Genomic DNA, 144,179 nt, shown 5'->3' with positions numbered 1-144,179 from the left:
GAATGCAGATGATATTTTATAATACTCATTGCTTGTACTGGTTTTGGCTGGGATAGAGTTAATTTTCTTCATAGTACATAGTACCTGGTATGGTGCTCTGTTTTGGATTTGTGCTGGAAAACTGTTGGTAATACAGGGATGTTTTCATTACTGCTGAGCAGGGCTTACCCAGAGCCAAGGCCTTTTCTGCTTCTCACGCCACAAGTGAGCAGGCCGGGGGGGAGCACAAGGAGTTGGGAGGGGACACAGCTGAGACAGCTGACCCCAACTGACCCAAGGGACATCCCAGACGATAGGACGTCATGCTCAGCATATAAAGCTGGGGGCAGAAGGAGGAAGGGGGAGATGTTTGGAGTGATGGCGTTTGTCTTCCCAAGTCACCATTACGTGTGATGGAACCCTGCTTTCCTGGAGATGGCTGAGCGCCTGCCTGCCCATGGGAAGTGGGGAATTAATTCCTTGTTTTGCTTCGCTTGCATGTGCAGCTTTTACTTTCCCTATTAAACTGTCTTTATCTCAAGCCATGAGTTTTCTCACTTTTACCACTGGTGGGGAGTGAGCGAGCAACTGTGTGGGGCTGAGCTGCCTACCAGGGTTAAATGATGAGACCTGTTCCATCCACATGAATCACAGGTAGAATATTTTAAATCTAGATGAATGTATTTTTTCAGATAATTTCAAAAGATAGCTTCCATAATCTCTGCCTTCCTTCAGTCAGTGGGAAGTACCCATATGTGTTTACATATTTACAAAAACTGTAAGTAGGGCACCCCCAGATGAGTTTCTCATGGGAAGAGTTACTGGTCTCCAATTTGAGGAAACTGAGGGAAAGATAGGACTCCGTGTTACTCATTTATACTTACACAAGACACTTACCTGTATTTACACATAGTTACGATTTAAATATCTGCTCTAACCCAGCATTCACTGTCAATACCTCATATATCCTGAGTAGGCGTCTGTAATGTAGATGTAGAGACACTACTGGATGCCATAAAATCTGGTAGAGAAAGAAGTAAATATACCCCAGGTGCAGTGTAAAATAGCTGGTATTTCCCTTATTTTCAATTATTTTTTTTTCTACAATACTTATGGGATTACATAATAAAATGTTATTTACTTCAAAATTTATACTAAAGTTTGAACTGAACGGAGTGGACTAAGACTAATATGTATGTGAATTAAAAGGAAAAAAACTTGAAATGCTTTTAGACAACTAAATGAAAATCAGATGTTTTGGGAGTAGATATTAATAGGTAAGTGTATTTGGATATCTGACTGAATACAGACAGCAGCCATATTCCAAGGCAGAAAGCTATATTAAAGAAGATGTTTTATCTTAACCACTGTTCTCTGTGTGTATTATACAATTTTTTAAAACCAAATGAATTCTGACACTTAGATAGTAAACTGTACAATTCACATCCTTCCAACTTGTTGGGGTTTGTTTGTTTGGGTTTTGGGGTTGGGGTTTTTTTCAGAATTAAAAAAAACCCAGAATTTCCAATTGACATTGTACCAGAAGCATTCCTATCAGGAAAAAAAAAAACACCTGAGACCAAGCTCATCTTACTGTGAGACTGACTGGAAAAAAAAAACACCTTATATTATTTTGACACGCAAAGGTGTGTCTAGGTTGAAGCAGTAGTAGTTTTAGGTAACAGTTCCTTCTAATAGAGTGTTCTCTTAAATTTTAGAATAAATTTGCAGAGAGACACTGAAAATTACCACAGGATTGTTTGTGAGGATATGGCATACATGCACCATTTCCAAAATGGTTCATAAAATTACAGGACACTTGGTTGCTGGAAGAAACTTACTCCTTGTTCAGGAAATTTAAAGCATTATCATTACCCCCATGTTTCCATTTTTCCAAAAGAGTCTAAGAGTGAGAATCAAACTACAGCAATGACAATTGTCTTCGTCCTCACTAGATTATGGACTTGGGATATCTAGAGTTAAAATACAAATTACAAAGGCTGACTGCTCTTTCTGGTATTTTGGAGAGAGCTTCTTTTGTTTGGTCAGCAAAAAATGACAACAAGTAAATGACACAAGACTGAAGTAAGACTTCTATCTATTAATGAAATGTTCCAATGCTTAAACTTTAGTCTGCTTCTGATAAAAAGGGAAATATGTTAACATTTTTAACTTTAAAACATACAGTGTTCTGAAAATAAAGTTCAAAAAATTACTTCAAGTCAATATGGTTGCAATGTTGGCAGAATATATAGGCACAGAAAATTAAAATTTTAAATATATATATATATGTTAATATATCTTTGGCAGAAGGAGGGTAACACCAAATCGTTTTTACAAATCAATCTATTCTTTCAATATTTGTGTCTTCTTGTTTAAGGTTATTTCTGCTTGAAATGCTTTTTGGGTTTTTTGTTAAACCTTTGAATACCATAAAAGTATTAGCCTTCACATTTGAATACGATAGTAATGAAAACTCTGATCCTAAACTCCGTATAATAGATTGAGCATCCCAATAGGAATGAAATACGCCCATAAACTCAATGGGAACAATACCTCTAGCATGCCTGTGTTACAGTTTGAGAAGTAGAGTGAAGATTATTGCATAGCTGATGTTCTGGGCAGGGATTGCGTAACTGTGTGGATAAGGAGTTTTTACAGCATCCAAAATGAAACAGGCCAAAAGAGCAATCTTTAACATTGTTTTATACAGTTTGCTCTGAATTCCTGACGAGACAAATGCTGCAGCGACAGCTGCTCCTGCTGCCTTCCACTCCCCTTGCAGCAATTGCACAATCTCTCACAGCTGCCCTGCATCTTGACATAGTACCTGCTGTACATCAGCTGCAGAGGAGGCACAGCATGTTTTCAATTTGAGCTGTCAAAAAAGGCATAAGGGAAGGAGAACAATGCTGAATAAAATGCAACTATTTTCATTTTGTTTGTGTTTCTTCAGTCACTCTGTACAGCCACAAAAATGTTGATAGTGGGACATTCATGCCTATGCATCTAAATCATCCAGCTTAAATGATGAGCTTCATGGAAGAATCCTTCTTATAGAGTGATAGTTTTCTCAATTAATTTTATGTATTATATTTTGATATTTAATATGCCGGCACATAAGGTTGCCTTCAGCAAGGAATGCAGCCAAGTAAATTTCACTGCCACTAACAATACAGTTGTATGCATTCGTTCTATTTGTGCAGACAGGAAACTTAATTTCTTTTGGAGTATTTTACATTCTTTGTATGTTCAGTCTAAAGTAACCTTGGGAACAGGAACCAAAATCTGTTCTTAAATCTAGATTAATTGGCACTGCAAAATGCACTCCTGTTTGTCATTGAACTTTAAATCAAAGTGAAATGTAATAGGAGATGTGAACCAGGAGTATTTTTTTACATAATCATGTTTACAAATTCTCTTTTCTTTGTGAAGATGCACCATAGGTCTTAGTTTTGATATGATTATGTTAAATAGGAGACTTAGATATTTGCAAATAGCTAAATATATCCTCATTTGGTAATTTTTTTAATGTGGAGTGCTAGCACTCCCAAATTCACTATTAAACAGGTCCACTAGTTATTTCTCTTTCTTTTTCTGCCCCACTACTGGCCCTTGAATTACATTCAGAGACCAAATGAAGCTAGGGAGGAGTCAGAACTAAAATAGCTCTGTTTCATAGTCTTCTTATCAGTTCACCAAAAGAAATAATTCTGCACCCCACACAGAATTGCTAGGGGAATAATTTGGCAATTCGGAACAGATTTTGATTATAATTGCATCATAAGAAGGAAAGTGTCATGTTTTTATTTTATTTCAAATAAACAATTATGGAAAATAGTAGTCTTTTGATCATCTACCCTGTCTTGAGTTCCTTACTCTGACTGGAGTTTCTTAAATATTGCAATATTTTGCAAAAAGAACTAAGAAGCAATTCATATCTTCCTCATCTTCCTTTGCCATTTTCATACAAAGTTGTTTATCATATTGTTAATGATACTTGCTATTAACATCACATTCCCAGTGTTCAAGAACCTTATCTATGAGTTCCTATGTAAGACAATTGGAACAGATGTGAAGTATCTCCAGGGTTGTCTGGTTGTGAGGTCTTTGTGACTGAGCTATGATTCTTCTCCGGAGAATTCCTTGTCTCTCTGAGTATCTAGAAGGATAGTAAAACCTACTACACAGCAGTTTATTACAATTATGTTATCCATTAGTCTTTTCCCAGAAGGAAATAAATTGGCACACTTACACAGTTGCAATCAAAGTCTGATTATCTTGTGTGGTCCAAGGGAACACCTTAATCAAATTAATAGTCTCAAGCAAGCAATGGTGCTGTGCTATTTTTAGCGGTAAATTCACCTATTTCCTATGTCAGATAGACATTTAAAATTTCATGAATTCTTTGCTTTCCCAACTGGAAGTGGTAAAGCTCTGTTTGAGACCTTAGCCTTGTGGGGCTTGGTGCTCCAGTGGGACCTCTTGCTCACAAATTTGAGTATTTAGGCCTCACCAAGTTAGTATAAAGACTTCTGTCTGCTGATGCAGTAATATCCAGCAACATATGCCTTGCTAAACAAGGGGTAGAAGATATGAATGAACAAAGAGGCAGCTGATTCATGGACCTTCATTTCTACTACAAATTCAGTACCATGGGAGAGTGGGAAAAGGGAGTGATACAGCAAAGCACAGTCGCTCTAATTGTTCAAATGGATTCTCCATAGGTCACAGCTAATACTGTTGGAAAGAAGTTCTACAGCGATGGGTGACTGACAATATGACAATGGAGGTGGTGGCTGTGGTTACAAACTTCCATGCATGTGGTCAGAATGAAGTTAGAAAGGACAGGTCACTATATGCAACATTTTTTCTTCTCTACTTTCTCATACTGTTGGTGGTGAAACATCAAGTAACTTCCTTGGCCTCCTTCATAAGTAATCCCTTCATTTGAAGGGGTAAAACCCAACAAATTGTGATCTTGTGAAATTAGAAGCATGAAAGAAACTTCTAAGCATGGTGAGTGGTAATCTAAGTGCAGCAGTGAGGAAAGGATACTTTCTCATACAGTTAGTCAGAAAATCTATTTGAATTGTTTGTTTGTTTGTTTTTGAGAAGAGCTGGCTCAACAAGCCAAAACTTTTCAAAGAACAGTATTGCTGTAAAGGAAAATATCAGTCTTTTTTTCACATTCAGGATAGAAAATGTGAGAAAGATATATAACTACCACTGTCAATAAGGTACTTTTCTAGTTTATGGGAGACTCTTCTTCCACACTGAACAAAACAGGAACTTAAAAAAATTTCCCTTGCACAACATGGGTTTAATGTCTTCAGCACTAAGCTGTTGGGGGAGGAATTGATGAGCAGGGGCACCAGAGCTGGTGCAAACACCTTCTTTGTCATATTAGCACCACATTCAAACTGCCAAAATAATGTATTATTGCTACCAAGTTGAAAGGCATGTGAAGCAAAATGCATGTTTTACGGTAAGCCAGAGCTTTTAATAATGAGTCTTCATTATGAAGAGGTTGTGGGGAGGGGAGGGAACGCTTGAGAGAGAACAAAAAACTGAGAAATCTCAGAGACAGAGATACTTCAAATATATTTAATTAAAGACTAAGGCATTTTCAGTCCATCTAGGCAAAACGTAACCCAACCAGAATCCTAAGCATGAAAGCTCTGTCAAGTTACCCCCCACCCCAAATCAGATTTTAACCATATGAAGGTTAATTCGTGAATTATGTAGCATAGGCAGTGAAGCCAGCGAATATGCTTGTATTCTTATTTGGAATTCAGACACACAGGTAGTCCTGCAACACACATCGGGCATGAAGAAACAGATTTTTATGATTTTTCCTACAACTAGAACAGTGTAAGGTGTGCAACATACTTCACATACAGGCACAAAATATAGACACAATGTAACAATGCAATGGACCCATTCAATAAAGCTCTTATTAGCCTCTGATCCTCTATGAAAACAATTAAAAATCCTAATAAAAATCTGACAAAAAATAGGTTACAGTTCATTACAATATATTCATGATGCAAAAAAGACTAGCTGGTCTATTGAACACTCACTGTATCAAGTGTCAAGAGAGATTAACCTAACAGTTAATGAACTGATTTATTTTTTTTTTAACAGTTTGTACTTTTTTAACACTTGGGGGTGGGGTGGTGTTTGGGTTTTTTTGTTTTTTAATCTGAGAGGAGAGAAACTGTTTAACCATTTCTCCTTTATTTTGACTGTTGTTTTTTCTTAATCTTTAATTCATTAATATTTTTGTTGTTCCTTTTAAGCATTTTTCTATTTTAGAGTTCTGTAAGCACAACATAAAACCAATCATGCTTTGTAGTCACAGTGATTAATCTTTTAGGCAGAATTAGTGCAGCTCACTCAAAAAATACCATTCAAAATGCAAGTCTAAAGTGCTACAGCTCATCACAGGGAAAATGATAAGGCCCTAAGCAGAAAGTAGTGATGTTACTATTATCCATGGGCTTTGGTGAAGCCAAGCAAAAAGTCATTTATGCTATTGAAGATACTGAGCATTACTGTACTAAATTTCCTGAATTAGTCAGAACACAGACTATGTCAAAAGTATCAGTTGCCCTGCCTTGCGCAGAGTTCCTGCCCCTGGGATCAAGTGAGGTTCATTGTCTTACTGCATTGACTGTGCAATCATGTTCCACTGGGCAGGAATTGCTGGGCTACAGTATGGTGAACAGGAAATGCTTTTCATGCCATGACTGTATCTCTCTACTCTGTTCCCATCTCTTCCCAACCTCTTTAAGGAGCAGAATTTCAAGGAAGGCAACAGAATGGTTGCTTAGGAGGACAGAGCAAGAGATTTCAGATGAGACATGGAGGGGAAGAAGTAATGCAGATCATTGTTAAGGCATCAGTGAAAGAAGCAGCAGATCTAGACATATACTATTAGCTTTACTTTGTAAATTATGGGGTGGTTTATCAGCTTCCTCCCAGCAGCTCCCTCCCCTATTCAAGTCTATTACATTTGACAAAGCTTTTGGCTGTGGCCTGTACACAAATGTATAATTGGGATTTCAGAAGCAGCAGCTTTAAGTATAGTCAGCGCAAAATGTGGGGAAGATGGTCTGCATTAAATGCAGTTGAACCGAGAATTGGAATTACACTGGAAGTTCACATATGAAAGTCATACAAATTCTGAAGTTAAAGAAAAATCACACACTGTTAAATGAGAAGTCTTCTGTTTTAACATTTCTGCAGTTCTCAATCTGCACTAAAGCCTGCTAAGCCTTGTAATGTGAAGTCTTTTAAACAAGCATATCCATTTTATCCATTCATGACATTATAGTTAGAAAATTATTGAAAACTGATTTTCAGAATGAATTCTCACAACTTTTCTTCTTTGTTGGCATTGAAGAAATACTAGGTATTCAGACTATGTAAAATTAACGAAAGAGACCAAAAGTCTATCTAGTCCAGTAACATGTTTCTGACAAGGCCAGCAGTTGAGATCAGGAGAAGAGTATAAGAACAAGACAGCTATGCCTGTGGCCATTCTGTGCTTTAGACCCAGAAGTTGTAATCCCACTATCCTGATTTAGTGTAATCGTTCTTATTAACTCAAGTAAACACATTTGGCATTCAAGTATCTTATGACTTGAATTTAATTCAATTGTATGTTATGTGACATAGCACTATTTTTGGTTTGTTTTTTAACCACCAACATGATAACCTTACATGGTCCCCTAACTCTTGTGTTAGAAGAAATAATGAACATTTTTTTTTCCTACCTAACTTATTTCTGCCAGTTATGATTTTATAACCTATAACCGTATTGTCTTTTAATTGTTTCTTACGTTAACTCATTTAAATGTTTTATCACCCTTCTCTCTATTGCAAAATTTGTTCATTCTTTCCCTTTGTTTCCTGCAGTGGACTTACAAATCTGTGAGAACAATAAATTTTACATCTAATAAGTCTTACAACAGTTTAATTTCCTAAAGTGCCTTAGGAGACTAACTTTCAAAGTCAAAAGTTTTTTTGAAAATCCAAGTTCATTCTATCAATAATATCAAGCTTATCTGAATACCTATTGACTCCTTCAGAGCACTCCGAAAGATTACTAAAGCATAGCTTCCTGATATAAAAATCAGTGTTGATCCTTCATATATATTCTATTTCCCCATTTATATACACATTCCGTTTTGTATTACACTTTAAAAGAATTTTCCTTGTTTTCCCTACCAGTCTGTTCCTCGCATCCCCAGTGAAGCCTTTTCTAAAAATCATTTCCTTACTTGCTTCCTCCCTATCACCTGAAAATAAGGACAATTTAGATGATAGTTAACAAACCAGTTAACAGTTTGGTAATTCCATATTTGATTTGTTTTAGAACTTTTGAATGAAATAATTCAGTTCTATGCCTTTTATTGTTTCGTTCTAAAAGTATACTATTAACATGTCAGTGTGTGGTATTGTCTTAGATTCTTCCCTATGAAGACAGAATGTGGAATAAGATCTCCCTAAACTCCTTTGCCATGAATGCTAATACAAATAATTCATTTAGCTTTTCTACAATGCTTTATCTTTCCTTTAGTGTTCCAGTTTTTAGATGGTCATCTATCATCCCTGTCAGCTCTCTGGAAAATTTTCTATTTTTGATGTGCTGGAAGAATTTTTTAATATTAGTTTTAATGCCTATAGCAAGTTGCTCATGAAAATCTTTTTTTGTACAGTCTTACAGCGTTACATTTTCTTTGCCACATTTTATGTTCCGTTTACAAAAGGTTATTCTACTTTTTGTAATCGCATTTGTTAAGTATGTAACTACTTCAACGTCTTTTTTTCTTTTTTTATTGTCATCATTTTAAGGTCATTGCTAACTTTTACACAATTACTTTGAACCTCTCTAGACTGTGTCTTGCAATTGTTTTACTTTATAAACTTATTCTAATGCAATTCTAATGTTGTCCCTATCTGTGGTAACTGAACACATTATGAAGAGGATCCTGTTACTAAGCTTAAATATTTTCTGAAAATAAATGCTTAAATGCTCAGCAAGGAATAAATAGTACTATACTTCAAGAAAATTTTGCAAACATAAAGCAGCATGGATAACAAGGTACTCTAAGCGTATCTCAAATGAACAACTTTTGAAAACAGTCAGCAAATAATTCTGAACAGTATTACCTAAAAACACAGGGGAAAAAATGTACTTAGAAATGAATAATGGCAAAAAAAAATCTTGGAGTGTGGCAGATAACAGTCTGCACTTGTTACAAACAACACGTATTACCTATGTTTATGGGGAAGCAGAAACATCTTGGCAGCTGGCATCCTCACTGTACATCACAAATATGAACTGCAGTAGCTGATATTTACATTTCAGTATTTTGTCTCTCAGCATTCCTTACTACCTCTTTTGGATAGAAAAAAATGTTAGTCCCTGTTCTTCCTTTCTGAGCTGTTTTAAAGAAATTTAGCTGTCTAAAAGTAAAGCATTTAAATCTAAGAAAGGTGTCTGGAACAGATGAGATATATAGACTTTGCACAGACTCCCTAGCCAACACATTTTTTCCCTACTAACAGTCATGTAAATTGATCTGATTTTCTGTGGGTGGCTGTCCAAGGGAGGCCACAAGTGTTTCTGATAACATTGCAGGATCTTGCAGGAACATTCATAGGGAGTCAGAGAGGATGTGGCACACAATGATGCAGCAGCAGAGATTTCTTCCTGGCCTCTGAAGATCCCTTAACATGCATTATTTTTGCAAAGAAAGTTGTTTGATTAACAAGTGACTAACCGTCTTGCTTCTCACTGAAACTTCTTTCAGGTTTTCACTGAAATATCAGTGAAGTGAAACAGTTTTTTCTGTAATGTCAACAAAATCTGAACCTGTAAATAACAGTTCCTCTCTCATGTGTAAGTAGACAAGAGACAAAAGGACAAGGGATACTTTTTTACTCGATATACAGAGTAATTATCATATTTTTGAAAGCCTTCATGATTTTCTCTCAGGGAAAAAAAAGTTATTTTGCAGAAAAAATATCAAGAATGCTTATAAATATTAGTTAAATATTTTCCTTCACAATCAGTTCAAATACAATATTTGCAATTAATTGCAAATATCTGATAGGGTCTTTTTTATTCACAGTTCTGTAAGAGGCATAACACCTTCATTCCACCAAGGTTATGTCTAATTTTTTACCTAGATTCATGTTATATATCTGAATTTCACAGTATAGCAGAAGCAACTACATGATACAAAATAAAACTGTGTGACATAAAGTGTCAGAAAAGGGCCTCTGTGTTTCAAATGGATAACCAATACTTCAAGAAGACAACAAGAGATTAAACACCTTCATTATTCTTTTTATATATTTTATAAAAAAAAAAAAAATAAAAAAATACCCATTGTGTTCTACATGGAAGAGGAGTGAAACCAAAGTGTTTTCTACTGTATTTTTAAGAAATAGAAATATGAAATATTAAGGAGAAGATTACCAGTTCTGCTTAGTGAGACAAGAACTTGATTCTCTGCTCTACTACTACTACATTTTTTTAAGAAAAATAAAGTATTCAACAAGACTGGAAAATACACTATGAAATTCTATTTCCCATTTCTCCTTGTTAAGGGTATGTGGAAATATTGCAGTCATCTGAGAATTGGATTCATGTGAAACATTTAACTCATGTTGAAAAGATAAATCATTATAATGTGCACTTGGTGCCTAAGCTAAATGTAAATTCTATTGAGAGCTTTTGCCTTTTGTCAGCTTATTAAAATATTTCTTGCTAAATTTTGTTTAGGAGTCAACCTGAACTAGAAATTATATGCTAAAACCCAATTCATGGGCTTGTGCCAAAATTCATGAAATGAGTTTTTTTCATTGTCTCTTTACTTAAAAATTTCAACGATAAACTGCTGCATTACAGAGTCTCACTATTTTTTTACAAAATTGCATTACCTCTGTGTTCTCACTGATTTTGGACTGGGGATATCTGTTGTTTCAGAAAATCAGAATGGGGTTTGATTCTGCTTTTATATAATTTGAACTACTGATACTATGAAAAGACATTTGCTTGCAAATTTAGGCAGATTCAGAATGCTGGTGTTAGGCCTAAATGTAGCTTCTGTGGTATTTCAGGGTAATTCTGCATGTGTAAGTCCCCGGGGCCCCTTTAAATCATTGAAAAGATCTACGGGCATAGAATGTTTAAAGGGGTTAATTCTAGTGTGAGAGAACCGGTTCTTTCGGGGATCACCTGACATGAGGATCCCTGTCTGAAGTGTTCTTTCCGCCTACTGACGATCAATGCAAGGCCATGGAGACTATGTTATGGTGCTTTCTTGCAGAGATTATGTTCAGTATAGATGCTCAAGCTTATGTGATCAGCATTTAATGGAAAGTTAGGGGTGAATCAGCTTTAGAACCAGATAGCTTGGCAAGTTCTTCGGATCCTACTTGTTCAGTGTTGCAAGTGTGTCCCCAAAATGCGCCAAAGGGAAAAGTTGTGGAAGAATTGTGGCCTGGACGTGGGAGATATTTTGTAATACTGTTTCATGGATAAGAAACTTGTGATGGTTGTAAGGCTGTTAGCTTCTGTATTTTTCCCCCTCAAGTACTGTAGACAGTGTTGAGTTTGTCCTTTTCTATTTTTCCATTACATGAAGTACAGAAAGTGAAGAATTTTAATACATCCTGAACATCAGTGAATTGATGTGAACAAAAGTCCCATGAGGAAAGAAGGTATATTAACCCTGATGATGTCTATTATTCCAGAACACGATAGGTGAACCTAGAACTCCCCAATGCAAAGTCTGTACGTTAAGGAAAAAAAAAAAAAAAAAAAAAAGGTTTTAAATTAATTCTTGTGATTACTATATACTTAGCTGTCCCATTTTACCACACACAAAAAAATATTTAATATATACAATATCTTTAGTGATCATCAAATTTCCTGTCTAGGGACCAGCTTAGTAAAATCCATGCAGAGAAATCTTTTTGTTTTCAATGGTCTTTGGTGCACTCCTGGGCTGAAATTCAGAACATAATCTGTAAAATATATGTGTGTTTCACTTCTCAGATTGTGCAATATGCCATCTTTTGCCAGCTTGCAGTTTGTGAAATATCACTAATGTAAATCTTAAATCTTCAGACTTTTGTAGGAGTTAGCTGAATAAGAATCTTACAGGGGCATGATGCAAGCCAGTAAAAGCATCTGTAGCATTAGGAATGTGTCCAAAACTGATGTCTGTATGATTGGAACCATAGCTACCATCAATTTCTGAGTTCAGCACATGCTCCAGTGTGACTGGATTCCAGGCAGGTTTGAGACTATGTTGCCCCAAATTCCCTTCGGTCAGGGCTGACCTGGAGCCACAGTAGCTGTAAGAAGTCTCTGATTTGGACAGTAAGGTACAAAAAAGCACATAACTAACCACTGCAGGTGAGTTTAGTTTTAGCCACAAGTCAGTGACATTTTTCTTCAATAGGGCAACATTTTTAAATTATACTAACCAAACAACTTCTAAAATAATACTGAATGACTGTCCTGCATAAAATATTGTTGGTTTGTTTTTTTTTTTTTATTTCTCCTAAATGAATATACTGGCCTTTGAACATGCCACATATGTAAGTAGGCACAGTGTTTTCAGAGCAAATGTGTCAATGAACATCTACTACAGCAGTATTTGGAATACCAATTTAAAAACAGTAATGCAGCATACTCCTACATTTCTCTTTTTATTGGGGAGAATGGACCAAGTCTTTTTGCTTGCTGGTTATTTATTGCAGGTTCTGAATCTTGTTCAAAATTTGTGTTTCAGTGCTTTCCTTGAGAGACTTCCCCCTCCACCCCCCTGAAAAAATAACTATAGGTTTTATTATGTGATTTTTTTCTGTATTTTTAATCTGTGATCCTCATAGTAATAAATTTTAAATTAGAGACATGGAGGGAAGCAGAATATGAGATTAATATTCAGCTTTCTCTTGTAAAAGATATAAAGGAGGAGGCACAGACATTTTCATTTGAGATCAACATTCTTAGAATAAAATGTACAGTACAGGAATATTAGCTAGCTTGTTGTTGCTTTTGTGCAACTTTTGTAATTACAAGGGAAACATTATGCATTACTTGGATATTTTAAAAACACTTTTAATAATTACATATTTATACACAGTTATTTCTGTATCCCTTAGGCTTTAATTAGTTTCACAGCTATCACTTGCAAGTTTTTAATAAGATACCAAACTTGCTGAAGCTTCTACTGGAAATTATTTTGTAAGTAAATGTTTGACTTTTTTCTTTCTCTCCCCAGAAAGGAAGAATAAGCATAAGGAGTTAAACTAAGTATCTCACTTCCTTGATTTTGTTATTTATTTTGCAGAATGATAATTTGGTGGTGATTTCCAGTGGGCCCAATAGTATTTTGGAATGAATCCAAGAAGCTTACTCATGATGGTCCCACCCAGCTGATGGTATATGATTGTTTTACTCTGTGGAAGTTTGCACTTTCATAGGAGAAACCCATCAATGAAATAGTATTCCTCCTATCAACTTTGGCTGAAACTGAGAAATCAGTCAGAAAACATTATGCAATGATCTGTTCTTGCCAGGGGAAAAATAGTTAAAACCCAAACATTTTACCCTATTTTATTCCACAGTCACATCTGTTCTATTCATCTCATTTTTATCTCAAATCATAAAGATGGTACTTCAGATCAAGGATGTTAGAAGAAGAAAAAAAAAAAAAAAGAAAGAAAAAAGAAAAAGAAAAAGGAAAAGAAAAAGGAAAAGAAAAAGAAAAAAGAAAAGGAAAAAGAAAAAGAAAAAGGAAAAGGAAAGGAAAAAGAAAAAAAGAAAAAGAAAAAGGAAAAGAAAAAAGGGAAAAGAAAAAGGAAAGAAAAAAAAAGAAAATAAAAAGAATCTTAAGAATCTAGTCTTACAAAATACTCAGAATGGTTGAATTATATGGAAATTGTTCTTTCTCACAATAATATATGTTACATATGGAAAAAAAAAGGCAAAAAGTGGAAATACAAGTTTCTAAAATAAAGTTAGATCAGCTAAATCATGTGCTATTTGGAAATACCTCCAGATTACTGAAAAAGTTAAATGACTCTGTAATTCAGGTGGAAGATGTATCTAAACTTGTTTTCAGCTAAGTGTAAGTGGTTTTATGAATGTCCATGAGTATAATCATGCCCATAAGATTAGAGCTAAATATTTTTTCTCCAACGCCATTTACTGAATAAATGGATTTTTTTTAAGGTTTCTTCTTCCCTGTATACTATTGATCAAAATCTGTCTGAAAGAAGAAATGAATGTGTCCAGTTGGACCAGAATAGCAATACGCATAATTGTTAAAGATGAGATATTGTAACTGTATCTCATATCAAGATACTCCTGAGTTTAAGCTAAAGCATGTACTAAAGTTACAGATCATAGTGTTGTAAGACACTCTCAGCAAGAGAACCAAGAGACATTTCTGCTCTTCCTCCCATTTCCAGCACTCTTTTCTGTCTCAGTGACACAATTTTGTGTCCCTTAACTGCCAGCAAACATATTAATGGCATCATAAAGTAGATTACTAAAATGATATGTGCAAAACCTAATTTTTACAAAAATGTGTTTACCATTAACCTGAATTAATTCAGTGATTTGGTTAGCAGTGGCCCATAAAAATGCATACATTCCGACCACCAGAAGAGTTAACTTGATAGAGTAGCACTGAAATTGTCTTCTCTAGGCAAGAACTTCTCAGTCTGTTTGCATTGTAATCTCATTCTTTCCCCCCTCTCCTCTCTCTGTCCAGCATTTTTGCTCTTTCTTAAAAGTCTTTTCTCAGAGGCACCACCAGCTTGTCTGATCGGTTCAGTTATGTCCTGTGGTGGGTTCACCGTGGAGCTGGCTGAAACCGACTGTGTCTGGCATGGGGCAGCCCCTGGCCTCTTCTCACAGAAGCCACCCCTGCAGTAGCCCCCTTACCAAAACCTGTCCGTGTCCACCCACGACAGACATTCAGTAAGTTAATGACTATAAATTTATGGTCAATAATTATTTCAGGAAATGTTCTGCACCAACAGTTTTGGTTTGTAGCTGACTACCAAGAAGTAATGGACAAAGGCATAATCGTTACACTTGTTTCACCTTTAAAGTAAGATTGATCTAACCTGAGCAATTAAAATTTTAGGCATCTAATTTCAACTACTCAGGCTCCCCAGGTGATCCACTCAACCCTAAGAGAGCCATTTAAAAGTATCTACTGACTTAAGCAATCCCAGAATTCTACCGAAGACAAGCTACCTTAGCACATGGCTAGTGTCAGGACAAATAAATTCCTCCCACCTCCCCTTATGCTTAAATTTCTTTTGTAAATTAAATTCTGTCCTCATTTCAAAGCTCTCAGAATAAGAAAACGCATGTGAGAGACCATCAATATTACTTTGTGCTCTTTGATCACTGTTGTAAATTCTTCAATAACTGCAGGAATTTATGTGGAGGACCATTTGATAGTTGAGCAATAAATGAATTACTGACTATACTGACACCCCCCCCCCCCCCCCTTATTACAAACATATAATCGAAACTGAAGATCTGCATGTGCTCTTGAGTGCATCATTTATTGATATGCTTCCTTAAGGGGTCTTTTATCAAAATGTAATCATTATGTCTTTTATCTGGGCTTCACAGCTGTCAGTGAAGCCATCAGACTGAAATTGCATTATTGTTTTTCCAAATATAAATCTCTGGTAAACTTTACTATATGTGGATTTTTTTTCCCCTAGTAGCTGTAAGGTGGCAAATAACTAAAGCTCTTGCCTAATTTTATTTTAAAGCAGTGCACGCTTTCTCTGTTTCATTACTAATTCTTCTGGGTATAAATTTCTTATCTTTTATTCATCACAAATAACTTTCTCACATTTACAACTTTGTAATTGGTCTCAAAGTAATATATGCAGGTAGATTTGAAAATTAGCACAGAAACACAAGGAAACAGTGTATTTAAAAACTACTGAATATCTGGCATGTGCCTTCTCATCAATGTTTGGTCTACTTCTTTGCAAATTATTATGTATTTTGTTCATGACATATAAAGTGGCACAGAGATTAAAGCTCGACATTCAAGTCAGCCAAGGGAGACATATCTTGTTAAGAAACCTTCCTGGTAAAATAATTAATTTTAAAGAAAATAATTAATTTTATTAATTAAAAGCACAGAAAGCTTAAAGTCTAAATCAAAAGTTATTCACATTCTGTTTTCCTCTAAAGGAAAACTTGTAAATGAAATCTCTTGATTTGTTGGTTTTGACAATAATATGAAACCACAAACGGTGCTGAAATTTCTTAAGCATACCATGGGAGTATGTGTGGTTTATTTCCACACCTTTTGCAGTACATAATTAGTTCTTGTCAGAATCATTGATCAGAATTCTGATTTAATTCCTATATGCATCTTTTCACTTCTCTGTACATTCTACAGAGTCAAAATGAAACTTATCATGCACCAGTTGAGATGTTCAGATTTATTGACACTCCCCAGATGAAGAAAAAAAAAAGTTGCAGTTCATTATAGATGATGCACAAGTAGAATACTATTCATTTCTTGTAATTTCAGCTGAGACTTAGGCATATTGCCTAAACTAGCTATGTAAGCTCTTTCCATAGTCAGATGAGAGAGACAAGTACCTCCAGATGGTTATCTAATTCATTTTAGTTAATTACCTGAAATGCCTACTACAAAAACTTTTTTGTGATGCTTATCTTTCCAGATGCACTTAGATTTACACATTATTCTCAGGTATCTGACAATGTCTGCCAAAGAGACGCTGTCATGAAGCAGGTCAACTGTGTTTATTACTATAGAAATAAAGTTATCTTTTTTGTTTCTCAAAGAACATTATTCTTAATTAAATGTTGAATAAGTTATTGATTGCCTCTACCCTCTGAAAAAGAAAAAAAAAAAAAAAGAAAAGAAAAGAAAGAGAAACAAATGTTTTACTCACAAATATTCAGGTGATCCTTCAATAAAAAATGGGAAATGGGGGGAATGGGGGGGACGGGGGGAAAGCCCTGAGTTTCTTCATTTCATCATCCAAAGAATTATATATTTTTTGGCGTATCTGGGATTTTTTTATCAAAATTCTTGTCAAAGATCACAAGGAATAGAAACTCCGTAAACAATTTATTGCATTATTTATGAGTCTTCACATCTAGATTTTTCATCCCCCAGTGCCTATCATAAATTTCTATATCTCCAATTGAAGCTCATTTTAATGAATCACTTTATGCAAGTAGTTTAAGATAAGTACTTTACTCTGAACTTAATTCAGAGTATAGTTTTTCACTTAATGGCTTCTGGGAATGTTATTATTTCCCCCTCATGCCACTGAGGTTTATATGTAGTCAGATGGATAGCATAAAAGTTTTTCAGTGGATTGACTAGACAGAACACATTCCTGTCATTCTCTTTCTTAATGTAACTTGGCATTCTTCCATATTTGATATTTTTAATTCATTAAGACCAATAAAAATATTGAAATTAAACATCTACCATACATAATCAAATCACAATCCTTCCTGTCTTTATAGCTCAAAGGAAGCTCTCTGGTTTGTCTAGCTTTTTTACCTTGACAGAAATATACTAGACATTTTACCAAGTTTATTTTTGTTAGCATTTGGCACTGTTGAATCAGTATAGTAGAGAAAAGAAAAAAAAACACACATGAAAAGATGAGAAAGAAATGAAGTGAGTAAAAACAACTAAATTATTCTCTTGTCATTGCAAGGCAATGAAAATATGAAGTGGCAAGCACAGGCCAATATGCTAGCTGTCATATGTGATTTCTTGCAAGCAATATGTAATTTTTAAAACCCATCAAATATTCTCCCCTCCCTGCCGCATTTGATTTAAATACTGCTCACCTAAAAGCTGTGTAAGGAATGCTTTTTCTGTCCAGCTTTTTTTTTTACCAGTGCTCTAAGTAAGAGATTACTGATGACTTCACAGGTCTTACTTTGTCTATTAAGAAGTTTCCTTCAGTAGCAAAATATAATATTTTCAGTTAAAGCATCACTGAAATATAATTTTAAAAATGAATATTATGAATAAAATTCTTCTTTAAAAATTTTTACTCAAATGGATTTATGGTTTTCTTTGGGGTTTGTTCAGTTGATTTTGGGGGGTATTTTGTTTCTAAAATAACTTGTGCCAATCTGTAATTTATAAATATACAGTCACTGCTTATCTTCACATCAGTTTTCAAAAGCTGGTAGAGAAAACCACATAGGCTTCAACACAGTGAGGTACTTAATTTGGGATCTAAGTACTTATGGGAAAAAGTCCCACTATTTCTTTGTAGTATGTGTTTAAAGTTAAGAATAACCTATGAGTTTTTTTCTAAAGAAAATCGTTAGTGATACTCATCTGGCACTTTTTAAGAGTGTCAAAACAGATTAGGCAACCTCTAAGGCATTATGGGATGCCTGTATGTTATCACAACCTTGTAAGAGAGCTGAATCTGGGACAATCATGAACTTTTTTATCACAGTAAGAGCAGTTAATTCTATGTCCACTATGGAACTGGAAAAAAGAAGGTCGGGGATTTTTTTGTTTGGTTGGTTGGTTGGGTTTTTGGTTTTTTTTGTTTTGTTAGTAGTATTATTATTCTACATGGAGATTCAATCCAACTAGCTCATGTATCTAAAATAAGGTACATTTGGAGGCTTTTAAGGTCTCCCTGTTTACAATATGAAGAGTTTAACCACCTTAGAATATTGTTATGCACTATGCCAAAAATTTAGCAGATAATTACTTCAGCTGGGCAAACCAATCATAACTTAATTACAAAACTGAAAGAGAGAGACCATTCTTTTGTTAGCTTTTGTAGGAAAGGTCTGCTGACTTTGAGTCCAGATAACATTGTGAATCTGATTATTAATCAGCAAAGAGGGCACCTTGCTACTCTGTATAAACTTGTTATAATCACAATTCTATGCACCTAGCATTGACTACATTTTGAATATAACTTCCTAATTTCTCCATATTCCATAAGGTACTCCAAATTTTGACAGAACAATGCTTTTTTCCATGTATCACAAAAACGTATGCCCAAAGAACAAATCAAGAATCATAGATTCATAAAATCATAGAATCATAGAATGGTTTTGTGATGATGCTCTTTCCAGATGCACTTAGATTTATACATTATTTTCAGGTATCTGACAATGTCTGCCAAAGGGTAGGAAGGAGCCTCTAAAGGTCATCTAGTCCAACCCCCCTGCAATAAGCAGGGACATCTTCAACTAGATCAGGTTGCTTAGAGCCCCATCCAACCTGACCTTGAATGTTTCCAGGGATGGGGCATCTACAGCCTCTCTGGGCAACCTGTTCCAGTGTTTCACCACCATCATCGTAAAAAAATTCTTCCTTATATCCAGTCTGAATCTACCCCCTTTTAGTTTAAAACCATTACCCCTTCTCCTCTCACTACAGAACTTACTAAAAAGTCTGTCTCCATCTTTCTTATAAGCCTCCTTTAAGTATTGAAAGGCTGCAATAAGGTCTCCCCAAAGCCTTCTCTTCTCCAGGCTGAACAACCCCAACTCTCAGTCTTTCTTCACAGGAGGATGATTAGAGTATGGGCTAGCACACTGTGTATAGATAAGGATTCTAGCACATGGAAGCTGCCAAAGTAAAAGGTCTGTAGATATATAGAATCCATGCTCTGATTGTTAACATAAGCTAAAGCCTGCACCAATGCATCTTTCTGTTTTCTTCTCACTTTTTAATAGATCAATAAACAGACATGTAGATGATAGATAGACAGACAAGCCACCTATTGTATGTGCAAATCTCATCTCCATTTTGCTGTCATCTATGTCTTAAGCACTATCAAACTGAGTCTTAATTTCTTAGCCCTGACTAGTTGGAAGAAAAAGTTTAAAAGCAAACCCTACTTGTTAGAAAAGACTTGAGGAATATTAGAAAAAAAAAAATTCACTTGTTTACAGAACAAGATGTATCATTTTCTATAGCACATAGTGCATCACACAAATGCTTGAAAAATGTAAGCTTTCTTATAATGATCAGTGAGAAAAAAAAGAAATACCTTCCATTAAAAAGATACTGCCATTCCAAAACACGGTTGATCATCTTTCTCAAATACAAGACATTCTGTGAAAACCTTGCTATTTCTACTCCAAAGATTTCAAAGTTCTTGGAGTTTTTATTCACGTTGCTATCTAAACCTTCTTCATTCTTTAGTCAAGGGATGATCTGTTGGTGGATAGCAGTGAAAAAGGACATATAAACACTAGCTATAATGGTGACATTTTTTTTAAACTTGGATCAGTTTGGCATGCACAACTGCTATACCCTTTGGAAGAACTGCAAGTATTGATACATCTAACTCTTTTTTATAATGGAGAACATTATGGTGCCTACTAAGACAATACTCTTATTTTATCCTGAAACAAGAGACAGCGGACAAAGTATCAGCAAAACCAGGCAATGATAAAATTATAAAAGAAAGATAATTACACCTGGCAAGACATGAAAGGAAATAAATAATTACAGAATAACTCAGGATGAGAGGAACCACTGGAGTTTATATAGGACTATAAGAAAAGGTGTCTAGTGCAAGCTAAATGTCAGTGAATTTAATGGTACTGAAAAAATAATAAATGGCAGATTTAATTAATTCAAGAATAAATTAACACAAGTGCTTAATTTGAAACACAAGAGAGAGTTTCTGTATATAATTTGAGACATCACTTTTCAAAAAAGAATTGGATACATACAAAGATAATAAGGGAAAACTGTTCTATATGATTTTCTTAGGTCTGGAATACTCAAAACTAAAGGATCAAGAGAAGAAGAAATTGCATCTTGTAAAAAGATTATCATAAAGAAGAAAAGAATCAATCTTTTCTGTCCACTGGAAACCAAGAAAAACACTTAATATGCAACACAGAAGATTAATGTGTGAGAACTCTTCCCAACTAGAGAGGTTATTAAAATATTGGGATAGGCTAAGGACTAAGAACATATATTTCATTCATGTTTTCATGTTTCACAGATTATTTCACTATTATTTAAAAACAAAACAAAACAGAAAAACAATGGTTATCCAGGCATACTTGATTCTGGTTTATATTTATGTATGAATGTATGTTCACTTAAGAAGTTAATGCTTCTATCACTCTGTTGAACTAAGAAACAAATTATATGAATTAGGATTAAGAAATTCAGTATTGGCTGTTTATAAATACAAGTACTTATTGTTGGATTAATTTTGCTGCAACTCAGCTGTCTAACAGGTAGTATTTTAAGATTTAGAGAATTGCCTAAGATTTCTTGAGAGAATCTATGTAAAGATGGGCTAAATCAGCTTCTGGAGTGATCTTTTTGGTTCTACTATCTAAAGTTAACTGTTCCTGTGTGCTTGTCTTTTTCTTGTTTCTGAACTGGGTTATAGTATAGAATGAATGGAAAGCAAATTCTAAAAATAGAGTTGCTCCACTTCTCAGACACTTCAAACTGATATGGTTAGAGACATCTTGGTTTGGGCTTGATCACAGGATCTGTTCTTCAGTAGATCCATTAATAATGTGTAGACATGAAATAAGACTATGCAGCAATAGTGACATATTTTCTGGGTTTAGTTTATGCTTTAAATTAAAATAACTGTCCTGAGCTAAGTTCTAAAAAGAAATTTGACTTTGCATTCAAGTATTTAATTCACTTTTTTTACTCCAGTAAGAAAAGGGTAGGCTTATACCCACTTAACTGTATGTAACTTGTGTTAGTCTACAGGTCTAATGTTACATATTTTTCTTCACTTGAAAGCACACTGTTAAAGACAGTGTTATTTTAGTTTCTGTTACTCTTCTGATATGAAGTGGTATTCTTAATCAGACATAAAAGCAACGTCTCTAAGAAATGTTTTACTCCTAATATCCTCAATTTCCCAAGAAAATGAAGACAGGGAGAATATTCTGATTGTGTATGATTATCTCTATTCATTTGAAAAGATTTTTTGATACTGTTTGTTTTCTAAACATTTATTGTAAACTTAATGATGGTAGGAGCTATTAAAGAATTTATAACTGTTAATCTTATAACATAGGTAAATAAAGACCTACTGTAACTGTAGGTCTTTATTTAAGTTGAGTAAAACATTCTGCATAACTGCCAGCTACTGAACTGGTAGTTCAGTCAAGACTACTCTAGACATCCAAATTCTATATTAAAATTTTGAGTCTCAGCCAATGTCCTCAAGCAAGTAATAGAAGACAGAATTGGGACATAAGATTAAATAACTACATTTTACACAGATGAAACTATGTTCCTACTTGTTTTCTCATGTTTTCACCATCCCTAAAAAATTACCTACAGATCTTGGGCAACTAAATTACTAAATACCTTTAATAAAAGGTACATTGCTTTGTTCACACTAGGTTTTTTATGAAACAAATTGTTTTCACATATATAAGATTATTTCTACATTTGTGGAATAAAGAAAAACATACTTAAAATCCTGGCTATAATATCAGAGTGAAAATTTTGTTAACAGAGGACATATGATGGCCAGCTGGACCAAAGGGACATAAGGGCTCCAAAGTTACCTCTGTACAGCAGAAGGATTTCATAGCTTGACTTGTACCCTAATATACTTTATGGAGAAATAGGAGGCCAAAAAAAACCACCCCAAAAGTTTTTGCTTTCTACCTGATGTGAATGACCTCTTATGGAAAGTAAAATTCATAAGCCATGGGTTTCAGACTGAAGGCATTCTTCTTTTTTTTACACTCAAAATTTGGTTACGTGCAATACAGATATTTGATTGAGAGCAAATATAGAGCTAAGAATTCGTTGTTAATACAATTAGCGACTTCACAGTTGAGTCCTCCAAGCTGCTACCACCGTTGAACAAGCAGGAACCCAATCATGCCAAGGCAAGCCTGGGCGTCTTCTGAGACCCAGTGCTCTAAGTCAGTGCAAAGCCTTTTATTAATAATTTGAAATGTCATGTTTACTCAGTCATACCTTCCAATGCTATTTGATATTTATGTCTAAGCAGATTTGATCCTTGGTGATAAGAAGGGAACTGTTTAAACCTAGACAGTGAGAGTTTGAGGTCCTTTCTGGGAAAGTTTTTAACCCTGCTAGTCATACTTTTATTTTTGTACCTGGTGGTATGTGCATCTGAAGGCCTCTCACTTTCAGTCTATTAGCTGGAATCCAGACACATTTACTAAAAAGACGTACAGTTGCCTACATAAAATAAGGGTGTCCCAGGCTCTGTAAATACTTCAGTCTTTTTTACTAGTTCAATGAAAACTTCATGATTTAAAAAGAAATATAGACCAAACATTTCTCATGATTTTTGGTAGATTTGCATCATCTAGAGCGTACAGGGCAGTGTGACAGAACTTAAATGACCTGCCCACATCCTCCAGAGCTGTCAATAGGCTTTCACAAATGTAAAATTTCACCAAAGGGGAAAAAGAAAGCAAGCAAGCAAAAAGGCAGGAATTTCTTTTCTGTTCTGCAAGATACTGCTGACAAGCAAGAAAATATATTAAATATTTTGAAACAAAATGCAATGGGCATATTTTTTATTGCAAGTCTTGGGTGTATTTTGTTGTTAGCTTTGGTTTTTTTTTTTATTTATCTTGGCTATAAAGTCTGCAGGCAAGCCTATTCATAAATAGGAGAAAAGGATCTGGTATTGTTTTTAGATGCATATAATTCTAGTTAGGAAACAATGTGAGACACATGGAAAATTACAAATAACAAGAATGCATTGAACCATAAATATATACATATATATTCACTTTTCGTCACTTGAGGAAACATGTACATGAATGTGAAGTGATTCAGGTTGTTTTTAAAAGTCTCGCATAACAGCTATAAGTTATTCATGAGTCACTGAGTAAGCCAGACTGTTATTGTTCATGCCTTAAATTGCAGGAATACTACACTTGTACATGTTTCCAACACCAGACAAAAGACCTACCTGAATCCTTTAGTAAGCTGTAGTTGCTTGCCTAGTAAGGTAGGTTGCTTACATACCTAGTGAGTAACTTGATATATCACAAATATACAGGGTTGAGTTAACAGGCTTTTAACACCATTTCTTTAAAATTTGATTAATCTACAAAAAGGCCAGAGATATTTTAAAACCAATATGCAGTCATTTGAAGGAATGTTATCACCTTTCTGCAGTTTTCTTGATTGATTTAGAAGTTCTATTCTATATAAACAATTTAAACACCTAAAGGAAAAGGACTGGAAGATTTAAACTTTTGATGCCATCAACTCAAACTCAGCTGTCACTTAGACAAAGAGATGGGAAAGGTGCAGATGTGTTATCAGCTTCTTGCTCTTAGAGTATTAAGGGTCTTCTATTAAATGTAAGATATGCTCTCAGTGCAGAAACAAGGTGTATCACTGCCTTAGCCAGTGTCTCTGCCTTATAACTACATGTTCCAGGCTGTACTCATGATTGTTCTTGCTCTCTTTCCGTTGAATTTGCAATCTTTTTTTTATATTCAGTAACACATACTGAACATGAAACGCTCTTTCTGCCAGCATGGACTTCTTTGCTAAGAGCAAAAAAGGGTATGAATCCACTCTGATGGGAATAAATTGAATCCAGTTTTCCACTACCTGGATCAGTGCTTTAATTACTAGATTATTAAACACACATGCTATTGTCCTTTACGAGGTTGTCTAGAGAGTCCATTGTGTATATCCAAAAGTCTTTTTAAAACCCTTGGTCCAATAAATAGTTTCAGGTTTTGAATCACAGCTTCAGAGACTTTCATCTTTCAGAGCAGGCTTTGAGCCACTTCCACCCATTCCTATTCCCCCCTGTTCAACAGTTCATGTTCAACATGGCCAGCCCAGACATCTCATTGTAAATATTATTCCCACTTGGTTAACTCACTTGGTTATCTTCAAATATAAAAGTCTTAATATACCAAACTCTGGTGAGTTCTGCAGTCAGTGCTGGCTGTCATCGTAACAAAGTCTCTTTTGCATGTGGGTCCAACTACTTAAAAGGTATAGCTGTTTTGTTGAAGGCTTACATTTCATTTTCATGGATATGTGATCCTAAAATCTAGCGTAGCACTGACTTCTGCAGAATAGGAGTTTACAAGTGCCTACTTGAATACTTACTCTCATGATATGTCAAATATATATCATATCTTCTTTTTGTTTATTTGGTTTGTTTGGTTTTTTTTTTTGGTTGGTTGTTTTTTTGTTTGTTTGTTTCTCCCCCACCCCAGTCTTAAATTTTAAATTATCAAGTAAGTCAACTTACAAATAGTATGTATAATTTTACCTCTTTTACCTTTACAGAAGGACAGTCAGAATTTGTCTTCACTTTCTGAATTAATCTATGGTATGTATTATGAACTCTAGTGCAAGGGAGCACATGCAAAAATAAAAAATATAGGAAAAGGGTATTCCGGTATTTCAGAAACTTGTTACAAAGAGCATGTAGCTAAATTGAAGTTTACATACCTTGATGAAAAGCAACATAATATTTTTACAGAAATAACTAACATCGTGAAGATGCAGAAACTGAAACAGGAGATATGAATCTAAAATGTAAAATGTCCCATTACATGCTGAAAGTTCTTGATTTTATTAATGGTTGACAGTCTGCATGCATAGTCGAAAAATAAGCAGTAACATGGCATATCACTATACCTACGCATGACAATACCTGCAAAATAATGGCTGTTTTTCCTGCAATTAGATTCTCACAACCAAAATGTACAATGAGCTGCAGAGATTATGTAGGAAATAAATAGGGTGATTACAAGCCCCAACTCAGTTTTTCTTGTATCACAGGCTCAATCTTGAAAACCATATTTACTAGTAAATACACAGGCACACCCCATGCACAATGGATTTGGGGAAGATAGAGAGACTCTCACCCCCTGCCATCAGCCACAACCAGGCACATGGGCTGTGACCCACAGTCCTACTCCAGCTGTCGGTACTGTGCCCCTTATCTTCCTCACTTGCCCTGGTCCCCTCAGTAGCTGGTTTTCAAGACACACAATATTCATACCCCAGTGGCTGGAGACTAAAGCCCCCCCTGGCTCCAGTGGCTGATGCTGAGAACCCACTTGCTCCAGTAGCTGAAACCCATGTCCAGGGATGCCCACAGCCCTGGTCTAAATTGTGTTTTCTAAGTGTCCATATCAAGCAATATTCTAGTTGGATAGAAGGGTAAGACATACTCTCCAACAAAGTAATGGGCATAATCATTTACAGGAAGTAAATCTGCATGAATCCTTATTTGTTAAGATCTATCTGTCATTCTTGTAAATAAAACAGGTGTGTGGTGGTGTTTGTTTTTTTGGTTGTTTTTTTCCCCGTTTATATGAACATTTAAACTATATGAGATTTGGTTTCATTTTTTTCTAATACAAATATGAAAACAAAAGTTTCTGAGCTCATGGGCTTGAAGATTACGGCTTTTAATAGTGACCTTTTCAAATACTCAGGTGATATTTAAGGCATTTAAGTAATCAATAAAATTTTATAAAGATTCTGGGATCACCCACTTCTCTAAATCCTGTTTTTAAAAGCATATGATGTTATTAATCTATCTTGGATAAAGTCCTACTGTTGCAGAGGATACACAGAAAATAGTTGTACATCATTTCACCTGTTTTTCTGGTAGTGTATTACCACAAGTGCATACAAAATTTATCTTCAACAAACCTATGTTAATGACAGATTTATGTTCTTAATAATAAAGCACCAGTTATACATATATTTATAAACATGTTCCACTTCCTCCAAGTTAAATGAAAATCAGAGTTTTCATTCCTTGCAAAATGTTTTTTGTTCCAAACGGCATTAAAATTTGTTGGCTTTTCCTATTTTTTTATAGTACAAACCAGCTTATTCAGAGAATACATACATTGTGGTACTTTTTACAATTAATGTTTCAAGTGGTTCAAAATAGTCTCTATCCATTTCATTTTAAGTCAGTACAAATCTAAACTGCACTTCAGTACTGTAGAGCATTGCCTCAGAAATGTTACAGTTCTTATCTGATATCCTATTCTCTTTGAGGAGAAGGCTTACCACCCAAGCACCTGGTGCTGGCATATATCACATAGGGACTGCAAGAGAGCAAACATGGAAAGTAGTCCTGTCGTGCTGTTAGATTTTGGAAGCTTATGAAACAAAATTTCCATGGGTATACTTTCAAAAGAGAGGGAGGGTGGGGGAGAGAAAAAGAAGTCAGCCTCATGTTGAAATTGTTTGAAATTTTTTGGGTCAACTGGGAAAAGCTTAATCATTTCATTACATATTAAACTATTGCCAAATGGAATATGTCTTCTACTTGAGTAATTTGTAAACTTTTAGCAAAACAGTGAAAAAAAACAAACCCAAACAACTCTAAAAGCTACACTTTCAGTTGAAAAATTACTCTGGTGGCTCTAAATTAGATTACCATTTTCTTTGGATGTGTTTTTAAGTTGTGTACACCTTTCTAAGGCTGCAAATTGTGCTATTAAATACATATTTTTCACTGCTAAAGCAGAAAGGAAAACAGAAGTTTCATGCAATCAAAAAAGATAGAAAACACATTCTACAACATACCTTTTGTTCCTTCCACAACATGAATACAAGCATACCTTAGACAGAATAGAAAAACACAGAAAAGCTGTTAATGTAATCCGTTTCTTTGCCACAATGAAAACATTTCTTTCTTTCATAAGCAATTGCTAGCCCTTTTCACAGTAGACTACTATTTTATAGAGGCAATTATAGAGCTCCAGGGAATCACTGGGGCTGTAAAAAATACATATTCACACATAAACCCTAAAATACATAAAATTACCAAAAATTACTGATCAAAAATTTGAGGTGTCATTACTGTATGTTATATAGACAGTCATTAAATTCTGAGTTTACAAAGATTTTTTCTTTTTAGATAAATTAATTGCTCACTACATTAATAGAATGGCTTTTGATTTCCTGAACAGGGAATTAAGAAAAGGGCTTTTATGCTAAATACTTGTTTATTTTCAGACTAAATAGCTCTCATATGCAAATGTAATTCCAAAAAGTGCAAAACAGCTACCTGCACCACAATCCTGCATATTTATTAGTGGAATTGTAAAAAACATACCATAGCAAGATTTAGATAAGTAACATCACATGACAAGATTATATTTGTATAGTACAATCTTAAAGCCTCTTTTCGCAATTTAAATTACCTTAACTGGAATGTTAAAATTGCTTGAACTTAGTTCCTCTTTGATATAATAATGAATAAAGATTCATTTATGCTAAATGCTTTATGTTGACATTTTAGCTTCTAGTTCAAAGGAAAAAGGCCTGAAATACTTTTCCTGAAAATGTTTTAAGTAGGAGCTGCCAACTTATTTCTAGACATCAGCGTGTCAATTGTATCTTCTTATTCAATCTACCTCAGGAAATCACAGAGGCAGATACAGAGACATGCCTGTTTGAGTATCCCCTAACACTCTGCAACTTCTGCATATCTCTTCAGTGAAGATGAAGTACAAAGTGATAAAGCTTTTTTCCAAACAGAAATAAATAGGGATTTAACTTTGACAGAAAAAAAATGGTTGCATCTAATGTGAATATACAACAATAAAATAGTTATATTTTCTGCAAGTTAAATTTCCTATTAGCTGGTTTATGTTTAGCTTCTTTAGGCATGGCTTCGATAGGAATAAACTGTCTGACAATAAAAAGGTGCAATAATAAGCTGGGGGGATTTATTATTATTATTTACCACTGAATTTAATGTTGTGTGTTTTATCAATTTGCATTGTGCATTGCATTGTAATAGGAATTCCAGGAGTATTCGAGAAATACATCTAAGAATATATTTAGAATAAAACTCTTATCAGTTCAAGATTGGAAGTTTAATAGTAAAAGGAAAACAAACTTTTGGAAAACAAACATGATTCGAATCTTACTGCTACTGCTGTTTATTGATACAAGTTTAATTACATTTTAACTATTGGCATCTGACTCAGGTATCATCTTTAGTATATTCATATACTGATGGATGATTACATCCCTCTAGCTTGGAAGCAGAGAAGCTAGCTAGCTGGGAAATATTTATCATCACTTCGCTGAAACATAAGTGAGAAAAATAAAAGCGTTGTTTTTTTGTTTTGATCCTTTTAGGCTCTTGGTTTAGATTCTTAGGCTGCTTTTAGGCTCTTAGGCTGCTGCTACCAAGAGCATCAATTCCAGTAACGTACTGGCTAACAAAATAAAACACAATGCAAACACACAGAGAAGTCCACATAAGAATAACTCTTAGGTTAAATTTACAAAAGCCAAGAAAAACACAGTAGAAAACTATTTCAGTAGGAAATGAAATGTTGAAGTGCCTGTAGGCCAAGACATGCCTTCCATTGACTACACAGACAATAATCAACATAAACCACTTGTGATACACATTACTGGATTTTTCTTTTTTGGCTTTGACACTTATTATTAAATAAATTACCATTCTGTCTTCAATGCTAAAATAACACCTCTGGTTCAAGTGATGCTGCAATTATGTCTCAGGTTGATTTCTGCTATGCCTGCGCAGTTCTCTGGTCTACACATAACAGTATGCTTCTGTGTATTGATTTCTGAATTCCTAGTGGAAGAAGGAAGAATATATTATACATTAGTCCACTTGTATAGCAAATATGGGCTAGCCTGAAGGCAAATGAAATCAGGAATAGTGAGAAAGATGGTAGTTATTCTGTTTTGTCCCACTCTGCTTTTTTGGTTATTTTCCTTTTTCTTCCCTCCACCCTCCCCTCCTCAGAACAATTGTGGACAACTGGAATGAGGTTGGAGAATTGTCACTTTTCTGAAGTCCAGAAAGGATGAGTTTCTTTTCACAAAAATCATCTCAAAGCTGGGGTTCTAGTATAAATTAGTCATTCTATCCCTCCCTGCAATCAGTGAAGAAACGTTGGCACCTCTGAGAGTGAGTCATTGCACCTTTTCAGATGCTTATCTTCATACCAGATGAATCACCTTCCTGAGCAGCATGCTTCTCTTAAGGGACTACAGAAATTTCCACTCCAACTTCTCTTTTCTTTCAAAAATATTTCTTTTTAGACCATGTAAACCCCAGCCAAGCAAAGAACTTCAACATTTTCTGAATTCTAAATATTTGAATATTTTCAGTATTTGTAGTGATTTTACTTATATATTAACAGTTATATACTTTTGTGCTTTGCTTGGTTAAAAATTACATAGATTAGGTAATCTGTTTAGTTTGATTATTGAATATAAGTTTATTATAGATTCTATATGCTACTTCATATCGATATAGAATAATCAACTTCATTTTATTTCAGCAAAAATCATACAAAACAAAAGACAAATCCACTAAATGAGTAGGCACTGCAAACACAGAATTTACTTTTGCACTGAGGATAGCATGTACCTTTCAAAATTTAGCTCTACATTTTCAGTAGTATTCAAAGACTTTGGTTACATTTCTAAGGATTCACCTGTCCTTTTACAAATGCCCAGTAACAAAATTGTTCAACGGCTTATGAAATGGTTGGTTATAGAAATGGAAATTCCGTAAATAACAAAACCATAATAATAATAATAATAATAATAATAATAATAATAATGTAATTTTTTTGGCATATTTGGCATACGAATGTTTTAAAGATTAAATAGACAAGTGAATCCACAGTCGGTTTTGAAATGTCTTATTAACTTGGGCACTGATAAACAGTTTAAAGTATTATAATAAGACAGAGCCTTAAAATGCATAAAATGAACACACCTTTAACTAGAATAAACTTCTTAAGCAATAACCTAGACCAATTCTTGATTTGTTAGGGTCCTCCTTCCTTAGGCCAGGGCTTTGCATTATGCTTTTTTTGATTTCATGCAATTCCTGTCAGTCTATTCCTCCAGCCTGTCTAGGTACTTTGTGTGCCTGCCCCCTCCCCTCCCAAGTTTGTAGTTATCTGTAAATTTTTTGATCAAGTACTCCATTGCGTCTTGTAAGTAATTGATAAAGATCTTAAACAGGGTAGTTCCCAGGATGGACCTCTGCTGTACTAATCATCACAACCACTCATGTAAAGTACAACCTATTAACCACCACTCTCTGAGCCTGAGCATCTAGCCAAGTTTTTTTAGCCATCTGTTTGTTCAGACCATCCAGACAGTAAGATCCTCCTTTATTGCAGAAGACAATGTCAAAAACCTTCCTAAATTTGAGGTAAATGACCTCTATTCCTTTCCGATCACTCACAAACCTAGTTATTTTATCAGAGAAGGCAGCAGTCAGGTTCATCAAGAATTATTTACTCTTGGTAAATGCTGACTGTTCCCAGTCACCTTCTTTTTCATGTATTAGGGGTGTATCTAGTACCATTCATCTCAAAAGCCTGGGATTTAACTCCAGATTTAGATACTAACTGAAGGTATCTAGTGCAGCTCTACTTGCGGTTAATATTTATCAATCAGGTGTGTGTTTTTTAGCGTAGTTGATGAAGTCATTACATAATCTTCAGTTGTCACCCCAGGCATGTACTCCTTATGCTACATTATTATTTTAGAGTTATAGATAGTTCATTGTGCACAAAATAACTGCTGCCTTTTAAAAATATATTAATGAGAGGCATTGCACCTTATAATTGTAAAAAACTAAGCAACACTAAAATCAGGTAATAGGCACCTGGTCATTTGACCATTGTTGTTACAGCTAGACAAGCTAAAATACACCTCTAAGCTTGCCAAGACAAGTTCAGACAAAGCAAGTCTGTCAATATGACTCCTATGTTGTTAACTTGGTACAGAACCTGTGGCTTGTTGCTAGCAATGGCAGTACTATATTTACAGGACTGTAGGGCTACATGAGTTCAATCCCCTCAGGTGGCAGCTTATTTGGAAAGCATATTTTCTTGCTTGAAACCTGTATCCTTAGAGCACGGGAGCTGCATAGACTTAGAAAGGTAATAGCTTTGTTGGACAGTCAAACTTAGGTTTCCTAGACTGAGAAAGATGGTACTTGCCTCCAGGAGGTGAAAAAGAAAAGAAAATGTATGGAAGACTACCCACCCATCCAAAAGTGTTGGATAAAATCCTAAATAATGAAAGGTAGGTAAGTATGTGCAGACTTGCCCGCCGAAGAAAGACATATAAGAGCAATTTCACAGAACAAAAACTCCTTACCACATTCTCATTGTGGAACTCCAAGTGAGAACTCTAAAAATTTAACTGTTTCAATGGAAGAGAAGTAACTATAAGGTATAGCTGTAGATGGTTATTCAGCTCCAAATACATTCCAGTCATAAGTCCTATTTGTCCAGAAGAGACCTTTAAGTACCTTAGGTGGCAAAAGCCCAATCAAACCTGCAGGAAGATTTCTTCATTAAAAATAATAGAAACAATGTTCTACAAAGGGTACACTGAATAAATTTCTTTGGTCAGTGGGCAAGAATGAAGTAGTGATTCTGACATAGAAGTATTGACTTTTTCTTTCAGGACTAAGAGTACTGGATAATACAATACTCTAGGGATCACAGATGGTTTCAGTGAGCTCAGAGAATAGTGCTCTAAAATTATTTCTGCCCTGCAAGCAAAGAAAGCCAGTAAGTGGGGGATTTTGGAAACAAGACAGAGATTAAGGAACTGTTTTAAGGTTGATCAATTAGAATTGTGGAAAATTTGGAAATCTTGGACAGGTTTGAAAAAGGAAAAAGGGAGAAAAATTGATGCCCTGTGGAGAAAAGACCAGAAGTATCACTGGTTGACTGGGTGTGACCGTGGCAGCATGAAAGTATCTTTATTTTAGTGTGGATCAGTCTTACTAGATAGAGCACACCTGAGGCAATATATGATACCTCCTAAAACCTAATAAATCACATTTGAGAACAGAATGACTTTGATTTGAATGACACGCCTTGGATTTCTTATGCTCACAGAACTAAATTATCTTGAGATTTTTTTATTATAGATGGCTCTTTCCTAACATGAACATTTTTGTCTGTCATAGGATAAAGCTATACCATACTTAGCCTTGACAGATAAGGAGGAACTGATCCTAGAACTAGGAATGAGTTTTAGCTTAGGTTGAAGTGATCGTAAATTCATTACACTGCTTATATAAATATATACTGAATGAGATGATGAATGAATGATGTAAAGAATGATGTCCAAAGTCCATAATCAAGGAAAAGGCATACTGTCTTAAAAAGGTACCCTAGATTACAGAGTGAGTGAAGGTATTTTATGGTATAGTAAAGAAATAGAATAGCAAAAAAAAAATATAAAACAGAATTTCTAATTAAAAGCTAGGTAAATGAGGAAGATGTAAACCAAGGTATAGAACAAGCAGAAGTAAAGTAAGTCCATACTAAATACTAAAGAACAAAAGTGTCCATTTACAGATAGAAATAGTAGTGCTATCAAGTTTAACAGAAAAATTATTCATTTTCAGACAGTACTGATTTCTGACTTTGGAGGAAAAATGATTGATGTATTAATACCATAGTGTATTCTTTCAATTAAAAAACTGACACAGATTCTAAACATAAATTTTAGTCATATATACTTTAATATCAGCATATTTTAAACCTTCTCGAAAAGCGTTTTTATTTCGCAAGATATATGGGCCATTAATGTTTATTTTCCATTTCTCTTAGGATGCAAACATGATGTAGAGTGGGCATTTTGCTAATATTTTAAGAGTAAATAAGATAATCTCTGTAATCACAAGATCCTTGGTCTTGCAAAATTACAGGCAAAACATAGAGCAGCTCATATGGCATCGAATGAATAGAGTATTATTTAAATTAACATCAATAATGCCAGTTATTCCAGGAACTTAACAGATATTTATGGCAAGTATATAGGTCAAGATAACATGATGTTTTCTTCTGATGAGACTACAAGTTTACTTGATAAAAATTAAATAAGTTAGAACACTACATTTAATTTCTGAAAGGCATTCCATTTGGTCCTGTTTAGTATTTCAGTTAAGAAATCAGAGAAAAAAAATAGCATGTTGTGACATCTATTAATTAGTGATAAAACTGAATAATTTACCCATTTAAAAAGCACCTGTAAAAATCTAAACCACTCCCTATCACAGACCTTTGAGAATCTAGTACTGTAATACTTATCAATTATCAGGGATTACATATAAAATAATAATTCTGAATTTAAGTGAAGATTGGGCAAGCAAGAACTAAAAAAGAAAAATAACACTGACAATTATGAATTATTTTGAAATATCAGTTATGTAGTTTTACATTTGATTTTCTATTTTCTTTCAGATAAAAATGCAATACAATAAATCCTTTTTAGCATAAAAGTGTGCCTTTTTATTGACTTCCACTGAATTTTGTCTTGGGAATTTAACCTGACAACTGTAAGAAGCCTTCTCATGTGAGAAAGTGAAAAATCATTAGACCTGAAGCCTCAGTATTGGAATCTGACAACACATTATATATCCTTTTTGCTTTGTTCAGTGAAGTAAAATTATATTTTGTTGAAAAGATATTTCTTTGAAATATATCTCAAAAGGTCTAGTAATTTTGACATAGCAAAAAGCATTACATTCATTCAAATACTTTAAAATATTCAAATGTATGTAATTTGATTAAGAACTGAAAATCAGTTTGTTAAAAATATGTTTATAAAAGTGTATTAAATAAGATGTTAGGGTGTTTTGTTCTCGATAAAGAGCTTTGACTATAAGCTTTGGTTTGGATCATGAAAAAAATGTCTCTACTCAGGTAATTTTGGGTGGTGGAGGATGATGATGTAGTCAGGATGATGAGAGAAAGCAAAGTAATAGTGATTCCAGCAACATTTATTTACATGTCTTTCTTACCAATACTGGAATGCCTTAAACATTATATGACACTGAGTCTTTTAGACTTAGTCACGAGCTTCATTTAGACTGATAGAAAGCAGGAAGGAAAAGATGTTTCATTGTGCTATTATTAAAAGAAGGGGGAAAACCCCCAGAAAAAAACCCCTTTTGTTTTCTGGGTAAACTTCTATCTTTTATGACAAGACATCTCCTATATAATAAGAGGTTTGGTAAATATTGCAATACATGAGATATACTATTAAATTAATAAACATAAGATTTTTATTCTAGGTTTAGAGTAAAATCATTGAATCAGAAATGACTACTTGCCTTTATAGGGGGCTGAAAATTAACATAGACTGTGGCGCTCTCACTAGCTATTCAGAAAATTAAAAGGATGAAGAAAATTAGAGGGATAAAAATCTTAAGAATACAGTAGAAGGTTTGGATTTTTGCATGGATTTATTATTACTTCATACAATAGAATCTAGTTATTTTGGGATTTATTTACCTGTATGATCATAAGGCTTTATATGAAGGTTTTGTGTGTAAGTACATTAATAGAGTTTAAATACCTAGCTTCATTATTTGGTACCTGATCAACAAAAATGTTATGAAATATAATTGACTCATATACTTTATATAAGGTATAAATGAGTTATAAACAGAGTATGTTTGTGCTCCTATTCGTCCACGTGATTAATCAATATTCAAGGCTTTGTAATTAGCACTAGAAATTACTGGTAAGAGGAAGTGATAATTTCTTTTATCATCTGCTACATGTCTGTAGAGTTCTTGCACATAAAGATCACACGCAAAAGACTGCCTTTTTGAGTTAGGAAAACTGAATCAATCTGATTCTTTGCTTGCAATTCCAAATCCTCAATTGCTGTTAGCACTTCACTTAAAGATTCATTTGCCTAAATTGTTTTTCAAACATTCTAACATTTTAAAAGATAAATTTTATATTTTTTAGTGTCTGGGTTTCAGGTTGCATTCTTATGATTGTTTTTAAATTTTTAAATATTCCTTTATTGTTTAGATTTTTTGTTAGGCTTGGTTTTACCTCATCAGATACCGTTTCTCTACAGCTGTGTAAATATAGCACATATTGAAACTTTTTTTTTTCTTTTACGGCTAGTGGATGGTATATCTATGATAGCAAAATGGTACAGAGCTGACCAAATGGACATACCGGACCAAATCCTCTATCTCCTCTAGATGTATTCAATCTAGCCTTTAGGTTATGGTTTAATTTGTTTCAATTATTGTTAACGAAACTTCTAATTGTGTTTGTAATTTCCAGGTACCTTGCATACCCATCATCAGCATAAATGAGATTTTTTATTAAAGACATACTTGTTGGATCACCCTATTTGCAGCATAACACATATTAATAGTTTGTTAATGAAAAGGGACTAATTTTTTATTTATTTTTTTTTTTTAATATTGTGTTAATTTCGGTTGCAAGCTACACATTATAGTAAGCAGCAGAGTCAGTTCAGAAAAAATACAAATTGTTGGCAATGATAATAACTACCATGACCTGGAACTATTTGATATAATGACTCAGGAACTCAGCCAGGCAGATTTCAGGCTTCCTTGGTATTGAGGTAAGTATATGCTTATGCAACATCCAACAATCATAAAGTCAAGTAGGAACTGTGTATTGCAAATCTATTTCAGGCAAGACATTTCTTTTAAATAATTAGCATCTGAGAATTCATATGTTTGAGTGTCAGTTATGCTAGAAGTAACATCAACACTTATTTGAACGTATTTTTAGAACAAGTTCCAGGAAAGACTAATTCCTGTATTAATGTATCCTGATTATAAAGAACTTGCATTAAAATATTTTGCATGCATACAGTAACTCATCTGGTAATACATTATAAATGATAAAAATACAGACCACCAGTTAGTATTGCCTTCTGGAGGAAAAGGCAGAAGCTAGACAAGAACTAGCTTGATTAGATTTTTGGTAAAATATTATCATTACTGGGAAATATCCTCTTGCAATTCTTTAAAAGAAATATAGCAATGTATAGTTGTGGTTGTGATAGATAATAGAAATAAGCAAGAAGCGGATATAATAGCTAGACACAAATTTAAATGACTCTCCCCCCTCTTCAACTTCATAGATTTTATTGTTCTCATATCTTTCTGTTCATGTGCTACTGTCTTCTTCTGAATCCTTGTGTCATTCACTAGTTTTCATTTAACAGTTCTGACAAGACAGCTCAGATCATTAATTCCATTTTAACAGTGATTCAAATAGTCCATTTTAATTAATGTAATCCGACCATTTTATTAATAAAGTGTAACAAATCCATTGAAAGTCTTTAATCTTATTTTAAAAGTAATGATACCAAAGTTCTTTTTTAACTAGCAGATGTTTGTGAATATCTTTTAGTATGTGACCTGGACAGAATTTATTCCTGAAAGACTTACATATGCTACAAAAGGGTTGAGACCTGATGATTTCAGTGCTCTGTCTTCCATATATTCAGGTACATACATGCATTCAAATTTTAGAAAATTAAATATCGTGCTTGCTTGTCAGTGACAGCTAGATTAGATACCTGCTAAAACTTTGTGCAAAACAGTTTTAAACCTACGCTGACCCAAGGAATACAGAACAATTTTTCCTATGCCAACAGGACCCTCTGTTTTATATCTGCATCTGACAGTGCTTAAAGACTAGGTTAGCAGCTGGGGATTCATGTGGAAAAAAAAGGGTTCTTTTGGCCATGCTCTTTTTCTATGCAAATTGTCAGCAAGGTGCTTACTGAGGGTCTAGGAAGCTCAAATCAGGTTTAGAGACACCAATTCATTCTTCCACATAAGGGTAGTCCTCTAATTTTTCATAGGACCAGGTTTGTTCAGCTGGGGCTGTGTAAAGACTTTGCGAAAAAATTCAGACCTCAGTTTCATCTTTTTAATTATCTAGGGTAGCTTTTTCTCACTACAAGCTTTGATGGCATTCTCATCTCATCTTGTCAGTCTGCTGGGTTTGATTTCACTAGATACACAAAGAGCTAGTGTTCTCAGTTTCCTAACTAAGTAATATCTTGTGTAAGCAATGAAAATAAATTCAAACATTAAATATTGCAATCTGGACTGGAGCTAGAGACCTCCCAACCCTAGGGACGTTTTTCCTCTCGGTCCTATTTCCTAGTAAATATAATTTCTGTCTTGCAGATTATAAAATGCATAATAGGATCAAAATTGAACAAATCAGATATGCAGATTGGATGTTTATCTTGTCCTGTGAAATCCTCATAAAAAAAAGAATTAATAATTCTAGTCAGACTACAACATTTGAAAAAGAATCAATTAATGTAAAGCAGAATTTCTGTTATTCAATACAGGAGGATAAATAACATTATTTCCTCTTGTGCCTTACACTTCCTATCTGTTTTACACAAAAATGGGATAAATAGGTGGAGAAAAGGACACCATTGGTAATACATTCAACTGTCTCTTACATGGTGTATCTGTATCACATACACAATCACTATTGCCCTCAGAGTTTCAGACTGGAGTGAAGGCAAAACTCAAAACACCTTCCCCCACCCCCCTCCTTCCCAGGCTCAACTTCATGCCTTCATTCCTGATGCTCACCCCCCGCCCCGAAGCAGCACAGGGAGGATGGGGAATGGGGGGCTGCGGTCAGTACATAACAATTACTGTCTGCCATTCCTTAGTCCTCGTACTTTTCCCCCACTCCAGCACGAATACTTGCCACGGGTTGCAGTTGTTCAAGAACTGCTCTAGCATGGGTCCTTCCCATGGATTGCAGTCCTTCAGGAACAGACTACTCCAACCATGAGTCTGCTCCTGCATAGGCTCTCCACAGGTTGCAGCTTCCTTCAGGACCCATCACCTGCTGTGATGTGGGGACCTCTGTGGGCTGCAGTGTGTACATCTGCTTTGGCATGGTCATGTCCACAGGATGCAGGGGGACAAACTGCTTCCTGATGGTCTTCTCCATGGGTTACAAGGGGACCTTTGCTCTGGCATCTGGGCAACTCCCTCCCTCTCCTTCTCTCACCTTGGTGTCTGCAGGGCTTTTTCTGTTTCTGCATCACACATTTTTTCATATGCCTCTCTCTCACATACCTTTTCTTAAATATGTTATCACAGAGGTGCCACCATCATGGCTGATGGGTTCAGCTGTGTCCTGCGGTGGGTCTGTTTTGGAGCCAGCTGAAGCTCACTCTGTCCACCTGTCCACAAGTATAAATTGGGAGAGGAGTGGCTGGTGAGCAGCCCCGCAGAAAGGGATCTGGGGGTGCTGGGTGACAGCAGGCTCAGTGTGAGTCAGCAGTGTGCCCTGGCAGCCAAGAGGACAAACCCCATCCTGGGGTGAATCAAACACAGCATGATCAGCCAGTCAGAAGAGGTGATTATCCCACTGTATTGATGTGGCCTCACCTTGAGTACTGTGTGCAGTTCTGGGCCCCACAATTTGAGAAGGATGTTGAGGTCCTTGAATGAGTCCAGAGGAGGGCAACCAATCTGGTGACAGGGCTGGAAGGAATGTCCTGTGAGGAGCGGCTAAGGACTTTGGGCTTCTCTAGTTTGGAGAAGAGGAGGCTGAGGGGTAACATCATTGCTCTCTACAGCTTCCTGAGAAGAGGACGTGGAGAGGGAGGTGCTGAGCTCTTCTCCCTGGTACCCAGTGACAGGACACCTGGTAATGGTTCAAAGCTGCTCAAGGGGAGGTTTGGACTGGACTTTAGGAAGAATGTCTTTACCGAGAGGGTGGTCAAACACTGCAACAGGCTTCCTAGAGAGGTGGTCGATGCCCCAAGCTTGTCAGTGTTTAAGAGGCATTTAGACAATGCCCTTAATAACTTTCTTTAACTTCTTGTCAACCCCAAATTGGTCAGGCAGTTGGACTAGGTGATCGTTGTAGGTCCCTTCCAACTGAACTTTTCTGTTCTGCTCTATTCTATTTTGGGCCAGCCCTGGTATTTTCTTGCAGAAGCCACCTCTGTATCTCCTCGACCTCCACTATCAAAGCCTTCATATGTAAACCCAGTGCAGAAATGTAAAAACTATATAAATCTAGACTTACAATGACAAGACTAACTGCTTTCACTGTGGTGTTACTCAACACAGTAATGAACTCCTTTGGCAAAACGGTCAGTCACCATATAGCAGATAAACTGTGTTCTGCAAGCTTCAGTCACTGCAAAGGAATTAATAGAACAGCTATAAATCTAGTTAGAGATAAAGGAAATTAATTAGTCCATCTTCAGAAACTGTCTTTTTTAAAAAATGCATTCCATTTTCATAGTGAATAATCTTGTAAAACATCCTCAGTATAATTTGGTCCATTCTTTAAGAAACAGATGCTTAAAATCCAGAGAACTTGAAACCATCTTGATCTGACTAGAAGCAAATAGCTGAGGAATAATAATACGCATTGCCAGATACAAAACCGGAGTAGCCCAGGATGAAGAAATCACACATTAAATTATGATACCCTCTCAGGTCAGAGGAGCAGACAAAGAAATTCAATCTTGCAAGGCTGTTTTTACATTACTGTGTATTCAAAATATCTTTGGCTATACTCATTTTTTAATCCTTTAAGTTAAACATATCCTGCCATAGTCATATTTGAGTGGTGAAGTCTATGTTTTTCAGAGGGATGATTCTCACCATAGACTTAGAATGTCTATCCTTAAGAAAAATATCCTGTTAACTAAAGAACTAAAACCAAAAAAAGTATTTATTCTTCTTTAGTGTCAAACTTCTGTTGTTTGCTCTGTATGTACTTTAGCTTCAGCTGCATTCGGTCCATCATATTTAAAATGTGAAATGTTATCAGCAACTTGCATAAAACATATATGTTTTATATATGTTAGTAATTACATATATGTTAGAATTACTGTTTGAAGAGGTAAATTGTAGATAGTGTACAAGCAAATCTTGCAGTTAAATGTACTGTAAGACTCTGGGAGAATTACAAAATAAAATACATTAAGAACTGAAAGCACAAATCCCACTAGAAAACCATACTCCAACCCCTAAATCTACAGACAAAAATACTTCAGGATTCAGCCTTTGATTGTTCCTTATTAGAAAGAACTATGAGAACAAGGAGTCTAAACCATAATTTGCTCTCATTGGTCAATAAACAACCATAATAGCCTTTCATTAGCACTTTATTAAGCAAATATGTTTGAAATACCAATAGCAAAATATGAGACAGTAATTTACAGACAAGTTTTACCCTCTTAGATAATTGTAGCAGTCATGTTCCATATATATTTGAAAAACATAAATGTCTGTAGATACAAATAATTTGGATTCAAATAAACTGAATACCAGTCAAGAGAATTATTTTTTTTAAGTTCCTTGAGCAATCAAATATTTAGTGTCAGTTTTGCATTAGATGCTGTAATTTGGGAAGTTTACAGTAAGTAGCTTTTGGCAGCAAGGATTCTAGCTATAGATATATCACAGTGTGGTTCAATCTGAATTAGACAAACTTGAAATAATTAGAAATAATTTAAAAATCACTGGGTTTGGTTACCAAATGACCATTAATCTTTGCTGTAATACATTTTAATACAGCTTATGTCTAATCCTTCCCATAGACACGGAGGCCTGAATCTGGCTATGTGCAGCTGCCACCAGCCATAGAATCGTCAAATCATTTAGGCTGGAAAAGACCCTTAAGATCATCAAGTGCAACCATTAACCTAACAGGACCAGGTCCAACACTAATCCATGTCCCTAAGCACCATAACTACACATCTTGTGAATACCTCCAGGGATGGTGACTCAACCACTTCCCTGGGCGGCCTGTTCCAATGCTTGACAACCCTTTCAGTGAAGAAATTTTTCCTAATATACAATCTAAACCTCCCCTGGTGCAACCTAAGGCTATTTCCTTTCATCCTATCATTTGCTACTTGGGAGAAGATACTGACCACTTCACTACAACCGCCCTTTAGGTAGCTGTAGAGAGCAATAAGGTCTCCCCTCAGCCTCCTTCTCTCCAGGCTAAATAACCCCAGTTCCCTCAGCCACTCCATCTAAGTGTTGTGCTCCAGACCCTTCACCAGCTTCATTGCCCTTCTCTGGACATGCTCCAGCACCTCAATGTCTTTCCTGTAGTGAGGGGCCCAAAACCGAATACAGGACTCGAGGTGCAGCCTCACCAGTGATGAGTACAGGGGGACAATCACCTCCCTGCTCCTGCCGGCCACACTGTTTCTAATACAGGCCAGGATGCTGTTGGCCTTCTTGGCCACCTGGCCACACTGCTGGCTCATACCCACCCGGCTGTCAGCCAGCACCCCCAGGTCTTTTTCTGCCAGGCAGCTTTCCAGCCACTCTTCCCCAAGCCTGTAGCGCTGCAGGGGGTTGCTGTGACCGAAGCACAGGACCTGGCACCTGGCCTTGTTGAACTTCATAAAATTGGCCTCGGCCCATCGATCCAGCTTGTCCAGATCCCTCTGTAGAGCCTTCCTACCCTCAAGCAGGTGAAACCTCCCACCCAACTTGGTGTCATCTGCAAACTTACTGAGGATGCACTCAGTCCTGTTGTCCAGATCATTGATAAAGTTATTAAACAGAACCGGTCCCAACACCAAGCACTGGGGAACACCACTTGTGACCGACCACCAGCTGGAGTTAATTCCATTCACCACCACTCTTTGGGCTCAGCCATTCATCCAGTTTTTTACCCAGCAAAGAGTACGCCCGTCCAAGCCACGAGTGGCCAGTTTCTCCAGGAGAATGCTCTGGGAAATGGTGTCAAAGGCTTTACAAAAGTCTAGGTAGACAACATCCACAGCCTTTCCCTTATCCACTAAGTGGGTCACCTTGTCGTAGAAGGAGATCAGGTTAGTCAAGCAGGATCTCCCTTTCATAAACCCATTCTGACTGGGCCTGATCACCTGGCTGTCCTGTACGTGCCATGTGATGGCACACAAGATGATCTGCTCCACTACCTTCCCAGAACCAGGTCCCAGAAACCTGTAGTTTCCCAGGATCCTTCCTTTCAGACCTTCCTCTAGATGGGCATCACATTTGCTAATCTCCAGTCAACTGGGACCTCCCTGGTTAGCCAGGACTGCTGATAAATTATGAAAGTGCCTTCATGAACACCCCCACCAGCTCCCTCAGTACCCTTGGGTGGATCCCATCCAGCCCCACAGACTTGTGTGTGTCTAAGTGGTGTAGCAGGTCACTAACTATTTCCCCTTGGATTATGGGGGCTTCTTTCTGCTCTCTGTCCTTGTCTTCCAGCTCAGGGGGCTGGGTACCCAGAGAACAACTGGTCTTATTAAAGACTGAGGCAAAGAACACATTAAGTACCTCAGCCTTTTCCTCAGCCTGTGTCACTATGTTTCCCCCCACATCCAATAAAGGATGGAGATTCTCCTTAGGCCTCCTTTTGTTGCTAATGCATTTATAGAAACATTTTTTATTGTCTTTTACAGCAGTAGCCAGATTAAATTCTAGATGGGCTTTGGCCCTTCTAATTTTCTTCCTGCATAACCTCATGATATCTTTGTAGTCTTCCTGAGTGGCCTGCTCCTTCTTCCAAAGGTCATAAACTCTCTTTTTTTTACCTGAGTTCTAGCCAAAGCTCTCTGTTCAGCCAGGCCAGTCTTCTTCCATGCCGCCTCATCTTTCAGCACATGGGGACAGCCTGCTCCTGTGCCTTTGGGATTTCCTTCTTGAAGAATGTCCAGCCTTCCTAGACCCCTTTGCCCTTCAGGACTGCCTCCCAAGGGACTCTGTCAACCAGGTCCCTAAATAGGCCAAAGTCTGCCCTCCAGAAGTCCAAGGTAGCAGTTCTGCTGACCCCCCTCCTTAACTTCTCCAAGAATCAAAAACTATCCTTTCATGATCACTGTGCCCAAGACAGCCTCCAGCCATCACGTCATCCACAAATCCTTCTCTGTTCACAAACAACAGGTCCAGTGGGGTGCCTTCCCCAGTCCCTCAGCCCATCCAAGCGTCTCCTACTCTCCGCAGTCTTGTGGGTGCAATGGTTGTCTAGATGCTTGCCTTCAGGATCACCAGGATAATAGCGTGAAGAAAAGGAGATGTAAATAGGTACACTTTTTTAAAAAATACTCTTTTTTTACCAAAAAAAAAAAAAAAAAAATATTATGAAAAAATAACATGTTCATGAACAAGTTGCAAGCTGTGAGTTCTAGAACATTGATTCCTGAATAAAGTCTGTATTCTGGCGTACTTACTGTAGACTTAGGCAGATGCTAATGGAACAAATTTCTTCTAGACTAAAGCAAATTTCTTGAAAAACAAACAAAATATTCATTTCTTGTGGTCAGTGCATACAAGACTAAATGCGTTCCATCTGTTTTCCAATCTGTCTTCACTGTGTGTAGCCCACTGTCCTTGCAAGACAGATAGTTTTGCTACTTTCGATGACAAGTAAGAGGAGAGATGATGTGTTTCATCTGGTTAACTGAGGACAGACCCAATTTATGAAGTATGAGATAAGAATATAACCTTATCTTCTCCATTCTAACCTTGTGCAGTCTTTAATTTTACACATTTCAACCCCCAAGCCCTGCCCAGATGACCATTGCTTCATTACACAATTTAAAAAATTATCCTCATAAGTAAAGCTGCATGAAGGACAAATATTAGTTTGTTTTCAGTGTATTTTTTTGTTCAGAGAATGATACAAGATAGAAAGAATGAAATATCAAGTTAAACATTTAATTTTTCCCACTTTTGTCTCTGTTTTTCCAAAAAAGAATAATAGTTTTATCTCAAAGTAAACAATATTTAGAAAAATGTTGTTATTATTATAAATAATAATTTTGATAATTGATTGATATTAAGATAATTCATTGATATTAATTATAAATATTTTATTTTATTTTATTATTCACTTTTGGGAGATTGATTTTGTGAGCATTCCTAAGACAAATAAAAGCATATGTTTTGTTGGACAGGTCAATTATACAAAAATTCCATTCAGCTTATATAATGCTGGCTGGAGCGTCATCATTACAAAAAAATTTTATCAGGTGTCCAATATGTAAATACAACTCTGATTTGCAGAAGCTTGCAATTCTTCCAAGTTTGGATGTACTATTACAAAAAAATAAATTAATAAAATTAATAACATAAATACATAAAATAAGATAATTTAATTTAATCAAACAAATTCAATGTAAAAAGCAAAATGACAAAAGGCATAGTGAACCTAAGATCTAGTGATCCTGTGAAAGACGAAAGTGAAAAACAGTTTTTTCTTACCAAGCCTAAAAATTAAAAGGAAATTTTTGTGCTGTGTCTAGATCTGCCTATGATGAAGACATAATATTTTATTTTTAAAGAAGTTTATTATTTAATTATAATAATTGTGCATTTCATAGTGCTATAATAACTGTATCTGTCATACAACAGTAGTTTTATTTAGATATTAAATTCTAGACATTTAAATATAATTTAAAAGTATTAGGCACTATTGCCTATATTAAATAATGACATTGGAAATTATTTAATATGCATATTGGTCCCTGAGATAGGGAAGAAACAGTGAATTAAGTTTTGTGTTAATAAAAATATTACAACATTGATTTTAGAAAAAAAGCCATTTCTAATTATTTTTTTTCATTCTGTAAGACTGAATATCCAGTCCAGTATAAGTCACGTCACTGTAAATTGTTGAGGTGAAATAAGCATATGCTTTACTGTCTTCAAGACAACAACAACAACAACAAAACCCCAGTGATTTCAAAATAAATCATACTGTAAACTGTGTGAGTGCAAATCAGCTCTGTGATACTAACCGTCTGTATCTACTAAATATAAGTTAACTTGTAGTAACTATGGGAGAGTATAAAAAGAGATTAAAGGAAATCAAGATTATATTAATTTAAAGTTATCAACAGAAACATCCATAATCAAAAGTTATTTCAATATTACTTAATAAATCAAGCTTTTTTTTTCATAGTGTTGGTCAGAAACATACAATCTCTGATATTCATTAGAGGGTTGCATCTTTTTCTACACATTAAAATGAGATATATAAGGAAATCTATGAGCCATGAACTTTCTCAACGACAACACAATGATATCAGCCAGCTCATTATACTGATCTTCTTACTAGAAATAAATCAGCTCTGTGGCTGAGCAAAAAGCAGAAATTGAAGTGGCAGCTCTAGGAAAGGTCATAAAAAATAAAGCTAAATAATTTAAAAATGTCCCTGGAGTCTGTTGACTAGTAACTGTATCATGGGAGGCATAATTGCACATAAACATTTTTATTATTTGTTTAAATATGTGAATAGATAGATCATTTATCACTGTCCCTTTCCTTTTGTTTGAGTGAGGACATAAATGAAACAAGCTGAAACTGTGTGGGATGCCTTACAGATACGTGACATGTATATATATAGATGAAATACTTTCAGAGATGCAAGAGACCATTAGATCAAACAAAAAGAGTAAGATGGAGGGGATAATTTTGCTCATGAGGATGGTTTTCCCTTCCCTTCCCTTCCCTTCCCTTCCCTTCCCTTCCCTTCCCTTCCCTTCCCTTCCCTTCCCTTCCCTTCCCTTCCCTTCCCTTCCCTTCCCTTCCCTTCCCTTCCTTCCTTCCCTTCCCTTCCCTTCCCTTCCCTTCCCTTCCCTTCCCTTCCCTTCCCTTCCCTTCCCTTCCCTTCCCTTCCCCTTCCCCTTCCCTTTCCCCTTCCCCTTCCCCTTCCCTTTTCCTTCTCCTTCCCCTTCCCCTTCCCCTTCCCCTTCCCCTTCCCGTTTAGAGACCAGTTATCCTCAGGGTACTCTGCCCCCTGAGCTGAAAGGTGACCCACTTAGTGGATAAGGGAAAGGCTGTGGATGTTGTCTACCTAGACTTTTGTAAAGCCTTTGACACCATTTCCCAGAGCATTCTCCTGGAGAAACTGGCCACTCGTGGCTTGGACGGGCGTACTCTTTGCTGGGTAAAAAACTGGATGAATGGCTGAGCCCAAAGAGTGGTGGTGAATGGAATTAACTCCAGCTGGTGGTCGGTCACAAGTGGTGTTCCCCAGGGCTTGGTGTTGGGACCGGTTCTGTTTAATAACTTTATCAATGATCTGGACAACAGGACTGAGTGCATCCTCAGTAAGTTTGCAGATGACACCAAGTTGGGTGGGAGGTTTCACCTGCTTGAGGGTAGGAAGGCTCTACAGAGGGATCTGGACAAGCTGGATCGATGGGCCGAGGCCAATTTTATGAAGTTCAACAAGGCCAGGTGCCAGGTCCTGTGCTTCGGTCACAGCAACCCCCTGCAGCGCTACAGGCTTGGGGAAGAGTGGCTGGAAAGCTGCCTGGCAGAAAAAAGACCTGGGGGTGCTGGCTGACAGCCGGGAGGGTATGAGCCAGCAGTGTGGCCAGGTGGCCAAGAAGGCCAACAGCATCCTGGCCTGTATTAGAAACAGTGTGGCCGGCAGGAGCAGGGAGGTGATTGTCCCCCTGTACTCATCACTGGTGAGGCTGCACCTCGAGTCCTGTATTCGGTTTTGGGCCCCTCACTACAGGAAAGACATTGAGGTGCTGGAGCATGTCCAGAGAAGGGCAATGAAGCTGGTGAAGGGTCTGGAGCACAACACTTAGATGGAGTGGCTGAGGGAACTGGGGTTATTTAGCCCGGAGAGAAGGAGGCTGAGGGGAGACCTTATTGCTCTCTACAACTACCTAAAGGGCGGTTGTAGTGAGGTGGGTGCTGCTCTCTTCTGTCAGGTGGCTGAAGATAGGACGAGAGGAAATGGCCTCAAGCTGCGGCAAGGGAGGTTTAAGTTGGATATTGGGAAAAATTTCTTCACTGAAAGGGTTGTCAGACATTGTAAAAGGCTGTGCAGGAAAGTGGTTGAGTCACCATCCCTGGAGGTATTCAAAAAGTGCGTAGACAAGGCACTTCAGGACATGGTTTAGTGGGCATGGTTGATGGTTGGACTCAATGATCTTGAAGGTCTTTTCCAACCTAAATGATTCTATGATTCTGTGATTCCCCTTCCCCTTCCCCTTCTCTCTATTGCATTTCATTCAGATCTACCACCAGAGCAGAACATACATAGCCTGTACCCTTCTTTATCAGTTCAAATAGTTAGACTGAAAAGTTTGCATTCAATATAAAGTATTAGGTGAATAATTTTCTAAGTAGGATTTGATTCTGAGTAACAAACAATTGTGTGATGAACAATGAAGGGAGCAAAAGATTTTTTTTGTTCTTATTTCACAACCACCTGACAAAATTATGCCAATGGAAGTATACAGACACTATAAAAGTATTAATTCTTCTTCTCAAATACCAGGTTGCCATATGAAACATGAAATGTACTATTGACAATGATCTAGCCCTTAAAATACATCAATTTTAAATATTTCAAACATAAATTAACATCCTATTTCAGAGATAAAGATAAGTGCAGGTAGAGCATATCAAAGTTATGCAAAGTAACCTGGGTAGCAATGGGAAATTCTTTTTTTTTTTGAGGGGAGAGGTGGCTGGTTTTGCTTTATGTGATATACATCAGTAAATATATAGTATAGTTTATTCCTTTACCTGCATGTTGTTTAATTGTACTTAATCATGCACGAAACTCCTTTTCTCTGGAGTAATGCACTACATTGCAGTCTTTGATGACTATTCTGCTGTCATCTCTTGGATCATGTGGCGAACAGTAACTTGAGTTTCTATTACTAATTTTTTCTCAGAACACTAGCTTAATTTTTTTTCTTTGCATTAAGTGTGTTTACAGACAAAAGAATTATGTTACTGCTTGCTCTAAAATTATCAGGTGTTAACAGGTAATAAATTCTTTCAAACTAATTTCTCAGATAATTAACAAATTGGGTAATCTGCCAGAAGCAGGTTTTATTACTTGGTGGTTCCAAAGAATATCAGGCATTACTAATCCTGTATACCTCTATAATTTAAACACTGGAATATGTATAATTTGTATGTATAAACTAGGAATTTTGAATTGTTACTGGCAAGTGTCAGATATATGGCAGAATAACTCATGAAAAGAAGGACTGAATATTTATTCTATATTTTACATTTTAATTAAAGGAAAACTTATATTTTAAAGTGTTGGTTTGTATGCATTTTATATTGTGCATTTCTTCATTTTGAGGAAATGTGTGGGACATACAAACATCTATGTGAAAGTCATTCCTGTACATCCTGCCTCCACTTAAAGCTTGGGTAAGTATCTTTTGCTATCTTTATAGCATCTCTCCAGGTCAAGAAATCTGATCTTTATTGGATTAATTACAGAATGGAAAAGTAACAAAAAGTGATGTCTGCTAAGAACTACCAAACTGAGACACTGGAAGTAAAGACTCAACAATTCAGTTACTAAATGTACTATTTATAAGATTTCATTTTGCTAATAAATGCCAAGGTTATTTTACTAGACATGCTAGAGGGAAATTTCAATTATTATCTGATCATCTGAAAGTCCTATTTTGCCATGTTTTAATTTTAATGACACATTCATGGAAAAGGTTAGTGCAATTTTTTTTTCCCCCAGTATTATCAATCTGGATGCTTTTTGCTTCTTTAATCAAAATTATAAAAGTCAAGAGCTCCCACCTTTATTGAAGCAATCAATCACATTCTTTTGAAAAAGCAAACTTGTGAGCTTGTTTTTTTCTCATTTTGGTTGGATTATTAATTTCAGAATGCACATGAAATATATTCTTTACTGTCTCTGATTAACCTTCTTTTATTGAAAAAAACATTTAACACACTGAGCTCAAAGAAGTTATGCAAAGAAGACAGAGCCGGGTTCTCTCCAGGGGTGCCCAGTGACAGGACCAGAGACAATGGGCACAAACTGAAATATAGGAGGTTCCCTCTGAACATCAGGAAACCCTTTTTTTTTACTGTGAGGGTGACTGAGCATGGGAACAGGTTGCCTGGAGATGATGTGTAGTCTCCATTGGAGATACTCAAAAGCAATCTGGACATGGTGCTGGGCAACTGGCCTGACGTGGCCCTGCTTGAGCACAAGCATCAGACCAGCTGATCTCCAGAGGTCCCTTCCATCCTCAGCCATTCTGTGATTCTGTGAACTCACATACAGTGAAAATAGGTTGACTCTTTCTTCATGTAATTCCTTAACAGTAATAATACCTCATGTTTTGTTTTCCAGAGCCTGAGAGGATTTTATCTATATTTAGAATGGGGAAGAAGGGAAGGGAAGGGAAGGGAAGGGAAGGGAAGGGAAGGGAAGGGAAGGGAAGGGAAGGGAAGGGAAGGGAAGGGAAGGGAAGGGAAGGGAAGGGAAGGGAAGGGAAGGGAAGGGAAGGGAAGGGAAGGGAAGGGAAGGGAAGGGAAGGAAAACCATCCTCATGAGCAAAATGAGGAAGAGATCTTTCCCTTATGATTATGCCACTGAAAATTTAAATAAATATGGAACAGATTTTGGTTTGCCTGTCCTAATTTCAATGAAATGTAACTTCCTATTAGTTCTTGACTGACAAGAAGTTTTTAGAAGTATATATATATATGTGTGTGTGTATATATATGTGTATACAGTACATACACGTACATGCTCATATAAATATACATGTATATGTACATATATAAATACTTTTAGAGAAAACACTTTCTGTTTTCTAAAGACATTTGTAGAGAAAAAAGGCTTATAAAAAACCCCAATATTCCATGAATGATCTGCTATAATCTTAAAACTCTTAGTACATGAATCTGAAAGAACAATTTACATCTTCATATCACTCAGACTCTTTGGAGACCCCTTAGGCCAACTGGCATAACTTCACGTTAGAGTACTTAAGTGCTCTGATGCTGCCTAAGTAGGATATTATGTAAATGCTCAGCAGTGTCCTAAACAGCATGTAAGTAAGATTGACTATACTCAGATATAAGGAGGCGCCACAAATCTCTTAGGTCTTTCAAAGAACTACTTTGTTAGGTGTGTGCAAGCAAAGCTTTATTCATCTTTAAATCACTGAGTTTTATGAGTTAAATTAAAAAATGGTACTAGTTTGCAGCCCCTGTTTACATGAAACCTTTGTTTTCAAAGAACAAACTTGGGCAGTGAAATAAATGAATGAAAAAAATGACCTTGACACTCCTCAGCCTATATTCTCTATAAATAGTTTAATGTTTTCGAGAGTGCATCAACCCTGAGCTATATGATGTTTCAAAAGAAGAAACCATGTTCTGCAGCATAGCCAAGGGAAAGAGCTATTTCTTGTAAAATTAGAATTCACTGAAGCAAAGAGGACAAATGCAGGGGATGCTGGGAAGAAATAAATGTAGATGGAGCCTGATCTGCAGTTCATGTGAAGGGAAGTCCTCAGGGTCTCCTTTATCTAGGAGTCTCCCCTCCCAGGTTTTTCAGTAGGTTCCTTCTTTAGTACTCTTTCTTACCCCCTCCATGACTCTTTTTTCCTAATTTTACCACCCCTCTTTTACAAGTAGGAAGTAAAAACAGCTCTGCCTGCTGAGTGTCCAAGTACCTGGGGTTCCCAGGACTTTCTGAATGGCTACACTGGACACAAGCATACAAAGTTTGATGTTGCAAATGCCTTAAAAGGGAATAATAATAAAAAACATCCTTGCTATCTCTATACTATATATAATACAAAATACATGTTTTCTTAAACATGCAATTTAACTTAATGAGAACAGCTTAACAACATTTTCAGGATAACACTCCAATTGTCCTTAATTCTCTAAGTGTGAGATACACACTTGCACAAACTAAGTGAGAAAGATAAATGTCAATTGGCCCATTATTTTCAAGTATTTATGCACCTCAGAAGCCACACTCAAGACTGTTGGATGGTTATCTTTAAGGAATTGATTTATATTTTCCAGTTATCATTATTTTCCTCTCTTCTTAAAAGTCTAAAAATGTCAGAATCAAAATCCACATAAAAAGACCCCCAAGGACTAAGATAATTGCCTTTGTTGCATGAAAAATAAAATAAAAAATTACAGTAAATGTCCATGTGCACTTGGTAGGAAATTTCTTTTTTGCCAAGGGGTTAATTCAGAACCAATATATAAAAAGTGAATCTTAAAAACAAATGAAAATCGAATAAAGAAAAGAAATAGAAAAAGTTAGCATGCAGCATCTATCATTTACCACACCATTTAATTACCATTGTATGATTATCTGTCCTCGTCTTTTTAATTACCACACTCCCATATGTATTACTTTGTTGTCATTTTTCTTCTAATTAGTTTTATTTGAAAAAGCTAATTATGTGCCACTTACTTCCTTACACTTAGTGTGCAATTATCACCAATCCACAGTGAACGGGAGTGGTTAATGATCATATCAGGAAATATCTGGTTTCTCCATTCCAGGGAAGTAAACATTATTTAGTGATGACTCTTGCATTTGTTTTCAGAATTCCAGAAATACAACGTGGGAAAATCTTCAGCTCTTTTTTTATTCAAAAGGAAAAAGAGTATGTTTTATCATAAACCTATGTCCAGTATTTAATGACACTTCAGCAAAATATCACACATTTATTTATCATCTTCATTGGCTGTCAATCGTTCATATCTTTCTTCTAAGTTCCTCACCATTTCATAAGATAATTACTATGGGGATGCCATTAAATGCTAGTAACTGGAGAATCCATTTTAAATTTGCCTCATTATCTATACAATGGGTGAATATTGTATTATCATTTCAAACATAAAACACATTTTATGGTTTTTTTACATTTAATATGTGCCATGGTCTTATGTAGTCAACATTAAACATGATTTTTAATCAAATGTCATAGACACTCTGTATTAAATACAGCTGGAATAATAGTATTTCTAAAGGAGAATGATAAGCATAATTAGATGGCACAACGTTGGTGATTAGATTTCTTAAAACAGCCAATTCTGTTGATTAATTCAAAGCATATTATTCTATAAAATCTTGCATTATGTTCTACTGGAAAGCCACAGCTTCTAAGACAGAAGCAAGTAAACCATGTATAATTGTTCAGTTTACAACAATGCAGCTTTCATTTCTGTTAATTTTACAACCAACCTGCTTTAAAATGAAAATTCTCAAAAAAGGACAAAGCAACGCTAATTCTAGGTTTTATTATTATTATTAATTATAGTGGAATTTTACAGGATTTGAAATAACACGCTTTTTTGAGTGTAAAAAACATTCACCCTTTTTTTTTTTCCCCAGTGCTTTACAAAAAACCTGAAAGTTGAAAAAACTAAAAAAAATTGATAAACCACAGAATCACAGAATGACTGAGATTGGAAGGAACCTCAAGATTACAGTGTGCAAACCCCCTGCTCAAGCATGACCAGCTAGAACCAGTTGCCCAGCACCACGTCCAGACAGATTTTGAATATCTCCAAGGTGGGAAACTCCACAGCCTCTCTGAGCAACCTATTCCAGTGCTCAGTCACACCCTCACACTGAAAATCTGTTTCCTGATGTTCAGAGGGAACTTCTGTGTTTCAGTTTGTGCCCATCGCCTCTGGTCCTGTCTCTGGGCACCACTGAGCAGAGCCTGGCTCCCTCTTCTTTGCACCCTCCATTCAGGTGTTTGTACACATTGACAAGATTCCCCGGAGCCTTCTTTTCTCCAGGCTAAACAGTCTCAGCTCCCTCAGCCTTTCCTCATAGGAGAGATGCTCCAATCCCTTCAACTTAGTAGCCTTTTGCTACTCTCTCAAGGATGTGCACGTCTTGCATCCCCTGCCCCAGGGACACCGTAGCAGGGCCAGTCTCCAGCTCCCCAAAGCTCCGCTTTGCCTGGTCATGGGCCCCACCAAGCCCATGTCCTGGTCTGGCCTCAACCTGTCCTCAACCCCAGTAAGGAGCCTGATGCCCAGGGCTGGGCCTGCCCCCCCTACACCCTGGCTGCCCTGCTCCTGCCGTGACATCCCATGGGGACATCCTGACTCCATGGAGCAGCCGTGCTGTGATGTTTTCTGAGGTTGAGCTTGAGAAGTTCAGTGCTGAGGACATAAGAAAACCATGGTTGGTCCTGAGATATTTTTTGTGGGATTCTTTCACTATTAAATACACAGAATGACTTTTTTCCCATCATGAATGGAAGGACTGTAGCTGGTACACTGCAGAACTTGCTTTAGAATTAAAATTAAATATATATATATATATATTTATATATATATAAAATGGAGGGAATTTTGTTATTTTCTGGAGATTCCAGTTGTTTTGCTGTAAGAGGATATCAAACTGCCTGCTAACAACTGTTTCTAAAGTAGCTACTATGTGCTTGTCACTTTTTAGGAGTGGGATTTGATGCCAGCAAATTTTATTCACAAAATGTTAATTACTGACAGCTGGAATGAATTTCAAGAGAGCAGAATTTTGAACATGAATTACAGTATAATAATACAGACAGACCATAGAGTTATAAAAAGCAATGCTTAGAGTTCATATTCCCCGTTTGTAATAGATTAATATGTACACCTTCTCTTATATGAGTACTGTTAATATAAACACATTAATACTATGAAACACTCAGTTACCCATAGGGCAAAGATAACTCTACAAGGAAATGAACACATCTATGTGTGGAGAAAGGATGCAGACAGTGTGGGAAATGCAACATGGTACTGCCTATATTTAGTACTATTCATACTTTATACAGACCAAAATGCACGTAAGGGAAGTGGCATGTGTATTTATAAATAATATATAAACAGGCTAAATCATTTCTGTCTATGTGAAGTTTGGTGTGGATATGTCAAGACCATGCCAAGTAACCTTCCCCTCTAGACTATTACCTCTTCCCTCCTCGAATCCACAAGGCTTCTGAATTCAGGAACATGTTTGAACAGACACTTGAAGAGGTAGCTCTCAGCAATAGGTCAAAATGAAACAAAACAGAAATAAAAGTGGCCTATAAATGATCTTTTTCCTCCCTTTCCTTTAAGTCTTTGCAAGAGAGAGTTTTTTTAGGTTTGTTTTCATAGATTTTCTTGTCTGATCTTAAAAAAGCATCTATACAAGATGAATTTGTGTTTTTCTTTCTGTTTCACGGGCATCTCAGCTGAGGTCTGCCTTAACTTTTTGCTCTTCTCATCAGTGTCGCCATCCCTTGTTTTATTAATATCATTATGATATTATAAAGAAAATCAAACACATCTTGAGTATGTACAATAAAAAGACAGTTTTGCATAGACTGATTACATTTTTATACAATCATCGTTCTGATCAAAGTTAAATAAGGAGTATTTTATTTTGAAGGATAGCTTTATGAATGATAATATATGTCTTTGAGTTCAGTTTCTTCTGTCCTTGGAACAGTTCTGTCTTTACATCCATAAGTCCAATCTCTAGGTGTAGTAAGTACCTTCTAATGATTCCCAACCTCATTTTAGGAGAAAAGGAATATAATTTTTGGAAGTAATTGAGTTGATGTTGTAGCTAGCTGATCAGAAAGAGTAAGCAGAAATCATTGGCCAGCCTGTTTCCTCTTACTAACTGCACAAATAAATGAACATACCTCTCTTGTGAGGCACGGCCCTGTAAAAATCCAGAGTACCAAGTTCCATCAGACACATCATTGCTATAGAAGTTATTCTGAAATAAGAAAAATGGCAAACAATGCAACATTCTCTGTGCTGTCTTCTGGTGGTGTAGCTTCTCCAGCCTGCAAAGAAAATAGATGAGGAGGTGTGTTCCCTTTCCTCCACAAAGCTGATCTGCTATTGCATGTTTCCTTCACTGATATCAGTTACCAATCCCATGCATGTAGAGTGTGCTACTGTGTGCTGTTCACTCTAACAGGTGAGCAATATTCTACCTCTTTTTGACAGTCTCAGAATTCAGTCTCGTGCAAGCTTCATAATCCTCTGGGTTGTTTCCCATCTGACTAAAGTTCTCAAAATAAGAAAAGTAATGTAGTTGAAAATCATTAGTTAAGTTCCTATGGTAAGAATCTTTTTTCTTTTACCAATTTCTAACACTATACTAGACTCTTATGTAAGTAGGAGTGCGCCCCAAATATTATTACTAACTCCCTTTTCTATTTAAAAACCTCAAGGCCTTTGCCATTTTCTGCATTTTGAAATTTCCTGTTGTCCTTCATATGGAGGATTTTTTTCAATATTGGAATTCACAAATTAAAAATAAAAATATTCTAATGTCATAATTAAGCTTCATGTCCATATCTCTTATTTTCAGATAAAGATTATGAAACATTTAATTCACACTTAAGAGAATCAATGGGACCAAGAGTTTATTTGTGCATTTTAATCTTAAACGTGTCCAAATCTACAGAAAGTTTTCAGTTTGTTGTTTTTCTCCAACTCAATACTAGGTGAGAAAGGTTTGGGAAAGCTTGGGTTTTTTTCATAACAATGTTTAATTGCATTACATCAAATTCTAATACATTATAGGCATTTTCAAATATTTATTGTAACAGTGTTTTTCAGGTAAATTTGGCAGCATTGCAAAATAAGTGCTTAAACAAAAATGAAAACCCTGTTTAGGTTTCGTGTAAGTTTTAATGAATGTGTCTAGAGCTATAAAAGGTAGTGCATAGACAAGGAAAAATAGACATGAGCCCGAAAAAATTATAAGGAAATAGAAACTCTGCTATTCAGTAGTTAAGTTCAGACTACTTGTTCTTTATCAGAAGATTTTTCTAAGTCCTCTGACATCCGTATTTCAGTGAAGTGAGTTGTTTCCTGGATGGGAGGTCTTGAGTCAATGATCAAAATTTGAGCACACTTGATGTGATATCTAACATTTTGAGCTGCAGCCCACTAAATAGACTGTAAGAAAAGCTTTTATGTTTTTCACACCTTTATTTCCCCACTAAGGGGTCAGAAAATACTTCTGAGTCTTAACAATGTGACAGTGTTTTTTCAGAATCAATCCCAGCTACTGTGTAACATCCACATCTCCTTTGGGGAATCGATATCTTAAAAGTTACTCAGGGCAAAAGTTAGGTCTATATTATAGGTCAAGCCACACTGACAGGTTGACAAGGCAAAAAAGGTCATTTATCCTGTATGGCAGAACCAGGAACAGAGCTCTGTTCTGATCAATCCACTAACAGGATAAGAAAGTGGCTCAAAGTGACATGCTGTGTCCATTGAACTTAAACAGCACCAATCTGCTGTTCATTTAAACCTTGCCTTTGGCAATTTTCTGGAAATGTGTGTTGAGCACTTCAGTTAGTTCTTATACTTCTTTCTCTAAGTGTCTGTCTGGAATTTTGTCCTTGGAGAAAAGTTCCTTTTAAAAAAGTTTATATGTTCCAGCACTTAAAATGAATATCCAGATTTTACTTCAGAAGACTGTCCAATGGAAAAAGCTTTGATCAAAGAGCAACTGATGCACGTTTCATGTTGCTATATGAATATAATTTTGAAACAGTACACATTCAATTCAATAACTATTCAAAATTGTGTGTGTGTGTGTGTGTGTGTGTGTATGAATACACCAAAATTGAAATGTGAACTTTCCAGGCTTGGACTCTAAAAGAATCAATAGGATTTCAAAATATCAGTTAATCTTACCTAAATTTTATGGTTACAAGAAAAAGGGAAGAAAAGAAAATCTTCAGTAACATGTCGCTTTCAGTGGTTCGTGGCTCTAAATCTATCTATTCACTGGATACTTTCTAAATACATGATTATAAACACATTTAAAAATCTGGCAGGAAAAAAACACCTATGTATCTATCTTTTTCAGTATTCCTTTACTATGTCTATTCTTTTCTTTCATGTAAAGTTTAGTTGTGTTCATCAGTAAGAGAAATGGTACTGCCCTTACCTGAAAAGCTTCTTTCTTCCCATTAACACCGACCTGACCAGTGCTACATGGCATGACTGTGTGTATAGAGGAGCACAAGAACATCCCATCCACTTTCTTTCATTCAAAGTGCAGCTGGATCAGCTCAAAAACTCTGTAAAATACATACAAATATAGAAAAAAAATCAATAAAATATATAAAAATAGCAATGATGATATTTTGCTCTGTCTAAATTTTGTAAAAAGGTCTCCTTGGGCTGGATATGAAATTAAGTTAGAGGTCTTTTTTCTTACAGAATTCTATGCATTCTTCAGAAATATTCTGCAACAAAATGGATGAAAACCAAGACTGCTTTCTTTTCTTGTTATTTTATTCCCATTCCTCCTTATGAATTTATAAAAGCTTTTGCAGCATTTACAACACAATGAAATGAGACTTAAATTTCCTGATTCGACAAGTGACAGCTAGACACAACTAAGTAAAACTACCTAAATTTTAAGCTTAAATGTTATTACATGTTTTAATTTATGACATTATTTTAGGTCATCAACTTCAGCTCTATTAGTACAATATGTCATGTATTCCCAGATAGCTAAAAAAACATGTATGTCTGTGTGTGCATGTGTGCACACAGATTTGAGAAGAGAAAGAGAGCAAGAGAAAAGGACCCTGCTTCTGAAACATTTCTTTGCATAACCATTCCTCTATTGTAACCTCAGGATAACCTGCAAATTACAAAAAAATGGTTGGGGAAGGAGGATGTGGGGATGCCTACATGACCCAGTTGTAGCAATTGTCCTGCATGAAAACAGCTTTTAAGATGGCAAGTGCAACTTGTGTGTGTGTGTGTGTGTGTGTGTGTCTATAGTGAGTAAACAAAACTGTACAGAGGGCATTCACCAAAAACTCACCTTATTAAAGAGGAAGACAAGCATGAGCCTCAAACTAATGATGAACATCAGCTGGATTCAACGGTAACTTGGGAAATACCAAAAAGACTTTTGAAGCAAAGGAGGAATCAGCCTGATAAGAAATGTAAAAGAAGCATGAACATTTCTAGCATGGAGATGGAGACCTTCAAAAGGAAGCATCATGGAGGCCTGTCCCTGCTGGCAATATCCCCAGGACACCTGACCACTGCCAAGGCTTGGTAGCACAGACTCCCCGTGGGTCACCGAGAGTAGCCTGCACCCAGCTAGCAGAGCAACAGTACCCAAGTGTTTAGTAACATTGTGCAAAACTAATTTTATGGTTTGTATGTTGTATTACCAATATTGATCCTGCATGTATGGTTCACTGACTGTCAGTTAATAAATTCATAAATCACTTTGATCAGGATTTTGGCTTCAAGTATTTGAACTGAGTAGTCTTTCCTTGGAATAGGAGAAAATTTCTGACATTTGGTTCATCAAAGTAATATGGAAAGAAATATACTTTAATATAGGTTGAGAATTGAGATAAATAGTAGTCCAACTTAAGTCAAAGTGAAGTATGCAAACTAATACTGATTAGCTGAAGCCCTAAATCTTGATGGCAGGAAGTAATTATTAGCAGAGAAGTGGGATTAAAAAAAATCCCATGACAGAACATAATGAGCTGCTTCAGATTTACCTGCTAAACAAGGTATCTATTCCTTTAAGGCTGGCACATGAAACTCTGTAAGTCTGACACTGAAGAGGCAGACATTTTGCACAGAAAATATTAAAAAGTAGAGCAAAGGGTGAGGTTTTCCTCAATATCTACTTGATATATATTCTACGTCTCAGCAATAAGACTGCTCTGGTAGATATCAGGAGGCACATGTAGAAAAAAGTCCTAGGGCTAAGCTTTTTTTCATGTCTTAATTAATTCTGCTGTGCACTTAAGATATTCACAAGACCATCTGTCCTGGGTTCAGCTGGGATAGAGTTAATTTTTACAGGAACCTGGGAGGTGGGGGCATAGCCAGGGCAGCTGGCCTGAACTAGCCAAGGAGCTATTCCATACCATGTGACATCCTGCCCAGTATATAAATGGGGAGCAGGCCAGGGGGGTGGTCTCTGTTTTCGGTGGGGGAAGTGGCGGAGCGTCGGGTCCCGGGTGGTGAGCAGTTGCACTGTGCATCACTCTTTTTGTATACTTTTTTTTTCATTAGTGCCATTGTTGTTGTTGTAATCTCTTTGTGTTTGTCCCAGTAAACTGCCTTTATCTCAACCCTCGAGGTTCCAGTTTCTTTTCTTTTTTTTTCTCTCCTCCGTCTCCTCCCCATCCCACCGGAGGGGGGCAGAGGAGTGAGCGAGCGGCTGCGTGGTCCTTTGTTACCGGCCGGGCTGAAACCACGACAGTCCTTTTTGGCACCCAACGTGGGGCAGAAGGGTTGAGATAACGACAGATCTGGCCAGAGCGTGTTGAAACAAATTTGCCAAACGCATTTCTTAGATAAATAGATGTTAGTCACAATGTTGTTTCATTTGTTTACATGGTGGCGTTTTGTAAACTCTTATATGCTCTATGTATTGCCTGTAGTTGCGTATCTCATTTCTGGGAGAGTGATTGGGATTATCATTTTGCTGTACTGGGCAATGTCGACTTGTGAAATGATTACATCACTGGTCATGAGGTTAAGCTGGTATCTGTATGAGGCACTGATAACATTTCCATACTTTGGGCACCTTCTGTCGGATTTTATTGGTAATTACACCCAATCCATGGGGAAATTAGGGGGGGATACCTCCCCCCGTCCGTTCACCTCCCTTTTCTCCTTCCGACTAATTATAACAGCTTTTGAGAATTTTGAATATCCTTGGGATGCGCAAGCCAGTGTGCTGTTAGTGCTATGCCTCCTGAATATGTTTCAGGTCTTGTTTAGGGCTACAAAAAGGCTCTTTAAGAGTACCACTCAGAGATCTCCCCCAAAGCTGGATACTCATGGGTGACACGGCATGTGGGAGCATATGGGCAAGTATCTAGAGAACTTCTCACCGCCAGTGACTTGGAAGTTCACTCCTGAACAACTACAGAACCCTCATGAAGTGACAGAATATTTGAAAGAAAAATGCTGTGGCTATTCCAAAGACATACAACTCGCCTCACTGTGCTGGGCCCTGGCCAGTATCTACCAAACACTGCTTGATATTATGCAGCACCCTCGGGGGGAAAAGGGGGAAAAGATGAAAAACAGGACAACATGCACCGTGGCTACCCAAACCCTGACAACAGACACGGTGGCTGCCCCTACCCCGACAACAAGCACCGTGGCTGTCCCTACCACGACAACAGGTACCATGACTACCCCTACCCCGGTGACAGACACTGCAGCTAAACCAGAGAACCAGCCTGTGCCAGTATCAGTCGCCCCTGTACAGAAAAAGAAACACACAAAGAAATCAGTTCGCTTAGCGAGAGATGAAGATGAACCAGGGTCATCGCGAGAACAGGAGGTAGAGGCAGAACCTGAAATAATTATCCGATCTCTATCCATGAGTGAGTTGCGTGACATGCAAAAAGATTTTAGCCGCCACCCAGGTGAGCACATTGTTACCTGGCTGCTCCGATGCTGGGATAGCGGGGCTAGTAGTGTGGAATTAGAGGGTAAGGAAGCCAAGCAGTTGGGATCTCTGTCTAGGGAAGGGGGCATCGACAAGGTGATTGGGAGAAAAACACAAGTCCTCAGCCTCTGGAGGCGACTTCTGTTAGGTGTAAAGGAAAGATACCCCTTCAGGGATGAAGTTACATGTCACCAAGGCAAGTGGACCACCATGGAGAGAGGTATCCAGTACCTGAGAGAATTAGCCGTGCTGGAGGTGATTTACAACGATCCAGAAAATGCGCAGTCACCCACAGATCCAGATGAAGTCCAATGCACACAACCCATGTGGCGGAAGTTTCTACGAAGTGCACCACCAACCTATGCCAACTCATTGGCAGTAATGTCCTGGAGAGAAGGCTATGGACAAACGGTGGATGAATTGGCTGTCCAACTCCGGCAATACGAAGGGAGTCTCTCTTCCTCCCTACGGGCCTGTGTCTCAGCTGTAGAGGAGTTGTCCCGAGAGTTCCAGCAATTCAAAGTGGATCTGTCCTCCTCCTCACCTGTACAGGCCCGCATTGCAGTTATTGGGAGTAAGCGTTCCTCTGCCCAAGAGAGAGGAGAGAGAAAGTACACTCGACGGGCTAACCTGTGGTTTTACCTGCGTGACCATGGAGAGGACATGAGAAAGTGGGATGGAAAACCCACTTCAGTCTTGGATGCACGGGTACAGGAGTTGCGAGAAAAAGCAACCAGAAAAGAGAATTCTTCTTGGAAAACTGCTGCTCCAGTTTCCCGTGAGCAGTCCCCCAGATGCAGTAGATGGGCTGATCTCATTTCTGATCCCCTTGAAGGGACTTCTGATTCACGTGTGCAGAAAGTGAGTAACGGATATTCTAACCAGGATTAGAGGGGCCCTGCCTCCAGCCAGGTGGAGGAGAGGGACAACCGAGTCTACTGGACAGTGTGGATTCTATGGCCTGGCACATCAGACCCACAGGAATATAAGGCTCTAGTGGACACTGGTGCACAATGTACCCTAATGCCATCTAGTTATAAAGGGGCAGAACCCATCTGTATCTCTGGTGTGACAGGGGGATCCCAAGAGCTAACCGTATTGGAAGCTGAAATGAGTCTAACCGGGAATGAGTGGCATAAACACCCCATTGCGACTGGCCCAGAGGCCCCGTGCATCCTTGGTATAGATTATCTCAGGAGGGGGTATTTCAAGGACCCAAAAGGGTACCGTTGGGCCTTTGGTGTAGCTGCATTGGAGACGGAGGAGACTGAACAGCTGTCTACCCTGCCGGGTCTCTCCCAAGACCCTTCGGTTGTGGGGTTGCTGAAGGTTGAAGAACAACAGGTGCCAATTGCTACCACGACGGTGCACCGGCGACAATATCGCACCAACCGAGACTCCCTGATCCCAATCCATAAGCTGATTTGCCAACTGGAGAGCCAAGGAGTGATCAGCAAGACTCACTCACCCTTTAATAGTCCCATATGGCCCGTGCAGAAATCCAATGGGGAATGGCGACTAACAGTAGATTATCGTGGGCTGAATGAAGTCACGCCGCTGCTGAGCGCTGCTGTGCCAGATATGTTAGAGCTTCAATATGAACTGGAATCAAAGGCAGCTAAGTGGTATGCCACAATTGACATTGCTAATGCATTTTTCTCCATTCCTTTGGCAGCAGAGTGCAGGCCTCAGTTTGCTTTCACTTGGAGGGGCGTCCAGTACACCTGGAATCGACTGCCCCAGGGGTGGAAACACAGGCCCACCATTTGTCATGGACTGATCCAGGCTGCACTAGAAAAAGGTGAAGCTCCAGAGCACCTGCAATATATTGATGACATCATCGTATGGGGCAACACGGCAGAAGAATTTTTTGAGAAAGGGAAGAAAATAATCCAAATCCTTTTGAAGACTGGTTTTGCCATAAAAGAAAGTAAGGTCAAGGGACCTGCGCAGGAGATCCAGTTCTTAGGAGTAAAATGGCAAGATGGGCGTCGTCAGATCCCTGTGGACGTCATCAACAAAATAGCAGCTATGTCCTCACCGACTAATAAAAAGGAAACACAGGCTTTCTTAGGTGTTGTGGGTTTTTGGAGAATGCATATTCCAAATTACAGTCAAATTGTAAGCCCTCTCTACCAAGTTACTCGGAAGAAGAACGATTTTAAATGGGGGCCTGAGCAACGACAAGCCTTTGAACAGATTAAGCAGGAGATTGTTCACGCAGTAGCTCTTAGGCCAGTCCGGACAGGACAAGATATTAAAAATATGCTCTACACTGCAGCTGGGGAGAATGGCCCTACCTGGAGCCTTTGGCAGAAAGCACCTGGGGAGACCTGTGGCCGACCTCTGGGGTTTTGGAGTCGGGGATATCGAGGATCCGAGGCTCGCTGTACTCCAACTGAAAAAGAGATCTTGGCAGCATATGAAGGAGTTCGAGCCGCCTCAGAAGTGGTTGGTACTGAAACACAGCTCTTCTTAGCACCTCGACTGCCAGTGCTGGGCTGGATGTTCAAAGAGAAAGTTTCCTCTACGCATCACGTGACTGACGCCACGTGGAGTAAGTGGATCGCACTGATCACACAGCGAGCTCGCATAGGAAACCCCAGTCGCCCAGGAATGTTAGAAGTGATCACGGACTGGCCAGAAGGCAAAGATTTTGGAATGTCGCCAGAGAAAGAGGTGACACGGGCCGAAGAAGCCCCGCTGTATAATAAACTGCCAGAAAATGAGAGGCAATATGCCCTGTTCACTGATGGGTCCTGTTGCACTGTGGGAAAACATCGAAGGTGGAAGGCTGCTGTATGGAGTCCTACACGACTAGTCGCAGAAACTGCTGAAGGAGAAGGTGAATCGAGTCAGTTTGCAGAGGTGAAAGCCATCCAGCTAGCGTTAGACATTGCTGAAAGAGAAAAGTGGCCAGTGCTCTATCTCTATACTGACTCATGGATGGTGGCAAATGCCCTATGGGGGTGGCTACAGCAATGGAAGAAGGGCAATTGGCAGCGCAGAGGTAAACCCATCTGGGCTGCCGCACTGTGGCAAGATATCGCTGTTCGGATAGAGAAGCCAGTGGTAAAAGTACGTCACGTAGATGCTCATGTACCCAAGAGTCGAGCCACTGGGGAACATCAAAACAACCACCAGGCAGATCAGGCCGCCAAGATTGAAGTGTCTTAGGTGGACCTGGACTGGCAACGTAGGGGTGAGCTATTTATGGCTCAGTGGGCCCACGATACCTCAGGCCATCAGGGAAGAGATGCAACATATAGATGGGCTCGAGATTGAGGGGTGGACTTGACCATGGACACTATCGCACAGGTCATCCATCAATGTGAAACATGTGCTGCAATTAAGCAAGCCAAGCGGCAAAAACCCCTGACGCATGGACGGCGATGGCTGAAATATAAACAGTGGGAGGCCTGGCAGATTGACTATATCATACTCCCACGAACACGCCAAGGCAAGTGCCATGTGTTTACAATGGTGGAAGAAACCACTGGGTGGCTGGAAACATACCCTGTGTCCCATGCCACTGCCCAGAACACTATCCTGGGCCTTGAAGAGAAAATTTTATGGCAACACGGCACCCCAGAAAGAATCGAGTCGGACAACGGGACTCACTTCCGAAACAACCTCGTAGACACCTGGGCCAAAGAACATGGCATTGAGTGGGTGCATCACATTCCTTATCACGCACCAGCCTCCGGAAAAATTGAATGGTACAATGGACTGCTGAAAACTACATTGAGAGCGATGGGGGGTGGAACTTTCAAGCATTGGGATACACATTTAACAAAAGCCACCTGGTTAGTTAATACTAGAGGATCCGCCAATCGGGCTGGCCCCGCCCAACCAAGAGTTCCACATACTATAGAAGGGGATAAAGTCCCTGTAGTGCGCATGAGGAGTATGTTAAGAAAGACAGTCTGGGTTAGTCCTCCCTCAAGCAGAAGCAAACCCATTCAAGGGGTTGTTTTTGCTCAAGGACCTGGGTACACCTGGTGGGTGATGCAGAAGGATGGGGAGGTTCGATGTGTACCTCAGGGAGATTTGATTTTGGGAGAGAATAGCCGGTGAATTGGGCTGCATGATATTTAACTGCTAAATAACCTGCCAATGCATGTCATTGTATCTATAGTGTCTATATGCCATATCAAGGGTATTATTGTGAGAATTATCCAAATGACTACAGGATGGACTTTTGAAACTGAGCCAAGTACAACAGCGATAGAACTTGAACTGGCACCCACCAATTTCCTCAAGATCAACATCTTCGACCTGCAGACCAAGGGCATGAGTTACACCAAATGTACTAGCCACAAGTTCCAGAGGCAGCGTACAACCCCCCAACATCTCACACCATCTCTCTCTTATCCTGAAGAACTGTTACAACAGATAGAGCCCCAAAATCGATGGACACATTAGAGGGATAGCCCATAGGCTAAAGGAACACCATGTGTGTGTGTGTGCGAGGTCAGGGGGTGGAGTCCATATACTTATATATAAGACAAGGAAAGTTGTAGTGGTTGATTGGGAAAAAAAAAAAAAAAAAAAGTAAGATCTGGGCATGATGTAGATGGTATAGAATAAGGGGTGGATAATGTCCTGGGTTCAGCTGGGATAGAGTTAATTTTTACAGGAACCTGGGAGGTGGGGGCATAGCCAGGGCAGCTGACCTGAACTAGCCAAGGAGCTATTCCATACCATGTGACATCCTGCCCAGTATATAAATGGGGAGCAGGCCGGGGGGTGGTCTCTGTTTTCGGTGGGGGAAGTGGCGGAGCGTCGGGTCCTGGGTGGTGAGGAGTTGCACTGTGCATCACTCTTTTTGTATACTTTTTTTTTTCATTAGTGCCGTTGTTGTTGTTGTAATCTCTTTGTGTTTGTTCCAGTAAACTGCCTTTATCTCAGCCCTCGAGGTTCCAGTTTCTTTTCTTTTTTTTCTCTCCTCCGTCTCCTCCCCATCCCACCGGAGGGGGGCGGAGGAGTGAGCGAGTGGCTGCGTGGTCCTTTGTAACCGGCCGGGCTGAAACCACGACACCATCCTACCCAATACCTTTACATGAGCACACACTTCCAGCAGTACAGATTCAGAACCTTGTGTCCCCTATAGGCTTTACTTCTCAATCTCTTCACTGGTATTCTTGTTCCACCTTCCTATATAATAATTATTTAACTTATTTGGAGGGGTCTACTCCAATACCATTTCTAGAGTTAACTCTTTAATACCTTGTTAGTGTGTATGAAAAATTTAGTAAAAGTAGATGTTGTGGTTTAACCCCAGCCCGCAATTAAGCACCACACAGCCACTCACTCATCTGCCTCACAGTGGGATGGGGGAGAGAATTGGAAGAGTAGAAGTGAGAAAACTCATAGGCTGAGATAAAGACAGCTTAATAGGGAAAGCAAAAGCCACGTGCAGAAGCAAGGTAAAACAAGGAATTCATTCACCACTTCCCATCAGCAGGCAGATGTTCAGGCATCCCCAGGAAATCAGAGCTCCATCACATGTAATGGCTACTGGGGAAGACAAACATCATCACTACAAATGTGTGTGTCCCCTTCCTTCTTCTTTCCCCATCTCTATATGCTGAGCATGATGTTGTATGGTCTGGAATATCCCTTTGGTCAGTTGGGATCAGCTGTCCCAGCTGTGTTCCCTCCCAACTCCTTGTGCCCCCCCAGCCTGCTTGCTAGTGGGGTGGGGTGAGAAGCAGAAAAGCCCTTGGCTCTGGGTAAGCCCTGCTCAGCAGTAACGAAAACATCCCTGTGTTATCAACACTGTTTCCAGCACAAATCCAAAACAAAGCCCCATACTAGCTACTATGAAGAAAATTAACTCTATCCCAGCCAAAACCAGCACAGTAGTATAAAGGAGAAGCAGCATATATAAGAATGCTTAACCATGCTTTTTGAGGCATCAGTGAATGAAAAAAGAAACAAAACAACATCCAAATTATCAGAGAAACTTTTTTTTTTCCCCCATTAAAATATTATGTTTGAAAAACTGTACTATATTGGGTCTAGGTGGCAAGGTTTTGGTAACAGGATTGTAGGGGTGCAGGGGTGGCCTCTGTGAGAAGAGGCCAGGGGCTGTCCCATTCCAGACACGGCTGGTTCCAACCAGCTCCAACAGACCCACAGCAGGACACAGATGAGACCGTCAGCCAAGCTGGTGGTATCTGTGGGAAAGTGTGTTTAAGAAAGGGCAAAAAAACCACTGGACAAGCAGAGGAGGAGGCAGCTAATGCAGAAAAAGCAGAGGGAATGCCAAAGTCAGGGAGGAGGTACTCTGTGGTGCCAGAGCAGACACTCATACTGCAGCCCATGGAGGACCCCACACTGGAGCAGGATTATATTTCCTGAAAGACACTGTGTCCTGTGGAAAGTCCATGCTGGATCAGGGTAAAAGTGTGTGAGGGGGAAGGAGCAGCAGAGAGGAACTGTTATATGCTACAAACCCACAGTAAACTCTGTGAGTGAGCAGCTGGGTGGGAAATCAGCTGTTAGCCAAGGCTATCCACCACAATTACACCAGGGTCTTGGGAGTTCCTTGAAGGGAAATGAGTACAGTATAAACTCTGTGACTGACAAGAATGTGTATAAAAAAAATATAATCACCTACATGCATCTCTTCTGAACAGAAATTTAGTAGTAATTTTATATGTAATTCCATCACTATTTTTCTTTCCTTTGCAGTATTCCCTCAAAGAGATGACTAAATTTTAATTGAATTAAATTTCTCATTAATGCCAATATTCTGTAACACTTTTATTTATGATTCTGTTCATTATACTAACCACAATTTATTTATGATGTGTATTTTCCAAGCAGACAGGACTCAATGGCTTATGCCTGTAGGACATCACAATGCATCTTAAGTACACTCATCAAATTGTTAATTCTATTTTCCAGTGAAATTTCATTGCCATTAACCTTTTCCAAACAGATTTAAAGAATTTTATTAGTTATATGTATTAATCAATTAGTAATGACATTTAAGGCTTAGTTTGTGCCTTTGTCAAAAACATTGCAATATTATATAATGCTTGTACATGCACATAGACTTGTACCCACAAGTCCCCACACGCGTGTGCATTCACCTCTGTCTAAAAACTCTCTTGAAAAAAAAAAAAAAAGATAGCTTGCTGCATCTGCAAAATTTTTAAAGGCATTAAGTGATTTTACTGGCAATAGAGGCTGGAAGTTAGGATATTATTAGATACACTTATTCTTACAGAATTTATATTAATGATAAAGTTAAATATTGAGCTAGAAGCTTGCTCAAAGGCAAAATTGTCAAAGGGAAATCAGAATAAACTAAAAATAGGCATGAAAGCTCATGCTCTATTAATCTTTTCATATAAAAATAATATTGTAAAATAGTCTGCGTTGTTTTAAGAACTCAAGGAACAATCATTTTAAGCAGACCTTCTTAACTTGCTGACATGAATAGTTGTCCTGATTTTCAAACCTTTTCAGCATAACAACTCACTCCAATCAAGTCTGCATAGCCAGTAGATCAAGGAACACGAATCATTTTTTTTTTGTCACTCGTTGTACTACATCACAAATAGCGCATGCAGTTTTGGGCCCCCTGAGACAGGAAAGACATCAATAAACTGGACCAAGTCCATCAGGATGGTCATGGCTGGAGCACTTGATCTTTGAGGAGAGGCTGAGGGCCTGGGCCTTTTTCATCCTGGAGAAGAGCCAGCTGTGGAACACCTAACAGCAGCCCCCTCCAGTGCCTCTTGGGAGGTTACTGAGAAGACAAAGACAGTTTCTACTGATGTGCATAGCAGAAGAACAAGAGACAGTGATCCTAAGTTGAAACAAGAAGATGCCAGCTGGATATAGAGAAATAAAAATTTCACTCCGAGGAGCAGGCTGCCCAGAGAGGTTGTGCAGTCTCCATCCTTGGAGTTTTTCAATACTCAGCTGAACAAAACCCTAAGCAATATGGTCTGGATGCACTGTTAATCCTGCTTGGAGCAGGATGTTGGACTAGGTGGCCTCCTGAGGACCCTACCCTACCCAACCCAAACGAGTCTGTGATTCTACCATTTTTTGTTTTTTTTTTTTTGTTTTTGTTTTTTGTTGTTTTTTTTTTTTTTATGAGCCATATGCAATACCTCCAGTGACAAGGGCAGGAAAGTTGCTCAAGTTATACAACAGACAATAACACATTGGAGAGTAACATACCCTCACCCTGTAAAAGTTTACAAAATGTTCTAAACAAGTACTTTCTCTTTGATTTAGCCATTTACATATTAAGATTCAGTTTCTAAGTATATAATTCCAAACATACCAGCAAATTCAATACATTGCAGGTCTGACAAACTCTTGTAGATGTTTTTTTTTCTCCATCTTTCTCCATCTGACCTGCTGAAAGCAAGTAGGATTGCTTCAATCTCTAACAAAACTAAACAATCAACTGGGAACAAATGTTGAAACAAAAAGCCCATAAAAACTCAGGAAGAATTCTCTTCTCGAGAGTCCCATGCCTTTTGGACCTACCTAGATACTTTACATTACAAACAAAGCAGTGGTCAACCATTTTTTCCTGAGGCCATACACTCTGTGTAGCTTTGGGGGAAAAAGGCTGCATTCCTCACCACTCTGCCTTGCTTCCACCAGTGTAATTGCAATGATATTGCCACAGAGGGTGAAAGAGTTTCTGAAGGGAATAAGATGACATGAATATGAAGCATTCAGGAACTGATGTATACCTGTAGCAATACTTTTCTTCTCTCAACTTATGTTATGACAAGAAATATATTTTTAACTTCCAAAAAAGTTATAGGTACAAAAAAGAAACTCAGAATTAAACTTCATTTTTGAACACAAGTTAAACAATTGTTCTGAAAAAAGTTCAGATATTTGTTCCTATGTGAGTATCAGTTCCAATTCTGCAATTGTGTAATTTCTTGTATAAACAGATTGACTGAAATTGAGACCTCTGACTGGCTCCATTGAAATGTGTGAAGGAAAACTTAACTTCTGCCGTCTGATAGAGATAGGTACTCTGATAGAAGTAATCATGGATAGGTGTGGTTTCATATATATTTTTAGCATACATTTAGAAAAGTTATAATTTTTTCCAACTGCTGGTCTTTTGTAAAGCAGCAAAAAAGTAAAAATGTATACTCATTCTATACTCCATGCCAAAACATTCTAACAGAAGAGTTCATAGTGCCATCCAAGAGGAGAAATACGCTTTTAATTGTTCGTTGTACCATCCATTTATTGTATTTTTTTAACAATATAATCAAACTCACCTATCTGTCTTCGTTAACATAGTATTAATTAAATAAGTTTATACATATGTTTTATATAAAGGTATTGTTTAGAAAAAAATCATAATCAGATTAATATGGTGGCAAACAGTTTAGAAGTCCCTTCTGTCGTTCTTCAGATCTGTAGTTAATTGTCTAATTAAGGTATCATATTCAAAACGTTCAACAGCATATTGCCTTTCATTGAGTTCAGTGCAATTTCTCAAAGTAGAATTTACCACATCTAATTTTAGATATGAGCTATGTAAACTTTCCCATCTGAGTCCCAGTGCAGGAACTTCATTTTCTACTTTCTAGGCAATGAAGAGAAACAAGATGTTGTTGGTCTGATTATTCTGGTTAAATGTAAATATTGACCCTGTGATGACAAAAATCACATCCTCGACATGTCAATTTATTCCTATTGACTATAAAGACAGCCTTGGTGTTCATCTGCCTTTAGTCATACTAATTCTTTTATGAATTCTACTTTCACTATGTATGCATAATGAAGAATGCAGGCTGTTTTCAACTTGTACACACACAGAGAGAAGAGAGGAGACTCTCATATGCTTTTCTGTATGCTTCACGTATATTTCAGGGTAGGTCAGCATAGATTACATTCTATTAGTACAAGTCTGCAAAGTTAAGGTAGATCTGCATGAATTATCTTCTATTTGCACAAGAAAATAAGTTAAACTGTTAAAGGGATATATGCATGTGTGCCTAGATCAATTTCCATACATATACATTTATATTAGGACTTCTACAGTTATGTGAAAAAAAAATGTTATTAATAAGTGGCCACAGGCAAATTTTTCAATATACATTGAAGTGGCTAGTAACTAAATCCATTACTCTGTTTAAGTTCAGAAACCTCACTTAATAGATGAAAATGAAGACAAGGCAAGAGCTACTAACAAAATGAGAAATATATACTGTATGTGTACCTATAGCTATAACTGTATTATAGAAATTCAGGTGAGAGGAAATATCTCCTTTTGGATTAGAGAATGGAGAAAGGTGGTAAACAAAAGGTAAGAACAAACTGACTAGCCTACTCACTGGAACATACACTCAATGTACTTCACTATATCAAAAAATTATTTGAAAAAGCAATAAATAAAGCAATGAGAGCATAGCAATGATAAAAAATATTTTTCAGAGCATAAAAAAAGTTGACAAAATTCTACAAAAATCTTCCAGTAGTAAAACACTTGGCACAACTGACAGAAGAAAATTAATGTTAGTTGTGAAAAATAAAATTAAAAAAAAAACCAAAAAACAAAAAAAAACCAAAAAAAACCAACCACAAAACACAATATCTGAATTTCTTATTACCAGTGATAAAACAGATCTTAAAGTCGTTATGGATGGTTATCCGAAAAATTGGCCCAACATTCTGCATCTGTGAAAAGGCAACTGGTACAGTAGGAAATCTTAGGGTGTCAGTTATGAAATAACACATTTACAAAAATATTGTGTTCCTGGTAGGTCTCTATTACATGTATGTTTTAAAAACAAAGTGAAGTATTAGTCATCACATCTCAAAAAAAAGAGAACATATTAGATCTGTTGATTTTGTAATAAATAAAGAACAGGCAGAGAACTTTTTTATTATTCTAGACCACACTAAGTCAGCAGATTTCCAGCTGTCCCCTTTCTAGGTCTAAGAAATAAAGAACTAGAAAAGGAATAAGGAAAAGTGTCAGAGAAAACCAGGGATATGGAATAGTTTTCAGAGAGACAGAATAAATAGCTTAGGTTTCCTCAGCCTAGCAAAGTACTATATAAACCTGTATGACTGGGGAACGTGAATAGAGAATCTTTTTTTGGTTTTGGTTTACTTTCTCAGAATAGAGAAATTAGCAGGTAGAATATGAAAAGGAAGGGAAAGTTCTTTTTTTTATACATAAAGCAAAAGTGTTGTAAAAGGGATTAGATTCATTATCAGAAACTCCTAAAAAAAAAGGTTGCCAGCAACTGGGTTATAAAAGATCATTTCATGGTTACCCTATTTCTTTTGTTCTTCTCCTGCTTTCTATTATCAGGTAAGATCAATCTTGGTCTGAACTGCTATGACTTTCTTATCATCCCATCTTACAGAAGATGTGCCCATCTGCTGCTTAAGTACAAAATGTGTCTTATTGTAGCTGCTTCCCTGACCAGACCCTCTTTGTGCAGCAAAGCGGGAGAGCAGCCAGAATGATTTACACGGGCTTTGCTGCAAAGTCTATTGATGTTGGCAGAAAACGTTCCACGAACTTCAGTAGGATTTGGCCAGGCCAAGCATCCCCCCCACCTCTTAAGTGCTATGAGAAGGTAAGTACTACACATAATGTATCTCATACAGTCAAACATGAAAAAATAGGGGTGTTTTATTTCTTCTTTGGAAATTATCATCCGTAAAATGCCTAAACAGTCAGGATTGCAGCGGACAGCTACATATGCTGATGTAAAAGTATGAATTGCTTTAGGAAATATTAGGATGTTAATACAGTTTTCAGAATAGGTTAATTGATAACAAAAAGTTGGGATAGGGTAAGAGGCTTTCCAGAACGCTTTTTTGGGGTGTGGCAATCCATGAAAATTTTATAAGCAGTTTAACATAGAACTTGTTGTTTAATTGATTCACTGATCAACAAGGCTGTAACAGCAGTAGCATTTCTTCCACGTGTGGTGGGAAAAAATGTGAAGCATGCATACTCTCTCTATATACTAATATATAGAGATATGTATTCGTATTAAATATTATGACTGTTTTCAGCTCAGATTGGACTACAATATTTCTACACGAGAGATTCACACTATAATGAGGAAAATATATTACATTTCTTGACATACTGTCAGATAGTGAAATAAGAGGAAGATAAGTGAAAATATTTGATTACTTTACACAAGAACTAAAATCAAGATGGAAGTGTATTTCAGATTAAAAAAAATCTTAAAGTTTTGTGTACAATATGGATTTGGAACAGTATGCATTAAATGCTATTTTCACTATTATCATTGTGTTATTGCAGTCATGCAGATCACTGATTCTTCTACAATCCAGGGTTCAAGTAACACTGTAGGAGAAATGTTCACTTTGAAAAGATCAATAACTGCAGTGTCTTCAAGATTCCCAGATATTTCCTCTGTATGCCTTTATAACTTTACTTCTTTTGTTAACAATAGTTCTTCCTTTAAAATTGTATGTGGCACAAGCTAGCAAAACCTCAAACTCTTGCTCTTTTACCTTTACTGGTAATATCAGTACAGATTCAAAGAAGAACTGAAGGAGCCCTATGACTTCTTCCAGCATCCTTTGGAATTAAGTACTTGGGCATCTCAGTGGTTTGAATCTTCAGCAACCTCTGATCAATATTCCTGACATTTCCACACAGAGGGACATAAACACATTCTTCAAATAGAATTTCCTCCATTACATGAGAGGTATAACTAGGAAATGGCTGGTTTTCCTATCATTCCAACCTGCTTGCTACAGGAAGGATTCAGCTGCATGTGCAATACCATTTTAAGCCACTGGAAATTTAAGTCAATAAAGAATGTGAAACAGAAGTGCATTGACAGAAATTTTAATTCATACACATACCAGAAGCCCAGGACATCCTGGAAATCATCCTCCCTCTCACATATTTACCAAGAGAATGTTCTCTGAGGCAACTGAGGATTGTCCTGCTTACACTGTGTAATGTAACTCTACTGCCCTCTTCAGTGAGATGCACAAAACCATACCTGAAATATCTAATGAATTAGCAAAGGCAGAAATTAATAGAAGGGTCTATTTAGGGCAGATCATCCTCTGCCCTAAAGGAAGCCTTAGTACATTTACCCTATTATATTTTAATACATCACTCTGAAAGTTGAGAAGTAAAAAGAGGGAAAAATTCAATTTTGCTTTCCAACTAAAGGAGAGGTTATCATGAAGCACATTTTCACATGCTCAACTCTTTTGTGTGTGTGGTCTGTAAGTGTTGGGTTTTTTTACATGACTGCCATAGAGGTATTTCTATCTGGGATTTCTCAGTGTGGTCTGTGAGTTTTTCTCATTCTTATTTATCATTTTCATAAGTTTTAGAATAGAATAGAATAGAATAGTCCAGCTGAAAGTGACTGTCCTGGTTTCAGCTGGGATAGAGTTAACTGTCTTTCTAGTAGCTGGTACAGTGCTGTGTTTTGAGTTCAGTATGCAAAGAATGTTGATAACACTGATGTTTTCAGTTGTTGCTAAGTAGTGTTTAGACTATAGTCAAAGATTTTTCAGCTTCTCATGCCCAGCCAGCGAGAAAGCTGGAGGGGCACAAGAAGTTGGCACAGGACACAGCCAGGGCAGCTGACCCAAACTGGCCAATGGTGTATTCCATACTGTGTGACGTCACATCAGTACAGGAACTGTGGGGAGTGGGGGCAGGGAATCGCCGCTCAGGGACTTGGCTGGGTGTCAGTCGGCGGGTGGTGAGCAATTGCCCTATGCATCATTTGTACATTCCAATCCTTTCATTATTGCTGTTGTCATTTTATTAGTGTTATCATTATCATGATTAGTTTCTTCTTTTCTGTTCTATTAAACCGTTCTTATCTCAACCCGTGGGTTTTGCTTTTTTTTCCCAATTTTCTCCCCCATCCCACTGGCTGTGGGGGGAGTGAGTGAGAGGCTGCGTGGTGCTTAGTTGCTGGCTGGGGTTAAGCGACGACAGTCCATTTAATGGATTTAATGGGATTTCTCAGTGTGGTCTGTGAGTTTTTCTCATTCTTATTTATTATTTTCATGAGTTTTAGAATAGAATAGAATAGAATAGTTCAGTTGAAAGTGACCTACAAAGATCATTTATTCCAACTGCCTGACCACTTCAAGGATGACCAAAAGTTAAAGCATGTTATTAAGGGCCTTGTCCAAATGCCTCTTCAACACTGACAAGCTTGGGGCATCAACCCCCTCTCTAGGAAGCCTGTTCCAGTGTTTGACCACCCTCTTGGTAAAGAAATACTTCCTCATGTCCAGTTTGAACCTCCCCTGACACAGTTTTGAACTGTTCCTACATATCCTATCACCGGGTACCAGGGAGAAGAGCTCAGCACCTCCCTCTCCACATCCCCTCCTCAGGAAGCTGTAGAGAGCAATGATGTCACCCCTCAGCCTCCTCTTCTCCAAACTAGACAAACCCAAAGTCCTTAGCTGTTCCTCACAGGACATTCCTTCCAGTCCTCTCACCAGCTTGGTTGCCCTTCTCTGGACACATTTGAGTACCTCAACATCCTTCTTAAATTGTGGGGCCCAGAACTGCACACAGTACTCAAGGTGAGGCCACACCAATACAGCGGGATAATTACCTCTTCTGACTGGCTGGTCATGCTGTGTTTGATTCTCCCCAGGATGGGGTTTGTCCTCTTGGCTGCCAGGGAACACTGCTGACTCACACTGAGCCTGCTGTCACCCAGCACCCCCAGATCCCTTTCTGCAGGGCTGCTCGCCAGGCACTCCTCTCCCACTTTATATTGTGCCCAGAATCACTCGGTTCCAGGTGCAGAATCCGTCATTTGGATTTGTTAAATTTCAGCCCATTAATCTATTACACAATGCTCCAATATTACTAGATCCCTTTGCAAGGCACTTTGTCCCTCGAAAGAGTCAACAGCACCTCACAGTTTGGTATCATCAGCAAACTTCAACTCCTGCTTCCAGATCATTGATAACTTTGATCATGGATTGTTGTGTTGTTTTGTTTCTTTTTTTAAATATAGTTTGCTGGCTTTTAAACTGCAGATTAACCTAGAGAGAAGTATTTCCATTTTTACAGATACATTTCAGTCAAAAATTGTACATAGATATATTTAATACAGGTATCACAGAAATTTTTTATTGGTTATCTCCATCAATCTTTATGTCAAAGGTAAGTGTGGGATCAGTAAAAATATTACTGGTAATAATAATGGAAAAAACTTGAAACAAAAAGGAAAACTTTCTTAAGTATCAAAAAGGATCCATTTAGAATTTTGACAGCAGCTTGTGTCTGTGCTTCTCTCAGCTATTCCATTAATTCTCTGACTTATTATATTTTCACTCATTTTCCCTTGAATCTTTGTGCTATTGGATAGAAGTCCATGTGATAATGTCCCCAGTGCAAGGAATGATCTTTCTTGTATGTGTATGGATAAATACAGAAATATATAACATACATTAAAATGGGGTCATGATTTGAGCAAGAACCTCCTCTGAACTTTAAACTCCTGTTCCTCCTGCCTTAAAACAGTAAATGAGGAAACTATTTCTTGATACTCATCTGGTACTTCCCCATATTTAACTAGAGGCATGTACAGATTTTTATTACTCTTCTGTTTCATTTCAAATAAAGAGAAAGCCTATGGATTTGTTTGAAAGACATTTAAAAAAAGGCTTATTGCCATCTGTTCACTCCTAAAGATTTTATGAGTAGAAAAATGATGAAGACTACTCTTGAGTACAATAAGAAGAAAAGATCTAGTCTTACCAGATCACCTAGATCCTGGATTAGTGGGGGCATGCTTGTCTCCTTAAAATACACTACTTTTCAATAAGGTTGTTATTCCTTAAAATTGTTCCAGGCATCCATTCACTTAATAGGAGGTTTATTTATTTATTTTTTCTTTAAACAACAAGGTAGAAGAAAAGTAAGCAATTTAATTATAATAATTAACAAATGCCAGCCTATATTAGAAATTACCTACAGATAAATTAATCAGAAATATTAAAAATGTTCTGTTTCCATTATTCTTGAAACTAGTTCATTTTGTTAATTTTATTGAATTTATTATTTTATATGAATTACTAAGAGATCATTAGCTTTGGGTGGGTCACTGTAGTTTGCTTGATTTCTCTATTACATAAGCATATTATCACATGAAATGATGAGCACAACACAGCTCAATTGCTAACATTTTTGATGTTATTTCTTGCAGATGCACATGAACTGCTACAAATTAAATAGATCAGTTTATGAAGTAAAATTAAAAAGCTGTATTTGACAAATAATTATTTTAGTATAATTCGGATGGCTGAAATTCTATTCTTCAGGCCATGCTGAAGAACAGTTTTACCATAACCAACATGTAAAGAAAACTCACTTCTTTAGAAAACTCAGTTACCACCTCATGGCTCAGTAAGTGGAACTATTGTTTTAGAGGGGGAAATACCTTGCATGCTGTTACACTTTGTTTTCTTTATCCCTCTCTCTCTCTTTTTCTCCCTGATTTTTATGAAAAACACAGTATAGCTGGGATATTATTAGGGGAAAGCCAATGTAAGTTGCATGGTTTTTTTCTGATGGGAGGTTACTTCACTAGCCTAAACCAAATACCTCATAGTTTATCATCCATGACAGTATGGGTGAAGGGGTGTGAGAGGGATATGATCTCTTCAGTGAATCATCAGTTTCAAAAAAATAAAATTAATTGTTCAAGAGCACTTGGACAAGATTTTAAAGTTATATATTAAAAAAATTACAAAAAAAAACCCACAAATATTTGCACATTTGAAATGTTGCATTTCTGTATTAGATTAACAAAGTGTATGGATTATTAAGTAAAACAGATTAAAACTGAAACTTGGAAAATCTTTAAAAAAAAATGAAGTCTTTCTCTCATGGTAGTGTAGAGACATCTGTAAGAACACAGTAAGGATATTTCAGACTTTAAGAAGTAAGGGTCATATATTCAAGAGCAAACTTGGGCCTTCTAATTCCCAAATGGAGGGACATTTTAAATTCAGTACCATCAACAATTACAAATCTGGTGTTAGTACCCATGAGGGAAAAGCTAACATTTCAATATGCTCAGTGTAATTAGACAAAATTGCCTTTTACTGCAATTCATAGGGATAAATTGTTCCCTCAAATATAGACAATAGTTTGCCAGACTGCTTGGTATAAATATCATTGTTAATTTGTTGATATTAAGAGACATATGGACTGTACTGCAGAGAAAAGTCAGATGAACTTATAAAAGGGGTCTGGGGCATATTTGAGGACGTTAAAAGGGCAAGATGTTGCAAGTAAATTCTGCAACAAAAATTTATTCAGTTATATCTTTATCTCTTGTTCTCCCAAAATACATATTTTATCATTACTAAGTAATTAAATATGTAGAATATTATAAACGATAAGTTACCTTGGGGACTATGCACCAAAACTCTCATTTATTAAAAAATAGAAAATAATCCTTTTTTTAGCTGATTTATAGGTGTGAGTCAGACTGCAGACACTGTGTGTAATTCCAGAAATGACATCCTACTGATGTGAGGAAGTGTGGTTTGTTTTCCAAGCAAGGATTTATATTCTTGAACAAAAGATGAATATCTGAGGAAAACACAATTTATTCTTATTTGCTTACAAAAATATTGGTCAAGTTTATTTAATGAAGTCATCCAAAGCCAGCACTTCTTCAGGCTTCAGCTGGAATGTTTTCTATAACTAAGTGAGCAGGACAAGATTCTCTCGCTTCTCAAAGATTTATGTCGGAAGTGAGTGTTAACATTTTGCCCATCCTGTCTCAGTGGTGTCACCAAAGGGCTGTAAATCCACAGTAAAATCCACAGAGTACTGCAGTAGAAAGAACTCATTAGTAACTTAAGGCCTAATTCAGATTCCCCCTGAAATCAGTTGAAAGACAGTCCTACAATATCAGCAGGGAAATATGCTTTTAAAGAAGATAGAATCAATTGGATTAAATGTTTATACTGGTTATTCCTAAGGGATTTTTGCTAAAAATAACCAAAACCCAGACATGATAGACAGAATTTTCAATGCTTTTAAGAAGACATTTCAGCATGCTACGTTTTATGTTTACTGTGTTAGGAAAAATAAATATGTCACATTTCAATCCAAAGAAACTCGAAGTTCTGATCTAGACTTTCATGGGTAACCTAGAGACCAAGAATATTTAATTTGTATAAAAGCAGTAAAATACCTTACAATTAAAATTAAATATCTACTTTTTCTTTAAAAATTTTTGACTAAGTGTCAAATAGTAGCGTAACTATTGTATCCATTTTTCTTAACCTGTGGTATACATTTAGTATCAATGCTACACCTCAGAGGTAGTATATACTAGATGTTTCTTATGTTTGTATCCAATTTTTTTTATCTATATTGCAAATAATACCAGAAAAAAAACCCAAACCAAACAACAAACCAAAATCCACATCACCAACAAAAAAAAAAAATAATAGCAAAAAAAAAAAAAAAAAAAAAAAAAAAAAGGAAGGATTGTGAATTATGTGGAAATATGCTGCAGTGTACTATTCAGAAAATGCATTTTAATGTTATCTAAGTGACATGATCTAAAACTTTAATTACAACTTTCCCTCAATAAGCACAGGATGTTAAAAAACCAATTACTGAATAATGCTATAAAGGAGTTGAAAAAAAGGACTTGGTTAAAATTCTTCTAAAATACAGTATCTACTACAAGTCACCTTTATTTGAAAAAAAAAGTGAGAGCAGTTCTAAAAAACTTATAAAGCTGTATAGTCAAATAATACTAATATAAAATCTAAAACCCCAGTTTTGATTAACAGCTGAAAAACAGGCACTAGACATATTCAAAAAGAAAATTTGAACCATCAGTTTAATAAAAGTTCATTTTAATTAGATTTTTTTAAAAAGTTTAACATTTTATATTTGTATTTTATTTGCCAAAACTGAAGCCATTTTCCTTACTCTATACTCCTCTATATTTTTCTATACTTCCTGTTTAGGTTTGACATTGAACTATGAGAAAGAAAACTCACCAAAAAGTACTCTGGTAAAAACGTCACCACTTTATAATTGCAAAAATTTGGTAAGTGACTTAATTTTTAAAGGAATATAAAATTTGTGACCACTGAACTTTCTATGTAATTTAGCTATGGACAGGAAAAAAATATTCTTGAATATGAAACATGATATTCTAGGAAGCATATGTATCAGCTCAATTACCCTAAAAAACTTGAATCTGAAGTAACATATTAACTGAACATGCATTGAATTTCTCATCTTTTAATATTCCCCAATAATTCCTTCTTCTCCTCTCCAGCCAACCATTTTCTCCAGTCAACAAACATCAAAGTTTGGGTGTTACAAAGGTTATTTTGTGATGTATGCCAAAAAGTTCTGACAGTAACCATACCCTTGCTGCTTCACCAGAATATTCTGTTTCCCAAATTCTTATTTTAATTTTGACATCCCTTTCCACTTGCATATTTTTTCCTCCTCTTTTGTGTGTTGACTAATGGCAACCCTTATCAGAGGGAGACATATAAAAATCTTTCCTGTCTCCTTCTCCCTGAAAGTACACTCTTGCAGATAGATTGAAGTGACTGGGCTCGTGAATATAAAAATATGTGGTTGATATTTCTTATGAGTGGTGGCAAATGAATAAACAAGATTGAACCACGAAAGACTCGCCATTCCCACTGTGTTAATACCCAACATGCAAGCAAGAATCAAGGTACTGCATAAAAAATCATGATGCATTCATTATTCCCATTCTATAAGTATGGATCAGAGGTATTCATGGGATCTAAAGGCATGTCTATGCTAGTGGTACAAATAGTGGTAGGGGATACTCCATTACTCTGGAACTTGATTTAAGTCAAATTTGTCAAACAGACCTTGGCCGGATCTTTGCTCATTTCTGCTAGCACTTTTCTATGCAATTTCTGGGCATGGTTCAGGTGTTACTGTGGGCCAGGGACCTTTGTCAAAAATGTAATATTGATGCATCTACTGATGCTGTGTATATCAGCATGTTTAGTAGTATGGGTACCGGTCATTATGTGACTATTGTCAGAGAACAGGCTGAGGGCACTTTTAATTTAACGGAACAGGAATAACTTATGCAGCCCTCTTCCTCTTTAGGCTTCTTCAGGCAGAATCTTAACACTTGCTTCACTTTAAAAATAATGTTGTAGCAGAGAGGAAATAGATGTAATATTTGCAGTCATCATACGCTGCAAAAAGTTATCTTTAGCTCCACTATTTCTAATACAATTGATAATGTAATTTCCTTGCACAACACATGAGATGCTTAGTAAGAATTATGTAGCAATTCACATTCTTTTCCACTGAGATAAGTCAAATATAGTGGGATTTATCTCATCTACCTTTAAATTTTTATGATACAGACATCTACATCTGAGCTTGCCAGCTAGAGGTTTTATTCCTTGAATAAAAATGGACACTTCTAGAACATGATTCATCTCATCATAATATAGATCTCTAAAATGATTAGAAGAACTTTGGAAGTAATATGTATCTCTGTGAATCATATAAACAATATTGTTGATTAATCATCTTGTTAACGTGATGTGTTAACATCACGTTAATTAATGTGGTACCTACATAGCTGAAACTGGGAAGGCCTTAGAAATGACTTTATGTTATATAAAAATATTCTGCCCGAATCTTTAGCCCAGACCTCTTACTTGAGTATTTGCATTTTATAAATGTCATTTTAATTTTGATTTCTCAAAAATAAATATGAAACCCCAGCATGTTATCCTTAGCAGAGGCATTTTAGGATTAAGTGTAGCAATTTTCCAATCATGTGGTCAAACATTAAGAATTTCTACGATCCAGAATGCTTCATTTAGAACCACAGCAAAAAAATAATTAATGAAAAATAAAGTTAACATTTATAACGAATGTGGCTATGATATCAAGGATGCTCCTATTAATCAAGATTTTAATGCACTTAATGAAATATTTTTCTCCGTTATTTTTCTTTATTATGCCATACATGCATAAACAATAAAATATACACAAATAAATTTTTTTTGTGGATGTCAAAATATTTACAGTTGAGACATTTTTATCATTTAAACTACTGTTTTCTCAGCTAAGATAGGAACTTGTTAATATTTTCACTAATAAAATTATTGACTTTCTTTGCTAGACTAGAATTGGAGTTTTCATATTATCCATCATTAATATTTCTTTCAAGTCTTTACATATATGTCACTTTGAAAAAGCTTATTGTCTTTTTTAATTGACCTAGGGGTTCTTTTAATCTATTCATTTTATGAGTGTTTTCTTATACGTGGATGACACAAATTTGTAAAGACTGTCTGGAAAGAAAGACAGCAGATATATACCCATGTACACATGTAAATCATTGCTATGCCTGCAAGAAAAAAAAAAAGAAAAATTAAAGTCCATTTATGTCTCCCCGTATTCTTACATCATCTTGGCCTGATTTCCCTTTCCGCTAGTACTCATCAGAATCCTCTGGTTTGTGTTAAATAGGGTTGAAACTGCAAAGAGGTAGAGAGCTGGCATTTTAAATGAGAGTCAGGCCTTCCCTATCTATGTCATTGTGACAAATCTTTATAGGAACATTACAGATAGAGAACTAGTGATTAGCTCCATTGCTATGCATTCCTGTATCTCTGCAACAGAGAATGATCATCAAATTCACATTATCTGGGAACTTGGGAGTTAGCAGTAGCTGACCATGCCAGCTGGAAGAGGCTTAAAACATGTGTTATGCTATTAAGTGGTATTACAATGTACCAATAATGGATTACAAAAAAATGTTACAGACCTTGTTAATCGGAAGTATAGATGCACTGTGCACATTATGCAGCCACGGTAATGCAGTTTTCTAAAAGAAAAATGATGAATTGGTATACAGTTTAGCTTAATGAATTATGTAGAGGTGAAACTGGATTAAATGAATTTACACAACAAAAATAAATACAGAAAAATTAAAATATAAATACGAGTGTTAGCAACAGTATAATTTCAGAAGGTTTGTTTTATTATTTTTTTTTTGGTCTCATTTTGTACCTATAATGTATTTTCCCTTCTGGAGCTGATAGGGGCCCCGCAATTATCACTGTTGCACTGTGGCTGCAATTAAGACAATTTACTTAAGGACACTCCAAAGTGTAATTGGCAGTCAGAAAAAAATCGTCATCAACAACAATAATAAAATCCTCCAATTTAACATAGGAAACAGAGTTTCAGGGCTCAAAAAAATCTTGAGTCTAGAAATTTTGAGATCTTTCATCTCCCAATTACCTTAAAACTGTGTTTTTTTCTGTTGGCATCCTGGTTTAATAACAGTATGGAAAACTTAATTTCTTAATATTAAAAAAAATTCTCATCTCAGGTTATCATCCAACCCTGTTACACTGGTAGAAATAACAACACGCTTTGCAGTGTAGTAAAACAAGATATGTAGTTTTATAAATGTCAGATTTAGCCATCTGCCCAAAGTTCTGATATACCTGTCATTTTAATTATCACGTCTTTACAAGTAGCTAATGGTAATAATGAAATCCTCTTCAGGAAAAACAAATATCAGAACATAGACCTACCCTATAAAATGAAAATGGATTCTTCTATATGTGTTTTCATTTTATTCCATGTTAAAATGTGTGTCCTCCTTATTCAGAATACAAACATAACCTGTTCACAAAAGTAAAGAGTTTTTTGATGGCTCTGAAACCAGAAGTGTTTTCATGCTAATTTCTTGGTAGAAACAAGAAGAGATCCTTCAAATAAATCTGATAACATGTTCAACTTAAGAAAACAGGAAAAAAAAATTCTAGCAAACAGCACAAACACAGCAGCACAATTAAGAAGTCCACAAATAATCTGAGGAACAGATATCAAAAAGGATAAAATACAGTACTGAAGTTTTCTTCAAATGCAAAAGGCTCCTAGAGAGTCTGTAAGGCCAAACTACATAATAGAGTGCTCAGGGAACACAACAGCATTGCAAAGAAGCTAAAAAAAAAAAAATTCTTCACATTAGTTTTATATTGTGAAAGAAACTTTATTCCCCATGCCCTAACCCTTACTTCTGGAGGACTCATCAGATAGTCGTTGCAGAAGATGTTGTGGAACAAACATAAAATGAACCATACTAATTGTGGGGATCTACCAGTGTTCATCAAAGAGCTCTAAGGGAAATTAAGAATGCATTATCCTGAATACTGGCATCTCTTAAAACTTCCTGAACACCTGGAGGTGGAAGGTGGCAAACGGCATGCAAATTGTTTAAAAATTTTCTAAAGGGAACTCTGAAGAATTACTAATAAATTACCAGAAAACATTGTGAAGAACTGAATTAATTAATAGCTTCATTAGTGTGATTTATTTGGAATGAGTGAATTGGTTTATTTTTAGGAAGTTTTGCCTTATAAATCTATTGACATAATCTGAAATGGTCTACAAATGTGGGTGAAGATGATTTCGTCAATCTCGCTGGATTTCCATAAGGCTCTTGACATATCCTTTCACTCAGGTCTCCTAAACAAATTAAACAACCACGGAATAGGAAGGAATGGCCTTGAATAGATAAATAAGTGGCTGAAATTCAGGAAACAAGGTAAAAATAAATGGTCACCAAAGGTCACTACAGCTCACTAATGGTCTGTGCTGGGATTTGTGCTATTCAACATATTCATAAATGAACTAGATGTGAGCAGCAAGTGCAGAAACATTGCTGAAAGTATGGAGTTACTCTAGATAATGAGGACATACAGCCAGACCATGCAGAAGTGCAGAAAAACCTTCAAAAACAGAGTTTATGGCTTCAAGAAACTATGCAACAGCATGGAAAATGAATATCGGTGTAGACAACTATAAAGTGGTAGGGAAAAAAGCAAACATATAACATATGCACCGTGCACTGGCTATTACCTTAGAGGTGAGACCTTGTAGTAAAGAAAAACTAGCACCAGTTCAGTAGTGGTCCAAAAATCAAAGCAAATGTTGGAAACTATTGGAAAAGAAATAAAAAATAAAATAAATTGCCAGTGTAAATTCCTGTTTCAAACACATCTTGAATATGGCCATTAGGGAAGATGACCAAAGCTGCAGAACAGTTTTGTTGTATGAGATTTGTTCCACTTGAGCTATGAGTGGTAAAACTTCCCTGCTTGGAAACAGAGAAGTGAGGGGGCTAGGAAAGAAAATTACAGTTCTAACTCTGATGAAAAGACAGTACAGATGGGCCGACAGTTCATTCTAATATATGAAATACTGAACATCAAATGAGACAAACAAATGAGACTAATGAGACTATCAACATCTAAGTGAAGTACTAAAAGACGATTCTTCACAGAAAAATCAGTAAACATACAGAACTCAGCACCAAAGACTCACTGCAAAGATTCTTAAAGTTTGTATCTACTCAAGGTTTACCAACAAGAAATGTAATACAGATGCGATAACTGGGTACATAAGTAAATCCACTGAGCTGAAAATAACTCAGGTCTAGGAGAGGAATTAAGGAAATCGTTGTATTTGTATGTCATGTCATTGGGCTGTTTGTGTGGCTCCTCTCACAACAAAAAATCACAGAGCTAGATTCCTGGTCTAATACAGTATTGAAGTCCTTGAACTTCTCTGTATTCAGACAGTGCTTGCATAAATTAATAGAGGAAAAAATATTCTACAAATATGAAGTCACCACCTCTTGCTGACTAAGTCTCTGAAGCGCAATTTACAACACCTTGACAGAGAATGCTGTTCCACATCTGCTCTGTTCTGGTGATCTTTCCTGCATTTTGTGCTGTTCACCCTCCTAGGCAGAATTCTGGTCAAGATGGATCTTTCATCTGAATGGTCAATATAACCGTTCTTATGTTTGTAAGAAATGACAGAGAGAGATGTGAGATAGTGGGATAGAAAATGGAAGAATAAATCACATTTATACATAGGTTAACAAATTCAAGAGTGTAGAAGACGGGTCACTCTTTGTGGGAGAACAGGAAGATGCTGCAGTCAGTTTATCATAGCCCTGAAATTCTGGGGACTAAAAATGCAGAGAACAGTTATCATTTTAAGATGGGAAAAGTGACGTCATGGGTCACATTCAAGGTATTTATCCTGTGGCAATGTTGATTTAAAATTGCGCGCGCACACACACACACATATATAAAAGATAAATGCAAATAAGAAGTAAAGGAAGAGTATAAAATCCATCATTAATGACTACATTTTTGTTCATGCTGAATGGTATCTGAGAAGTTGCTATTGGTAGATTTTCAAGCATGTATCTTTCAAAAATATTTATACTTTAGTTATACCTTACCGTATATATTTGTGTAAAAGTTAAATATATAGGCAACAGTACTGTCTATGTCCATGTTATAATCAATAAATACAGACAGGTTTCTTCAGAGGGTGACTCTGAGATAAGGCACCTGAAGTAAGTGACAAAATAGTTTTGAATGCTCTCTTCTCTACTGGCAACGAAGAAAGTCTGGATAACTACACTGAAAAAGATGCTCATCATGTAGGTAGTTAAAGTTAAGTAGATTAACAAGTTTTTGGGAAGGCCAGGCCTAAAGTCAATCTTTAGTTTGTGAAGTTTAGTGCTACTTTAAAATCAGAAGCATATGTATCTTTGTGACATAAACTATTAACTTTTTATACAAATCACAAATACGCTTCACTTTACGAACATAAGCCAGAGAACAATTCCCTTCATTAGTCCTATCTTTTCATAATGCAGGCAACCATCTCATAAAATGGCTTTCATAAATTCAGTATGGTTTGTTTAAAACATGTATTTTCTTAGGCTCACTGTTTTCTTTGGATTGCTGCTCCAGAATTTCACTTGTGTCACTATTAAATAATTGCTTTTAATTTTCAGTGTATTTGTGACTATGTGTGATGGGCTGACCCTGGCTGGATGCCAGGTGCCCACCAAAGCCGCTCTATCACTCCCCCTCCTCAGCTGGACAGAGGAGAGAAAAATATAACAAAAAGCTTGCAGGTCGAGATAAGGACAGGAGAGATCATTCACTAATTAGCATCATGGGCAAAACAGACTCAGCTTGGGGAAAATTAGCACAATTTATTACAAATCAGCCAGAGTAAGGTAATGAGAAATAAAACCAAATCTCAGAACACCTTCCCTCTACCCCTCCCTTCTTCCCGGGCACAACTTCACTCTTGGAGTTCACCAAGCCCCCCCAGCGGCACAAGAGGAATGGGGATGGGGTTTACAGTCATCACACGTTATTTTCTGCTGCTAATCCTCCTCAGGGGGAGGGCTCATCACACTCTTCCCCTGCTCCAGCGTGGGGTCCCACCCACGGGACACAGTCCTCCATGAACTTCTCCAACGTGGGCCATTCCCACGGGCTGCAGTTCTTCACAAACTGCTCCAGCATGGGTCCTTTCCACGGTGTGCAGTCCTTCAGGAGCACACTGCTCCAGTGTGGGTCCCCCACGGGGTCACAAGTCCTGCCAGAAAACCTGCTCCATGGGATCCTCTCTCCACAGGGCCACAGGTCCTGCCAGGAGCCTGCTCCAGCACGGGGTTCCCACGGGGTCACAGCCTCCTTTGAGAACTCACCTGCTCCGGCGTGGGGTCCTCCCCGGGCTGCAGGTGGAGATCTGCTCCACCATGGACCTCCCTGGGCTGCAGGGGGACAGCCTGCCTCACCAGGGTCTTCACCACGGGCTGCAGGGGAATCTCTGTTCCCGTGCCTGGAGTACCTCCTCCCCCTCCTTTTTCACTGACCTTGGTGTCGGCAGGGTTGTTTTCTCTTACATGTTCTCACTCCTCGCTCCGGCGGCTGTTTCTCCCTGTCCCAACTTTTTTTCTTCTTAAAAAATGTTATCACAGAGGCGTTACCACTATCACTGATTGGCTCGGCCTTGGCCGGTGGCAGGTCCGTCTTAGAGCCGGCTGGTATAGGCTTGCTCTCAAACAGAGGGGAAGCTTCTAGCATCTTACAGAAGCCACCCCTGTAACCCCTCCCCGCTACCAAACCCTTGCTACACAAAACCAATACACTATGAATACACTTAAGCTTTTGTGCCTACACTGTCCTTAAGTATTTATTTTCATAATGTTTGTCTCTGGTGCATTTCTAGAGAGCAAATATATTGCCTCTGGCTTTGTCTGTATTGTTAAACACATCATTTCCAGGGCATCACCCTTCTACTTGTGGTCAGGAAAAATACAAAGATGTGTGTCCGCGAAATTTAGAGCAACTTTACTCCAGAGCAGACTGACTGCACAAAATTTGTCCCTGGTTTTCCAAGGATGTGTTGCTGTTGTGACTCTAGAAAACACATAACTTTTTCTATGATTTTTTTTGTTGGTTTTCATTCAGAAGGTCTGAGGCTATAGTATAGTGTCTTTTTTTAATGGTGTAAAACTGAAGATAAATATCTTTAGCATTGTGGTGCAAAGCCTTCTAATAGAGTTTTTGACAAAAAGTAGGGCAGGTCAAATGGTATCTGCTTCTATGTTGTCCATACCGACTTTTAAGAGTGGTCACAGGAGTGAATTATCCTCAGAACAATGGTGAGGCTTTTTCTTGGAAAAAGTTAATTGGACCAGTCCAAACTAGAGTCAAGGAATTAAGAGGTGTGGATAGTCAGGGACCAACTGCTGGAGCTTTTGCCCTAGTGTGTCTTACTTGAGAGGATAGACACAATCTATGAATAATTTGCGAAGTGAATCATGTTTTGCTAGTTTCTTTTTCAAATTATTAATTTATCTTTTTTTAATTCTACATAGTAGCCCATGGTCCCTCCTCAATTCAGGTAACTAAATCTGTACACTGACTCTAAATGAGGTCTCACTGATGTCTTGCACAAAGGTACTAAGACTTCTGCTTAGCTGGAAGCATTTTGCTTACTGATTTGGGGGACCATAGTTGCCCTTTTTACAGCTTTTATCCATTATTGATTTTCTATCATCCTTATAAACATACTTTATAAATATACAAATACGTGGTTTTCCTTTCATTTCTTGTTCTCAGCTGAGAAAATTCCAGCTTGTTTCCAGGTCCAAGACTGCACTACAGATTCTTGTTCTGAGTCTCTAAATGAATGGACTTTCATTTTGTTCTCATAAATCCCCCCTCATCCTATTACATCACTCTCAAAGGCTATTCATTTATTTATGTATAATATTTCACTGCTCCCCTCTGTTCAAAATGACTGCCAACTTTGTGATATCATCTAATTTCATTACCTCACTTCAACTTTTGAGCCAAGGTCAGAATTGAAGATTGAGATACTGAGACTGCTCCCAATCCGCAATGAATTCAAATTATGACTCCTCCACTAATATTTTCATTTCAATACAACAAAACAGGTATTGTAATCTGATACTGTATACTGCTATGTAAGCTCACATTATATGTTTATTTAATTCCTTAGGCTTTAATATTTTTTCCTTGAATATTTGTTCTAAAAACTTGCATAATTTAAGGACAAACAAGTTCAGAGGTACATAGATAAATTTTTGTCCTCTTTATAAATATCAGTATTTGCCAACCACTTTTCGTATTTATGAACATAGTGTGATGCATTTCACCTATTGGTTCCCCAGAGTTCTCTAAGGAAGATTATTCTGCTCTTCCGTCATAAACATGTTTTGATTTTAGATGCAGGGTTTTCAATTTGTATATCCTTATTGTATATCACCAGTCCCAGTGGCTATGCAGCTTGTCTTCCTTGTCCAATATGACAAAAATATTAGGAAATCTTTATACATATAGTTTTAAGTAACAGTCAAATTATGTTTAGCTAGCAGTTTAGTCACAAATAATAGTACTGTTTTTTCTGTATGCCTTTTTTTTCAGACAAAACCCCAATAGCTTATTCTGTAAATGTTTACCTCGTGCAACACCGTTTAGCCCTGAGCAAAGTTTTATGACCAAGTTAGAAACTCCAGAAAACAGGTATTTATAATTGAAATCACAACTCAAGTTGCATATCAGTGTATGACTGAACTATTTTAATTTAAGTCTATGTTCTTTCACAATGTCATAACTATTTATTCCTAAGGGGAAAGGGTTATGGTTCTCAAACATCTCCATACAGTCAGAGTAACTGAATGGTGATGCATTTTCCACCTGAAGTTAGCCTTCTGTTACATTTTAATTTCCAATATCTGAAAGAAATTTGGTCTTTTGATGTAGTCCCAGGTTGCTTAGTCAGATGAAAAACCAAAGTCCCTTAGGTCTCTAATATAAATGCTGAAAATCTAATAAGTTAGCAAGAAATATCAAGAGATAACAAGTGTGGGATCTATTTTTAAAGCCACCATGCACATCATTCTAATTCTTTCCAAATCCTAATTTCAAATTCCCTTATAAGATTTTTACCTTTATATCTTGGGCACATTCTGATAAAGAAGAAAACACTGGACAAAGAAATTTCAGTGTGTTAAATTTTCAGTGCCAGATTTTGATCAGATTATAAATAAAACCATGGTACTAGAAGCACAACCCTTTTTGCCTGTTACTCCCTAATAAGGATCTTTGTGTTTGATAAAAAGATTTCTCTTTTCCATGTCCCGTATAGGAAGATAAAACTCTTTACTTTCCATTTTTATTATATACCAGAATGCTGGTTTTCATATATTAATAGAAATGTGCTGCACTGTGTTACACAAGATCTAATAATAATTTATGTAGATAAATGTAAAGATGACTGTGATAATGCTGATGGCAAATTTTATGAGAAAATATTAAAACTAGTAAAATATACTAAACCAAACTAAGCAAAATGTTCATAAGCATAGCAAATTCAGTGATTAATAGTCAGCAGGATTCTAGCTTTCTGTGTCACCACTAGAATTTTATGTGGTGTTACTAAGCAACAAAGGTTACTCTTCAGCAACACTTAGATGCAGTATTTGCAGTTTTAATCAAATCAGCTGCTAAGTGAACAGTATTTTTGTGTAATCTGTTTGTCAGTGATAGATAAACAGTACAAACAAATCAAATATATGCTAACTTATCTTATATGGCATAATTATAACAAGTCTCATTTTAGTTAGTTAATGGGCTTTTCTAATATACATCTCTGATTATATAATTTATCTTATTGTGGACATCCTTGGTAGCTGGAATAATTTAGGCAATATTTTAGTTTTGCCTCCAAGCCTCAAAAAGTATTTACTCAAATGTACTCAAAACGATGATTAAAACTGTTATATTGATATCAAGATGAGAATAACCCACATAAAACGTTGCAGTCAGAAGTATTTTTTGTTGTTGCTGTTATCTAATAATTTTTTTAAAAAACCTGAATCCCACAAGACATTGTATATCACCTTTTAATTTTATCTTCCACTTCTGCCTGTGGTACTAACAGAGAAGACTAGACAGGGTAATGTACCAAATTATTGAAAGATCCATAATTTCTGCTGCTTTTAAAATTTCATGTTGATTTAAAAGTGAAAATAACTACCCAAAGAAAGATTCTCTATTCCAGAAAGCATAGACTGTAAAACAATTTGTATCAGCTACTAGCTAATAGAGAAAAAAGCTTGTTTCAGAAAATAACATGATGCCTTTAAAGTTGAAAGATCACAGATGAACAGTTTCTTTTAATCTGTATGCCACTATATGGATGGTTTTCTGTCATATTTTAAGAATTCTGCAGAGATAATTGCAGAATCCCCATTGGGAAAAAAAAAAAAAAAAAAGGCCATATATACAGAATTTAAAGCCATATCAGTTTAAATGCCTAATAGCAGAAAAGATTGGACAAAAATAGGATGACATGAAAAACGAAGTTATATGTGACATGCTGATATGTATAAGTTAGTGAAGATGGTAAATTATCTTTCTCTGCTCTGGAAGTTAATTTTTTCATAAATAGTAGTGTAGGAAGAATAGTAATGGTAACACTGCTGTTGTTATGCTAATTTTTAGAGAAGTTCTCATTTAAAAATTGTAAATAAAATTCCTCTAAGTCTTTGTCTTTCTGATATTATTTAAATAGCATACACTATTTTAGAGACAGGGAAAGAAGGGAGAGAAGAGAGAGAATAAATAATGGTGCCAGATCTACTGTATTTGCAAAAGAGTTCATTTGAAATCCATATGGCAGCCCATTGGGCACACAATCTAAGCCTTTAAAATATTGTCCCATGAGAAAATTTATGTAGCCCTTCTAGTACTGTAGACAGTAAGATTGTATTTGAACATGTCAGTGAACGTAATCTATTTTCTACTTAAGGGATACCTTGCTAGTTTGTATTTTTACAGCAATAATTAGGGATGTCATTTGTGTCCTTATTGTTCCTGAGGTTGTGTGATGTCCTTTATTACAGAAGAGAGAGTCTGATACAGAGATATAACCAACTAACAAACTGAAATAAAGAAAGGTGGGGAGGGAAAGGAACAGAAATACTAAGATCCATAAAATGTGACATTACAAACTTACTGTGAATTAGGAGTCAAGAAACTGTTTCATTCCCTAATTAACAGGGGTAAATAAAAACTTTTGGGGCCAAAGTATCTCATCTGGAGTTTTGGGGGAGCGTGAGCTTGATTCTTTTTTTTTGGACATGCCTATCTCACTTTATTGAAAGGCAGAGCCTCTGCTCAGACCATAAAAACTACAAATAGTGTAATGTAATTTTGTAAGTGCAATGAAAATAAGGCTGGTATGATTTTACTAGAATGAAAAGTTTTCCATGCTTATATTCTGAAACAATATGGACTACTTCACATGGCTTGTGTATGCACTACCTGTTAATTTAATACATGCAAGAAATTAGTGACAAAGGATCTAAACTTGATCCCAGGAGATCTGTTGAAATTTTTGTTGTTATGAGCAATTTCAGTTAGTCTCCAGGAAATACTTTGGGTTATAAATATTCCATTAGCATTGCCATTTGGATGCTTATGTTTTTGCAGCCCTGAAAATATCTGTCTAGCTAACACAAAGAAATCCTAATAAAAAAATCTTCCTCCAGCATGTAATAAATCATGTAAAAGAAAAATATTTTGCTAGTATTATATCTCCCTCTACTGGTAAAATATTATTTTCCTTATGATTAATTTTAAAAGCAGACTATAATTAAGGAAGAATGTAACATGGTATCTCCCTTTCAAAAATATGGTACCATGATGAATATTTTAGAGAGACAAACAAGAATTAGATCTAAGTATTCTTTCGAGACTGAGCAATGCAGCAAGTTCAGACAAGGGTTACTGATTTATTCGAGGTAGATTAATTCACAGGAAAAGTAGAATGACATTTGCAGTGAGGGAGTCTACTGGAGTTCTCTCAGTAATTTCCTTTAAAAACCGAATAGAAAGTATGTAAATACGTAAGTAGCCTAAAAATGTTAATAATCCATTACAAGGAAGCAAAATAACAGGAAGTACAAATTATCCCCTGGTGCCCATTAACAACATAAAACAATTAAAGTTTGGTTAAATAATGTAAGCAGTAATGATTATCAAAAAATGGCTGTAAAAATAAACAATATTTGCTTATCTGTCAAAACGATTAAAAACCTGTGAAACGGTGCAGTATTGATAATATATATAGTAAATGTGTATTCAATAAAAAAAATCCTCAGTGTTCTGAAACGTATTTAAATCAAACAGATCAAGAAGACCTTGTATATTATTGACCAGTAACATTGGAGTCCAGGAGGACTTTTCATTCTCCCTAGGTTTTTGTTACACTTCCCCAAGTATGTACAGGGGAGAAAATGCGGCACAGGTCTTTTCTGCTTTTCTAGAACAAGGATGAGCACATTTTCCGTATAAATTTTCCACCTAAAGCACTGGAAACTAAGTACCTGAAATCCTGACTAAGGTTTTATTGGGATTTGCAGCCTAGAGCCTGCCATAGGCAATAAATTTTGCCCTTGTTTTAAAGCACAGCTAGAGGAGTTGGTTGGGTCACCTCTAGCTTTTATATAATAACTTTAGGATGACAGCAGTCGCTCTGGAGCCAGGAAGTTTGGTTTCTTGAACACAAATAAATCTCTTCTTCCTCCCAAGAGAGTGCTGTAAAAAGCAGTAACTGCACACAAGGATGGTCCAAGTTACATTTTACGGAAATGTGTGATTTTGCAATTTTGAGTAATAGATTTTGGTCATCACACTGCATGAAGTAAACATTTTGTGACACAATGCTCTCATTCTTCAGAATCTCCCTCTCTCATGGTGATGATGATATGATGGAGATGATGGCATTGATCATGAATATATTTTCACTGTGTGTTTTTCCAGAAAGTTATCAAAATTTAATAAAAGCTTTAATAATTGACCAAAGACAGTGAAATTCTTCTAAAAAAAAGCTTGACAAAATAAATCAGAAAGTCCAAATAAGCAAGAGACACAAAGACTGAGAAAGAAAGAAGAGAAGGAAGTGGGGGGGAGGAGGGAAGAGAGGACCAGAATCAATAGGCACAAACTGAAATACAGCAGGTTCCAACTGAACATCAGGAAACACTTTTTTACTGTGAGGGTGACCAAGCACTGGCACAGGTTGCCCAAGCACTGGCACAGGTTGCCCAGGGAGGTTCTGGAGTCTCCATCCTTGGAGATCTTGAAAAGCTGACTGGATGTGGTGCTGAGCAATGGGCTCTGGGTGACGCTGCTCCGAGCAGGTGGATTGAAGATGACCTCTGGAGGTCCCTTACCATCTCAGCCATTCTGTGAAAAGAAAGGGAAGAGCGAGGGAGGAAGGAAGGAAGGAAGAAAGAGAAGAAAATATATGCCTGTAACATAAAAAAAAGGAAAAAGAAAAAGCTGTGCTACCCCACTTTTGTATGCAGATAATGGTGGTATTTAACCAGGTAATCAGATGAATGTCCTTTCTAAACTGTCAGTGTCAAGATAAATTGATTCATTGCTCATGGTGTGCACTGTCAGCATCTATTGTTATCTTTTCTTTTCGCACTTGTCATTCAGATTAATAATGTTAGTGGTGCTATATGCTTGCAGCTTTCTTCCCCATGTCAGGCACTTAGGAAGTTGCTCTGCACAGGTAATTTCTCTTCTGTGGATTTCTTTGTAGTACTTCTTTGATTAGTTTCAGTTGGCAGCAACAGCACATTGTATTTCCTTCTGACTACTCACAATGCATTAAATATTTCTAAAAACTTAATAGCGTAGTCACTGAATACATGTCCAAGATCAATGAAAAAGTTTCATTGCTTTCATTTTTACTATCTTTTGTTTGTGTGGGTTTTTTCCTCAAAGGTGGAAGAATGTAGTTGGCAGCTAATAGGTAACATCAAAAAAGAAAGAATACTTTTGTATCTACAATACTGAATGAATCTTCCTTTTACTTCAATAATAAAATGTAATTAACCAAATATAATTAGAGAAAATAAAGCCTACAATTACAGCAAATAAAGCCTACATATTATAAATTATGAAATCTTACTAGAAGTAGAGCTGGAAAGATGAGAACTGATTTTGATGCAATGGGAATCAGGTTGGAGATAGTAGGCTAGTCCTCCAGTTGTTAATATTTTAATTCATTATGCTGAAAACAATCCAGAACTTGCTAACAAAATGCCACAATGATGCAAATCTTTGAGATATTCATAAAACAGAAGAGGACTGGAATGTGATCTAGGATGAACTGTATAACCCTGTATGAACAGTGGTCCAAAGCAAATGGGAAAAATATAATTGTAGAAAGTGCAAGACCATGAATTTAGGGACTTAAACCAGAATTTCTGCTATCAGCTAGGCACTCAGTAGCTGCAAATATCACTGAAGCAGAAAGCTGCATGTATGACATTATTCACAAAAGGGAAGACTAATGTGACCCATAATAAAAAAGTTGTTTCCATTTGAGACAGAAAAATATTAAAGCCTTAGTACGAAGGACCAGTGAGTATGTATCTGTAATACACTGTGAAGTACTGTGTTTAATTCTAGTAGTACATGTTTAAAGAAGATAATAACTAGAAAATAGCAGGCAATGAAGCAGAGGAAATGGTTGGTAATTTACTGAAAATAATAGCTAGGTTTTGGGGTTGTTTATGTTTTTTTAACCCAGTGAAACTAGTCAGCTAAATGTCTGTCTTGCTAGTCAGAGATAGGGGTGCAGGCAGAAGTTGACAAATCATCCAGATCAATACCTGGCTTCATGGCTGGTGTCATTGTCATACCTTTGTTTCTACAATCATGGGACATTCTTTGACAAATACAGCCTGTTGGGGCGAGATGGGATCCACCTATCTAGAAAAGGCAGGAGAATCTTCACGAATAGATTGGCTGACTTCATAAATTGTGCTTTAACTTGGGGGATAGTATTCAAAGCTGTGACGCTTCCTGTCCTTATCTCGACCCACAAGCCTTTTTTCTCTCCCTGTCCAGCTGAGGAGGTGGAGTGATAGAATGGCTTTGGTGGGGACCTGGCATCCAGCTAGGGTCAACTCACCACACTTGACAACCTAATTACCAATGGTAGCCTTGGATGCAGAGATCACAGTGTAGAGTTTAAGATCGTGCTGAGCACGCTGAACATCAGTAATAGGACAAAGACCCCAGATTTTGGAAGAAGCAACTTTCAGCCACAAGGAATTCCCTGGAAGCATCCATGTAGGGCAAAGGAGCTTGTGAGTGCTGGGAATTATTCAAGGACGGCCTTCTGGAAGTGCAAGAACAGTCCATCTCCCACAAAGGGAAAGGAAGAAAGCAGAAGAAAAGACTACCCTGCTTAACAATGAACTTTTGGATGTGCTTAAAAGCAAAAAAGCATACTAGCTATGGAAAGGCAGCCAAATAGGCATCGAGGACTACAAGAACCTTGCTAGAGCATGTAGAGATGCAGTCAGGAAGGCTAAGGCTAAGCTAGAAGTGAAATTGACCAAGAGAGATGTCAAGAAGAAGAGAGGGTTCATCAGATACATGAGCAATAAGCAAAAGCACAGGGAAGATGTAGGTCCACTGCTAAAGAGGGCAGGGAAACTAGTTATTGATGCTGACAAAGCAGAGGTTCTCAATACCTTCTTTTTCTCTATCATTACCATCACAGGATCAAGTAGCTATGACAATGCACGTGTCAACCTACCAGTAGTGGAGGAAGGGCTGGTCTGTGGCCTCTTTCAAGGGCTCAACCCACACAAATCTATAGGCCTGGATGGAATCTACCCCCGGGTGTTAAAAGAAATGGCTGACATTGTTGCAAGGCCACTGTCTCTAATCTTTCAAAGTGGTGAAGATCAGGGGTTATCCCTTGCAGCTGGAAGAGGGCAAAAGTCACACCCAACTATAAGAACAGCCCAAAAGGGAGCCCAGGAAATTACCAGCCCATTAGTCTTACTCCAATCCTTTGGAAAGTAATGAAACAAGTCCTCCTAGAAACTATTACAAATGAAATGAAGCAGGTGGTTGGGAAAAGCCAGCATGGATTTATCAAAAGGCAAATCATGCCAGAGTAAACTGATCACCATCTACAACAAAATGACTTTTTGTGTCGAGATTGGGAGAGGAGTAGATGTTGTTTACTTGGACTTCAGCAAAGCATAACACCATTTCCCACAGCCTTCTCCTGGACAAACTGGCAAGATACAGATTGGATGTGTGGTCTGCGAGACGGGCAGGAAATTGGCTAACAGGCAGCACTCAGAGGGTAGTGATCAATGTTTTTTACTCAGACTGGCAGCCTGTCACAAATGTGGTTCCCCCGAAATCGATACTGGGCCCCACACTTCAACATCTTCATAAATGATCTGGATGATGGAATTGAAGGCACCCTCACCAGCTTTGCTGACAACACTAAACTGGGTGATGAGGAGGACATGTTTGAAGGGAGACCCATCTTACAGAGACCTGGACAGAGTGGAAGAGTGGGCTAGCAAGAACTGTATGAAGTTTAATGAAGACAAGTCCCTGCACCTGGGATGGAATAACATCCAAAGAGCTCAGTACAGGCTAGGATCTGTGCAGCTGGGGAGCTGCTTTGCTTAAAAGAACCTAGGGCTCCTGGTGGACAACCAGCTTAACATGAGTCAGCAATGTGCTGCTGCAGCAACAAAGGCATATCAGATACCAAGCTGCATCTGCAGGGGCATTACTAGCAGACATACAGATGTGATCATCCCACTCCACTCAGTGCTTGTCAGGCTGCACCTGGAGTACTGTGTCCACTTCCAGTCCCCACAATTCAAGAGAGACACAGACAGACTGGAGAGGGCCCAAAGGAGGACCACAAAGATGGTCAAAGGGCTGGAGAACCTGCCCTATGAGGAAAGGCTGAATGTCTTTTCTTCTTGGAAAAGGCTCAGGGGGACCTAATCACAGTGTTCCAGTATGTAAAGGGCAGCTACAGAGGACAGAGGCTCTCTCTTCACAAGGAGCACATAGAGAAGACAAGGGGCAACAGGTACAAGTTGCACCAGGAGAGGTTTCATCTTGATATAAGAAAGAATTTTTTTGCAGTTGGAACAACCAAACACTGGAACAGCCTCCCCAGGGATGTGGTAAAGTCTGCATTGCTGGAGGTTTTCAAGATGCCATTGGACAGGATGCTAGATAATCTCATCTAGGCTCCCTTTCCCACAGAAAGTTGGACCAGATGATCTTTTGAGGTCCCTTCCAAACTGGGCTGTTCTATGATTCTTTTACTTTTCTTCTGTAAGGTAGGTCCACAGTAAGACAGATGAGAACTAACTTCTGAGAGATTTAGAATTACTTAGGATTTAGGGAATAAATTGATCAAAATCAGAAGAGACTGCATAAAAGGAATTACTTTTTAACTGAAAATAGATCAGTGAAATAAAACTGAGACGTTAGACATGCAGATTTGTTGTGTGGAATTAATTTGTCAGAAACCTTTACAGTATGGATAGATGCATCTGAATCAATTGTTCTAGGATGCCTTTGTAGTCAATGGAAAACAAGAAAAAAAAAACATTACAAGGATGGAATTCATCTGTATATTTTAGATTTCTATTTTAAGATGAGATTCTAGAAGTGCCTATTTCTCTTCCATGACAATGAAGATCACAAAATGGCAAGCTGAGACAAGAAGCCTACACTCTAGAAAATTAGTGTTGGCCACGTGAGTTATTACTGAGTCTTTGGTTGTGCCAAAAATACATCTTTCTCAAGAGGACTAAATGTAGTGAGAGGAATAGTGGCCTTTCAGCTTTCATCTTAGCATGAACAGAGTAATTGTTGTGGTTTTTTTTCCTGACTTCTGTCCTTTTCAAAAGATTTATCATTATACTGTTCAATCTGGAATGCTGTATATAAATATTTGAATTGCTACTTGCCATGCTTTGGGTTTTGTTAGATGTGGATTCCAAGTGTTTAATTTCATGGCATATCCACCCAAAGGAGTATTGCCTTTGCACTGTCCTACTAGGCCATCCCAGGCAAGTGCTAAGCTGTCAGCACAAAGCTCTAGAGTATCTGAAAGCTAGCACAGTATTTCTGCAGAATCTGCATATCCTAATTTTGGAGATGGTAGTGCAGGTGGTCAGGAAAGAAAAAGTATTTTCTTTCTAGCTAGCAGGAATCAGAAAAGATCTGTTGGAAGTGACAGAAAAGCAGGGAATAGTTAAGTCCTATGGGCCCTGAGAGAGTTTTTAAAAAAATATCCCTGCAGTCTGGGCAACCTGTTACATGCATGTAAAAAACCTTAAAACTGTGACAATCAATTACAATAAAATAAGAGTAATAAGTATTTAGTTACATTACCTGCCAAATTCTGCTGCCTACTACAAGGTGCAAATGTATTGCAAGGTAGGCATAATCTTGTTTATAATGAAATCAGTGAGTGAACTGCCACAAAAACAAGTGGAGAGTTATGCCATTGATGATCACTTCCTGTTTGAAAGAAGAAAGCCACTATAGAATCTTTAAGCTATAAATTTAGTATAGACTGACCTGAACTAAATTAAAATTCACTGTAAATAAAATTTGTATAGTCAGTGTACTCTGCTATCAGTGAAAATCATTATTACAAAACATTAGCAATGATGACTACCTGGCCAACTAGGTTACAATTAGAATGTAATTTGTAATATAATATCTCATTCTCCACAAAGGAACAACCATAAAATTTTGATGCTTTTCAATAGGAGTTGTGTGTAAAAATACAAGATGATATATGAAGCTATCAATATTTGATATTGATAGACTTTTTTTCTGCTTATTGAAGCATTATTTAGATTGAAATAGTCTTGAATAGTAATAAATGTGGTGAATAACTGCTGTTAATATCTTCCTTTGTCAGTTTCTAGATGTTTCATATCTGCCACAGACAAATTCTTCCATATTTCAAGGCCATACTTTAATTTAAATTGAAGCAGTGAAAGAAAACAGCAAAACAAAAGTATGAACTCCCACATTCTTTAGCAATATATACTTGTGTTTGTATGTGCATACATACACATATTTATATATACATATTTGCATACATTATATGCATAGACATACATGCATATAAATATTTACTCACAGTTGGCCAAACAACTTTATTAGTATACTGCTGATTCTAAAAAACTTACCTGTTTTGTTATTTCAAGAAGTTGTCTATCAAAATCCTAAAAATCTACATAGATTAATGCTTATAATTGAGTAATGTTTAACGGAGATTATTTCATGCAAAGAATGCTTATTTCTAAAGCCACGTTTACTCAGAAAGGAGGGTAATGGGCCACCATTAACACAGTTGGATTTACGCTCGGAGCTGTTGTCAAGCACTGCTCTTCACAGTAGGGCATTTATTGAAATAACTAATGCAACTTATTTGTCTAAAACATCTCTCACCTGGAAAAATAACTATATCATTAACCCTTACAATGTTGCTCACTGTTTTCTCACAACTATGTTGAAATGAACTGAAAGAAATCACTGTTCAAGAGAGTATCTCAATTAAACATTTCATACTCAGCTAGGAATATCTTCAGGGGTGTGTGCACACCTGAATGTGTGAGAAAAATGTACAAAATTAGACTGAGGTTAACAGAAATAATCTGTTCTCACTTGAATAGTTACAACAGTTTTGAAAGACTTCAAAAGAGAAGTTTATTTTTTTAATTTATTTAGATCAACTTGAAGATTTGCAATCACTTTCAAAAATTATGATTTTATACTAATGGTAGTTGTACATGTTTGAACTAGCTGTGAATTTTATTCTGGATTTTTTTTTTTCCTGAGAAAAATTTCCTTTTTCAAAAAAAAAAAAAAAAAAAAAAAAAAAAAAAAAAAAAGAGTTATCTGGGGAGAAAACTAATTCTACTTCAAAACTTCTGTTTTCAGAATTACAGCTCCTTAAAGGAAAAATTCTCCATTTCAGGCTGAATTAGAACTATAGTGAAAAATATAATAAAAGCTAATATAGGTGTATAATCAACTTATCATGGAATATATTAAAATCCATTACAGAGAAAGCCAATATTAGATGTACTGTTTTGCTGGATCTGTTATTATGATAATCTCATATTCAGTCTAATAGTTTTGAAAAGCAGTTGAGGTCAGAGACCTATCAGACTTAGTTATCTCTTATCTCTTAATGCAGTGATTGCCAAACCCAGTAATGAAACACCCATAGAAACATCACAGATTCATTAACTGCTGCAAAAATAAACATTGAAGGGTATGGACCCAATGCTAAAAAAATCAATATGAAAATAAAACAAGAATACATAGTTTGGTAGTCTTACTTCACCAATTCACAGTCACCAGACTGTAATAACAGTTTTAAACTTTGTATTACTATACTATAATATTATATCATAATTATATAATATCATATAATTACATTAATATGTAATACAATTATAATGTAATACTATAACATCATCATTATAAAAAGCTCATAGGCTTGTCGCTTAAGATTAAATTAAAAGAAAAGCACTTACACATTCAGAAGCTAGGCAAGCTCCACTCCATAAAGTAAAACTTAATTCTTTACTATATACCTTAGCTCTGTGTTCAGAGTATCAGCACTTCGGAATTGCATCACTCTAAATGCTAAACAAAGATCTTGCTAAAGAAAACCAGCCAGAAAATTTTGAGGTTAGAGGAAAATATTTCCCTCAGGTTTACATACATGTGTAATACACAATCTCAAACCTTCTGTGATGCAGTAATTTGTGTGGAACAGTTTCACCCCATCAATGTGTATTCAGCCTAGCTGATCAAGCTACTCAAGGGATTGGATGAGATTTAAAATCCTCGTCAGGCTTAATTATCAGTCAATAACTGAATTTCTCAATGCTTCCAAATGAAGTGCTACTGTACATATATAGACATAAAAATTTAAGGCATTTTAAAGTCACAAAATTCATTGTCTTGGAATTTAGGTGACAATTTATTTATCTAATAATTAGATATTTATATATAATAAAAATAATTTACTGCTTCATTCCTTTCTACTTTGATCAGAGGGAATGAAGCAGTCAATGGTATGCAGTGAACGTATCATTAGACACATTTGATACATAAAGAAGAAAGGCACAGCAATACATGTTACAAATTTCAGCTTATGTAAAAAAACTTTCCAGGAATCCCAAATTTTATGCAATTCCACTGACATAAATTAGTATAGTAAAAACTACTTTAAATGGTATTCTTGGTGTTTTGATGATTGCATCTAAAAACATTCTTCAAGCTATAGGGAAGAAGGTGATTCTTTCTGTTAAAAATTAAATCAGCCTCATGCAACATTTACAGTATCAAAAAATGTGTTGACTTTTAATGATCAAATCACCAAAGGCCTTGTATTGTTCTTAAATCTCTTTTAAATGATTAAACTTGCATAAGTGCTTGCTAATTAAAGATGTCTGATCAGTTCCTGTTAGTGAGAGTCAGTCTAGATCCAGATTACTTGGAACAAAATAGTGCTTAAATTTAACTCAGCTAGAGAAGGAATGCTCAGTGCCAAGGAGAGTAAATGTTCACTGACTTTACTACAAAAGAATGCATTTAACATATCTAACATGTCTGTATAGTAGTATAATTATGAGCATTCACTAACAATAACTATTAGAAACGAATTCCCAGAAGTTACATAATTAGCATCTATTTTTTTTGCAATATTTTAGGAGCACTGAAGGTGCTAAATGAAGATAAAGTTCGGTCATTCTCACTTAGAATATTCTGTACCTGATTCTGAATTATCTTTTATTCCTATAGAGATTTCCATTCATTATAACTGCAGAATGCCTAAAGATTAAATCCAGAATCTCTTCCAGTGACATGCACATTTGATAGCATTATGAGTTTGAGATTTAATGGTCTTGGGAAGCTTAAATTGTATTAAGTTTTTATTAACTAAGGATTTTTTCAGTGTTATTGAATAACGGAAAACACTCAAAGCTTACTTGAATTAACAGAGATTAAAACCATACAATAAATTGAAAAATAAATCTTAGATTTTACAACAAAAGAATATGACTTTGTGGTGGTTTAATGTTGGGAAGTGGCTTGCTGAAAAAGGACATGGGCCTGTGGAAAAGTTGTGCGAGCAGAGTTCTGTGTGAAAGAATGTCAGTTTGAGCAACAAGACTAGGCCTTGGCTGAAAATAGCTGGCTTTACTGATATTGGGAGAAAAACAACAGCTGGTCTTGCCGTTATCGGGAGAAAGGTAAAGACAGTGTGACCTTGGCATAACTTCACAAGTAACTTTTGAAGAAGTTCTCATGAGAAAGTTACTGAACACGTGTAGCTGCCAACCACAAGTGGGTGTGTTTTAGTAATGAATAAACATTAGCAATGTACCAATCATATTAGGACTAGTAGGCATAATTATCGTAAACTGTATAAATATGAGCTATCCATGCAAATAAAGTTGAATCACTTCTATCACTCATATTGGGTTGACTTATGTGCATTCCTCCGCCGCTCCAACAAATGGCGCCCAGACGTGGGACCAAAGAAAGGGGAATTGGAGCGACGGACACTGAGAAGCACCGGTAGCAGCGACTGGGGGGCAAAAGATTAACTGAACGCTGATCGTCTTGGTTGGTGTGTTAACTCTCGTGCCTGGACCGTCCAAAAGGGGTTCGCCATCAGTGAGGGGTACTGGAAAAAGGCTGCAAAGACTTTTTAACCGAGGTGCCTTAATCAAGGTAGCACCCAGGAGTATCAAGAAGCCGGCCGGCAATGGATCAAGAGGTAGCCCTAAAATTATTACAGTGCTTTTTAGAAAAGCGGGGAGTAAACTGCATTAAGCAAATTTCGGGGTTAGTCGCGCTGGGTCGTGTTAAGGGATGCTTTAAGAATCCGGATTTATTATTTGAGGAGAGTGAATGGCGTAGATTAGGAGACGTATTATGGGATATGGTAACTGATGATGATAAATCAGCTAAAAAACTAATGAAGCAAGGACAGAAACCTTTCAATTAGTGTGGGTACAGCTTTTGAGCTTAGTACCTGGAATGCTATCGGAACCTCCCTATGGGATGAAATCAGTGACGGGTCTAAAGAAGTTAAAGATCTTGCAACTTTATGGAAATTGATTAAGACAACTCTGTAAAAAAATGAAAGCAGATCGTAAAGCGTCTGTGTCTGCTTTTGCTGCTCTCTCTCTCCAACCGCAAGCGAAAGGGAAAAATAGGAAGAAAACCATAATGCAGCGAGAGAGACTTTTTGGAGCTTGTTCGCCTGCTCTCGTGCCCTTGACTTCTGCTCCACTCCCTGGGACTGCCGATATTAATCAGACATCCGACAGTTCCTAAGCCTCCCTAACCGTACGATTAAAGGAAACCCTACAGAATCAGGGAGTGAGTAAAAATCTGCCTACAAAAAACCAGCCCTCAGATACCACCATTCAACATGAACAAATTATACCTAGCATATACCCTGATTCAAATAATGCAAACAAGGACTTGGCTACTCTAATAATAGAACAAAAAGAGACAATGTTAGAATTGTTAAAGGAAATGCAGAAAAGAGACGGGGAAACCAACCGCACCCGTGATAGACGCGGAGCCGCCTGTAATAGTTGCTTGTAATAGCTGCTGCAGAAGAAAGGCAAAGACATTGGATTAAGCAAGCCTGGATTGCTCAAAAACAAAAAGAGGGAGAAAGATTTAAACGGAGACCTACAGTGGTTTCGACCTTGTTTTGGTATTACAAATACAGACTTACAGCCGCTGCTGGATTTATTGAGGGGCAGCGATACCTTAACTTCTACAAGACAACTAAGTGCAGCGGGACGGCAAGCCTTGACAGCACTTGGACAAAAAATCACATCCCCCATGTCTGGCAGATACGTTCCTGATTTACCCATAAATTTGATACCTTATGCTGAGATTGATATGGAACACACTGACTGTAGTAAGCAGCATGACAGTGACACCGGTGATTGATCCACATCGGTTAACGCCATGGGACAGTAAGAATGTTTGGGTGTCACTAGCTAAAGCTATTAATCAAATCTCTTTTTGTGTGTCATTGGCATTACCTGAACAGTCTTTTATTCTTATGTGGTTTATTAGGTATAATGTTGTTTTTACTGTGTTTAATTAATTGTGTTCATAGATCTTTGCAAAGCGCAATACAGCAGGTGTTAAAATTTTACCTCAATCTATTCACAAACAGATAAATTGGCTGAAGAAACATACACAAGATCCAGCAAGAAACTAGTTGGTTTGATGGGGTGTTACAGTCAATATTCGGCGGGATAACACCACGGCTAATGTCATTGATTAAGGAAGCCTTACGATGGTTGGGTATATTGATATTAATCTGTGTAATAGTTAAAATTGCGTATGGGTACATGATGAGAGGAGTCTCAAAGCTGACACACCAAGCTCTACTCGCACAAAAAGAAAAAGGGGGAATTGTTGGGAAGTGGCTTGCTGAAAAAGGACATGGGCCTGTGGAAAAGTTGTGCGAGCAGAGTTCTGTGTGAAAGAATGTCAGTTTGAACAACAAGACTAGGCCTTGGCTGAAAATAGCTGGCTTTACTGATATTGGGAGAAAAACAACAGCTGGTCTCGCCGTTATCGGGAGAAAGGTAAAAACAGTGTGACCTTGGCATAACTTCACAAGTAACTTTTGAAGAAGTTCTCATGAGAAAGTTACTGAACACGCGTAGCTGCCAACCACAAGTGGGTGTGTTTTAGTAATGAATAAACATTAGCAATGTACCAATCATATTAGGACTAGTAGGCATAATTATCGCAAACTGTATAAATATGAGCTATCCATGCAAATAAAGTTGAATCACTTCTATCACTCATATTGGGTCGACTTATGTGCTTTCCTCCGCCGCTCCAACAGTTTAACCCCAGCCAGCAACTAAGCACCATGCAGCCACTCACTCACTTCACCCTCCCAACCAGTGGGATGGGGAGAGAATTGGAAAGAAAAAAGTAAAACTCACAGGTTAAGATAAGAACAGTTTAATAGAACAGAAAGGAAGATGATACTGATAATAATAACAATAATAAAATGAAATATTAATAAATAAAAGGATTGGAATATACAAAGTAATTGATGCACAATGCAATTGCTCACCACCTGCTGACTGATGCCCGGTTAGTTCCCAAGCAGCCAACCCTCCGCCAACTCCCCCCAGTTTATATACTAAACATGATGTCACATGGTATGGAATACCCCTTCGGCCAGTTTGGGTCAGCTGTCCTGGCTGTGTCCCCTCCCAACTTCTTGCACCCCTCCAGCCTTCTTGCTGGCTGGGCACCAGAAGCTGAAAAATCCTTGACTTGGTCTAAACACTACTTAGCAACAACTGAAAACATCAGCGTGTTATCAACATTCTTCTCTAAAACATAACACTATACCAGCTACTAGAAAGAAAATCAGCTCTATCCCAGCTGAAACCAGGACAAACTTGAAATAACATTTATGTAAAAACAGTGTTGACAGTTCATATTTACTTGCCCAATAGTACATTTGTTCCATCTTCAGCTCAGTTTTTTCTGCAGAGACTTCTGTAGGAGATATCAGGCTTAACCCAGAGACCGTTTATTTTTTATGCTGTGGTTTTCTTTCCAGTCTCCATGAGCCAGCACTTTTTAATATAGAATAGGCTTCTAAACCATCATATGAATTAATGCTCTAATAGTATCTTAATACAGCTAAGTTTTTCAGCTATTTGGTTACCTGCTATGGTAAAAACATAAAATCAGATTCTCTCAGGAAGTTAGAGAAGAACTATTTCTAAGATTATTCCCCCCCCCCCCCCCCCCCCCAAATAAAGTGTCACACCCTGGCCGGCAACTAAGCACTGCACAGTCACTTGCTCACTCCTCCCAAGTGGGGAGGGGAAGAGAATTGGAAGGGTAAAAGTGAGAAAACTCATGGGCTGAGATAAAGACAGTTTTACAGGGAAAGCAAAAGACATGCACTCAAGCGAAGCATAACAAGAAATTCATTCACCACTTCCCATCAGCAGGCAGGTGTTCAGCCATCTCCAGGAAAGCAGGGATCCATCACACATAACGGTGACTTGGGAAGACAAATGCCATCACTCCGAATGTCCCCCTCTTCCTCTTTCTTCCCTCAGCTTTATATGCTGAGCGCGATGTCATATGGTGTAGGATATCCTTTGGGTCAGTGGGGGTCAGCTGTCCCAGCTGTGTCCCCCCCAACGCCTTGTTCTCCCCCAGCAAACTCGCTGGTGGGGTGGGGTGAGAAGCAGAAAAGCCCTTGAGTCTGTGTAAGGCCTGCTCAGCAATAGTGAAAATATCCCTGTATTAATTATCATCAACACTGTTTTCAGCACAAATCCAAAACATAGACCCATACTAGCCACTATGAAGAAAATTAACTCTACCCTAGCACAAAACTAAAATATTAGTAAAGCTGAAGATCAGAATGGTTTGTAAAAAACAGTGTTGGAATTTGTACTGCAAAAGTCACCAGGAAATAGAGTGATTCTATATTATCAGAAACCAGGGGTACAGAGAAAATAGCTATAGATGAACTTAACAAAATAGTGGGAGAATATACATATATGAAAGAAATACACATTTATATATGATTGGAAATCTAATAACAAAAAATTAAGTATAAAACAATTCTGGTTTTGTAACATTTGTGTAACACATATATATGTATGCAAAGGAATTATAAATGCACACACACACACAGAATAAGAATGTTATTGGTAGTAGAAATATTTGTAGCAACATGAAAAGTTATAGTGGATTCCAACTCTATTCTAGGAAAAATACTCTAAGCCTGGTTTTAAGAAACTAATATAAGAAATTGGATAAGGCTCTTCTTTGACCTGTCCTCCTCCATAGTCAGTGGAAAGAGAGAACGATGCCAGAAGACATGCCAGAAGCTTCCCTAAAAATGGACTCACTTTACAGTGATGACTCTATTTTCAGTAGGAGTTGAGCATGATTAGAATCCTAAGAAAATCCTTCACTCAGGCTACTAAAATTGAATTTTATGTACTCCCTACCACTTGATCTATATTACTATTATTATTATATAAAAACCTGATCATTTATTAATAGTATTAATTGCTGTCTTGCAATGCTTACTATCTCTACCCACATCATAGATAAAATAGGAAGGACACTAAATAACTAGCTTTATACCAAAGCAGCATCTGAAAAAGAGTTTATGTGTATTGGATAATGGACAAATTTTGCAGCTTATGAAAAGGCTGAAATTATTTGCTATTGTCATTAGCTCTAATACAATATCCTTTTAAAACAAAGACTATGTCTCCACAGTTTCACCATTTGCCATTCAGCACAATGTGTTACTTACCAATATCATAGGTGGAAGATAATTCCAGCCTCTGGAAATAAATATGATGAAATATTAATGTATTTTCAATGGTGCATGCAGCTGTTAATGAACAATACAAAGCTATATACAATTTGCAAATCAGAGAAATTTCCAGTTTTGTTTATTTTTGGTTTACCAGATCCATAGCTTTTAATGTGCAGAACTTGGAACAAAGCGGATCCACACTAATACTTTGTAGCATGTGCGAGTATCACTGTTTAGAAGGTGTAAGAAATAGTCTACTGTTGTCAGATTCCTTGAAAGTATGAAGAGAGAGAAATACTTAATTAAAAAAAAAGATACTTGATTTGTACCAGTCTTTATAGTAATTTCTGTGGTTTGGGGCAAGTTGTAGGGTGAGCGTCAGAAGTTTCCCAGCAAGTTGTGAGCTTTTGAAATATGACTTTATTCTGGACTGCAAAACAAAACTGTTGAAACTTGTGCAAAATAGAATTGTACTGAAATAATTTATTTTAAATTGAAATGGGCAGGTTACAGATTCTTCCATATTTCTACTTTGCTTTATAATTCACTGATCAGAAAGTCCATGCTGAATCTCAGATAACTTTATACTGAAAATAACTTCAAAATCAGTATGTGTATGCTTGTTGTTCCAGCTTTGCCAGAACAGAAAAGTTTCAGTAGGAAAAAGCTTAGCAGAAAAGGCTTTGAACCACTTTGGTTTCTCCATATCACAGTAATTAACCTCAAATTATATAGCTATCAAAGATTTATAGGCTTTAAACCTGTGCCTATTGGCCCATCATGAAAAACTAATAGATATCATAAGCCACAAAGCTGACTAATGGCACTAATGACCTGCCATAGAGTTGCCTATTTTGTGCTTGGTCAGCAGACACCTGAGATACATGAAACACAAAACCAGAATGACAGCCTGAGAATGCCTGGTTTGTTCCCAGAGAATTCCCTAGCAATCTTCCTGTTTTTCTAAGGACGAATTACAGATATAGTGGTTGAAAATGCCTCAAGACAGTGTGACCACTAGGAGACACAAATACAACATTGATTGAAGTTCTGCTTTTGCTCAGAGCTGTAGAATTTTGTGTCTTAACCAGAAAAATAAGTGTCAGTGATATTGCCATAATTGAATAGATATTAATAAAAAGTTGTTGAAAAAACTTGAATGTATACACAAGTATGTATGTAACAGACCATTATTCTTTGAGTGAACTATTCATAAACCTTAGGACAATAATGTATTTGTGACTATTCACTCTAAATCAGCTAGATGGATGACCATTGTGCTAACAAAACATTAAGCTATTCTGTGAAGAGGCCATATCTCAAAGGCTACTGAAAAAAACCTAAACCCCAACCCTAAAAAAAACCTCAAAAAACCAAACCCATACCTAACCTGAATAAACTAGAACCTCCTCTTACAAAATCTTGCTATCCTGATAAGCAAGGACCACATCCTTCTTACACCTTGGCTCCTGGCAAAACAGTGGCTGGCTGATAGGTATATACTATTGATATGGAAAAAAAAAAAAAGATAGTCAATGCTTCTGATAATTGCTTTTAAGTTTGTTTGTTCTTTGGGTTATTTGTGAAACTTTTATCTAAGCCAGATCAAAATGAAGTTGTTTATGTGTGTCGATTCAAAAGTCTTTCTTGTGGGTCAAAGTCAAGTATCTTGAATTGAGAAACACTGCACACGGTAACACGTGAGCAGATAAGAATCTACTGTTGAAGTAAACTTCTACTTCCTAAAGTTAAATAAGACTGAGTGAGAAATAGAGTTGTAGAAAGCTGAGCTGACTAGAGAGAGAAAATTTCCAGAGACAGAGGAAGAACCTGGGGGGTTTTGGCTGCCAGTGAAGTTCACCCATTTTTTTTCATATTACAGCTTAAATACAGCTCCACACTGGAGCAGGTTTGCTGGCAGGACTTGTGACCCTGTGGGGGACCCGCACTGGAGCAGTCTGTGCCTGAAGGACTGCAGCCCGTGGGAAGGACCCATGCTGGAGAAGTTCATGGAGGACTGTCTCCTGTGGGAGGGACCCCACGGTGGAGCAGGGGAAGAGTGAGGAGCCCTCCCCCTCAGGAGGAAGGAGCAACAGAGACAATATGTGAGGAACTGTCCCCAACCCCCATTCCCCATGGCTGCTGGCAGGGAGGAAGTTGAGAACTTGGGAGTGAAGTTGAGCCCAGGAAGAAGGAAGGGGTAGGGAAAGGTGTTTTAAGATTTAGCTTTTATTTCTCATTATCCTACCTTGATTTTGATTGGTAATAAAATTAAACTAATTTCCCCAAGTCAAGCCTGTTTTGCCCATGACAGTAATTGCTGACTGATCTCCTTGTCCTTATCTTGACACACAAGGCCTTCATTATATTTTCTCTCCCCTGTTCAGCTTTGGAGTAGGAATGATAGAGTGGCTTTGGTTGACAGCTGGCATCCAGCCAGGGTCAACCCACCACACTTCTTCACGAGGCTCCTTGTGAAGAGAGAGCCTCTGTCCAATTTGAAGCTACCCTTTAATTACTATGATTCAGCTTTATTAAGAAAGTAAAATACTTCAACTTCAAAACTGCCTAGAGATTGTAATTGCTTAAAAATGGATAAACGAATATTTAAAACCCTAAGAAAGACCAGGACATATAATCCAGGCTCCCCATTCTCAGTCTAAATGTTCCATAGGCAATTGCAAACAAGATGGGCCTATTAACTGACTTCAGAAAAATTGCCCATGGTCTTTTAGTGTCTCTCGTCATGAAAGTATTCAGTGTTTTGAATGTTACTGGGGTGGGGTCCTGATTCAGAGGGCCAACATTATTAAGAGACAGAAGTTTGAAACATTTCTACCTGGAATTTCTGTTGCCTGGCTGTAACCAGCTGCTTTCTCAAAAAGCTATACTGACATTCACATTCCTCACAGAGATGTATGGAGTCTTTAAGCAGCCATTCTCCTAAAACAAAAAAACAAAACCTGGTTATGCCAATATGAGGGAGGAAGCTCTATGCATAACTCTGAGACATCTGCCCCATTCCAATAATATAAAGGTAGCCCATGAAGCTGTTCTGACCATATTAAAACAATTTTCTGGGGCCAGGTGCTTAATAGCTAAGCTGCTTGGGAGAAATTAATTTTACCTCATTTTAGACTAATTCAACATAGCATAATTAATCTGAGCAAATGCAAATTTTAGACTAAGTTGTGTTGCATTGATAATATGAATAGATAACTAGACAGCTTGAAGAACTTGGTCTTGAACCTTTTCTATAGCAGTTTATCTTGTTCTCCCCTATTAAAGTTTTGAGTCACAGTTTATCTGCACTCTTATCACTAGGTTTCATTGCATACATTTCCTTGCTCTCTAATTATTTTCACAAACACTCCCTTCTTAAAATATTTCTATAGCTAATGTAAAATTGAGGGAGATGAAATAAAATTTTAGAGATCTGAGGGGTGTGTGCAATTTTTTATATTTTAGACTTCTGTTTCCTTAATTCTTCATCTCCCAGTTTTCAGAGGTTTAAGCATAATTGGACATTCATTTCCTGAAGAACCAAAAGCATGACCGAGCAAACTAATATCAGTTAATACCAGACCTATAAAGATATAAATTGTTTAAGAACTGTTTTGATGAAGTATAGTTCTACACTGAAAAAAACACATCCCCAAGCACCCTGAAAAGACAACCACACATCAATCATTTGCTCTTTGAACTGAAAATTTATACATTTCATGATACCAATGCACAAAACTAGCAAACCAATGTATCCAATAGCCATTGGCCGTACATTTTGTCTATATTTGTCACCATAATGTAATAAAGCATTCTCTAATCTGTATAATACTTCTGTGCAATATATAAATTGTCTTGTTTGCACAGACTAAGAAAACTGAATATATGGCATAATGGCAGTGTATCTGATTGTGTAATTATTCATACAGCATCACACGCATTTTATGTACTTCAATATCTGTATGCTTGAACTGACTCGCAGACATGAAAGAGGAATCATATTTGAACCACATGGAAAATTTTTTGGTCTTAGAAATCATTACTCAGTTAACACATGAAGTTGTCTCTGGGAGGCATTTCAAGTCTTATGCAGATACTTTGAATACATCGTGGGTTGCAGAGTTTCAAAATGTCTGCAAAATAGACTATAAGGCTAATTGTAAGGCATATTGGAAATAGTCCTGGACACAAAGAAGTCTATTCAATATTCAAGAAACAAGGTGTTGGGCTTATCACTAGCAGATTTCTTTGACAGTAGTTCAAGAAACTTGGAAATAGTAAGAATAACTTAACTGTCAGACATTTAGCAATTTATATCCAGTGATGTAGTTTCAATCATTCATCACATTGCTACAATTCTAATTTGTGCACACACATAGAAATATATATTTGTGCTCTTTGTGTATTAAAATGCTGTACTTAGCAATAACACAAACACTGCAGTATGTTCTAAAAGAGGAGGACAGGTCAAAAGTTATGTTTGGAAATAACCAGCTGAATGGAAAAGAAAGAAAATTTATTGTATTACATAAGTATTCCTTTGCTTTTCTTTCTGGTTTAATAAATTGCAAGCTGTTTCAGCAGTGCAAACTCCTGGCAAGTTGTTCATCATATTACCTAGCCTAGAAATTAAAGTACTTTTTAATACCAGAAAACCCCCAACAGGAGCCACCTTATAAATATTTTGTAAAGCCTGAGCAATTTTTATTACTGTAAGTGCCACAGTGGAGTCACTAAGAAAGGCTGGTGATGAACACAGGATAAAAACTGCTTTTACAGCTTGTTTGTAGGAATTGGAAAACAACTGTATTGTAAGTTCCCTTAGGTTAAGAAAAAAATCTCTATGGCAATTTTGGTGAAGATCATTGGTATTTTCTTGTAATATGTATTTTAATGAGAAAGAAAGCTTCAGCAAAAATAATAAAAAATAATAATTCTGATCATCATTAAAAATCATTTTGTGTACACATGAAAGCGCAAAAGAGATACTCAGTTGTTAACTACATGAAGAAATATAAAAACTAAGTTCAGAATAGACTGAATTGCTTGAAAATGTCTAAAAGTAATATTTCACTATTTAAGTATTTCTAAACAGTTACATATTGGAGTTTCACATACCACTGAAAACTTCAGCATTTGAAAATAGTACCTCAATCTTAAAGATGTTAAAATATCAGAATTTTGCCAGCTTGAAGAAGGGAATTCAGTTTTTAATGGACTCTAATGGCACAATATGGAAGTGTCTGATAATGTATGTACTAACTTCAGAAATACTCAATAGGATCTGATTTACTGAAGCTTTTGCCTATCATGAAGGTAGCGGAGTAGTATCACTGTATTTGTCAGTCCCTGACAATGCTTTACTTCATTTAAAGTTAAATGCTTCTACTGTGTGCATTTGTCAAGAAATTCCTCAATCCACAAAAAGCACTTGCTTTAACATTACCAATTGTTTACAAATTTCTGTTAAATTCAACATATGTAAAATTAGGATTATGCTTTGTCATTAAAAATGATCACTTTAAGGTTTCACTGTTTATGATAAAGAATCTTTTGTTCTTCATACAAAATAAGCATTGTTGATATTGCTTTATTGACTATTTAGAGTACAGTGAAGTTCTACTTGTTCTTGAGCAGAAAGCCACACTTTGAATAAAACCAGTGACTATCCAGGGATCTGAAGCTCCTTTTCATTCTGCTCCATGGGTTAGACAGGTGTGCTTTTTTTGACTCATCACCATTGCATTCGTGGATGAACAGGGAGACAAGATTTATCTGGCAGGCTGGGATGTATCTCTTTAGTCTGGTGACTAGAACAGCAAATGAAAACTGTGGTTTATACCCTTTCACAGGAAACAATAAAAGCCTTTGGCCTTTGTGAAGGTGCTCTAATAAGTAAGACACCATTTATATTGTGCAAAATCTTTGTCATCTTTGGATGACACTGGAGATCTCAGTTGTTTCCTCACATGGCAACTGTATAATTTACGGAAGAAACAGACAAGTATCCTCCCCCAGAAGAGGACCTTAGGGCTCTGGTGGCCACACAGGGAACCTCATAGTCAATGAGGGAGGGTTGAGGTGCTCTGATGGGAGGAGCTGAGCAGAGCAGGTAATCTCCATTGCCATATGGGACACATTGGTATTTAGGAGGACTGCCTACCCATGGAAACTGTGAAGGCATAGACATCTTGTGCATTATTCATCAATCTTTCCTTTTTTTTTTTTTTTTTTTTAAACAGCAGCACTCATGTCCACCTTTCACATCTCTGCACACAAATTACATTCTAAGCTAATGTAAATCATGACAGTTCTCCAGGCATGGGTGGAACTATGTTGATTAAGCCTGAAGTTTTGGGCCATGAAATAACAACTATGTTAACAAAGCCTGTCCAGGATGCAGTAAATTAATAAAAAGAACAGAGATATATTTGGGGATTTAACACTGCAAAGCCCAAATGAAGGGCTACTCTCAGCTTGGATTCTCACTTTGGTTTAAGCCTGTCCTGGAACCTTGCCTGCACTGTCAAGGTTACCAACAAAACCAGTATAAGCAATAGCAACAAAAGGAAATCCATATCTGGAATTTATTATTTTTCCAGTTATATAATCTACATTATGAAGCTAGAAACCTGTCTGTTTCCATCAAATAACTCTGTGAGGAGTATATGCCCACTGAATTTGTTCACAACTTATATGAAGCTCAAGTGTACTATGTTTGAAAGAACTGCTTAGGAGGATGTTTGCTGTATCCAGTATGCAGCAAATTGAATTTGATGGAAATGTTTAGAAGGAAGAAATTGCCTCTTCCTTTGAGCAACTGTACTTGTTCATCTGGGAGAAGTTCATGGAATGTCAGGACTGAGATGTAGCAAGCAGGAAACTGGCAGTGTGCACAGACTCTTGGAGATACTTGGAGAACCACAGGTCTCCCTTTGGTAAGGAGCGGTTTTGAATTCAAGCCTCAAAAGTGACAGCAGGGCTGTGCTGTAATCCAGGAAAGCACTGAACTTGCTGAACAAGAAACTAGGCTAGATTGAAGGACCCAGTGTGTACCAATTTACCGGGAAGGAAAGACATTAGTTTTAATGTCTTTCAGTTTAAGCTGTCTCAGCCAGATCTGAGATTTCCTTGATCAGTTCATAAACCTGTAAGGCGTTCCATAAGAAAATGTATCGTATATACCTATTTCCATCAGGTTACTCAGGCTTCATCTTCAAATTTCCAGGGAAACATGGGAGGGCAGATGCTTTCAGTTCTCTGGATCTCTCTGAATAGCTTCTAGCTCAACTTCCTTGAACTCTCCACAGATCTGTCTTTTCCACTGGCACTGCAGGAAGACTGAGCTCTTTATGAGGTATGTGGCACCAGGTCCTCACATGCTTTGGCTCACACAGAATCTCTTCATAACAGTTCCTTTCTGCCTCTTCTTCTTCACACTTTTCCTCTGCTCCAGCATGGATCTTCTCCATGTGCTGTAGTCGTTCAGGAACAGACTGCTCCAGCCTAGGTCTTCCATGGGCTGCAGTTTCTACTATAAAAATCTGCTCCTGCATGGGCTACTCTCCATGGGCCACAGTTCCTGCCGGGAGCCTGCTCCAGCATGGGCTGGAATGTGGGCTGCAGTGTGGATATCTGCACTGCTGTGGGTTCTCCAAGGACTGCAGGGGAATCACTGTCTTGGTGCCTGGAGCACCTCCTCCCTCTCCTTCTCTCACCTTGGTGTTCACAGGACTGTTTCTCACATGTTTTTTTACCCTCAATCCTCACAATACTGGGCAGCATTTTTGCCCTTTCTTAAATACGCTTTCCTAGAGGTGGCACCATCTTGGCTGAGGGGTTCAGCTGTGCCCTGTGGCGGAGGTGGCTGGAACTGGCTGTGTCTAACATAGAATCATAGAACCATTTAGGTTGGAAAAGACCTTTAAGATCGAGTCCAACTGTCAGCCATGCCCACTAAACCATGTCCCGAAGTGCCTTGTCTACACACTTTTTGAATACCTCCAGGGATGGTGACTCAACCACTTCACTGGGCAGCCTGTTCCAATGCTTGGTGACCCTTTTGGTGAAGAAATTTGTCCTAATACCCAATCTAAACCTCCCCTGGTGCAACTTGAGCCCATTTCTTCTTGTCCTATCACTAGTTACTTGGAAGAAGAGACAAGCACCCACCTCGCTACAACCTCCTTTTGGTAGTTGTAGAGCGATAAGGTCTCCCCTCAGCCTCCTTTTCTCCAGGCTAAACAACCCCAGTTCCTTCAGCCGCTCCTCATAAGACTTGTGCTCTAGACCCTTCACCAGCCTCATTGCCCTTCACCGGACACGCTCCAGCACCTCAATGTCTTTCCTGTAGTGAGGGGCCCAAAACTGAACACAGGACTCGAGGTGCGGCCTTACCAGTGCCGAGTACAATGCGACGATCGTTTCCCTGCTCCTGCTAGCCACACTGTTTCTGATACAGGCTAGGATGCCGTTGGCCTTCTTGGCCACCTGGGCACACAGCTGGCTCATATTCAGCCAGCTGTCTAAGAACATAGGGCAGGTCCTGCCCTCTCTTCACAGAGATGAGTTTTTTTGTTGTTGTTTCTTTTCTTTTTTGTTATTTTCTTCTTATCCTCTGTGTGAATGTACCAGTATTTCCCTTCATTTTTTCCTTTACACACACTGGTATCTTACCGTTACAACATCTCAGTAACTCAAGAATTGTGAGATTACTGGCAAGAAACACACTTTGTGGGAGGAGGACACACAGACCCTTCTTCCAAAGCTGCAAACATCTAGTTAAGTATACGATTTATTGGGGTTTAACTTAATTATGTTAGTTAAATAATTTGAAAAAGGACTGTTGGCAAATGGGGAGCAGAAAGGCATGTCAGCAACAGGAAACATAATGAATCCATTAGCCTTCCTAGACAGAGGGAAAGGCAGATGAATATCACCTCTGGCAAACCAAGTAGCTCCCTGGGGCAAGATACAGAGAAAATTGTCTGTAAGAAAATCAGTACCTCTGCTGAGCCTATAAATGTTAGTATATTCTTTATATTGTAGGACTTTATTTTAAATTTGTAGGCACTGGTGAAAAGAAAGAGAGAAAGCTTTTCTAGCTCCCACATTAAATAAAGTGGTGTTGATGCTAATTTTTAAAGAGTATTAAAATAAAGTGACATATGATACTGGATTTTTTTTTAACAATTAATGTTTTTACATTTTTTCCCTCAAATCCTTTTTGCTCTAATCATCCAAATTTCATTGCTCCATTCTTTCAAGACACTTTAATATAAAAAGCAGACTTGTCAGCAATTAATGCAGTTTCTATGTATGAAAACTGAAAGTCTATGTAGTGAGCTATAACATACAATAGTGTACAAAAATCAATAAACTAAATATGTAGTGCTCCAAGGTTTCTGTCTGGCTATTAATTAATTGCCAGCAGAGTGACAAGATTGATGCTCACTAAAATATATTCAATTCTTGCTTTAAAATCTCAAAGAGTGCTGAGTAGGAAAAATACCAAGTAGAAATACCCAAGTCAGCATAAAAGCTTAAGAAATTTTTTTAAAAAATAGAAATACTAGTCAGCAGAATAAAAACTACATTTCTGTGTGATTTTGATCTTTTAAAACTAAGCTTATTCCAATGCAATTTAATAGGACACTATATAAAATACCATCTCACAGTTAACATGTCTACCAAGTGTATGTCTTAAACATTACAGAACTTTAACTCGTAAAGGCAAGGACCAACCATCCAGTGACAGGTCTCATGAGAGGGGCAGGCAAGAGTGGGGCAGTGCTTGTGGTCCCTGTGGCCAGTTCAAACCGTGAGTGGCCACATATAACTGGTCCCTAGAGAAAGCCAGTGAACAGAGTGTACACTGGCAGTTTGCATGTGCAGAGTAGTACACTTCACCCATTGTCAGGCTGCTGCCTGCTCTGCTCACTTGCAGACTTAGTCTGCAATCCTGACAATCACCCCAGCTAGCTGGTGGATGCGCAAGCCTACCTGGAAGCTTAAGGTCTCCAGGGAATTAGAAGGATTGCATCTTTCAAAAGAATTACCATTTTATAAAACTACAAGGTGACTGCGACCTGCTGAAAGAAAATGGTGTTCACCTGCTGCAACTGCAAAGCTGAGGATGAAACCCAAACAGCAGCACTACAGCCTAGCTATGCTGACATCTCCACACAAGCAGACCTCCCAAGGACTGAAATAGCTGTCCAAACCTCAGGTTCCATGAAGCTCCAGCACCTGGAAGTCCCCTTAGCACCTGAAGGCAGTGGTGGATGTCATAGCTGCAAGCATGCCCAGCTAGAAGAACTCTTCAAACAAGTAGCTGTGTTACAAAAGGAACTCAACAGGCAGTGCAGTATCTGGGAACACAAGCGGGAGATCAATACATTGTACTGCACGCTGTCCCAGGCTGAGCGACAGCCTGGCCTTCAGGCTGTGCAAGGGGAATGTAAGCCTGAATTCAACCTTGAGCCGGCTGACTCAAGATGAGTTACTGCTCAGGGGAGAAAGACTAACCTTCCCTCTTCCCCCAAAGTGTCCCTAAATGACAGATATGATGCTCTGGGGGTGAAGAATGAAGAGCACATGAGTAATGGAGGAGGATCCAGGGGAGGCTGACCATGCAAAGTTGATCTAACTGCCCACCCATATTAAAACCAGTGCCACCAGAAAAATATGTAATCAGAGATTCTTTACTGAGAGGCACCAAGGAACCCATTGCCATCCTTACAATTTCTCTAGTGAATTTTGCTGCCTAGCAGGAGCTTGCATTCACGCATCACTGAGAGGCTGCTAAGCATGGTAAACCCTACAGATTATCATCCACTCCTACTATTCCACATAGGGTCCAATGATACTGCAGTGGAGCGACTTAGTGTCAGAACTATTAATATTTTCATTTTGCGCTTATAAAGTCAAATTCAGGCATACTTCAGATTATTTACCCTTTCAAAACCACTCATGCTGGTAATAATATATATCACTGAAATATTAAAGGCTTTCCAGATACATATGAAGATATATTCTTTACCTAGGAGACCTTCTCTATTTTAATACATTGACAATTATATGTGCTTTGGATCATTGTGGCTTTTAATGTATATTAATACATGTAGAAAAAAGTTATTACAAGAGTGAGTCTGGATATCAAATAACTACTTATGGGGGAACGCTTGAAAACACTTGAATAGATTAATGATCATTTTACATTAGTTTTCAAGAAATGTGGTAGCATGTGCTATTTCAAAGTTTTATAGTCAATGGCTGAGCTCCCACTTCCTCATTTATTTTATATGCCCAAGTATTCCTCCTTTATTTAACATTTTTTTATTGGTTTTAACTTAATGTAATTTAAAAAGCATTCTGCTTTTGATATTGTCTTCTATGAAAGTGAATTAATAAATAAGCAATGGCAACAAAAATTTAGTGATATCTATACTACATTTCTTTGAAATACATGTTTCTTTTATGATGGACCAGACTAATGTATCACCAGAGTGACAGCTCTTATCACAGTTATTCTGATGATGCATTAGCGTAGTATATCATCACAGTGCTGTCACTGTGATGATGTATTAGTATGCTACATCATCAGATTGATGGTGAAAACAAACTGTGCCCAAGACAGAAATCATTAAGAAGTTTTGTTGTAGAATTTTCCCAGGCTCTGTCTGTATATACATTTGTATATGTCTCCAGAGAGAAAGCTGATACAATACTTGAATGCTCCCACGCCCTACCTGCTTTCTATTTCTACTGTTCTTTTTATTCTCTTTTCTTTCCACTCAATTTATCCTTCAGGTTACCTTTCCTTTCTCCCCTTTCAGCTCCTATTGCTTCCACCTACTACCCTTCCCCTCTTTATCCTGATATCTGGTAACTGTCACAACCTGGGCTGGACAGACCAGGGAGGGATCCTGGCGAGTTCAGAATTCCCTAGGGCTGAATTCAGGTGAAATGACACCAAACGACGGTCGAACGTTTAGTTTGCGGCAGAGGCAGCCTGAAGGCGGGCGGTGTTAACAGCAGGCAGCGGGGTTTCTCACAGGGGGAACTGGCGCCAAAGCCCCTCAGGAGCCCGTGTAACCCGCGGTCACCCTCCCTCCACAAACACACACCACAGGCCCTGCTTATCCCTCTCAGACAGGAGAGGAGAGGAGCCCGCCGGCGGCTGGGCCCGCTCCCAATCCCAGACCTGGTCAGCGGTGAAGTCTAGGGATTATGAGGCAAAAAAAGTGAGAAAGTGCTCACCGGCCCTGGCTCCAGCACTGCTCCCCTCAGCCGAGGGATCCAGTCTCGGCGTGTATGTGCACGCGGGGCTTCAGTTCACGCCCTTTATCCTCTCCTGGCCCCTCCTTCGGGCGGGCACTCGAGCTCATTAGGCTAATGAGGTGTGACGGGCTTTCAGAACCTTCGGGAAACGGGTCGGTGGGCTTGGGGAGTACTGGAGTACCTTCTCCCTCCTTGCAGACATGGCCGTTGTTTGGCCTTTGCCCATACGGGGTGAGCTGCCCTGCTCAGCACCTCAGAACCGGGAATTGCGCAACCTCCAGCACAGGGTGGCCTCGTACCTAGCCGGCTTTTCTTCACCTGGTTCATCCTTGTTATGCAGGTACGTTGTTATGCAGAACTTGCCCCCCCGCCCCCCCCCCCCCCCCATGTTGGAGACATTAACTCTTTTAGGCTCTCACAATAGCAGAGATCTAGGCTATAGTCTTCCTTGCTACTCACCTTCCACATGTCCTCTCCTGTTCTGCTCTTCCACCATTACTTACGCTATTTCTATGTTTGTTACTCTGACTCTTATCCTTCTGCTGTTCCAGGCATTCCCTGCAGCACCTGTTCTATCTTTCTGAAAACGGTGACCTATGGCTTCTAAATTTGTATTTCATTTTGGATTCTGTAACTTTCGTAACATTTGGATTTTAGTGTCCTTTCCTGCATTATCTCCTACATATTTTCAAACGAGGTGAGGTGAGGCAGAGTGGGAAGGGAAGGAAAAGCAAGGCAAGGCAAAGCACCTAGAGGTGCTTTCAGCTGGTCACTGTCTGAAATAGAGTAAGAGCTTGGCAGACTTAAGTCTACAGAAGGACAGTTTGTCCCCTTGTACCTTTCCTCTAATTTATCTTGTTAATGAACACCAATTTAACTGTCATTCCTATTAAGGACTCAAAGTTCTTTCTTTGAACAGAAAGCTACAGGTCTGGAATACAAACTGAAATATTGGCCCATGCCTTGGACACCTTGTAATGTTCACAGATCAGGAAGAAGAGATCTTTTTATTTTCAAAATGTTTCATCTTGATCTCTTAACCATTAAGAACATCTTCACCTTTTACTTTATTTTGTAAATGCAAAATCATACATCTCCATTATAAAATCTTGATGCTACAACTGTCAAAAGTAGTGTTTTTTTCTCGGATTCCTAGCCATGTTTTTCACTGTAGAAGAAAAAAAACGTGTTCCATATATACTTCAGAAGGTGAGTAGTTCAACATTCCTGTGTAGAAGAGATAATGTACTCAAACGTACATCTTAAACTGGATATCCAGGAGCAGGCAGTGTAGGAGGTATGAAATGGAATTATGATTTCCTAACCTTGTTGATCTTTTCTATAAACTCTTAATTGGAAGATTTCAAGTGCTGTAGTGGTGGCTGTATTTTCTGGAATTCTTTTCCTCCTTTTTTTTTAAGTATGTACTTTTGTTAGATTTTCTACATATTTCATTTTATGACAATCCTCATGGGAAAATTAATTCCTCTGCTTTGTTAATGTGTTGGTTTTGGCTGGGATAGAGTTAATTTTCTTCATAGTAGGTAGCATGGGGCTATGTTTTGGATTTGTGCTTGAAATAGTGTTGATAACACAGGGATGTTTTCATTATTGGTAAGTAGTGCTTACACAGACCCAAGGCCTGTTCTGCTTCTCCCCCCACCCCACCAGCGAGCAGGCTGGGGGTGCACAACGAGTTGGGAGGGGACACAGCTGGGACAGCTAACCCCAACTGACCCAAGGCATATCCCAGACCATATGATGTCATGCTCACCATGTAAAGCTGAGGGAAGAAGTAGTTTCAAGATGGTCCCTTCTTTCAAACAGGTCTGCTAGCTCAATGCTGTAGATGACTGTCTGGAGAGGTCCTGGACCACCCTGGGAACTCATGACAAGAGCACTGCATGTGCACAGAGGAACAGTCCTGGTATGCAGTTACACCACAATTATAATGAGATGGCAAATGTGAATTTCATGCTGATTATTCATGCAAAACTTAAGTCCCATAGCTCTTGCCAGTTGCATCTGACTGTAGGAACACTGGAATCCCTTCTTCCAAATCAGACTGGAGTAAGTGATTTGTGCCTCACTCTCCTAATTATGCCAAAGAAGTAGTAATTGCAGCAGGAAAATACTGAATACCTAGACTAAGCGGTAGGATGCCAAAAGACTTTGAAACAAATTTCACAATTAAAAGGTAGTTAGATCAGAACCATCAGACAAAGCTAGAAGAAAATGGCTCTTCTTTCCATTCTTAAAAATACATATTTTAAGAAACATGTCATAGCAACATGAGTGTTTTTCATAATGTCTTCCCAAAATCTGCTAGAAGTTGATAGAAACTGAATTTTAAAGGGCAGTGATGTAATGCTACTGTCACTAATATGAAAATCAAAATTAATTCATAAAGCTGACCTCATAGTTTTTGAGAGTGAGTTCCATTCTTATTGAAAAAAGCATCACTAAGGATGGCTAGCCATCTGATTCTGAGTCCAAACGTGCTCAGTTGTATAAAGAATACTGAAGAATAAAGTAATCTAACAATTTGAAGGACAGTAGATTGCATTGTTATCCCAGTATACTGTAGAATGTATAGAGATATATAAAATCAGCACAATTGTGCAATGTAAATATAATCAAATAATAAAATACATATTTTCTATATATTTAAAATTATCCTTAAAAGAAACAAACAAAAAAACAATTTAAAATGTATATAACGAAGCCTATTATGTTATTTGTTGGGTGAAGAGTGCCCAGTGCTCTTGGACTAAATAATACAGTACACTGTAGCAGTGCTATTTCTTCCTCTACTTATACATGTTTATAATTACTGCACATTTGAATTTATACAGTAAATAGATTGTATACAATTAATCATCTATGAAATGCATAACTGTGTTGCTTTCTCCTTATTAACTCTTCATTACTAAATTAAAGGTGACAAATGTTATATCTAACACAAAAATATCAGTCTGCACAGTCTGAATTCATTAGGGTAGGTAATTGATACCCATAACATACAAGAGCAGAAAGACAAGGGCTAAACAACCTAACATTAGTTAGAGGATAAGAGGTTACCAACACTGTTTTAAGGTGTGATGGGTTGACCCTGGCTGAACACCAGGTTCCCACCAAAGCTGTTCTATCACTCCCCCATCCTCAGCTGGACAGGGGAGAGAAAAATATAACAAAAAAGCTTGCGGGTTGAGATAAGGACAGGAGAGATCATTCACTAATTACTGTCATGGGCAAAACAGACTCAATTTGGGAAAACTAACTCAATTTATTACAAATCAACGAGAGCAAGGTAATGAGAAATAAAACCAAATCTCAGAACACCTTCCCACCACCCCTCCCTTCTTCCCGGGCACAACTTCACTCCCGGATTTCACCACCAAGCCCCCGCAGAGGCACAGGGGGACAGGGATGGGGTTTATGGTCATCACACGTTATTTTCTGCCGCTAATCCTCCTCAGGGTGAGGGCTCATCACGCTCTTCTCCTGCTCCAGCGTGTGGCCCCACCCACGGGAGACAGTCCTTCACGAACTCTTCCAACTTGGGCCATTCCCACGGGCTGCAGTTCTTCACAAACTGCTCCAGCATGGGTCCATTCCACGGTGTGCAGTCCTTCAGGAGCACACTGCTCCAGTGTGAGTCCCCCATGGGGTCACAAGTCCTGCCAGAAAACCTGCTCCGTGGGCTCCTCTCTCCACAGATCCGCAGGTCCTGCCAGGAACCTGCTCCAGCACGGGGCTTCCCACGGGGTCACAGCCTCCTTTGGGAACCTACCTGCTCCGGCGTGGGGTCCTCCCTGGGCTGCAGGTGGAGATCAGCTCCACCGTGGTCCTCCCTGGACTGCAGGGGGACAGCCTGCCTCACCAGGGTCTTCACCATGGGCTGCAGGGGAATCTTCGCCTGGAGCATCTCCTCCCCCTCCTTCTTCACTGACCTTGGTGTCCGCAGGCTTGTTTCTCTTACATGTTCTCACTCCTCACTCCGGCGGCAGTTTCTCCCCGTCCCAACTTTTTTCCTTCTTAAAAATGTTATCACAGAGGCATTACCACTATCACTGATTGGCTTGGCCTTGGCCGGCGGAGGGTCCATCTTAGAGCAGGCTGGTATAGGCTTGCTCTCAAACACAGGGGAAGCTTCCAGCAGCTTCTTACAGAAGCCACCCCTGTAACCACCACCCCTACCCCCCTCCCCGCCCCCGGTTACCAAAACGTTGCCACACAAAACCAATACATAAGGTGTGTAGAAATGTAAAGCCTTGTCTTAATCTGATGATAATGCTTCTTTTTGAACAGCAATTCTTTTGCTTTTAGAGAGAATAGTATTTCACAGCATACAAAAAAAAAAATTCAGTGTTCATTCATAGAATCTCAAAGTGATCGAACATAAACAATATGTAAATGTCATTCTTTTCTGTAAGATGTCTGCCTACTCCCTACTAAAGGCAAAATTTTCTATTTCTTATATTTCTCTCTCTCTCTTTCAGTAATATGGCAAGTGATTTCCACTGCAAAGTCAAAACAGTAGAATAACTTTACACAGTTGTTGAAATAAAGCTCAAATCACAGAGGTGAGATATAAACCCAAAGTTCAATTCTCTTTGAATCCAGCTTTGATTCTTTTTGGATTATATAGTGTGATGAAAAATATGAAGGTACAAGATAGTAATCAGGTATTTAGCTTTTTTAGGCAGAAATGCCTTTTCCCCTATGCTACCATTTCTTAACTGTTTAATTATGGCCTGAACTAAAACTTTCTATAGTCAATGAAAATGTTTAGTGGGCTTTGCCACAGGATGGCAAAGGAATATTTTCCTAACTGTTTTTCCTAATTAGTTTTGGTGTTTCTTTGTATTTTTAAGTCTTTTTTTTTGTCAAATATTCTTAAATCTGGTCTAGCTATATTTTCATTCATATTTCAGATGGGGGAGGGGGAGAAACAACAGCACACAATATAAATATAAAACATTTCACCTATAAACACAAAAATTAATTGAGAAAAAGGCATACAAAGACTATACGCAGTCTGTTAGGTGTTGTTAGATATGGTATGAAGCATTCACTGATACTGAAGAATTTAATTAGGAAAGCTGTAAATAACAATGTAGTGCAACTTGATGGCTTGCTGTAACGTTTTATTTTTTACTAGAGCTCACTCTGTGCATTCTATATCCAAACTAACTCTTTGGGGAAGTTAAAACCTGACAACATACACTCAGGTGGCAATGGTTCAAGGCACAACAAATGTTACCTTTTGTTTCCTTTTAATAGGTTCCAATAAAATGGATTATTAACTTTCAAAATATTTTAAGCTTGTTGGTTCTGCACCAGACATTTTTAAGAACACACTTAAAGTAGATGAGATTTCTCTTTGCCTTGGAATGCTGCTCCTAAAGATAGCATAACGTTTTTGCATTGTCAGAAATTGAAAACTTGAATGTATTTTTTGTATCCTTTCATTCTCCAGGGCATCTTTGTTAAAATGAACCTCCTGAATATTTCTCAGCTGTTGTTTCCCCTCTGATTATCACCTGACGTATTCTCCAGTATTAGGTAGATAGCTTAGAAATGATCAGAAGTGAAAATATTGTTTAACGTTCAAGGCATGAAAGTGCATAACTGTGGTTTTTGAATGGCGGTTTTTAGGCACACATTCATTACATTTGTCCCTAGAGACAAAAATGTACAGCAGTAAAGGTATCATATTACCTACTATTCCAGTATTTTGTTTTGATCCTCTCTTTCCTTTTCCCTTGATAGTGTGGACAGATGTACAGAGAATATAGAAGCCTAAATGAAGCCATTTTATTGCTTCACCTCACTACAATAAAGTGTGCCCTAATAATAGTCTGTTACCTTTTACATTATTCCAATTGCTTTTGTAGAAAACGCTGTACTAGTCTGGGAGATGGCTTTTTAAAATTTTGATTATGAATTTAGATTTCTAAGCCTTTTTTATTTCAGTGTGCAGCAACACATTAGTCATAAACAGTCATCAGGAAGGCTTCAACAAAGCATACGTTAGTAGATTCAGAATTAAACCTAGGCTCTCTATAGGGGGAAGAAAAATCAATAAACTTTGAAGTCCATAGTTCCCTAAAAGAAAAGCACAAACAAACATATGTTAGAATATACTTCCAAAGTCATATTTTCTTTCTCTCTACTGGCCATGAGAGGGAACCTAGGATGATTTAGTCAGCTATAACATATATATATTTTATATTGCATCAAATGAATACTTTCTTTTTTTTTGTTTCTTTATAATTTAAAAGCTTTTTAAAAAGATGAGCTTTTGCTTCTTTTTTTCTTCCTCTCATTTAAAATAAATGAAAATGAAACAAATAGAACCAGTTTAACCTTGAAAATGAAATTTTTAAGATAACTTTTTAAATTCAGGATCTTACATCAAACAATACTGATTGTTACTATTTTCATTATTTAAGACAGCTCAACTTGTGTATCTCATGAGGATTGATGCAGGTTTTCAGTAACTGAGGCTGTTGCTACTTTTATGTACAAAACAACAAAATCCCCTTAGGAAAAAGTTAAGAAATAGATGTTTCCAATATATTTTTCCATCCATCATTATGCAAGGTTTTTCTTGAAAAAGTTATCTTCTACAGTAAAATCACTGATATTGTCCATGTAACTAAATCATTTCTGCATGACAGGACTTGACTCACATTTGCATTTACACAGCTATTTTTTTTCCAGTGCAAGATGTTTTCAAATTGAAACAGTACCTATCACATTTGATCTCATGGAAGTTTCTTCCCTAAAAGGAGGTACAACAATAAAACAACTGAGAAGAAAAGGAAGAAAATATTTTTATTTCTTCTTCAATAATATTACTTGTTATATAATGGTGTGGGGGTGGGAAGGTTGGTTGTTTTTTGAAGTAATACCTTGCCTCTGGTAAAACATAGCACGTTAGCCTCTGCTACAAGGGGAAACATTAAGCATTTTGTATGATAATGATGTACATCCTTTTAAAGGGATTTTTTTTATAACCTTATATTCTATTTTCTTTTGAGCTGGGGGAGGGGGGAGACAATGTGTACTAGTTTTGGCTGGGATAGAGTTATTTTTCTTCTTAGTAGCTCATATAGTGCTATGGTTTGGATTTATGATGAAAACAGTTTTGGCAGCACACTGATGTTTTAGCTATTGCTGAGCAATGCTTACCCAGAGCCAAGGCCTTTTCTGCTTCTCACCCCACCCCACCAGCGAGCAGGCTGGGGTAGGCACAAGGAGTTGGGAGGGGACACAGCTGGGACAGCTGGCCCTGACTGACCGAAGGGATATCCCACACCATATGACAGTGTGCTCAGAGATAAAAGCTGGGGGGAAAAGGAAGTGGGGGTGGATGGACTTTTGGAGTGGTGGCGTTTGCCTTCCCAAGTCACCGTTAGGTGTGATGGAACCCTGCTTTCCTGGAGATGGCTGAACACCTGCCTGCCTACAGGAAGCAGTGAATGGATTCCTTGTTTTGCTTTGCTTGCTTGCACAGCTTTTGCTTTATCTATTAGACTGTCTTTATCCCAACCCACGAGTTACCTCACGTTTACCCTTAACATTCCTCCTCCATCTCATATTGTACACCTGAGTCATTGTCATGTTAATTTAAACTCACGTAAGCTGTTTTATATTTGCCTTTTTACTTTATATGGTGTTCTTATTTGTGAATAAAGTGCCTAAGATCCTGTAACAGTCAATGTAGTTATAAGACTAGCCCTTAATTTCATAGTCAGCTGTATTTATTTACCTTAACTTGAATTGTCTTGTGCCATTTAAGATGCCCTAGCATATAGGGGATCTCTGTCTGGGCTGACAAGTAAAACACCTATAAAAAAAATCACATTCTTCTGTAGCAGTAGGTGGAGATCAAGCATGAAATACCTAAGCATTTCAAACGGTACTAAGGCATCAAGATTAAGCACCTCGATTTCACCCCTAGATTACATTTAGACATTTAAATTGGAAAAATCTGAAGTTGAATTTGATACTTGGTATTTAGTTTCCTTTTTATAAAAAAAAAAATAAATAATTAGGTGGTTCTTCCCTCTTGTGTTCCTTAGTAATAATTTGAATTCATTAATAAATATGTACACATGAAAGTACTCTCCCTTGGGGTCTTTGGAATTCAGCAATAAATAAATATTCATGGTATTGCTCTCTTTCCTAAAGGATGACACCTGAAAGTAAAACACATTTATTTTTAATGGAATACATGCTCTAAATGACTATAGTTCAAGAAATGCAACTTTCATCAGTACAGTTACTACCCTTTAAGCTGCTAATTGCTCAAGGTTATGACATGATAGTAATTATTTAGTAATTATCTTTTTCCAGCATTCTAGGTATTGCCATTGAAAACCTGCTTGTTTTCCTTGTTTTCAGGAATATAATACTCAAGCAGATAGACATTTATGTGAATCATTTTAACTGAAAATAAATTGCACATAGAAAGTATTTGCCTAGGAATAGGAAACCACATAGCTGTGTTAATGCTTTGTTGTTTAATATATGTAATAAATGAATGATAATGCTTCCATACAAAAATAAATGGAAATAATTTTAATGTAAATCCATGCTTATTTCTCATGATAATGTGATGTAGACTTTGATACATCTCCTCACTGTTGAAAGGTTTGAAGGCCTTCTGTGTTTTAGAAACATTATTCAGCAGCAGTTGACATTCGTAAGATAATGTCAATACGAGTTCATTATTTAATATAGTTTAGGTGTTTGGGAAAAAAATATGTTTTCCAGTGTGAGATTTTTTTTAAAGTTTAACTTTGCTGTCTCACATTTCTACTCACATTTAAGAGTACTGGAAAGTTACTAATTACATACCAAAAATTCAAAGACATAACTAAAACCAAAATTTGATTAAAAAAAAAAAAAAAATTTAAATGCTTTGACTTTTAACTACATCTTTGTGAATCCTGAACATTTCACAGCAGATTTAAGAGCATACAGATTGTTCACTTTTGCTCTTCTCTTTTAAAATTCTTTGTGTTCCTCTTCCAATGTAAGATAAGATAGCAATATATTTAAGTCTTAAAGGATGATTCTACAAAGTGCTTACATGACACGGAAGTGGAAAATTATTACAGGTAAATTGATTGCTAACTTATGATTCTCAAATGCTTTTCAAGATGGATTAAGACTCTGTCTTTTATTGAGAGATGTATCATCAATGTTATTTATAATCAATTTCTGTTAAAATAACACTGACATTTCCAAGCACTTTGAGGAGAAAGCAAAACTAAAATGAATGAAGAACTACTGTACTAAGCAAAAGCAACCTGCAGTTATTCCTTTTCAAAAATTTACAGTGTTATTCTGTGTTACATCTCTAATAAAACTACTTATCAGAACTGTAAGGGAAATGTTTTAGAAGTTGTCCAAATAAGTAGAAATATATTTTGCAAATATAACATAATAAGTCAGTTAACATTGGTAAGATGATTGCAAAACATGCCTGTGACTGGCACTCTGTTGGAAGAGAGGCCTTTTTGATATTTCAGCTTGCAGTTTAGCACTTTTTTTTTTTTTCTACATGCTTTGAAATAGTTTGAAATCATGTTCTGATAAACTGTGAAGGTGCAGGATTTAGTTTCCGCATAAGATTTTTGTATGTTTCTTGACTTTAGACTGGTTGGAGTTTCACTTCTCTTAGAACAGATTTATTTTAAAAAAAAAGTCTATATACTTTTACATTATTACTTTAGCATAGTATTTTCTTAAACAAATTTAGGCCCTCTTATCTACTCCTAATAGAACACTGAAAAGGATTGATCTCAAGTTCTTCCCTTTCATACTATATAACGTAAAAGTATTGATCTTTGTGACTGATAAGACTTCTCATATAAATTCAGGATTAAAGCTGAAAAACTGAATTGAGATTAATTTTCTAAATATTTTTGTTTACATTAAAATGTGCTTAAAAATATTAGAAACCAGCGATAACATAACCCTTACACATTGAAATACTGGGAAGGAATAAAATAAAACTAAGGGGAAAAATGCAGTTAATACTGTTTATGCAGAACAGTTCAGGGATTTATTTTTTTTTTGTTTTCTACCTTTTAATTTTTAATATTTTTTTTCGGAATTACCTGTATTTTAATGTCATTCCACATGATTTTGCAAAACTGCAATGTTGCTATTATATTCTGCAGTTTTGCTATTTGTTACTGTCAAAGTATAATAAAGTGCTTTCACATTGTATTTCTTTTAATTTATGTCTTAAAACATTTTGAATAGCCAGCAGTCAGTGATTCTATCAAAGTAGAAGATTAAATGTTTAAATTACAGCAATCCTTAATGTCTAGAATAAGATAACAAAATCAAATGTCTGTAGTAGGACAGATGAAAAATTTCTTACAGATGATGAAATACAGAAAAATAAAGTACTGTATTAAAAATGACAAAAAGTTAAAATAATACTTTGAAATCCAAATTTTAATGCTTAATATTGTTAGAGGAAAATATATCATTTGAGATCTGACAACCTGAGTGAGATGGAGCTGCTGCAGCTCCATACCCCCAGGTAGAACCCATCGCAAGGCTGAAAGTTCCTAGCAGGCACAAGTACACAGAGTGCACACACACTCACACCCCCTCCCCCCCGTATATACATACATACATGGGCAGCAGCCTCAGATCACAGACAATCATTCAGAGCAATTACAGGAACACAAACAGCACCAATGGTCTCATCTTGCTCCCTTTGGGCTGATCAAGATGGTGGTCTAATGGTGAGAATATACATTTATTTGTATGTATGTACGTACAAGGCGGACCATTGAGCAGCTGTGCTCAGACTTTCAGTCTCCCCAGTAGCTGCCACCCGAACATAGGAGCCCCCAGAGCCACAGCCCCACTCCAGCTGAGTACAGATGCCCTCATTCATATGCACCCCTTTTCCTTCCCACTGCCCCAAGCTGTCCAGGAGTCCCCCCTGGTTCCAGAGCAAGCCCCCCACGCTCTCACCCTTAGAGACAGACGGGTGGTCTCACAGCCAGAGCTGGCCCTTAGGCACACACACGCTCCGAGGTCACTTCACCTCCTCGCTGGCTGGTTCGACCTGATCTTCACTCATGATCACACACTTGCTCGCACGCCTGCAGTCGCTCCAGTTGCTGGCACCACAAACTCCCATACACACACTTGCACATGGATGAGAGCCCCTACTGGAAAATAGCTGAAGGTGGAGTTCAAAAAGGCTAAACCACCTCCAGCCCATGGTCTGACTCACACCCCTGTACACCCAGGACAGAGAGCCCTCGCCCAGGGAAGAGTTAGAAAGGAATTTAATGTGAAGACAGGACAGATGGCACTGATCAGGCACAGGGCGTAGCTAGACAAGCACACTGTCCTGGTTTTGGCTGGAATAAAGTTAACTTTCTTCTTAGTAGCTGGTACAGTGCTATGTTTTGGATTTAGGATGAGAATAATGTTGGTAACACACTGATGTTTCAGTTGTTGCTAAGTCAAGGACTTTTCAGCTTTTCATGCTGCCTTCCCAGCTGAGGCTGGGAGTACACAGGAAACTGGGAGGGGGCACAGCCAGGACAGCTGACCCAAGTGAGCCAAATGGCTATTCCATACCATAAGACATCACTCCTAGTATATAAACTGGGGGGAGCTGGCCATGCGGCACCACAGATCAGGATTAGCTGGGCTTTGGTCAGTGGATGGTGAGCGATTGTATTGTGCATCGCTTATTCTACATATTCTCTTAGTAGTAGTAGTATTTTCCCTTCTTTTCTGTCCTATTAAACTGTCTTTATGTCAACCCATGTTTTCCTTCTTTTTTCCCCCAATTCTCTCCCCCATCCCACTGGGGTGGGGGAGTGAGAGAGTGGCTGCGTGGTGCTTAGTTGCTGGCTGGGGTTAAACCATGACACACACTGACGAGCTCCTGCTTCCACAAGTATGAACCCTTTTATTCCCTTATGCCTCTATTTCCCACAATTGTTACTCCCAAAACTATCTAAACCCCTCCCTTTTCCTGCTTTTGGTACCTCCCCTAAGCATCCCATAATGAGCCCTGTGCAACCCCAAAATGCTCTTCCTCTGCATCTTAATAATGGGTCCCACACCCCTAGGCAGCAACCCCCATTAGTCTGAAATGCATTCTAGAGAACCTCTCTCCTTGACTCTTCCTGATGGGTTTCACACATGGACACTGGAACTGAGGATCTCCTGGGACAGACCTGGCAGGGGCCCCGACAGCGTGTCCCTTCCTCTGAGTCTTCAGTTCGGGTTCCCGCTTGTTGTCATTCCCCCCTGTGCTTCTCTGGGCTTGGGAAGATGGGCCTTTGGTGGGCTGATGGCTGCCGTGATGGGCCTGGGAATAGCCAGACAGAATATTTTTGGGGCTCCTCATCTGCCATGGTCTCTCTGTGTTCCTCTGTGGGTGTGGAGACAAGAATTTTTATCGCATAATCTACCAAATATGTTTCTAGAAAAATAAATTTTCAATTTCACTTTAAATAAAAACCTCAAAAACTTCTTACACAAAATCCCTGCCTGGATGTAAATGATTATTTTGGGATATTATACCCAAGCTGAATTTATTCTGAAGATTGCTTTGAGCACTGCAGTGAGTGGCAGCAGAGACAGTAATTAGTAGACAGTATACCACCACTTTTGACAGTCTGAAGCATGACTCAAACATTGTTACAAGCCTCAAGGACTGGGAGAAATAAATTGTATCAAATAAAAGAAACTCCAGTGTAGGTAGCAGCTGTGAAAAAATATATATATAAAGGCTTATTTCAATTAGAGTCACACAGATGAAAGTGAGAAAGGTTGGGTGTCTCACAATTCAAAAAGATATGAGCTTAAACAACCTCGGTCTCCTGTGAAGCACTAAAAGATAACTGAAAAGCAAATATACAAGAGAGACATCTGTAGTAGAACCTCCATGTATTCAATTTCAACACTTCAGCCTGTATTTCTAAAATGGTAAAATGAATATAACCTTAAAAAATAAACAGAGATTAAAAACTTAATAGGAAATATGTGGACTGACACAGATTGATCTGACGGGTGAAGGATGCCTGTAGTTCTGGCTTGGTGTGTTCATTGGAAGATAATTGCATCAGAAGTGGATGTCAAACAGCAGCTTTTATCTGACACATTTTGCAGACCCACATCATCAATTATATTTTATTTTATCCAGTCACATTTGAGAAAGTAATGATGTCAATAGAAAAACTGAGTTAGGAAAAAAGCTGGGATCAAAATGTTAGAACTAGTCAAGCACATTTTATGATCACAAACAGAAAGGACTATTTTTTAGCATTTGATTAATTAGACACTTATACATTAGAAGTCATGATGATGAACAGATTTGAACTTACACTCTGTTCTACTCTTTATAAAATAACTACACATGAAACAAATTGCATCCACTGCTACGCCTCTAGGAACCACAGGTTTGTTTCTGCCTATGGCACGATTACTTACCCTTATCTACTAACTGAAGGAAGATTTTTAAACCTGAGAGCTTCTTTTTCTTAGAAAAAAAGAGGAATGCTAAAGAATGAAGGAAAAAGTCTTTCCAAAGGCAGCAAAAATGCAAAACATATTTAGTATGTCTGCAGATACATATAAATTTACATGAAGCATGTTGAAGAAAAAAGGCAGTATCAAATTGTTGTGAGACAATACTAAATTTTGTTCACTAGCCAATCTAATATATTTAAAAAAATACATATATATTGCTTAGGTAATTCTTAAATTATTAAACATTATGTAGATAATGTCATTTACACAAGAGGAAACAGAGCCTACTTGTAGTTGCCTCAATCCAATATTGATGCCACATATGAGGTCAAACTCCCTGAGTGCACATTAGAACACACTGCCCAACATGGGAAAACAAGAGATGGAGTTAAGAAGGTCCTGTGTGCGAACAGCACGAGACTGACTGTACTATTGTTGGTTTGTGACTATAAAGGGTGTAGTTTAGAACTCTTCTCTAGAAAATACTGGCTAGGAGTCAGCCCAGAAAGTTGCTCATCTGCACTTCCAGCTGTTAGTCATAGCTGGACTGGTGATTGACCATGTCAGTACTTCAATCTATCTCAAACAAAATCAGACTCATTTAAACTAGCATAGAAATGAGTTGCAGGTCTGCCTGAGGGAATGCAAACCTGTATGTGCATACGCCTCATATACCAAGCATCAGATAGGATAAGATATTAATGGAAAAGATTTTCCTTTAATGTCCCACTTATCCTAACTCACTTGTCTAATGCTGAAGGCACTCACTGCAGGGGAAGGAAATCTTTGGAATGAGTATGTGTATTTCATTCAATATCTGTCAAGAACAAAAAATAAACAAACAAACAAAAAAAATGGTAGAACAAACTATTGTTTGTTTAAGAGTAGTCCAGGAAAACAGGCTTCTTTGCCCAAGTGAATATCCTGACCATAAGGTTAAAGAGTCTCACTCTCACTTTCTTTCCAAGGACATCTTCCAATCTTTGTCATAGGTGTGAAGTACAATTCACAATGTACAATGGAGAGACTGAGGCTTTTCGTCCTGACTTGTTTTACCTAGAGTGGCCTGTGGACTAGTATTTGAAGTATGGTGCTAAGAGGGGGGAGTTTTAAGATAAGAAAAGATGTAGCAGATCTCTTCCATTTTTAATGAGTTCTCTAACCTGTGAGGTATTTAATGAAAGAAATAAATATTACTATTAATTTGATTTGTTTGCTTGCGGAGAAAAATGAAAAGTGCTTCCTTTGGAAAAGGGGACTTAAGAAGTAAATTCAGAATAGGGATTAGGTACAAGCTGGCCAGATTTATAAGGAGAGCTTTAAACTAGATTTAGCAGGAAAGGGGATAGAGTTTTGAGTAACAGAGAAAAGCCATGGCCTGCTGCTTTGTTAGAAATCAACAGGGAAAAACAATTGTCAAATGCCTCAAAGGAATTAGGGCATGTTCCTCTAAAAAGGTGATACAGCTGATAGCCCAACTGAGGTACCTCTATACCAGTACACACAGCACAGATAACAAACAGGAGGAGCTGGAAGCCACTGTGCAGCTAGAAAGCTATGATCTAGTTGCCATCATGGAAAGGTGGTGGGATGAAGTGCATAACTGAAGCACTGCAATTAACAGCTATAAACTGTTCAGAAGGGACAGGGAAGGAAGGAGGGGTGTGGGGGTTGCCCTCTTTGTAAAAAAAAGGACTGACTGCACAGAGTGGCCTTTGAAAACCAGTGATGAACAAGTTGAGACCTTATGGGTGAAAATTAGGGGCCAAGCCATCAAAGGAATCCTCATGGCTAGTGTTTACTTCAGGCCACCCAATGAAGCGTTCTTACTTAAGCTACAAGAAGCATCATGCTTGCAAGCTCTGATCCTGCTGGGGGATTTCAGTCCCCTTGACATCTGCTGGAAAAGCAGCACGGCAAGCTGTAAGAAGCCCAGCAGACTTCTGGAGTGCACAGAGTATAATTTCTTAATCCAGGTGACAAAGAGCCCTACCAGAAGAGAAGAATTTCTGGGCCTGTTCCTCACCAACACAGACGGACAGAGAGGTCCAGATTGGTGATAGCCTGGGCTGCAGTGATCATGCCCTAGTGGAATTCACAATCTTGAGTGATATGGACCAGGTGAAGAAAAAAGGCAAGACCCTGAATTTTCAGAAAGTGAACTTTCAGTTGTTTAAGAAATTGGTGTATGGGACCCTCTGGGAAACTGCCCTCAGGAATAAAGGAGCTGAATAGAGCTGGCAGTTCTTTAAGGACATTTTTCTTAGAGCACAAGAGCTCTAATAAAATATTAAATACTACTATAAATAATTATAAATTATAAAAATAGTAAAAGTAATACATAATAATATAATATTAATATAAAAGGAAGAGCATTCATACACATAATAAAATAGCAGGTCAGTTAATGGGGAATATTTTCTTTTTATTATTAGCATTGAATAATATTTTCTGCTTACCTACAAGGAAAACTTAAAAATTTGTGTTTTTCAAAATATTCTGATACCAGAATTATAACCATAAGATTCTGGAAGCAGAGCCTTTTTTTTCCCTCTTTGACTACTAAAATTTTGAATAATATATTAAGGCTCTGCTTTAGAGAAATTTCCATCAGCACATGTATATATTGAATAAAGTGTGTGAATAGAATAAATTTTGCAAAATCTGAAGTATTTAATCTTCTTATTTTAATCCTTACACACCTGCTAGTCAAAGTAAAATACATTTCTCAGTATTCTCAACACAGATATTTTTCTCTACAAGCTGGGGAGGAATATTCAAGAAGCATAGGATAGCTTTCTCCTTCATTCCTACACAGTAAGGGGATTGGTGAACATATGGGGTTATATGCCCAGATCTAGAACGCCAGAATCTCACTACAGGGAATACCAGGTGTCGTGGTTTCAGCCCGGCCGGTAACAAAGGACCACGCAGCCGCTCGCTCACTCCTCCGCCCCCCTCCGGTGGGATGGGGAGGAGACGGAGGAGAGAAAAGGAAAAGAAACTGGAACCTCGAGGGTTGAGATAAAGGCAGTTTACTGGGACAAACACAAAAGAGATTACAACAACAACAACGGCACTAATGAAAAAAGGTATACAAAAAGAGTGATGCACAGTGCAACTGCTCACCACCCGGGACCCGACGCTCCGCCACTTCCCCCACCGAAAACAGAGACCACCCCCCGGCCCGCTCCCCATTTATATACTGGGCAGGATGTCACATGGTATGGAATAGCTCCTTGGCTAGTTCAGGTCAGCTGCACCGGCTATGCCCCCACCTCCCAGGTTCCTGTAAAAATTAACTCTATCCCAGCTGAACCCAGGACACCAGGGATCCAACAACTCGCAGAAAGTGGCTGATGAAAAACAATGACGCTTAAAATCTAAGAGGCATCATCCTTTACACCAGACATAAAGGAAGTCAAATTATCTTGATTCCATTTACTGTTCTATCACGGTAACTTCATACAAAGTTTAATGTACTAGAACAAAACAATTACATTACCTTCTTTGTGGTAATTTTTTGTGTGTTGCCAAAAAGCAAACTGTCAATAACTGTCAATACAACATCAAACATATGGTCTTGAAGATAAATGAAAGCTGTACGTCTTAGTGCTACATCCCTAGCTTTTAAAACACGAGCAAGTGTTCCTAGATCTGCTGTTCATCCTAAGTATACACAGAGTTTTGGTAGAAGTAATACAGAAGATTTATAATATTGAAAAAACATGGTTTAGCATATAAGTAAAGTATGCACAGGACACTACTACAATTCTCTGTGCTTTGAACTAAAGCAAAATTTTAAGGGGAAAGCATCTGAACTCTTACCTTCTCTTTAAATATAGCTAACCATAATATTTATTTTCAAAATTGACAAGAGTTTAATTAATAATGTAATGGCAACATCAGAATGACCATATCTGACAGACAATAACAGATTTTCTAGGTAGAAATTAGTTCTGTTGCTCGCAGTAGCATTTTTTTTTGAAATTACTGATTTTATTCTGTTTCTCTGTGGCAAAGGTCTTAAAGTCCTTCACAGTGCAGGACTGGTCACACTGAGTCACCTGGAAAGAGATGCAGGCTTCTTACTTTGTGGGATCGGAACTACAGGTATCAAGTGAGAAAATCTTCTAAATTCCTAAATGCCTTTCACAGTCATTGAACAGAGCTTTATGACTCTGAAATACTCCTAAAAGAGCAAACAACATATTCTTCTGGAGACCTTGAAAATACTGTTTACCTCTGCTGAGTACAAAAACGTTTAACACTACAACAGCCCTTACAAGCCCATATGCCCTATGGTGCCTTCTGGAGTTCTCACCGATTATTCAAATTATTCAGACCACACCACAGCTTTCATCTAAATGGAAAAAAAAATCCTAAACATTTTATTTGGATGATAACCCAAATGTGTAAGGGACATACAAATCAGATTGATTGATACCATCCTTCATATGTATTAACTAGATAGCATTTTTACAGTATGAGACTGGAAAATGGCATTATGGGGTTTTGCAGGATTAGGAAGCAATGATATATGATAGCAAAATGATACGATAGCAGAAAGTTACAGCTTTTACTAATGTCATGTCTACTGTTTCATTCTTTAACACTAAAGGAAATAAATCACCATAGGGCATGGTATTTCTGATTCTATACTAGGCAGCAGAAGGATTTCAGGAGGGCATGGTAAAAATGGGAGTTACATAGATAATAGAACTCTAGTTTATGGTGACCTATATGCAAATATGGCTCTTGAGATAAAGCCCTTATTTCTTCACATTTTTCCTTTCATTTGATATAGTGCTGCCAGTAAATATGATATTTTAGAACACTGTATTTTAGAGTTGTGGGTTGTGGGGTGGGGTTTTTTTTCCTTTCTTTTTCTGAGGATCAACTGGACTTCATTTGTGAGGCTCAGAAGCAGGGAAGTCACATAAATGCATGTTATATTGCAGTGTCATGCAGCAGTACAAAAAATATTTCACTAACAGAAGCTAGAATCATGTAAAATGCTTAACTTACTGGACTTTCAGCACAATTCATAAGGAGTACCAGCATTCTTATAGCACTTTTTACATTCCTTAGCTGAAAAAAATGTTGCTTGGCATTTAAGAATCTTAAGGATGGATCACAGAAGGGAGGGAATTTGAATTTACACCACTAGATACTAGGTTGTTTTGGTAAATATAGTCATGCTGGAAAACATTTTAAAACAACACATGGAACACTGTAAGTGGCATACAAAGAGAGGCCTCACAAGCAGGAAAATAAGATTGATAAAGCTTGAATTACTATGTTACTCTATTCAGGGATAAGTGAATACATGTTTATCACAAGTGCCTTTTCTTAATTTGCTTTGGAAAAAAAGTACTTCTAAACTCACACTGTGTAACAGCTAGCAATTTTAAGAAGTTATATTCATTTGGCAGTAATATTCATATCAACATCTGCAGAACTATCACTTCTGTTCATTTCCACAGAATAAACACCTACAGTGTAGGTATAAATACCAGCGTCAAGTTCTGGATGTTGAGTTTATGCTTCTAGCCAACCTGTACATCTATAAATGAACAGGAGGATTTTTGGTGACAAAAATCCCTTATTTATCAGTATCATTCAACTAATTAATCACAAACATCATCAATTTTTCATTTGATGCTTTGAATGCTATTTTTTCTCCACTTACTTCTATATTATGTGTTTTGATGTGCGTCTGTGCATCCAAGCTATCTTAACTGTCCACATGTTTGGTATCCTAAATATCTGTTCTGTGAGGAATATGCAGTTTTTCTTCATGAACTTAAAGTTGAGAAATGATGCTTTGCAGTCAGCTGAATGCCTGCTGAATGGTGAAGTGGACATTAGACTTGCTTGACATGTTGGATTCCTCCAGGCTATGATCTAGTTTTTCACTTGTAATAGATATCCCCACTTCTGTAGTCACTAAACCCAACAGTACTTATCCATTCACTTAACTATTAATGGAGATCTTTTTCCTTTCTGTAATGAAAATGGTTTATTCCCTTTTTATTTCATCTTATTGCCATACTCCTTAAATGTGATTGGTGTATGGCATATTTTCACTTAATAGATATTTAGATTACAGTATCCAAAACATCTCCATAGGTATTGTCATTACAGGTGTTTTGGGTAACTTAGGATGCATTTGTATGCATAAAGAGTTACACTGTATTTCGAGATCAGATTCTCTGGTTTTGTCCAAAGGCAGCTGCCCCCCACCCTCCCTCACTTACACACACCCCAACCCCTGTTTGAGCACATTTGCACAGCTCCAAGTCAAAGTTATTAGTCACATTTAGTAAGTATGCACTTCAGTGCTAACAGGATGCTTGAGGACAGGTTTATGAATACTGAACCCTGTACTAATTTCTGGCTCAGAAGACAATAGACACTTCCAAAGTGCATCCCACAGAGATACTATTTTGTAAAAAGACTTAGTTCTTTTTCCTCTCAGGCTCTGTTTGTATCCCATCTTCATCCCAGTTCCACAGTTTCTCTACATTCAGACCTAAGTACCACCTCCTAACACAAGAAACCAAACTCTGCTCATCAGTACTTTCCTGCCACTTAGAATTGTCCCCATCCCAGTCCTCAGAACAGATTTCTGAACCTGTTCCTGATTCCCTCTAAATCAAGCCTTTCCTCTTCTTCTTCTTCCCTCACTAATCGATGGTATGGACCCGTTGATCTCCTTGTCCACTGTTTCCGTTTCACTACTGGGGCAATTACTGTAGTTGTTGTTTGGGTCCCTATCTCGAGCATCGTGTCCTTAGATGCAGTCTGGGTCCATGCCTCAACCATGGTCCTCTGAGAGTGTTGAACTGTGGCTCGGTAGGCATAGGCCAGGCCCCAGTACAGTGCGAGAAGCTGCTGGTTTTCATTGGGATAGGCAAGGCACCCTTCTATCAGGTGACGTGTCAGTGGTCCAATGTAGTCAATTTGCCAGGCCTCGCCATATTGAAAGCCCAACCACCGCCCTCTGTTCCAGGGAGACTTTACTCTGGTGGCTCTTTTGATTGCAGCACATGTTTCACATTCATGAGTGACCTGTGTGATGGCCTCCATGGTCAGGTCCACCCCTCGATCAAGAGCCCACCTATATGTTGCATCTCTCCCTAGATGTCCCGATGTCTCATGGGCCCATCGAGCTACAAATAGCTCACCCTTACGCTCCCAGTCCAGGTGACCTGAGCTATATCTATTTTGGCAGCCTTGTCTACCTGTTCATTATTTCGATGTTCTTCAGTGGCACGGCTTTTGGGCACGTGAGCATCTACATGACGTACCTTTAGAGTCATGTGTTCTACACGGGCAGCAATGTCCTGCCACAATGCTGCTGCCCAGATGGGTTTACCCTTGCGTTGCCAATTGGTCTTCTTCCACTGCTGTAGCCACCCCCATAGGGCATTAGCCACCATCCAGGAGTCGGTATAGAGGTAGAGTACCGGCCACTTTTCTCGTTCAGCAATGTCTAGAGCTAGTTGGATGCCTTTCACTTCTGCAAACTGACTTGACTCGCCTTCTCCTTCAGTGGCCTCAATGACTTGTCGTGTGGGACTCCATAAATATGGGGATCTAAGGAAAGGCTGAAAGTTAAGCCTGATGCATTCCGCATTCTGTGGCAAGAAGGCAAAGAAAAAGTAGCTAATCTTGAAATTCTTTTTATAATGTTGTCTACTTGTTTTTAAAAATTGGTCTTATATTACTAAGCAGTTAATCAGAACCGAGGAAAATAGAGAAAGCAGGGTTTGGGCTTCATAGAATTTTTTTTATAATATTGTTTCAGTCCAAATCAAACTGCTGTTCAGAGCACTAATCTGTTTTCTTACTTCTAAAATGACCAAGTCAATAAATCTTGGAATGATGATACTAAGAAGAAAGCATATGGCCTAAGGAATCATCAGATTGCACCATGAACCACAGTGCCATGAGATTCTTCTATAAATGTAAGTATTTCAGTCCTCATAAAATTCTATTCCTTTTCACAGCAATAGCTCATCTGTGGATTTGTAAAATATGTATACAGGAGTAAAGAATCCCAGTTCTGAAACTTCTGAAATTTTGCAAGAACAAGTCAGAATTTAAATGTTTCATTAATATAAAATACTGAGAAGTGGGTTATACAGTACCAATACATTTTTGTTGTCTGTGCACGTCTTTATAGCTCTAGCTCCAATCTCATCTTAGCAGAAAATTGACTGTGTTTGATATGTATCTGTGAACACAAATCACCAAGTGTTTTTTGAAACACTTAGCCAATGCTATAAAATATATGGTTCTACTATAGATGTCATTTTTAATGTATAGTTCTAAAGTTCAAATCAAAGTCAAGTAAGAAGATTGTAGACACATAATTATTTTTTTTTTTTTATCTTGGAATCTAATTGTTGCCCATGATTGATATTCGATCATTCAGAAAAAGCATATTGTACATTTTTTTTTTTTTTCATGTAATATATCTATACAAAATCATAGCTAAGGAGATATTACTAAACCTGGGTATGTTTCCAAGCATTCTGGTCCAAAAGCACATGCCTGCCACCTTCTTATTCCATGCCTTCCTTGTAACTTTTTTCTTCATTTTTAAGAATCCTGAGAACATAGTCAGATGGAGCCAGCATGCACTAGTATAAAAGTATGGATGTGTTAATTGAACTTGTCTCTTAAAAAAAAAAAATCCTTTCCTCCCTGGAAATCACTAGTTCACATCATATAGCGGAATAAAGAACAAAGCTGCATTAATAATATTATTTACCATTTGCTTTTAGCTACAAATTGTCTCAGTCCTTTACATATCTGTGTCATGTAATTCCTTTCTTGCAGCTGCTGTATGACAGTAGTGATGCAATGGTCTAAACCTTCTGGGTTTTAGGGAATTTTACAAGTTTGCTTTATAGAAGCTCAGTTATTAGTAGAAATATAAATGAAGCACAGGATATCTAATATTAAAATCAAATGCTATGATTTAATTATTTATTTATCTGGAAACCTAACTATAGTTTATAGATAATGAGTTAGACCTCAAAATGTTCATTTTGATGTGCTTCACTCCAGCTGACACGGTTACTTTGATCTCCATTAACTAAAGATCTTTCTCATTGTATAGCATCTCTGAAGCATTAATAATTAATATTTAGCTAGTGAAATATAGAAGGGACATAACATTAAAGTTATTGCTTCTTCAGATAATTTATGTGGGTGCTAGCCTCTTCTGTCAGGTGGCTGGTGATAGGATGAGAGGAAATGGCCTCAAGTTGTTGCAGGGGAGGTTTAGATTGGATATTAGGAAAAATTTCTTTACTGAAAGGGTTGTCAGGTATTGGAATAGGCTGCCCAGGGAAGTGGTTGAGTCACCATCCCTGGGGGTATTCAAAAAGCACGTAGACAAGGCACTTCAGATTGTAGTTTAGTGGGCATGGTTGATGGTTGGACTCAATGATCTTGAAGGTCTTTTCCAACATAAATGATTCTATGATTCTATGTTCCAAGACATAGAT

This window comes from Accipiter gentilis, chromosome 13 (assembly GCF_929443795.1).
Source record: "Accipiter gentilis chromosome 13, bAccGen1.1, whole genome shotgun sequence".
NCBI lineage: Eukaryota > Metazoa > Chordata > Aves > Accipitriformes > Accipitridae > Astur > Astur gentilis.
The sequence above is the reverse complement of the archived record's forward strand: the minus strand, read 5'-3'. Positions refer to the sequence as shown.